At 36.6% G+C, this 144,179-nt stretch overlaps 12 protein-coding genes and 2 long non-coding RNA genes across 17 annotated transcripts; 7 read left to right on the forward strand and 7 right to left on the reverse strand.

Moving 5' to 3' along the window:
* The first annotated feature begins 2,862 nt into the window (after window positions 1–2,862).
* LOC128922248 (loricrin-like) lies at window positions 2,863–4,598 on the forward strand. 2 transcript variants are annotated; one of them, XM_054232107.1, is made up of 3 exons: window positions 2,863–3,014; window positions 3,179–3,994; window positions 4,205–4,598. In XM_054232107.1, exons 1-3 carry the CDS (start codon window positions 3,012–3,014, stop codon window positions 4,397–4,399), a joined length of 1,014 nt encoding a protein of 337 aa, XP_054088082.1. In that variant the 5' UTR covers window positions 2,863–3,011; the 3' UTR covers window positions 4,400–4,598. The 2 variants fall into 2 exon arrangements, with proteins under 2 accessions (XP_054088082.1, XP_054088081.1); XM_054232106.1 differs by having other exon boundaries at window positions 3,179–4,598.
* Window positions 4,599–5,981: 1,383 nt separating this feature from the next.
* On the forward strand, window positions 5,982–7,245 carry LOC114803590 (myosin heavy chain IB). Its single transcript, XM_029038151.2, has 2 exons — window positions 5,982–6,187; window positions 6,249–7,245. Exons 1-2 carry the CDS (start codon window positions 6,185–6,187, stop codon window positions 7,176–7,178), a joined length of 933 nt encoding a protein of 310 aa, XP_028893984.1. The 5' UTR covers window positions 5,982–6,184; the 3' UTR covers window positions 7,179–7,245.
* A 10,259-nt stretch (window positions 7,246–17,504) lies between these two features.
* On the forward strand, window positions 17,505–26,052 carry LOC105208965 (uncharacterized). Its single transcript, XM_054231803.1, has 4 exons — window positions 17,505–17,660; window positions 18,296–21,137; window positions 24,591–24,631; window positions 24,987–26,052. Exons 1-4 carry the CDS (start codon window positions 17,658–17,660, stop codon window positions 25,926–25,928), a joined length of 3,828 nt encoding a protein of 1,275 aa, XP_054087778.1. The 5' UTR covers window positions 17,505–17,657; the 3' UTR covers window positions 25,929–26,052.
* LOC105208931 (uncharacterized) lies at window positions 26,033–26,723 on the reverse strand. 2 transcript variants are annotated; one of them, XM_054231586.1, is made up of 2 exons: window positions 26,520–26,723; window positions 26,033–26,463 (listed from the first exon to the last, which is right to left on the reverse strand). In XM_054231586.1, the coding sequence occupies exons 1-2, from the start codon at window positions 26,547–26,549 to the stop codon at window positions 26,068–26,070; spliced, it is 426 nt and encodes a 141-aa protein (XP_054087561.1). In that variant the 5' UTR covers window positions 26,550–26,723; the 3' UTR covers window positions 26,033–26,067. The 2 variants fall into 2 exon arrangements, with proteins under 2 accessions (XP_054087561.1, XP_028893985.1); XM_029038152.2 differs by having other exon boundaries at window positions 26,534–26,608.
* A 5,443-nt stretch (window positions 26,724–32,166) lies between these two features.
* Window positions 32,167–33,665, forward strand: LOC114803587 (skin secretory protein xP2). The gene is made up of 2 exons (XM_029038122.2): window positions 32,167–32,305; window positions 32,401–33,665. The coding sequence occupies exons 1-2, from the start codon at window positions 32,303–32,305 to the stop codon at window positions 33,541–33,543; spliced, it is 1,146 nt and encodes a 381-aa protein (XP_028893955.1). The 5' UTR covers window positions 32,167–32,302; the 3' UTR covers window positions 33,544–33,665.
* An 811-nt stretch (window positions 33,666–34,476) lies between these two features.
* On the reverse strand, window positions 34,477–37,929 carry LOC105208929 (cuticle protein 16.5). The gene is made up of 2 exons (XM_011179028.3): window positions 37,773–37,929; window positions 34,477–35,586 (listed from the first exon to the last, which is right to left on the reverse strand). Exons 1-2 carry the CDS (start codon window positions 37,773–37,775, stop codon window positions 34,591–34,593), a joined length of 999 nt encoding a protein of 332 aa, XP_011177330.1. The 5' UTR covers window positions 37,776–37,929; the 3' UTR covers window positions 34,477–34,590.
* Window positions 37,930–52,124: 14,195 nt separating this feature from the next.
* LOC105208927 (putative vitellogenin receptor) lies at window positions 52,125–60,584 on the forward strand. Of its 2 annotated transcripts, XM_029038189.2 has the most exons (12): window positions 52,125–52,424; window positions 52,747–53,000; window positions 53,072–53,515; window positions 53,580–54,224; window positions 54,350–55,252; window positions 55,316–55,460; window positions 55,666–56,474; window positions 56,537–56,803; window positions 57,014–58,078; window positions 58,137–58,950; window positions 59,015–59,251; window positions 59,972–60,584. In XM_029038189.2, coding segments are annotated over exons 1-12 (5,730 nt in total). In that variant the 5' UTR covers window positions 52,125–52,422; the 3' UTR covers window positions 60,117–60,584. The 2 variants fall into 2 exon arrangements, with proteins under 2 accessions (XP_028894022.2, XP_011177328.2); XM_011179026.3 differs by having other exon boundaries at window positions 58,137–59,251.
* Window positions 60,585–60,772: 188 nt separating this feature from the next.
* On the reverse strand, window positions 60,773–72,818 carry LOC105208928 (alanine--glyoxylate aminotransferase 2-like). Its single transcript, XM_011179027.3, has 4 exons — window positions 72,418–72,818; window positions 69,827–69,945; window positions 62,100–62,334; window positions 60,773–62,033 (listed from the first exon to the last, which is right to left on the reverse strand). The coding sequence occupies exons 1-4, from the start codon at window positions 72,504–72,506 to the stop codon at window positions 61,025–61,027; spliced, it is 1,452 nt and encodes a 483-aa protein (XP_011177329.2). The 5' UTR covers window positions 72,507–72,818; the 3' UTR covers window positions 60,773–61,024.
* A 13,573-nt stretch (window positions 72,819–86,391) lies between these two features.
* LOC105208963 (basic-leucine zipper transcription factor A) lies at window positions 86,392–87,741 on the reverse strand. Its single transcript, XM_054231804.1, has 2 exons — window positions 86,572–87,741; window positions 86,392–86,466 (listed from the first exon to the last, which is right to left on the reverse strand). The coding sequence occupies exons 1-2, from the start codon at window positions 87,739–87,741 to the stop codon at window positions 86,392–86,394; spliced, it is 1,245 nt and encodes a 414-aa protein (XP_054087779.1).
* A 234-nt stretch (window positions 87,742–87,975) lies between these two features.
* LOC105208926 (zinc finger SWIM domain-containing protein 8 homolog) lies at window positions 87,976–108,529 on the reverse strand (the record flags this gene model as incomplete). The annotated part of the gene is made up of 9 exons (XM_011179025.3): window positions 87,976–88,195; window positions 88,620–88,769; window positions 88,829–89,167; window positions 89,241–93,326; window positions 93,779–94,273; window positions 94,349–94,659; window positions 94,739–94,902; window positions 94,970–95,212; window positions 108,097–108,529. Coding segments are annotated over 9 exons (6,288 nt in total), but the record flags the coding sequence as incomplete, so codon positions are not given.
* LOC128921863 (uncharacterized) lies at window positions 97,983–101,556 on the forward strand. The gene is made up of 3 exons (XR_008471175.1): window positions 97,983–99,168; window positions 99,242–99,969; window positions 100,038–101,556. It is a non-coding gene; the product is annotated as an uncharacterized LOC128921863 (long non-coding RNA).
* A 181-nt stretch (window positions 108,530–108,710) lies between the features above and the next one.
* LOC128921862 (uncharacterized) lies at window positions 108,711–110,292 on the reverse strand. The gene is made up of 2 exons (XR_008471174.1): window positions 109,787–110,292; window positions 108,711–109,696 (listed from the first exon to the last, which is right to left on the reverse strand). It is a non-coding gene; the product is annotated as an uncharacterized LOC128921862 (long non-coding RNA).
* An 806-nt stretch (window positions 110,293–111,098) lies between these two features.
* Window positions 111,099–112,140, forward strand: LOC105208924 (40S ribosomal protein S14a). Its single transcript, XM_011179024.2, has 3 exons — window positions 111,099–111,183; window positions 111,483–111,738; window positions 111,804–112,140. Exons 2-3 carry the CDS (start codon window positions 111,502–111,504, stop codon window positions 112,020–112,022), a joined length of 456 nt encoding a protein of 151 aa, XP_011177326.1. The 5' UTR covers window positions 111,099–111,183; window positions 111,483–111,501; the 3' UTR covers window positions 112,023–112,140.
* A 25,174-nt stretch (window positions 112,141–137,314) lies between these two features.
* LOC105208923 (uncharacterized) lies at window positions 137,315–139,565 on the reverse strand. The gene is made up of 3 exons (XM_011179023.3): window positions 139,332–139,565; window positions 138,814–139,034; window positions 137,315–137,966 (listed from the first exon to the last, which is right to left on the reverse strand). The coding sequence occupies exons 1-3, from the start codon at window positions 139,444–139,446 to the stop codon at window positions 137,475–137,477; spliced, it is 828 nt and encodes a 275-aa protein (XP_011177325.1). The 5' UTR covers window positions 139,447–139,565; the 3' UTR covers window positions 137,315–137,474.
* Between the last annotated feature and the right edge of the window lie 4,614 nt (window positions 139,566–144,179).

Below are 144,179 nucleotides of genomic sequence, written 5' to 3' on the forward strand. Positions count from 1 at the left end.
GTTTAGTTGACTTGACTTTGTTAGCCGCTTCGCGACACAGCCGCCAGATGTCATGGCGCATCCAGCGCATTAACGCGAAAAAATTTCATTAAATGTGAAGTTGTTGTTGTTTTAGAGTTTTAATTGCAAAAAATTTGCATCGACAAGCGCACATTTTTAGTTCGCCGCAGTAATTTTTACTATGCGACCTCTTGCGGTGGCACACGCGCCAACACTAAATACATAAATGCATAATGAGCATGAGCGCAGCGGAGGCTCGAGCGATTTGTGCGGTCCCTTGGGCTTCATCTGGACTAATGTTGATCACCAACGATCACCAACTCCACATGTGCTGAAAAAATTTACATGGACCTACTTGTACTAATCTTTCTGGAACAAAAAGCGTTAGTTCTTCAAAAATGTCTCCACAGATATGCGATATTTGGTTCTGCATTGCTTATATGCAGTCCGTTCCCTCAAATATTTAATTTTTCCATTTAATCAACAGTAGTTAGACACAGATAATACATAAATACCTGATATTTGATTCTCTCAATCTAGCAGTGGTTTATATCTCGAACTCGAGGGATTCCTTTTCTAAAAAACTACGCTTTTGAAAGAATCGGATACCAGAGAAGCCCTATATACTAACCTTATTGTAATGAAAAATGCTGCTGATCGGTACAGTTCTAAAAAACAGGTACCCAATTTTATGTATGTATGTATGTGACTGGCTTTCAACCGTTTAGCCGGTTAAAGCCGAATCGATGAGAGCGCGCCACTCCTCTCTTTCCTTCGCAGTTCGGCGCCAGTTGGAGATTCCAAGTGTAACCAGGTCGCTCTCCACCTGGTCCCTCCAACGGAGTGTAGGCCTTCCCCTTCCTCGGCTTCCTCCGGCGGGTTCTGCATCGAACACTTTCAGGGCTGGAGTGTTTTCGTCCATTCGGACAACATGACCTAGCCAGCGTAGCCGCTGCCTTTTTATTCGCTGAACTATGTCAATGTCGTCGTATAACTCGTACAGCTCATCGTTCCATCGTCTGCGGTATTCGCCGTTGCCAATGTTCTGAGGAACATAAATCTTGCTAAATCCTAGTGTCGTCTCATCTGATGTTGACATCGTCCAAGCTTCTGCACCATAAAGCAGGACGGGAATGACAAGCGACTTGTAGAGTTTGATTTTGGTTCGTCGAGAGAGGACTTTACTGTTTAAATGCCTACTCAGTCCAAAGTAGCACCTGTTGGCATTCTGCGCTGGATTTCGAGGCTGACATTGTTGGTGTTGTTGATACTGGTTCCCAGGTATACGAAATTATCTACAACTTCGAAGTTATAACTGTCGACAGTGACGTGGGAGCCAAGACGCGAATGTGCCGACTGTTTGCTTGATAACAGGAGATATTTCATCTTGTCTTCATTCACCTCCAGGCCCATTCGCTTCGCCTCCTTATCCATGCGGGAAAAAGCAGAACAAACGGCTCGGTTGTTGCTTCCGATGATATCAATATCATAATTTTATAATACCTAATTTTATATGACATGTTTATTGGTTGGTGGTTCTATACTCAACAAACTACTATGCTATAGATGATACATTGTCTTCATAATGTCGAGTACAAATCCAGATCTTAGTTGTAAAATAGGTAAAACAAACTTGGGTACTGGTCAAAGATTATGATGTGAAGGGTATTCAAATATATATTATGCCAGATTATACAATGTGGATAACCTAAAAAATGTCCTCCAATAGAGAGAAATGAGTTTGAAGAGTCTATTCAGGATTTATTGGCATTCAAAATAGGTCAATATGACTCGTTTAAATTACTAGTGTTGAATTAAATCTTAATTTTATGTAATCTTCGGTTATTAGAGTTTGTTAGATGATAGTACAAAATAATTACTTTTAAATATTGGTTCCAAAGAAATCCTCATTGCGAGATCATTCGAGCTTGTACTAATTTTTTGAACATTAAGAAGTAGTTTAGTTCAACTTGTACCGGAGCTGCCGACTAAGTACGATGGGCTTAGTGACTCTGAGGTTAGCACTATCGATCCTTTCCATTTGACTTATGATGAATATACTCGATTTGACGTTTAGGTGGTCTATCTATAGATATTAATACTGTCTACAGATATTTCGAGAAGAATGTGAATACTCTTGCAGCTGCTTCTTTTGGGTGGTTGTTTGACAGTTGCTCCGAAATGTCCACATGAATTTAAACCATCTTCGGTATTAATCAACACCCTCATAATAAATTCTCAATGAAAACGGGAAGAATGGTGGATAAGACGGATACAACTCCTATGGTTATATATAGAAAATCCCAAAAGCTAATGGCATGTCGTCTATATGTAGAAATATTGATCAGTTGCATACATAAGGATTGTCAAAAATGTGGAAAAAATACCAATGGTGATCTGTGTCCCAACAAATGTATAACTTAAGATCCCTGGGAAGGTGGTTCAATTGTTTGTTGTGTTGAGTCCAGCAAGGATATCGAAGGTATATTTTAACCGTTCGCTTTACAAGTTCGAGCATCTTTTGACTATGATTTAAGAATTGTAATGTTAAACTCTCCACAACTGTGCTTATCGTAATTTGCTGTAATCTCTTAACTCCAACTTTCCTACTCTTTTCACCTAATTTGTTTTGATTTTTATTTTTATTGTGCATTTTTATTAGTTTTTGTGTTTTTGCATTTTATTTCTTTGTGATATTATGGGGCATTATCACATTTGTCATACATACATAATGTAAATCATCGAAACTCGTTTAGCGGACCTAACTTCAACGGCAAAGCGTTATGTGATTGCAGAGGCCGCGTTGCGTTTAACGGTAGTAATGCGTGTGTATGAGTGTATGTGTGTATGCGCGGAGGTGATTTGTGCCGCAAAAACATAATTCGCGTGGAAACATACATTTTTGGTATAAATTGATGAGACAATTGGTGGAAGAGCATCAGTTCCAACGGTTTCTTCGTACAGCAAAGTAGTCTCCTTCATTCCAATAAACATAAAATCATCGGAGCAAAATGGTGGGTGCATACAAGAAAACAATTGGAAATATTATAATTAAAACTAAAGACGAAATATCTCGTGAAGATAAGCAATAATCTTAGAAGAAAAACTTTCACACATGAAAAAGTGTCTCACGGCTTTTTATTTTGTTTGTTTACTAACATTTCTATTGTTATTACAGAAACTCTTCGTTGTCGCCACTCTTGCGTTGGTCGCCTTCGCTTCGGCTGATGTGAGCCATTTGTCGAGATCATACCTGCCACCCAGCCATGGTGGTCATGGTCATGGTCATGGTCACGGTCCCGCACCGGCTCCAGCACCTGAATACTTGCCACCTTCTTCCAACTATGGTGGTCCATCATACTCTTCGGGTGGTGCTGGCGGTTCTTACTCTTCCGGTGGTGCTGGTGGTTCTTACTCTTCAGGTGGTGCTGGTGGCTCATACTCCTCAGGTGGTTCATACTCCTCAGGCGGTGCTCCTGGTCCATCAAACGAATACTTGCCACCTGTGCAAAGCTACTCACCACCTGCCCCAGTCTACTCTGCACCAGCTCCAGCTCCAGTCTACTCTGGCCCATCATACTCTTCAGGCGGTAGCGGCGGTGGATACTCCAGCGGTAATGCCGGTGGTTACTCAAGCGGCGGTGCTGGCGGTTACTCAAGTGGTGGTGCCGGTGGTGCTGGTGGATACTCTAGCGGCGGTGACGGTGGCTCTTACTACAACGGCGGTGCTGGTGGTTACTCTAGCGGTCGTCCAGCTGGCCCAGTATCTGGCGGTGGTCACTCCAGCGGCGGATCTTACTCCAGCGGTGGTTCCGGATACTCTGCTCCATCCAACGAATACTTGCCACCTTCCCAAAGCTACTCTCCACCTGCCCCAGTTTACTCTGCACCAGCTCCAGCTCCAGTCTACTCTGGTCCATCTTACTCCTCAGGCGGTAGCGGCGGTGGATACTCCAGCGGTGGTGCCGGTGGTTACTCAAGCGGCGGTGCTGGCGGTTACTCAAGTGGTGGTGCCGGTGGTGCTGGTGGATACTCTAGCGGCGGTGACGGTGGTTCTTACTATAACGGCGGTGCTGGTGGTTACTCTAGCGGTCGTCCAGCTGGCCCAGTATCTGGCGGTGGTCACTCCAGCGGCGGATCTTACTCAAGCGGTGGTGCCGGAGGTGCTAGTGGTTACTCATATGGTGGTGCTGGCGGTGCTGGTGGTTACTCAAGCGGCGGTGCTGGCGGCTACTCAAGCGGCGGTGCTGGTGGTGCCGGTGGCTCTTACTATAACGGCGATGCTGGTGGTTACTCTAGCGGTCGTCCATCTGGCCCCTCAGGCGGTTCATCGTACTCTGGCGGGGATGCTGGCACTCAGTATGGCTCCAACGGTGGCTACATCTACAGAAGGAAGTAAATCGCTTGGAACTGGGATTAGTTCAATTGTTTTTGTAAATAGAATACCGTGGCAATATTTTGTTTATTGTTGAATTGCTTAAGGTAAATCATCCTTAAACCATAAAAACAACTTTATACCTCATTCCCTTTGAATAGCATATTTAGTGTAAATAATTCTTGTTATTTCAATGAAATAAATTTTTGTTTTAAAAAATTAATTACTTCGAAGAGTTTTATTATTGCTTTAAGTAATTGTTTACGAATACTATTAGTGCTCGGTTGTTATAAGCTTTTTGAATTAAGATTGACATTCTCAAAAGGTACTCCACATCTCTGTAACCATAGAGTGCATGTTTGAATGCCTTTGGGGCTCACTAAACTTGAGACTTCACTTCAATAAATAAGCTGTATCAGTTCAGTTCTATGATCGTCGAAACTGAGTGATCCTTTTCGAAACCATCTCTTTGTTTTATAGAGATGAACAGAGTTGCCAAGTTAAAAAATCATATACAGCTGAATTTCCTCAACTCGAATCACTATAATCAACAAAAAACTTCGAGTTTGAGAAACTACGAGTTATGGAAAGTAATTTGTATGAAATGTGACTTCTATTGCCAATTCAGGAGTTCGAGTTATGGAGAACTTCGAGTTATAGAAGTTCGAGTTATGGAAGTTCAACTGTACTTTTTAAATATTTTATATGGAATGAAAAGTATCTAAATAGTAAATCTTAGTAAGCTTCGAAAGATTTGCAAAATTTCAATTTTCAGTCTACAATATTCAGCTATTCTTGGACCAGTACTATCAGTACTTCTGTGTGTATTTTCAAACATTAAATAAAACAAAGGTTTTTGTAGGGTTGCCATATTTTTAAATAATTAATATATTATGCTCCTTTAATTTAAAAAAAATATCAAATATTTCGAATGAAACTTTTGAATAGACGTTCGATTAAATTCTTTTTTGTTAGAGTTGCCGAAAGCCGAACAATTTTCGAAAATAATTTTATTCAAAAATTTGTGAAATTTTTGTGAAAATTATATAGAAATTTGTTTTGTCTACTTTTAGGCGCTTAAAGTTTAAATTGCGAATGCCTTTATTTATGCAATATGAAGAAGGTGATCGTAAAGCAAAATTATATGAAAGATTCGCTCACACTGCTCTACGCATACTAATTTATTATTCTATTATATTTTTTCCGCCATTGACTTCTGCGAACGTTCGCCACAGCGCATAATCCGAATGAGAAGAAACAAAATTAATGACAAACCATAAATTTAAGTTGCCGTGATATGGAAATCGGGCACGAGAAACTGCCAAGATTGAATGATTAAGCGGCCGAACAACTAAATTTAATCATCAAATTGACGAAGAATTGAAAAGAGAAAGACGCCAATCAACGAATACGGAGCACACAGATTTGATGGCACGCTTTCTGGATTTTTTTTAGACAGCGCTTTAGGTAATACTATAAAAGAAGAAAGAGGTCAACAAAATACCAAACGAAGATAAGTCTCATGACATAATATGGATTGTCTAAGAATCAAAGATGCTACCTGCAAGACCTACGCGAACTTAGCTACCATTTAAGTAATTGCTATTCCCCTTTAATGGTGTTCTTAAGACCACATTTATTAGCATAAGAAAGTGGCGAGAAAGAAAGCAGGAAAAGAAGAATCACTAAGAGTTGAATAACTTTTCGGCACAAGAAAGCTATAAAACTAGCCAACTCAATGTAAACTAACTTTAGTACGCATTCTAAGTTCTACACGCAAGCGGTGCACAACCGCTTTCGAAATCGAAAATGGTAAGTCTAAGAGCTATTTTTCAAAAAAATCTCAAATTAACGACGCGATTTTACCTTGTAGTTCACCAAATTACTGTTCTTCCACGCTTTGGTTGCTTTGGCCGTCGCTGATGTCAGCCATTTGTCCCGCGCTTACTTGCCGCCACACCCTGCGCCAACACAGCACATTGTACAAAACCATGAAAGCGCAAAACCGCAACAACCACAAGTGCAACACGATGAAGCTTCACCAGTTCAATTGGATGTTATCCTACTTGACGAGTCGGCGCATGACAACTCACATGCTTTAAGAGATGTTGAGCAATCGCTAGAAAACGAGCCCGTTGCAACAACACAACAAAGCGCCACAAAAGATAATGCCTCTAGTGAATCCTCTAGCGATCCCTTCTTTCAACCTGGTTTTGGTGGTTTTCCTGGCGCTGGTTTTCCACCAGGCTATGGTGGACCAACATACCCTGGACAAGGATTCCCAGGACAGGGCTTCCCTGGACAAGGTTTCCCTGGGCAAGGCTTTCCAGGCCAAGGTTTTCCCGGACAAGGCTTTCCCGGTGCAGGCTTCCCTGGACAAGGATTTCCAGGTCAGGGCATTCCGGGAGCAGGCTTCCCTGGGCAAGGTTTTCCTGGGCAAGGTTTCCCGGGACAAGGTTTCCCTGGACAAGGCTTTCCCGGTCAAGGTTTCCCAGGACAAGGCTTTCCGGGTGCTGGCTTTCCTGGACAGGGCTTCCCTGGTCAAGGCTTCCCAGGACAAGGTTTTCCCGGTCAAGGTTTTCCAGGCGCTGGATTCCCCGGACAAGGCTTTCCAGGAGCTGGGTTCCCCGGTCAAGGTTTTCCAGGTTTACCGTATCAAACAGCATCACAACAACAATCCACCGGCGGTTTCAACACACCACAGCCCGTAGCCGGCCTTAACAATCGCGCGCAAATACGTCGCATAGCCAGCGATACAGTTTATGGCGCAAACGGTGGTTATGTCTATGACAAACCCAAATAATTTTTTTACTTATTATTGTTTTGGAAATTCCATGTCTTTAGTTCAATATAATTTTTATTTGATTTTATGTGGATTTTATTATTTTCTTTTTCGTTTCATTTTCTCCATTTCTTTTGCATTAATGCTAATTTTTCCGCAGACTGAGGCTTTTATTGCGCTAAATCTATTAGCATTTTATCATTGGGCGACGAAACAATGCGAAAGTGTAACACTTATCTACGACTTATGTAAAGCATTTCTATTTCATTTTTTCGGCGGCATAAATTATTTATTTGATGAATATTCATATTTGTAGAAGTGTGAATGTATCCATAATAAATCATACAGGTTGCGTGATTTCGAAAGAGCCGAGTAAAATATGTTGGGCATAAATATTTTCGCAGCCTAAAATGAGTTTAATATTAACAAATTGTTTTATTTACATTTGAATGATGAGTGACAGTTGGTGGGACTAGTTCGTGACCCATTTTCAATTTTTGAAACCCACCAACGCGCTGCCGCTTCTCCGCTTTAATCAAAACAAGCTACAGTTCAAGCCGAAAGTATGTTGACCATCTCTCTATGTTTCTCTCTCTCTCTCTTTCTCTCTCTCCGAAGACTATTCTCGAAGTCCGAAGTTAGTTGTTGTTTATGGAATTCGCTATTTTACGACCTCGTTTAGCTCTTGAGTTGTGACGTTGACACTACAAATATGACAAATGTGGCGGCAGCTCTTCGGTTCACGCGTTTCAAGTCCATAATTTAATTCCAAGCATCTTTAGGCTTTTATGTTTGTCGCCAATCATGCGTGCAATTTTTTTATTTTTATTAACATTTCATAGCCAACTCGCTTGCTTTGGCTGCCAATGCATGATCGGTGTGGGTTAATTCATTGCTATGGCCATGGTCATCATGGCTATTGGCGTTGAGTGGCCAAAGTTGATATGCCGCTATCGTAGTAAATATGTAATTTTCTACGACTCTCAACTATTTATATGTTAATAAATGTTTGTCATAGGCGTCTTGATCGCCATAAAAATATGTATGTAGCATTTTTATTTTTCTTTTTATAACTAAACTAGCGGACCGCTCCGGCTTCGCACGGGTTGAAACAAACATTTCAAAAGTTATAATTCTAAAGTTACTTTCCCGTTTCTTGCGTGGGTTCATTTAAAAAAAGTAAAATGAGGACAATTCGAACATGAACTAAAGCTAAACTAGAGCTAAAGCTAAACTTGATTACGACCTCTAGTCTTTGGTGTCCGATGTCTTTCTCTCTTATTATGAAGGCGTTGGGAACGCTCAGAGTTCGACGCCCTAGTGCGAGCTTGTATATTTCTAATATTTTGTTCTTTAAGCTGCTGCACACCCTCCGTACTCGACTCTCAAGCGCGTACTTGGCAGGTTTCGAAATTTTGTTCAGCTAGCAGCTGCGAGTACTCCATACTCCACTCTCTGGCACTCGATTGCGATGCGAAGAGAATGACTTGCAGGACGATTTTCAGTTTCAGATTAAGATTCCCCATCACGGAGTTTTTTTGATACCCTCACCTGGGAACTATTTCCAGAAAGTTGAGATTCTAGCAACAAATATAGCCTATGTTACTCGGGGCACAGTAGCTTTTGAGTTTATTCATTACAAACATACATACAAAACTTTCCTCTTTATAATACTCGTAGTAGTATAGATAAACTATTTTCGAATTTTGAGGAATCCTAAATGCTTACAATGTATCCCTTTCAGGAGGTATCAAACCTGAAGTATATACTTAAGATCTGATCGTTAGGCGGTACTTTTAAACTCAATCTAACTAACCATTGACGGAGACCAAGACAATACGTTTAAATGTTGGTTTGTCAGACTTGTATATCTGGAACAATATCTTTGGAATAGGTAGTTGTTATTTGCTTCGAAAAGTTTGAGATCGAAATCAGAGATTTACTTTCGATAAATAATTATGAAGATCTTATCTCTATGTGTTACTAAGTAAGGCCATTTCTTAAGCATTGAAAAGTAGAAGTGCTGATGCTTACAACTGTATCGAATAGCTTGAATGAGCTCTTAGACTTATTTGTAGGATTTCTCAGTATTCTTCGATAAATTCGTCTTTATACACTTTCAAACGGCCGCTGGGTACAATGAAGAATATTTTCATGTCAAACTGACAACCGGAGATTTTGATGAAGATTTGTACTGAACCTTTCCTTCGTTTTACTACACTTCAGATGGTGCAAATTTCGTTTAAATGATTCCCGTATAAAGAATTACCAAACTTAACATCAAGTTACAAGCTGTGGATGGTTCTCACATATGACTCATAGTGACTATATAGTTGGTTTATTTTTCGCCAACTGATTGTAGGAATACCGCATTTCTTTTCATATAACATAATTGGTCGGTGGAGTCTTACTGTTGATAGATCCATTTTACCGTCAATGGACACCAAAATATTATTTATTTTGAATTGACAAAATTATGAAGTCCTCTAACAATAGTAAAATTTCATTGTACATGGACAAGAACGTCGATAAACATGTTTCGAATGACTAAACTGCCATAAAAATGATGTGACTACTATTTCAGTTAGTTTGACTCCAACAGTCATTAAATTTGACATAGTGAAAACAGCGCTTTAGTGCAATGAATTGGTCTATTGTTAATTTAATAAAGTTTTGATGATTACAAGTTAACTATTGGAAAATGAATTATTGGTACAACTGCCCAAGGACACAAGCCAAGAAAATAAACCTTCCTCGACACCAAAATATAAACCCTTTACCCTAGTGACTCTCTGTTGCTAAAATATCAACACATCTAAATGAAGTGTAAGCCATTTAAACCAAATTAGGCCTATTGGCTTAACAAAAACACATTTCGAAATTTGAGAAACCGGCGAAAAAAAAACAAAAGAAGAAAACTAAAAAACAAATTTTATATTTGCAAGTCCAATTATCAAAGTACAAAAATCAAACAACAACAACATAAAATAGAGATGTTGTCAATTAATGAGATTTATCGTAATTTTTTGGTGATTTTTTTAATTTTTTCTTTGTTTTCTTGCATCGCCTGAAGTCATTAAGTGGCAAACGCAGCAATTCATCTACTTTTATGGCACAAACATCTCATAAATTGAATTTGATTGGTCCAGTTCGCATGAACTTACTTACATACATATTTGAATATAAACACGGGATTTAGTGCCTAAACACGTTTTCTAACCAAATATATGTAAGTAGGTGCATAATTTAAACGATTTACATACACAAATATCAACATACATATGTTGTTGTTGTACCCGATTTACATATGACCTTGTGTAATAAAATGCCAAATAGACGAAACTGTTCGAAAACAAATGAATATACATATAAGTATGCTATATGTATATGAACGAATATGTACATATATATCACTGTATATATTTTTATGTGAATGTGTATGTATTTATGTTTTTCAACTCTCATAACTCAGGCTAACACCTTTTTTATTAACAACTAATTTTTATTAATGCTCAACTAATTGATTTGACATAAGAAATTTGACATCTGTCAACATTATAATCAACTACTCGATTAATATACAGTTTGTATTTAAATAATATTTTATCGGTTATGTATTTATGGGAATGTTCGAGAGAATATGAAAAAAAAACTAATTTGAATATTGAAGTGGATTTGTGTTGAAACAGTTAGTAGGACAAGCCAGACAGACAGATCGATCATTTTGTGAATGGGATTACATCTAGATTTACATTTGCGCATTATTATATGTTAATAAATGAAGATCAACCGAGAGTCTGTGTATACGACAGTTGCGAATTTATACATTCAATTATTACAGTGAAAAGGGAGAGAGTTCATTCATGATGCTCTTCAAAAAATTAATTTTTTTATTATTCAGAAAATTATATTTTGTATCCACCATTAAAATTATTTATGAAATTGGATATGAAAAAGTACTCAACTGTGATTCCTATGGTTGCTTTATGAAACAATAGATTATTACAAAAACTCAGGTGACATAGATAAACACATATTTTTCTTAGTTGGATAAGATCCAGCGCATCAAAATCCAAAATCCCTGAGACCTTTACACAGTTTCTGTTCTTCTTATTTCGATAAGACATAGTTCTGCGAAAACAGTTAGCACAGAGAATAACGTGGAAAAATTTCATGTTCTCATAAACTGAAACGACAATCATCTTAAAATACCGCGTGTTTTATTTCTTACAAACAGTTTTGGACATCATAAAGTAATCGATGGAACGATGGATACCTCATTTACTCAATCACAAGCACTATATGAATACTACTTCTTAAAACGTTTGATGTCATTTACGAGCAATCCGAAAAGGTTTCTGCGTCATTTTGAGACTGTCGACGTAACATGAATATACAGGTACACTCCCGAATCCAAGAAACGGCCGGTGAACTTCACTCAACGAATCTGCTCCTAAAAAGACTTAGGATGTGCTAGTGGATGAAATATGATATCTACCGTTTTCTTATATTCCCAAGATTTGACATTATTCGTCTGATTTCTTGCCAATTTGCAGAGAAACTACGAACCGCTGTCCCATCCAACATATTCTCCAGATTCTTGCGACTTCTTTTGGCTTCTAAACTTGAAAAAAATCACTCATCAAACAGAAATTTGAATCGAATAAGGAGGTTATCGCCACAAAAAAAAATTATTCATTCGTCTACATTAATGTTGTCACCTTCAAATAGTCTCCATTCGAGATTATGCACTTACACCAGCGCTTCTTCTACTTGTTGAAACAATTCTGAAACTCGATTTTTGGAATAAGACTTTGGCTCTTTCAGTTATTTGTCGTATGTTTGTAAAACGACGTGCTTTTAAGGTTCTTTTTATTTTTGGTGGTAAGAAAACGTCGCACGGGGTCTGGTCTGGCGAATATGGTGGCTGGGACATCGTTACAGTATTGTTTTAGGTCAAGAATTCACGAACAAGCAAGTGTGAGATTTCAACAAATAAAAATCGCCAAATCTTCTAAAAACACGTCTAACCTTAGCGGCTGCTACAGACAAAGTTAGAAATGAATATTACTGAAAATTGTATCGTACTTCAAAGAAATTTATATCAATACAAACAATTTTGACAGATGGACACTCCAAACTAGGGCTCTTAGAATTATTCGATTATTCGACCGAAATTGAAATTGAAAACCGATTATTCGAATATCCTATTTGTAACCGTTCGTACGAATATTAACCGGTTAGTACTATTCGAATAGTCGTTCTACTGCGGTTATTCGAATAGTTATACTGACACTATTCGAATAAATGAAAATTGTTTGAAATCCAAACAGCCTTTGATTTTTTAAAGTTTCCGCATTCCAGCCATTATCCGTATCAGAGAGGACATTCTCCATTGCAGGAAACATTGTGACACCACATATTCTACTCCAAACCCATGAAATTTTAAATTTTACAATTTTCGTTATTTTTAGAACACATCACTGACATACTATATAATTAAATATTTTGCGAATTATCATTTCTATGACATGTTTAAAGATATATACCAAATAACTTTCCTCCTTAATTATTATTTGAGACAAATCTGAAATTTTGACATTTTTTTGAAATAAAAATTTTTCACTGCAGTGATGATTTCGCCATCTATGGTCGCGCTACACAAGCACGAGCTTGGTATTACCGATCGTAGCGTGCGGAATTCGATTGATACGAATTTGATTTTGCAAATTTGTTGGCGCAGAAATGCAAATGAACGCCTAATAAATTACAAAAGCTTTTGTTCGTGATAAGAAAAAATGAATAAAAACGAAACGGATTAGGAAAACATTTTAAGTGTTTATTAAGTATTTGTTCAAATAATTTCGCATATCAACAACGGCAGCAGATGGCTGCGCACGTGTAATGCACTCACTGAGGCACAAAGCTACAAATTTCAGCTTGCAAAATATCCAAAGCTTAAATTAACGATTTCCTGTTCATGTCACTGTGGTAAATTAATTTACAACTAGGAGTGACCAAAATAGTTTCGCAAAAAATATTTTCGCGCATTTTCGCATTTTGTCTCCAACCTCCGTCGCCATTAAAAGCCAATTTTGCAAGCGAATTTCTAGCGTACATCTTAATTGACTTCGGCGTAATTTATGAGTTTCCATTTGTGCAGCAGTAGCCATCAGCCACACTTTGGTTCGAGCACATTTCGATTGGACGCTGAAATTCAATTCGGGTCAAAACGCTCGCGTTGCACATTTTTGACATTTCTAAACGAAGATAAAATGTCATTTTAATTGAATATCAATTTGAATTTGCTCTTATCGCGCATAATGCTCGATGCTCACGTCGCTTATCGTTCGGTGAAAGGTGTGGAGTTTCACTCGACCATAGCGAGTGGATGTGTATGTGTGTTAGTGAAGTCATAAGTGGTTGGCAAATTGTTTGGTTTTGCTTTTAATTTTTGGCGAATCGCTTAATCATTGGATATGTTTCGACGCTTAATTAATTAAAAGGTTTACCTCTGGGCGATTAGATAAACATATTAGCATATGACCTTTGGCTGTTAAGTGGCTTGTGCGTTTTTTATTTGTTCAAAATGAAAGGAAAATGTTGCTAATTAAATTTCACCTTGCGAATTTCGTTTTCCATGTAACTCAGCATACTCAATGGATTTTTTTCTGTCTGTTTTGGTATCCCTGATGAACTAAAGTACTCTATTACATAATGTTAGTTTATTAAGAATATTTTTTTAACAAGAATAGTAAAAAGCTTCTGCTGCTATTTGTGGTGTGCGTCTTTATATTTTTTTACAGTTCTTAAGACAAGGATCGAAAGGCTAATCGGAAATATTAATGCAATTGAAGGTCTAACAAATATCTATAATTCATGTACATACATATTTTCCCGAATAGAATTCTATCCCGACTCTTCGACTGATAGCCACTCACTCAACCCACTGCGTTGCGATAGATAAACCACTGTACTTGAATAAATATACAAAAACAAATAGTTATATTATGTATTGTCATTTTCTTTTTTGGGGTTCGAAGTGTAGGTGAAGTAAGTGTCTTGTTGCTATTAGAACTGTAACACTATAAAACCAATTTCATGGAGCTCCACCTTAACAGGGTAAAAGCATGTTCCTCTTAGACAAAATCTACTTAAGTTACATCATCCTCTCCATCTCTTTTCTTCAGAGATTATTGAATGATTAGTGGATAGGCACCGACAGTTCTGTAGCAGTTGGTAAAGACCGAGATAATCTCTCTACTCCGCTACCTTCATATTATCTTCTATATACTACATATATCTAACTTCGCTGACCATTCATAACATATTTATAACGCTTGGCTTTATCTGACGCATACAGTTTTAATGTTGACCAACTTGATCGCATATCCAATGAACATCCATGCCTTGAGGCTAAAACTAGAACAAGTATGACAATATGATAGCAATGGCTACTGATTCATTAACAATTGATTTGGATATTGTAGCAACATGATCTAGTACAGTCTCTTTCGTGATATAGATATTGGATAATTACCACATATCAGTAAATACTTCTAGGAACTGTTCACATTAAAGTTTGTTACTTTACTTTTAAACTTCAACGTTTTAATATCAAACAATCTGTGGATCATTTCTTTCCTACAATGATTATTTGACCTAATGTCTTTGTAAAAATCTAACATATGACCAATAAATTGTGTAAGTATACAAAGACGGACGTCAGATGGAAACATTTCTCTTATATTGGACATTATAAATTTCAAAAAACATATGGAGGTTGACCCTTTCGACAAAGCACTGGACTTAGAAGTCGAAGAATGAATACTACTTTTTAAAACAAACTCTTTGAGAATACTTCTCGTCTTATCATTCTTAACTGTCTAGAACGTGAGACTCACAATTATCTGCAAACGATTTGATCTGCATCTTTTGAAGAAGAAGCCATTAAATTTGTTCATCTTTATAATGTCTATGGATGTTGAACTCCTCAATTGTGGTGAAAAGAAACATATATTTATATTTAGTGTAGAATATCTTTGAAAAACAAGTAAGGAAAGGCTAAGTTCGGGTGCAACCGAAAATTTAATACTCTCGCAATTTATAGCTATATTTTTTATTAAGATAACACACAATTTGACTCACATATTCGGCATATACATATATAATATAAAGTCCATTGAAACCGATTTTAACCATTTCTGGTAGAGAGACACACTATTAGAAGTAAAAGATTTCCTCTGAATTAAATTGAGGTATTTTCGTTGAAAAATTACCATAAGGCACGGTTCTTCATATTCGATATCCGGGGCATTGAAGAATTATAGTCCGATTTCGACAATTTTTTCACAACTGATGCCACACACCATATACTCTATGGGCGCTAGTATATTTGTGCAAAGGAAGTTGTCGTTGTTGTGAACCGATTTCATCCATTTTCCACACGTATCATCAGCGCGACCAAGAAAATATTATAAACCGAATTTCATTGAAATCTGTAGAGATATGGTTTTTGACCCATAAGTGGGCGATGCACCCCCATTTTCCATTTTGTAAAAAATCTAAGTGCAGCTTCTTTCTGCTATTTCTTCTGTAAAATAATGTTTTTCGTTAATGAGTTAACGCACTTTTAATAATTTTCAACCTAACCTTTGTATGGGAGGTGGGCGTGGTTATTATCCGATTTCAACTATTTGCATGGTGTATGGTGGGGTACGTAAGGGAACCGACTGCAGAACGTTTGATTTATATAACTTTATTGGTTTGCGCGATATATACAAAAAACCTATTTGGGGCGAGGTCACGCCCACTTCTCCAAAAGAATTACATCCAAATATGGCCCTTCTAGTGCGATCTTTCGTACCAAATTTTACTTTTATAACTTTATTTATAGCTTAGTTATGACACTTTATGTGTTTTAAATTATTAAGAGTATTGAGTATTGAGTCTCTATTTTTGATTCCAAATTAGTGATTTTCTAGATCTTCATTATTTTTTCTGTTGTGGTAATTCTATGTAAGATTTTCAGTTAAGTTTTTAACATAACATAAAACTCAAACATTATTTCTACTGTAAAATGTGTGCAAATGTCGTCTCCTCCACTTCATTCATCTTTATTGGTGCTATCATAAGTGATCTCTGAGCTTGTAACTCTGTCAAAAGTAAAGTATACAAATAAAGTAAACAAAAATAGCGTCCATCTGGGCAAATTGTTTGCCGAAAAACGCAAGAAATTAAAATTGAATAAAATAAAAGTAACAGCAACGGTTGGCCCTATTCATTGAGTTGAGCATTTATAACCACATACACACAAACTGTATGTGCGCATCAAATATTTACATAGCGATAAAGCGGGCGAGCAGATCAATGCGCTTGCGCAGTGGACATGATGGTAAATTGGCTGAAGCAACTATTTATTTATGAGTGTGTTTCTATATATTTATGTATGGAAGTGTGTGTGAAAAAGTTGCATTTAGCCTATTTCAAGTTGGCACCTTCCTTTCTCTTCCAAAGAAAAGAGTAAGAAACGAAAAATCTAAAAAATTAACAAAGAAAAACATAAATAAAGTTTAAATAATTAAAGATGAATGAATGAAGCAACAGGAAGGGGAGGATAGTTAAACAACGAGGCAAATAAATTAATAATGCAATAAACTTAATATGTATAAGCAGCACAAATACTCGTAATATGGCTACACCTAGTATAAAGAGGTGGCAGCAATAGCAGCAACAACAATAAAAACAACAACAACTACATAAAATTATGTGTAATGTAAGCAATCAAACATTTTTTGTAAATTTGTGGCACAACTTTGACACATTTCGGGCAACACATTGACCATTAAGTGGCAACTAAGCGGCTGAAGACTTCCTCTGCTTGCTGCTTAAAGCTCAACATTGGACCATTGAATTGTGGTCGTGGGGTGCAGCACTTATTTTTTTGAATTCTGTGGTTGTGTGTTTGTGTCGCTGTGTGGCCGTTTCGTTCCGTTGGTTTGATTGCGTTGTTGCGTCTGCTGCCGCGGGGCGCTCGACGTGGTCTTAATAATCAACCAATTAAGCTGAACAGAAATGCAAATGCAAATCGTGTGAAACGGTAGCGAAATGCGTTGTTATTGCTGTTAATAGCCATTTACATATGTCTGCATGTACAAGTGTGTGTGTGTGTGTGTGTGTGTGTGTCAGTGTTTTTGCTATTTCTATTTTCTATTGGTATTGGTAGGCAGATGTCATAATGCAGCGTACAGGCAGATGGCAGGCGCAGAGTTCGCGAACTTGGCACTGAATTGGCTTTGGTTGCACACACACACACACATACACACTTACATACATGCGTAGAAACACTAGAGTGTCGCGGTTGACGACAGTTCCGTTCGACGCTTAGCCGCCGCTCTGGAGAAGGGTGGTGGTCTATAAATGGTCAAGAGACTCTGGGTTAGAGTATCAGTTGCAGAGCTTCAATCGTCTAGTTAACCACGCAGTGGCAGCCCAGTGAAGATGGTCAGTAGCAAATAAACGGTTACTTATCTTTAAACGCTAAAAACTTAACTCAGTTTAATTGTTTTAAATGTGTTGTTGCAAATATTAATTGGTGCGAGTGTGTTTAGTGTTGTAATAAAACGATGGAAATTAAATATTTACCGCTTGGAGTTGCTAAAGTTCTTGAAGTGGTTGAAAAAGAAATTGTTAAAATATGAAATTACAACAAATTAAATTCGCATGTGAAATAGTAATTTGGACTTACCGTTACTTGTTGAAAACATTGAGATATAATTACTCTGAAAAAAATAAAATAAAAAAAAAACATTACAAATACAAAACCCAAAAAATTCTAAAATATTAAAAATAGTGGTTTTTAATAAATTACTAAAAAATAATATAAAATTCATATTATTAAAAATATATTAATTAAATAGAAAAACAAAAAAAAATTAATTAAATATTTTTTTTAATAAATTTAATTTTTTATAATAATATTTTTTAGAATTAAATATTTTTCTTTATTTAATTTTTTTTTGTTAATTAATTTATGTTTTTATGCAAAAATAAACATAAATGTGATATAAATATAAAAATTTAAAATTTTAATAAATATTTTCGTACGACTAAAACTATATCGCCTCTCTTCGTTACAGAAATTTTTTGCAATTCTCAGCATATCGCTGGTAGCCAGCCAAATTGTTAACGCCGATGTTAGCCATTTGTCCAACAATCAGTATCTACCACCCAGTCAACATGCCTCCCACGGTTCGGACGATACCGCTATTGCGCCCTACCAACCACCAGCTCAACAACACGACCAGCAGCAACACCAACACCCACTGAAGAGTTTCTTGCCCAGTGGCATTGAGATTACCAGATCAATTCCTATCGCTAGTTTTTCGATAAGCAACACTGTTCCAACGCAATCTCATGCTCAAAGTGGAGCTGGCTCTTACAACTATCAGGGACCACAAAACAACAACTATCAGGCTCCTCAGAACAACAACTATCAGGCACCACAGAATAACTATCAACCACAGCCTCAGCAACAGTCGGGACCTCAGCACTCTGCGGGACAACAAAATGATGGCTCATACAACTACGGTTCGCCCGCACCAGCACCGGCCCCAGCACCAGCTCCAGTTCAACAATCTTACGCTGTTCCTGCTCCAGCTCCAGCCCCTCAAAATGATGGCTCATACAACTACGGTTCGCCCGCACCAGCACCGGCCCCAGCACCAGCTCCAGTCCAACAATCTTATGCTGCTCCTGCTCCAGCTCCAGCCCCTCAAAATGATGGCTCTTACAACTATGGCTCACCTGCACCAGCTCCAGTCCAACAATCTTACGCTGGTCCGGCCCCAGCTCCAGTACAACAATCTTACGCTGCTCCTGCCCCAGCTCCAGCCCCTCAAAATGATGGATCTTACAACTACGGTTCGCCTGCACCAGCCCCAGCACCGGCACCAGCTCCAGTGCAACAATCTTACGCTGCTCCCGCTCCCGCTCCTCATCAGCATTCAGGACAGCAAAACGATGGCTCTTATAACTATGGTTCGCCAGCGTCTGCACCAGCACCAGCTCCAGTCCAACAATCTTATGCCGCTCCAGCTCCGGCTCCGGCTCCAGCACCAGCTCCAGCTCCCCAATATAGTAACGGACAGCAAAATGATGGTTCTTACAATTATGGATCTCCAGCACCAGCACCTGAGCAGCATTCATATCCAGCTCCAGCTCCAGCTCTTCAATACAGTTCTGGACAACAAAATGATGGCTCTTATAACTACGGTTCCCCAGCACCAGCGCCTGAACAGCAATCATATGCAGCCCCAGCTCCAGCACCGGCACCAGCACCCGCTCCAGCTCCAGCTCCAGCTCCACAACAACACGCACACCAACAAAATGATGGATCCTATAACTATGGTTCACCAGCACCAGCTCCAGTCCACCAATCACAGTTATCAGGGCCATCATATCCTTCTGCACCCGCTCCAGCTGCACCTTCATACTCGGCTCCACCTCAACAATCTTATTCAGCTCCAGCGGCACCTTCTAACGAATATCTGCCACCAGCATCAGCTCCTGCCCCAGCTCCAGAGCAAGATCACTACTCAGCTCCAGCTCCAGCACCTCAAGTTTCCAACGAATACTTGCCTCCAGCACCACAGCCACGTAGCTACAACGCCCCATCACAACAATCTTACTCTGGACCTGCTCAGCAGAATTATGCAGCCCCAGCCCCACAAGTTTCAAACGAGTACCTTCCACCTGCATCAGCACCAGCACCACAAAGTTATTCATCTCCGCAGCAGGAAAGTCACGGACAGCACCAATCTGGTGGAGATGATTTAAGCCATACTGTTGTACAAACATCTTCTGGTTATCAGGGAGAAAACCATGCTGCAGCTCCATCACCAAACCAGCAATCATACGAAGCTCCTGCCCCTGCCCCTGCTCCTGAGTATTTACCACCACAGCAATCGTACTCTGCTCCACCTCAACAACACTACTCTGCTCCACCTCAACAATCTTACTCGGGTCCAGCTCAGCAGTCGTACTCAGCTCCAGCTCAACAATCGCATTCTGAGCCTGCTCCTGCGCCAGTAAATCAGCAATACTTACCTCCTACGCCTGTACAACAATCACTTTTCACCCCAGCACAGGGTAACCAAGGCTATTCCTCTCATTCACACGGTCCTGCCCAACAATCATATTCAGCACCAGCACAAGAGTCTTACTCTGCCCCAGCTCCTGCTCCAGCACCTGTTAGCAATGAATATTTGCCACCAGCACCAGTAAAACAAGCTGCACCAGCCCCTGCACCAGCACCAGCACCAGCTCCAAGCCCAGTTAGTCATCAATCTTATTCGGCACCAGCACCAGCTCCGGCTCCAGCGCCAGTTAGTAGAGAGTATCTGCCTCCATCGCAACAGCAACAATCCCATGCTGGCCCAGCACAACCACAAGTCAATCAACAACCTTACACAGCTTCATTCCCAGCTCCAGCACAACAGTCGTATCCCTCTCCAGCTCCGGTTAACAATGAATATCTACCACCTGTTTCAGCACCAGCACCAGCTGCTCCATCTTACCAAGCCCCAGCAGCGCCTTCTTATTCGCTTCCAGCGGCGCCTTCTTACTCGGCTCCAGCAGCACCATCTTACTCCGCGCAAGCCGGTCCATCTTACTCTGCTCCCGCTCCAGCTCCAGTTAGCCAAGAATACTTGCCACCAGCAACACAGAGCTACTCGGCTCCAGCTCCAGCACCAGTGCAACATAGCAGCCATTCCGGTGGCGCCGTTTTAAGTCAAACTGTTGAGCAAACCTCTTCGGGCTACCAATCCGGGAGTAATTCTCAAAGCCAATCGCCACAATACGAGACTCCCTCTGCTCCAGCAGTGGCTCCACAAGCTGGTCCAAGCTTCCACGCCTCATCGCATGCAACGGCGGCGGAAGTCAGCAATCAAGACTCTGGCACCGAATACGGTAGCAACGGTGGTTACGTTTACAGGAAAGTGAAATAATATGTGAAGTCGATAGAAAGAGGAGAAACGCCGTAAAAAAGGAGGAGATGTGAGCGCAACCAACAGCTGTTGTTGTTGCTCGGTTTCGTAGTTTTTAGTATTCGAATTTGCATTTAATCATTTTAATTCGCTTTTTATAGCATCTTATTGCCATGATGTCAGCGCCAAGCTGCCGAATTTGTTGTACCATAATAATTTTTGGTTAATACTGTTATTACCTCATTTGTAAATAAAAAAACTTATCGCGTTAATAATAATCCCACATATATGTACATATATATAGAAAAAATAACTAATATTTTGTTTTATTAATTAATTACCAATGATCCCAGCTGAATTTGGGATTAACAATACATCTACGGGATGATTTATAGCATAAATAAATTTGTAGAATTTCGGCCAGGTGCGCGTGTAAAATGATGGGCGGCATCGCATGTCTGTCGATCGCAACGAAAGAGTCGACCGATTGTGCTGAGTTCGGCTTTTCTACTTGATCGGTCGTGAGTTCGAGATCCATTCACAAGCTTTCGCTCTAACCTCTAAGTATACAAAACGAATTTCAAAATCCGACACTGACATCAGAAGACTTAACGTAAAAATCTAAGAAGCCTACAGATCTGTCTACCGTTCAGGAACTATTGTCTATAAATCCTAGTGCAACCTCAGTTAATAAATCACAAAGAAGCTCAGCCAAACATCTGTAACATGCTTAAACACCTGTTAAACTTTCAAGCTTTGAAGACACTGAACCCCAATCCAAACTATAAAAAATGCCAAATTCTAATAAAACCTGACTTCATCATCTGCACTTATTTTATTTATTATGTTTAAATATTTGCGCAACTAATGCCATTCCCCGCGCAAGCGCCAACGCCAGCTCAGTGTGCATTCACTATCAATACCTCAATATTTCAATTTCTCCAACTCCGGTCCACCAGTTAACGCCGCGTCGCTTGTAGGTGAAAATATTCCAGTTTAACTGATCGCATCTACATAATCGGCAACTAAAACGCATGCTTGAACAGCTGAAATTGCAACCGCAGCAAGTAGAACAGCACTTTCCACTTTTTTTCGGAAACTAGTCAATCAACTAATTGGTGCCAAATTGCCGGATAATAATCTCTTTAGCTAACAATCAACTTTGCGAGCCGCAATGCTGATGTGTCAACAGCGAATTCGCCGCTTTGACATCAAATTCTGCTCATAAATATTATATATTTGTTGGTGATTCGATTACACTGTGCTACAGGGGAATTGACTTTTCTTTGATCTGTTGCACTAAGCCAGTTGGTTAGAATCCAAACCTTTCTCAATAACATTATCCCCTATAAGGTTTGATGAGTTTCCAGACCAACGAAGTCGATCGGTTTATATTTGTTACTAAATATTACGACATTATCATCATAGAGGCCCTATGTTCCACCTATGAGCTGTGGGAAAAAAAATATATAAGGGCATATCTGGAGAATTATCTGGAATAATTCATGGAGCTCAGAAGGTATGTATTATTTGAAAGCGCGAATAATTAAAGAACCTTTTGATATGAACAAACTTGGTGATTAATATGATCCATGTTCCATTCCCCAAATAGTCTAATCTGTCTTATCTTCGACTTATGATATTCCAATCTATCCATACGATAGTACATGTTACTGTCTTTCAAACACAAAGTATCCCGGAAAATCTCCGGTGAACCAGCTGTTCGAGAAGCGCCCTAAAAACTTTGGCATTGGTCAGTATGTGCAGCCTAAACGTGATTTGTTTCGTCTCATGAAATAAAATCTTTAAGTTGTATTTGAAAGCTTACTCTGCGTACCACTGAGTTATTCTAAAATATATGAATTGCATATCAGTAAACCAGGAATTCCATGCCAATATTTCATATAACGTTTCCTAAAAGGGATAATTCATTTCGAGGTTCCCTACTTTTTTAAAGAAAAAACACAGAATTTCCAATTTGATGAGGAACGTTTATTATCATCGGAAGAACATTCTTTGGCATTTATTTTTTTAAAATTATGTCTTTCCAATGTTGGCCGCGGCTACGTTTCCGATGGTCCATCCGTTGAGTTCAATTTTTAATGGCTCGTTCGAGCATTTCGACTTCTAACTGTCGAATGACACGCGTGATGTTTTGCTCCAAGACCCGAATCAAAGCGGAATTGTGTGCATAGACTTTAGACTTTACATACATCCACAGGAAGAAGTCTAAAGGTGTGATATCCCACGAACTTGGTGGTTTACCTAAGTGTTATCTCAATAAATCCATTGATTGATACGATGTGTGGGAAGTGGCTTCTAATTACTAAGAAGATCTAACATTTTGTTCCGGTGAATTTAGATTCAGATACACAAATCGGCAACTCTATCGACGTATGATCTTGGAAATACTATTTAAAATCTCTTGATGAATTTTAAAGACCTCTTCTATTTGCAAACCATGTTTGCTGAATGAAGTTACTACGGAACATTAGAAATACATCAACCATACCATAAATTAGAAAATGTTGACACCGGGGGATCACGGAAAGATCGTAAGGTTCTATTGAAGCGTTATCAGAACTCCATATCAGATCAATAAAAGTTTGTTCCGAATATGGAACAGAGATCAGTTTGGAAGATATTCTCTGCACGAGTAAAACTTTTTCGACTCTCATTTTCTTACTTGAAAAATAGTAAGCACATGAAAACCGAGAGCTAAAATTTTGTTACACAGTCTATTTGCGTAGCTTCACTATGAATGCTAATGATCTTCATACAATACATAATTAGGGATTGACTACTTGCAAAATCTTTAGCAAAAATCATTTTAAAATTGATTTGATTAAAAAAAAGCAAAGAGGATAAAGTCAAAGTTAAAAAAAGTAAAAGAGATAGTCAAGAAAGGCATAAATCAAGTTTCCAATATATTTAATTTTTTTTCTACTTTGCTATTAAAACTTTTTGCAAATTAAAATTTAGTTTATGCCATAAACTGTGAACTCGCAAAACCGCCCAGCACACTTGCACACGCTAGTGATTAATCGAGTTTAAGCCATTTTTAATGTTATTGTTTTAGATATTTTGCGTCAAATTAAAATTATAATTTTTTTCTCTTCACTTTTGTGCTGGCTAATTAAATTTCTATATGTTCGTTTGTGTGTATGGTGATTTTTGAAGCTGCTATTCACTGGTTATATTTATTAGCGACGACTAAGTCATTGGGATGATTACTTTTTTTACGAGTTATTTATAGAACGAGCTCAATGCTAGTACGGGATCCAGAACATGCGGTAAATTAGCATAATATCCACATAGTTCTTGGTAAACTTATGCGTTTGACTATCTGCAAATGCAAATCGAGCGACGGACAGCCAACCTGTGAAATGTATATAAATATGCCGGCGAACGGAAGTGTGTTATTAGTTCAAGACACTTGATTGAGTTGAGTGTAGCCAACCGTTAACGGAGAACCTAAATAAAATGGTTAGTGTGAATCAAAAAAATAAAAAGAATTGCATACGATTGCATAAAGTGTGCTGAGTTGAGAATTATTTTGTGAAACAAAAATTTAAAATAATTAAATAAAAAAAAATAATTATAAAATAAAAATAATTAATTAATAAAAAAAAAAATATTTTGAAAAATGGCTCAAATATTAACATCTTTTCCGTTGCATCGTGGATACAACTCTGGGCACGAGAAAAAAAATCAAAAAGGAGCTATAAATAATACTAATAAGCTTAATCCTTATTTTCTCCAAACTTATGAATTCTAAATATTTCCCTTTCTCAATATCATAATAGCCATCTAATCCTTCGATATACTTTAATGCTTTCAGAAATTCTTTATTGCTATCACTTTTGCCGTTATTGCCACCGTTGCTGGTGATGCCAGCCACGTGGCCAATACCTACTTGCCACCATCAGCTGCTGCTAGCTCCATTTCTTCTGAGTACCTGCCACCAAGCTACTCGTCTGCTGCATCGGCTCCAGCTCCCAGTGTGATCTATGCCGCACCATCATCAGTCTCCTACTCAGCACAAAGACCAGCACCCGCTGCATCAGTTCAGAGAGTTTCATACGCCGCACCAGCTCAATCTTATTCAGCTCCAGCTCGTTCATTCTCCTCATACTCAGCTCCAGTTGCTGCTGCTTCTGCTCCAGTTTCCTACTCAGCTCCAGCTGTCTCCTACTCCGCACCAGCTGCCTCATACTCCGCTCCAGCTCGTTCATTCTCCTCATACTCAGCTCCAGTTGCTGCTGCTTCTGCTCCAGTTTCGTACTCAGCTCCAGCTGTCTCCTACTCCGCACCAGCTGCCTCATACTCCGCTCCAGCTCGTTCCTTCTCCTCGTACTCAGCTCCAGTTGCTGCTGCTTCTGCTCCAGTTTCCTACTCAGCTCCAGCTGTCTCCTACTCCGCACCAGCTGCCTCATACTCCGCTCCAGCTCGTTCCTTCTCCTCATACTCAGCTCCAGTTGCTGCTGCTTCTGCTCCAGTTTCCTACTCCGCTCCAGCTGTCTCCTACTCCGCACCAGCTGCCTCATACTCCGCTCCAGCTCGTTCCTTCTCCTCATACTCAGCTCCAGTTGCTGCTGCTTCTGCTCCAGTTTCCTACTCCGCTCCAGCTGTCTCATACTCCGCTCCAGCTGCCTCATACTCCGCACCAGCTGCCTCATACTCCGCTCCAGTTGCTTCCGCTTCATACTCCGTACCTTCATACTCCGGTGTTGATACCGCCTACGGTGCCAACGGTGGCTACATCTACCGCAAACGTCGTTAGGATATCAAGCTCATTGATTAACATATATATATATATATTTGGATATCTTATTATATGTGTAGTATGGAATGACGAAATGATAACGAAATAAAAACTCATTTGAATTAATTTCGATAGAAAAATATATATTTGGATCTTATTATACAACTTTATTCTCACTTTCACTAGGATTATGTAGATTACTCTGTGTCAACATCGGCAATTGTAGATACAAGATATTCTGCTTCGGCTTGAGTTTGACATTGGCGAGATTGTCACGGCGGCGAAAGAAAATGGGCTGCGAGCTAACCTCGGCGGTGGCGACCAAATCGATGGGTTTGTGTACATGTCCACCCATAACGCCCGGATAGGGCCAGTCCGTTACAAGCTGTAAGCGATGACGCGTTATAAGATCTGTGGGTTTGACGTAAATATTATGCGACGCCTCATCGCCGGGTCGTGGATAAAAGTAAATATGCTCGGTCATAGGTTCGTGTACCGTTTGGGTGAGCGCGCCGCCGACGCAAAACAAGGGTAATAGAACGAGGAACAACATCTGCAAGAAATTGAAAGAATTTTAGTAAAAATTTACAGTTCGAATTCGCAGCAAACCTTTGACGGCTTACAAAAACTCCGGCGCATGCGTAACAAACGTAACGACGTCTCAAACGCACAAGAATCGTGAAACTAAGTCATACGACTCACTTTCGCATATCTTTTATATGATGCGTGCGTTAATTTCCCCATTTTCGCTGTTTTCTTCCCTGTAGCCTGCTGCGTCCGCAAAAAAATATACGCCTAAAAGAAATCATACCAGCAACAGCAACAACAACAAGCCAAGTTAATTAAGCCAATTTGAGGCGATAAACGACGCTTAATCTCGGTCACACGCTACATCGGGCACCAGAACGCGCTTCCAGCGGCCGGCTATGCGCACATGCTGTCCAAAGGCGAGGCGACGGACACCCAGCCGCGTTCGGGTTTAACGAGTTTGCGCAAAGTCTACCTGTGGTCGTTGATAGGCGCGCAGGCGCACAGCTGAGGCGTCTTTTTGTTTCACTTTTATTTCTCCACATTTAATTGTTTTTTTGCGCCTTTTTCGGTTGTTGCTGCTCCAGCAGTTAACCTTAATTCTTGTGCGCTTTTGATTCTTTACCATCATAACAATAACAACGGTAATAAAAAAATATTGCGCCACTTTGTCTCCAGCAACAAGCGTGGCAACACTTTCGGAAAATAAGTGATAAAAAACATTAATTCGTTTCAAAATAATTAAGAAATATTTAAGTATTAATCGCATTGCATTTGCAGCAAAAAAATTGCAATCGAGAGCGAGAACAAAATGCTTGCACATTTAATGGCATTATGTAAATGAGACTGTCGTTGAAGTGCTTACATAACCACACAAAGTCGTCGGTCTGTCGTACTTTCTAATTGTTGTTCAAAATTCGAAATATTTTTTACTTGATAGCGAATAGAATACCTTGGTTAACGGCACAATATTATAGAAGTAAGAGGTTACAATATTCGGGCGGCACCGAAAACAAGATATTCTTGATCTACCATCAGATTTTAACAAATATATTATTCACTAATTTGGTGGACTGTCTAACTTGATGGAATGTAAATCTCGTTCCGGTTGTTGTCCCGACTGTCGTGAGAACGGTCTCTACAAGAGGATCTCCTTTACTGTGTTGGACTGTATGAATAATAAGGGTCATACCGGTGATCAATAACATACTCACACCGACATCAAAACATTCAAGTTTTATTATAGCTAGAGACCTTTAATAGATTCTGCCTCAAATCTTGGGAGAGATCTATCCATATATGTATTTTTATCCATTGTCATTATATCTAAGTTACATATTACCAAACTTCTACGCTCAGATAAACTTTTCTGTAATAAAATATTCAAGGAAATAATCTGAACCAAACTTCTTGAACTTAATATTTCATAAGATAAAACGATCTCTAGCTAAAAACTCTCGCTCAGCATTCTTTAGATTGGATGAAGACATAGTCTAGATAGTCTAGACATAATCTATAATAAAACAAATAGTAAACCGGGTCTTGATGTGTTATAGTCAAGAATTGAGAATACGACTGATGGAACATTATGATTTTTCGAGTTCGCAACTGCGATATTCTCACAAATTAAGAAATGGCCTCTACGATATATAGCTGACTCATAGGTTAGGTTAGTCTGGTAGATCATTAACCCTCATACAGACCAGTACCAGTTGGATTACCGTACCGTAGTTCACGAGGAGTAGTCATCCTTTAGAATGCCTGTGCTTGATGCATATTTTAAAACGTTATGTAACTTCACCATCGATACCTCTTCCAATTGGTCATATTTCTTCATTTTGGTTTTAAAAATTAAAGGTCCCTTTCATATGAAATGTCAAACCCGTCGGAAGCAACTCAGCTACAGAGTTAGTATATGATGTCCCCGATATATTCTTATAAGGAAAAACTGACTACAAAGTGAATTCCGTCTTTAAATGTTTCTCTTAGTGATCTGTTTTCCGGGAATTAGTGGAAAAATATGTTGACTATCTTCCAGTTTTCTCCAACTAATTTGTCGTGAAAATGAAATAAGTGAAATCGAGTTATACACTCTATTCTTGGCATTTTTAGTATAGTTAATGTTCATCCATCGGCTTGATTTAATATCGGAAAAATCGGCGAGTTAAATAATGAGATATCTCATAATATGTATCTCAAGTATTACCAATATTGTAATATTTTATTAGGTTATATCCATCCAAAGAGTCGTTGCAAGTTCCTTTCATTATAGTATTTCTTTATAATATCCATAACTAAAGCTCGAAACTCAGCTAACGCATTGCACTCTGGTATAAAGAGTTATAAATATGACTCTCCACAAATAGCAGTGACAGTTTATTGTTGTCATTTCGCTTTTTGGACAACTTTCACATTCAAATATGTGTGTAATTTATAACTGTTTGTATTTTGCTAAATGCCTTTTGTTTTTGCGAATACGTTTTTATTTACTTATTTTGTTTTTAGAATTTAGACAGTGGATATTGCTTCACTCGACTAAAAATAAATGTGAAATCCATTATAATTGAATAATAAAAATAATTAATCAAAATTGACCACAAAGAATATTCGAATTTAAATTCTTTACTTAATTTTTACAATTTCTTTTTTTTGAGAGGCAACTTACGAAACTCACCTGGGCACTAAATGAGGCCCTTTAATTGCTTGTCCAAGCTACACCTACCGCAAATAAAGGGACCTACAACGATTTAACGACTATTACAAATGGTTAGTGAGGAAAAAATTTCGAGAATTCTCATTGCCAAAAAGGGATTCCCTAATTTTGATTGAAGCATGGATCTCTATACATTTTCTGTAAACCGTGCGGTACTAAGAATATATGGATATATTCAGATATTAAAACTACGCGTGATCAGTTCAGCATTTTTCACACAGAATATAACCTTTCTGTAGAGAAATGTCGACCGTCCTTCGACACAGCCTATAAGTTTACGAACCCTGTGTAGCTAACATTCACACCTTGAATATGGATCAGGAGTCTCTCTGATTACTTATTCTGAAAATGTCAGCGTCCGTTATGAGCTTCACGCCGAGGTTGGATTCTCTTTCATGCGACCTTTGTTCGTTCACAGATGACAACCTGCTATGTCCTCCATCCATATAACAAACTTTTGGCTTACACAAGATTATATGCAGCTGCTCCGATACCCACTTAGTCTGATTGACATCGTAGCGCTATGCAGTTAGCTGAATATAGCGACCATTAGCAGAGCGCAAAGTTCAACCCATTCCGAACTCATTACATTCATTGTCCCTTGTCTATAAAAACATTTTCTGTATCGAAAGTCAAACAACAGTGGTTTTAATGATATTCCCGATCGTTAGACATTTCTCGTTGAGGTCGAGAGATAATCTTTTATATAATTTCAGATATCAGATCAGACGATTTCAACTACAGGTTCTTGATCGTGTATCCAATTTGTTAATATACACAATATGTAGGGACAATTTCCTTAATTTAATATTATACTAAGGACAGGGTTCGAACTAGGGCTATTAAAATTATACGAATAACCTGAAACCGATCATTCGAATATCCTGTTTGTAACCGTTCGTACAGTTGTAACATTGCGAGTTTCACTTTTTCATTAAAAATAAGAAAAGAAAAGGACTCGTACCATTCGAATAGTCGACAACGAACATGTAACCAGATTGGAAAATGAGTGGTTAATCGAATACTGTATAGCGAATATTGTTATTCGAGCACTACGGTATTCCGGTTAGTCGAATACCAAGAGCTCTAGTTGGAACCCCAGATCATCCGTTAATATGTATAGCATTTCATAGAAAATTTGTTGATTTTTCCTTATCAAATAACTATTTTTCTGTAAAAACTCATAATAATTGCCTTTTTATAAAAACTTGAAACACAGCGCCATCTAACGAGCGTGTTTATGACGTACGACTATTTATTATAATAAATAATTCGCATAATTTTTAAATAAATCAAAAAAGCAATTTATGCATTAATTCACACTTAATTGACAAGTTTTCAATACGGTTATTATGTGACGACATACAACAATAAAAATAACAACATTGTCATTTGAACTAGGCAATGAACTAAGCATGCGCCACAATCGACGGCCCGTCGGCATGTTTTTGTTCACACGCATAAACTATCGCCATAATCACATCGTTAAAGCGCAACTAATGGCTCCACATTCAATTAGACAATAAAATAATTCAATTTTCAACGAATATCGAAATAAAACCAAAATGGAACTATTGGCTTAATTTAGTAATATGTATCAACTACTGTTTTGTTCTGCCGTTGGCTTAATGGCTATACAAGTTTTGCCGTAGTTGTTGTTGTTGTTGTTTGTTTGGTGGATGGTTGAGTTCATAAATATTTTTTCGGTGAGCCATGCACATTTGTACATACCTACAGTGAATACTAATTTTAATTAATTAAAAAACTCTGCAAATAAGAAAATAAATAACAGTTAAACGAGCTGCTGGCTGACTGCTTATCTGTGTGTTGTTGTTTGTGTTTGTTTGTGCAGCCGTGAAGCAAACTAAGCAGCAAGACGACGAGCCAACGCCAATTTGGTAGACCAGAACAAATGGTCCGGGGTTCAAGCCGCACTCGAAGCTGGGCATTTGATTTGGCTTGGCTTGTTTACACATATATATATGTTTGTATGTATGTTTGTGCAATTTCTTAAATTATTATATATTTATGTATGTATGCACGGGTGTGTTTAAGTATCTAAAAACAACAAAACTAGTTCTGCAGTTCGTTTTAGTAGCCACTTTTGCTTGGACCTTACTTCAAAAGTATATGTACTAATCTTCTGCGAATTCTTCTTCTTCTACTTTTCGTGTCTTCAAGTAATTTTTTTACAATTTTTTTACTCTAATATTCCAATTAGTATCCCATTATTTGTTATTATTGGTTTTTGGATGCAATTATGTATGCGCAAGTACCTACGGACCCAGTAGGAAAATGTATAATAAAGAAATACAATATATGGCGCCCAGCACTAAGCCTGACTCGCCTACAGTCCTGTGTCATGAGAGTAAATGATGAATTTAACATTTAGATGCTCTTAGAACTTTGAATTTACCCGCTCTCCATACCTTTTCTAAAGTTCCAAATGCGTTCTACGTGGTAAAAATTTCTCTAGTCGAAGAATATTTACGATAAAAGTACTAAAATTAAATCGGCTTGACTGTCATTACTGGAGTAATATTTACACTTAAATGTTGACTTGACTTTTAAGAAGTCAAAGTTCAAGACAGTACACAGGATCTCTCTCCCTTTTTGATTTCAACTACCAAACTCCATCATTGGATACTTTACTAACCTAAACTATGTTCAGCCAACTTAAGACTGGCTCAAATGCTCAGCGGTACCCAAGACTGCAGTCTTCGCAATACGAAGCATGAGTTCCGTACCATAAATTTGTGTGAGCAGCCCACGATTTTCCAACAGGGTACGCGTATAAGAATATATGAATATACATATTTGGCTATAGAAGCTTCACTTAAGCTGATAATATTAATTTCATCGGCTAGAAATATTCCGCTAAACTCGTTTTAATTAATGAATTGACTTTCGAATTAACCAAAAATACTTGCGTGAAGAAAGATGCATGAACACCTTTTCAAACAAGAATCCTAAATTTTTTTTATCAGTCATTTATTTTTTCTTATTTTTCCGCCTATACTTATTGCTCCGAACCAACCATCTCCCACTAGATCCGCATTAAAGAGATTCTCGTATAAAAGTTGCACGATTTCTAGCAAATACCAACAGTCACAGATTTCAAGTTAAACCATCTAGAAGTCCAGCTGAAAATATGGTAAAGCAGCTAGTTAAGCTCTAGAAAGCCTTCTCAACACAATGTAGTATTAGCACTTTAAACTCGAGCTGTGCGCATATCTTCTTTCTTTGCAGAAAATCTTCGCAATCACCACCGTTATCGCCTTGTTGGGTGTCAGCGCCAATGCGCTGAGCAACACCTATTTGCCGCCCGCAGCTTCGAATTCGATTAGCAGCTTCGCACCAGCTCCCAGCCACCATGCCGCACCATCTGGTGGTTTCTCATCGGGCGGTTTCGGCGGCAGTGGTGCTGCCTCGGCTCATGTCGCTCAATACGCTGCTGCACCAGTTGCTGTACCACGTCCACAGGCATACCACGCTGCGCCTTCTCACAATGTAGCCTCATACGCCGCTCCGGCACCTGCACCACGTCCTCAAGCCAATTTCGCATCTTCGGGTGGTTTTGGCGGTTTTGGTTCGGCTTCTGCTTCGCATGCCAGCTTTGCTCCAGCTCCACGTCCACAAGTGCATCATGCTCCTGCTCCAGCTCCAGTGTATCACGCGCCAGCTCCCGCAGCCTCACATGTATCTCAATCTTTCGCTCCAGCTCCAGTGCATCACGCTCCAGCTCCAGCGTATCACGCTCCAGCTGCCGCAGCCTCACATGTATCTCAATCTTTCGCTCCAGCTCCAGTGCATCACGCTCCAGCACCAGTGCATCACGCTCCAGCCCCAGTGTATCACGCTCCCGCAGCCTCCCATGTAGCTCCTGCTTTCGCTCCAGCTCCAAGACCAGTCGCTGCACCACGTCCTCAGGCTAGTTTCGCATCTTCGGGTGGTTTTGGCGGTTTTGGTTCGGCTTCTGCTTCGCATGCCAGCTTTGCTCCAGCTCCACGCCCACAGGTGCATCACGCACCAGCTCCAGCTCCAGTGTATCACGCTCCAGCACCCGCAGCCTCTCATGTAGCTCCTGCTTTCGCTCCAGCTCCAAGACCAGTCGCTTCCCACTCCGCTCCATCTGCTGGCTATTCCGGCGGTTTCGGTGGACATGGCGCTGCATCTAGTAGCCACGCTAGCTATGCCGCCCCCGTTGGCGCTGCCTCTAATGCCGGTTATGGTTACTCTGCTCCAGCTGTAGCTGCTTCAGCTCCACAAGTTGCTTACGCTGCTCCAGCTCCTTCTAACATTCAGGAAATCGTTGCTGCTGGTTCTTCCAACTATGGCACTAAATATGCCGCCAACGGTGGTTATGAATACCGTTACAAACACAGGAACTAAACAATTGTGTTGTCGATTATATTCAGTATTTTCTCTTTGATGCTGACGAAAGTTTTTGTTCAGCGGACAAACGATTACACGACCAATAAACGAAAGTGATATCAAGCATTATATAAAAATGATATAGTGTTTTCATTACTTTATATGTTAATGCGCTAGGCTCAACACGCAATTGAGGGCCATAGCTGTTCTCTTCAGTAGAAAAAGAGTGTTCAAACTGTCGGAATTCATTTGATTTCAATAATTGAGAACTTGTATCGCCGTTAGTTATATAAGAACTCGACTATACTAAAAAAAATATACCAAGGCTTAATCGACGCTGAGAAGGGTCAAAAGTCAAATTGTGAAATTGTTAGAAGCTGGTCGATGAACTCACCACCAAGTCCGAGTAAGTTCATCACTCCACCTCTTAGGTTTGAAAAAGCGATCATTATAGGAACTATTTACTATTTAATCTTAATAAAACTTGAAACTTTGAAATACTCAAAAGCAGGAAAAAGTGAACTGGCTATAGATCTCCAGTGAGACATGAGCATCTCACCCAAGGCTTGAGAGTACTTTAGATCCAAGTCCAGATCTTAGTCAGAGGCAATATTGAAGCCAATGAGAGATAAACACATACCTAGTAAGTAATTCTAACTCAACTTTTCTAACTTATAGACGACTTGGTAACCAATTAACCTGAAAGACAACTCATCTCCTTACAGGAGATCCAAGCTCACAATAAACCGAATGACATTTCTACTTTCGTTTGGGCTCTGATTCATACAGACGTAATTTTATTTTGTGTAAGAAACTTGTTCGCAATAGATCAATATCCACCCACACAAGCCAATGCTTATTTACTTGGAGTTGGATAGGGGAGATATATTTACAAATCTAAGGAGATTTAATAAAGGGAAAAATACTTGAGTCAATAAAAATGCAACTGAATTTCGTTTCAATTAAAAATATTTAATCTTCTTTAACCTTCTTTAACCAATTCGAAGCGAGAAAATACCAACATTTAACATATAAAAGATCGAAGTTTGGGTTTGGAATTAGTTCTTAATAAATATAACCACCGTTAGCCGCGTATTGGGTGCCAAGACTGGATGATGATGTCGAAATGGACTTAGCTGGAGCGCTGTACGAGACCGCAGGCCTGCTGTAGTGGGCGGGCGCAGCTTGGTACGAACCGCTTGAAATGCTGCTGGACGAAATAGCTGGAGCGTTGTATGTGGTGGAAGCTGGAGCTTGATAGCTAGCTCTTACAGGTGCGCTATAAGTAGCAGCGGGGGCATGGTACTGAGGCGCTGGAGCGCTGTATAATGCAGCAGGAGCTTGATATTGAACAGAGGGAGCGCTATATGTCGCGGCGGACGATTGATATTGAGCCACTGGCGCACGATGAGTTGTTGCAGGAGGATTGTATGAGTAAGGAGCTCTATAAGAACCAGATGACGAACCATGGCTCACTGCAGCTGGTGCTCTGTAGACCGGAGCTGGCGCACGGTATTGAGCGCCCGATGAGACAGTTTGCGATACAACTGGGGCGCGGTATTGTTGAACTGGAGCATGTTGTTGTACAACGGCAGGGCGCTGAACTACAGGAGCAGCATAGGTGGCAGCTGGAGCGCGATAAGATGAGGTGTGTACGGCAGGTGCACTATAACTGGTCGCTGGAGCGCGGTACGATTGGACCGGAGCGTGATGTACTGCGACAGGTGCGTGGTGCACAGGAGCTGGCGCTTGAACAGGAGCTATATATTTATGCGATGGCGCAGATGCCACCGTATAACCACCGGAGCTCGACGATGCACTGTACCCTTGTCTTGATGGTGCGCTGTATGAAACGGCGGGTGCTGAATAACGATGACCACCAAAACTGCTGCCACCACTGCTAACGCCTACACCGCCGTTTGAATAGCCTGTGGCAGCATTGAAGGTGACGGTACGAGATGCCGATGCGGTCGATGGAGGCAAATAGGTGCTTGACAAATGAGACACATCAGCATGGGTACAGGCGACCAGCGCGAATAGGGCAATACTGATGAGGGGATTCTGTAAGTAAAACGTTGGAGATTTTAAAGGTTGAAAGCTACTTTGTTATGTAATAAAATTTTTGTGTAACAGTGAGAAAAAGATTTTTTATGACTGTCATGCCAGAGCACAAGGAATATTTTAGAGTTTCTATCGCTATTTCTACGAATTCAATAGGTTACATAATTTGTCAACTGACATAAACCCTTTGTTCTACGTTTTATTACAAATTCTTTGTATTTATCGATGTAAGTCTTGTTTCTTCACTATGTGCCTAGCCTTAGAAATAATTCTCAGTTAAAAGTGTTATTTTTTCGGGCTTTTCTTAAAGCGATTGGTCTTTTAAAGTCATTTTATGTCCAGCTTGCTCCATTATTTTAATTTTAAAAGGTGTTTTTAAGAAGTGTTCAAATTCAACATAGGACTTTTTTCGACTTAACGCCTATTTACTCACTTCAAAAAAGATAATTACTTTGCTTAAACTTTCAAAATATTTTATAAACAAATTTTTAGTCATAATGGTATTTCAATTTAGGATTTATTCCCCTCAAAATGTAAAAATCGGACTTAAGACTTTTTAAACGTTAACTCTAGTAGTTTGACATAAAATTATGCTTTGTTTGAACAAAAGTTTATAAATATTTAATGGATGGAGTTTTCCACGTATTTTACCGTTATTTTAATTTTAAACCCACAATCCTGTGAAATAAAAAAAAATAAACTTAAGATCTTTTCAGTTCAAATTCCTGACGTTTTAGGAAATTTTCATTATCTATCTGATTTTGTGTAACATTTAACCGTTATTTTAATATTTCGAATATTATAACGAAAAATATAAAACAGACTTAAATCCTTTTCGACAATAATCGCTAATGTATCGAGGTTAAGGCTTCAAAAACGTTCCCAAAAATGCTTTAATATTAAAATATTAAATAATTTTTTTTCCATATTAAACAAAATAATATTGAATGTATTGAGATTCGTTAGTAACTCTTTCTTATTAAAAAATAAATATTAATTATTTTTGGAGATGAAAAGGAATACTATTTGATATTTAATTTTGATAATTTTATAGCATTTTTTGTAATTTTCTAAAATAATCGATAGTTAATAAAAAATGCTATTGTAATTATTGCTTTTAAATAAAAAAATAAATTATTTTTTCTCCAGATTAAACAAAATAATTTCCAATTTATTGATGTTAGTGATTCAAAATAGCTCCTAAAAATCACTTAATATTTTTTTTCTAAATTATTGTTGAAAGCAAAAATATTTTTCATAATTTACCGTTATTAATTTTTTTTTATTCGAAAGCTTTAATTATTTTTGGAGATGAAAAGATTACTATTTTATAATTTTGATAATTTTATAGCAATTCTTTTGTTATTTTCTAAAACAATCACTGTTGTATTGAGAATAAGGATTCAAAAGTGTTCCTAAAAATGATTTCATATTTTTTTTTCATTATTATTGAAAAAAAAATTATTTTCATATATTTACCGTTATTTAAAAAAATTGTTTTTCAAAAAAAAACAGAAGAAAATAATTAATTTTTGAGATGAAAATTAACTATTTTAGAATTTTGTTAATTTTATAGCAAAAATTTGTTTTTTTTTTTTAATTTCTTTCTTTCGTAATTTTTCCAATTTAATTTTTAAATATTTTTTCAAAAATATACAAGTTTAAAATTTATTTAAAATATTTTTTATATTCGTATTTCTATGTTTTTTCATATTTAAGTTTTTTAACAAAAAAAGTATTCCAAAAGTCGTAGGGTTGACGTCATCTCGCCTATTATATCATCACTTGAATATTTAATTTTTTTTATTGATTAAAAATTTTTATTCTTTTTTATTTAATTAAAAAAAAAACTTTTCCTAAAACTATCAAATAAGTGATTTTTGTATAAAACAAAAATGTTTACTTTTCAAAAATAAAAAATAAAAATATTTCATTGTGAAAACAAAACATTGATTGTTTTGTGTAACTATTAAGTCATCATCTCGAAGGAAACTAACAGCAACCGTTACTAGTATGAAGCTATTAAATACATAAAAAACACCTCCAATTTGACCTTTATTTCATTTTTTCTCCACACTTGCCACACACTGTTGCACACTAAACAAAGAACACACACACACCCACAGCTACACAGTTATGTATGTATGGACAAATATATGTATATTCCTCTGCTGCATAACACTAACCATTTTATTCGCACTAATTTGCACACGAAATCTCCAGTTCTAAGTTAAACGGTGTAAGCTTGGCTTTAAGGCGCGTTGCGTTTTGTATTGCGTTGCGGACGCGTTGTTTGCGGTTTGTGGTGAGTTAAGAACTGCTGCCGAAGCATAGGTAAACAAGCCAATTTATACTTGGAAGAAACACACAAAAATTTATTTTGGTGTTTGTTTTCATATTTAATTTTTTTTTTATTTTTATTTTTTTGCTTTTGTATGCGCGCCTATTTTCCAAAACATTGAAAGGTACAACGCTATGACGCTGCCACCAAACAAATGAAATAGCAACAGCACAACAACAACAACTCGAAATAAATGTTCATCAAAATTTATGTTTTTATATTTTTTTCACAAACTATTTGGTTATAGATATGTATTTTTTGAACGCTGCTGAGCTAATCGCTGTCAGCTTGTCATTCTGAGCTCTTGTCATATTGTTATTGCTGTTGTTGTTGTTGCGGATGAACAATGAGTGTTCTCATATTCACATACAAAAGTGGCGCGGTGTTTGCTGATGCTCTTCAAATTTTGGGGGGACGCACACTCCACCCAAAATGCTGATTGCCAAGTCAGTGCAAATATTTGTTACCAGGTTTGCCATACAGATTTTTTTTTAACGAATTTAATTTGTCATTATATTTGTCTTATAGACCCATGTGCATTTTTTGTAAAACTAATTACTAAATTATTTCTGTTTATTTTTAACACAGTGTTGCCACATATTTAAAAGAATGTAATATTGAAACCTCCATATACTCGGTTATATAAAGACTATACCGACAGGCTTATTGCTGGTAAACAAGAAACTGACGATCTCACAGTTCAGTTCTCTTAAGAGTGTGATATACTCTTTTGGGAGTCTCATTGTTTAGAATGAAAAATTTTCTTATTAGAAATTAGCTAAAAAAATTAGGATTACTTAACAGACAATAAATTTAATTTTTCCCTTAGATAAAGTGGTCACACAGACTCTTTGACGCGAATTACGTTAGGCCTAAAAATATCTACCTCTTAATATTAGTCCCGCAAAAGACGAATTTTCCAGTCCAACCCTTTCTACCTTTAATGGCCAGCTTCTATATTTAGAGTATAGTTTGGAAAGATCCAAATAAAGGTCTCCTAAAATTAATCTGTTGGAGTTTTAGATACTCTGGATTTTCTAACGGCTGACTAATAGATTATTTAGAGTATTCGCTATATATATGCATATATATATGTATATTGTCTTAAACGAAGACTCCAAGCTTTGAAAACGAAGAAGTCAGCAATGACTCCATAATTATTAAGGGAGATTGATGTGTTGAGGCTTAGGACAATTTGAAATGAAATCATTTTTTTTATTTCTTTTAAAGATAAATTCACTATAGATCGTAATTTCCTTTCATATTACTTCTTCTTCTTCTTGACTGGCGTAGACAGCGCTTAAGCGGTTATAGCCGAGTCCTTCCATCGAAATGGAGGTCTCCTTCTTTCTCGGCTTCCTCGGGGGTACTGCATCGAACACTTTCAGAGCTGGATCACTTTCGTCCATTCGAACAACATGTCCTAGCCAGCGTAGCCGCTGTCTTTTTATTCGCTGCATGTGTCTATGTCTATGTCATCGAATATTCGCCGTTGTCTAAGTTTAAGGGACCATAAATTCATATTACTTCGTAGATCTAAATTTAGTCTTCGGCAGAAAAAAAGTTCTACCATGGAATTTAGAAAATAATCGAATGATTTAACTTCGAAACTTGTTTCAATTACGTTGTATTTGCTCTTATAGAAGCGCTATGAAGACAACTTCAGGTATCTAGGGTACTCACAGTATGATAAGTTGGAAAATATATCGTCAGTAGGCCTCATAATCTGTTAAAATTTGTCAAGCGCTGACATTCTAACCGATGACTACTACTCAGGGAATACGTGATGGCTCTCCATCTGGTATAACTAAGAACTATAGCTGGACTATGTGGAGTCCACGAGAATAACATAACATAACCAAGTATAGCAGCACATGGAAAGCAGTCCTTAGTCAATTCAAATTTAAAGTCTCGAAAGATTTGAGAAAAGTGTATATAAAAGTTGTGTTAAGGTCCTGGTAAAACTTTTCATATACTTAATCTGAAGAGGAAACCTAATTTAACACGAATCAATAAAGATAAAAACAATTTTGCTTTAATTTGAAGCAAGCTGGCAGCATCAGGCAACGCATTAACTGACTGCCTCGATGATTGATGGGCCGGCTGAGTGCCTGCACCTCAGAGCTGCTACTTAAGAGTGTGTATTAGCTATTTGCATTGGCAACAGCAGCCGCAAGAGATGCTTAAATGTTATAAAACAAATATATATTATACGCATATACGCATATATTATATATTTAAAACGAAATTGCAGGTTACGCAGGTTATTGCCTTGTATGGGACCACTTTAAATGCGAAAATTACGCTGATCATAAGTGTCATAAAAAATTTTGCCAAAAAACGCAAAAAGCGCTGAGCTTCCTCCGACGCTTGTATTGTAGTTGTCGCAGCAGCTGCAACAACAACAACAATAAAAGTAGTAATGCTATAAAGAGCTAAGTTACGATCATCATCAACGCAGCAATCAACAGCTCTATTCAATTGTCATATGTGTGTTGTTGTTGTTGCATTATCTGTACATATTTACTTTGGCGCCAACACCGGAGTCTCCACTATTCATAAGCGACGCCAATATTTGACAATTTCTTTCTTATTTTAATTTTTCCAAAATTTTTTTCTCTTCTTCCGAAACAAACAAAACAAACTTAAACGCCCATAGTCTCTTAACAAGCCACAAGACAATAAGCCACATATGGTGATCTAACAAAAGCGGAAAACAACTTGCATTTCGTGTTGGACAATAGCGCGAATTTGCGCTGACATTCCGTTGTTTATGATAACCCGTTAAAGTTAAAAATAAAATTCTATCAATCGAGAATTAAATAAATTATAATTAAAACTTGTTGGGGGGGGCATTGGAATGTGGGGATATTTTTTACGTGATCTTTTGTAGTTCTAGGGGCTGTCTAATCAGAAACCGTGCTGGAAGTTGTTTGGAAGTTCAGGAGGTCGAATAATCCCAATATTTCATTCTTTGAAGTCCCGTCCTTCTCTCAAGATATCCAATTTTGTTCCAACAAGAAGTTCAGGAGGTCGAATAATCCCAATATTTCATTCTTTAAAGTCCCGTCCTTCTCTCAAGATATCCAATTTTGATCCAACAATGGTCCCCTATCTGTTTAATTAGAAACCGTACTGGAAGTTGTTTGAAAGTTCAAGAGGTTGAATAATCCCATTATTTCATTCTTTAAAGTCCCGTCCTTGTCCCAAGATGTCCAATTTTGATTCCCAGATTCTTGGGAATCTGGTGTAGAACATAACCTAACGTAGTCTGCAGAGATGAAGAGATTTTGATCTTCAAGTAGAGAACATACTTCAAAATGTCGAAACCATATTTTTCTTTGAAATCACTTCTCGTGTCTTGAAGAGATATTTTTCACTTTATAATTTATCTTTTATCGTATTTCTAAGCCGTCACACTCCAGAATACAATATGCAAAGCTTCAGGCTCGAGTATAAAAATCTGCTATGAATAATTAATTAAAAAATTCCTTCATAATCAAGTAGTTGTGGGAGGAGATACAATTAGTAGAAACAGCAACAGCAGTAAGAATACATCGAAATTATTTATATAAAAATTGAAGCTCGCAGTGTCAATAGCATTCTTGACTCTACTACAAAAACCTCATTAGTCACCACTGCGTTTTTTTCCTTTAAGCCAAGTCTCCTCAGCGCTTTAGCTATGTTCTTCATTCTACCTGCGCAACCTTGCCGGCCAATCTGCGTACATCAATTCTGTCATTTGTGCCTGTCAGTTATAAGCGGATCTTCTTAATACGGATGCAAATGCGCGCTTTGAGCCAGACAATGATATAATAATTTCGCACATTGCAACGCACAGCGAATTCCAAAAGCCAAATTCAAATATTCCAACACTCAATCAAACGTGCAAAGCCAGTCAATCATGCCATCATTCAATCATAGCACTAATTGTTTGCAATTAGCTTGGACTGCAATTAAATGTTGCTGTGAGTTGACTAATTTCGCATTTTGGCTGCTAAGCTATGTGGACTAACGAGATAATTTTTTTAATTTTCGACGGTTTTTTGTTTAACATTATTTTTTTGTTAACAAGTTTATTGTTAGGTCAAAAATTAGTAAAATGATTAATAATATATAAGTGATTTGTTGGGGTCATTCTTCGAGACAAAACATATTTAATAGTTATAGGAAAAGAAGCTATAGTATAGTTATGGTAGGTGACAAAGTTAATCAGCAGTGTCGAGAAAAACCTAACACTATTTTCGTTTGTCATTTCAATTAATTACTTGTTCGATATTATTTATGACTTAACAAAATCTTTAAAATCTTTCGTAGTCTAAATTTTAAAATAATCTTGAACTTCCTCAACAAGGTTTCAGTAACAACCACAAGCTCTTTCCATGACATAAAAACAAGAGTTATGAAAAAATACTACTCTCTCAATTAACACTAGTAACTTTCTGAAATCATTTGATCTTCAACATCGTTAACGGATATGAACCATATTTCATATAAGGAACAGCTTTCGTCTTTTCCGAGTCCATATCTTTATCATCGACTCCACAATCCACAATTAACAGATATTCCACCTCGACCAAGCGTTTCTGATACAATTTTGGAAAATGACTAATCTATGAGACTCGATTCCATAAAATTTTTGATCTGTGTTCAATAAAATATATATTTGAGAGTTAATTTCAACAGATTTGAAAAGCATTCACTATCAACATTAAATATGATCAAGACACCGCACTGTGATATCCTTTGCTATTGAATCTATCATCTGACGTTTCGTTGTTATCTTTTAATGACAGTTCCAAAATCTCTGTATAATTGTTTCATTACTAAACTAACTAGTCGAAGAGTTCTCAAATGAAAACCAGAACTAAATTATACAAAGATTTAATGATTAATTAGAGGTCAAGAATCAAAGTTTATATAAAATTCTAAAGCTACACTACTTAGAGAACTTTTATTCAGTCAAGTTCATATATGTCAAAACCTGTTACATGCATTTACAGCAATCTGCAAAGCACTTCTGATACACTGTTTTTACTATAGCCTGGAGTTCTATATATAGTTTTTATCTCTTCTCTTTATCTCTTTAGGTCTTCAGTTTTGAAAATGATGATGATGGATTTCCCCTTGAAATGTTTCGTAAAATACTAAATTCAAGTTACCATAATGCCTCAATTTATATAAAATAGTAGCTCAACAAAAAAACCATTAACCTATAAAAAACAAAACTAGTTACAAACCCAAATATATGAAACTGTCCAAAATAGGAAACTCACTGTAATTTAGAAAATGGTAATGGGTTTAAAAAGCGCTTTTTATACATATATTTTTCACTTAATATATTCTTTACAAACTCAAAAAAGATGTTAATATATAAGTCTCTATTTTTATGACAACCTGTAAATAATATGATAAATATTAAGTTTCGTATGCGGTCAGTGACTTGGCGAAATAAAACAAAAAGTGTAAACAAATAGAAACAAAATAAAGAAGAAATTATGTTTGGGCTAATCTTTTTTATTGCTCATCTCGTGGGTTGGATCATATTGCGAATTTATTATAATAAAAGTTTATAGCTAAAAAAACTAATATATGCTCGTCATAATGCGTATGTAGGAGTAGGCGTGTCTTTACATTAGGGGGTACCTTAAAAGAAAATTGTAGTTTTATCAGTAGAATCAGAGGAAAGATTAAATAATATTTATTTTTTTTTAAACTGATTCTGGCTTTTCAATGAAAATAAACTACATACTTCCTCGATTCATTACCAAATGTAACCTGTCGGATATATTTTTTGTGAATATAAATCGGCCAACAAATTATTTAATATTTGAACCTCTAATGCCAATAAAGTTGAATATTTAAATATAGTTTCAATCAATTCAATTTCTGAGAGAAACTACATCCTAATTGAACTGAACAAGTTTTGAAGAAATTAAAAAAAAAAACAATCATCTATGAGACTCCCTAACATTGCAAAAGCCACATCAAAACAATTTTGAGAGCATCTGAAGGACAGCGTAATAGATCGGGCCTAAATATAAAAAAATTACGAATAGGAAAAACCACTCTCTGGTCTCTCATAGAAACGTAAACCAAATGTCCGACGATAAATGTAATATCATCGATGGTCCCTTGCATAAAGCTATCCTCTACATTCGATACATTTGGACGGATTATTTTTCAATTGGCATATTTTCTAAAATGCTTGAAACATTGTCGAATTTTCATTCGATCCAGAGCTATTAAAATTGAAAAACTTTCTCAGATGCCATATTCTTATTCAAATATTCTTGTTCAGCATAAGCACATTGTATAATCAAGTACCTCAATCGCTCATTCTCCGATCGCCCATTATTATTCCATTGATCCTATTGAAGAATTCTGTTCATCTCACTAATTTACAAAATACAGTTGAACTTCAATAATCCACAAAAAATCCACAAAAAACTTCGGGTTAGAGAGACATCGAGTTATGGAAGGTAATTTGTATGAAATTGGACTTCTATAGTCAAATCAAGAGTTCGAGTTAGGAAGGACTTAGAGTTACAGAAGTTGGAGTTACAGAAGTTCAACTGTATGTAGCGTAAATTTCTGGTCAATATGGCCACCCTCACTGCTTTAGTAGCCACACCTACGCTAATTGACCAAATAATAATTTAGAAACTATTTGTATTGTATTCATAAACAAAAGAATACAATTAGACTGGGTTTTTTTCACCAACAAAAAGAACTACACAAATGACGAAAGCTGACGTTTAAGAACTCTGTCGAATTCACATTTGCCAAATTACAAATTATTTTCCAATCAATAAGCAAAAAAAAAACGGGTTTAACAGCCTCTTCGCTTTGGCTACAGTCATTCAAAATTCAATATCATACACAAATGTATGTATCTGTGTCTTTCCGTGAATATGTAATAATATACAATATACCTTTCTACTAAACGTCCACTGTGCGATATTTGATTAATTTGCAAGCAAAATCGAGCGCTTCAACGGTTTCGGCGCATGAAATTGGAATGATTTTGATTTATGATTTTCAACGGCCGCCAGTGAAGCTTTAAGCTTTTTTCTCGTATTTTGTTGCTTTTAATTTTATTGTCTGTAATTTATTAAGACATAATGGGATAAACCAGGCACTTCTAAAATTAGTGTGTGAAATGACGTCTGTCCGTAGTCTTAAATCTTCCCATTTAGCGCGGACGATTAAGAATTGTTTTTTTTTTTCTTACTTTGTTTTGACAGCTTAGATAAATGCCTTAAGAACCGACACTTGTAATGTGTGTAAAGTAGTGGTTAACGAATTCGCAAAAGATATTTATGAGAGTGAAGAAGAACGCAAGGGTTACACAGTGAGATTTAAAAAATCTGACATGAAGAGCTCACAGAATGATAGGAGATCTCAGATCTCCACTGCTAAATATAGAGGGACTGAGTTAAAGCAAGATCAAAAATCATGGTGATAAATATTCTAATTACATAGTGTGAATATAAACTTTCTTTTCTTATTGAAAATTAAGAATTACTCAAATCTTATGGATCTGGATCTATAAAATAATCGAATCGAATTCACTCGTGGACAAAGCCGCACATGAAGCTTTTAGAGAGCTTTCATAGCTGAGTGGTAGTAGGCGAAGTAACTTTACAAAGTACCACTTTACGCTAACTTTACGTAATATGCGTCGACACTAATGCGTTACGCTTACGAGTTTCATAACAAATGAGTAGACACTTGAATTTTACACCAATAAACTTTAAGCTCGAAACGCCGCATCAGTTACACATTAGAAGTCGTAAATTTTTCGACAATAAGCTGTGAAACTAAGTGATTCAAAAGACTTTAGCACCTTGCCAAGCCTAAGAATTTTTAATAATTTATGCTTTTTTGTTTTTTATTTGCCATTTCAGTTAGGTATAATTGTTGGCCGTGAGTAATTATGCTTAGAGCGCAGCATATCAATGAAGAAGCTCGCGTCACAGCTACGCCATATAAAACTTTGAAATATAATTCGGTTTGGTTGAGGCAAGTCATTGTGACCTTAAGTCTTCTTTTTTTACATAAACTGAATGTGCTTATATATATTTAATTACCTGTGGTACATATGTAAATATGCATAAATTATTGCGGTTGGCAGGAAGATCAAAGATATAGCCAGAAGCTAGTAAAATATCTAGGGGGGATGTTAGACTACCATTATGCTGGTCGTATGGTCAAAGAAAGAGAAGAACATAATAAATATTTTAATTTCAATTATAATTAAATTACTTCATATCAAATATTAGAAAAATATTTATAAGAAATTCCAATATGGCACTTAGAAATATATATATAACATTCATAAAGCGATCTTCATAAAAAGATCTTCATGTAGAGGTGCCTATGTACACGTAAATCATTTGTATTCTTGACGACAAACCCAAGTAAATAATAGCATTCTTTGCATATTTCATATATAATTTGTTTGTAAATGATTTCCATGGCGTACGCCGCGTATGCGTAACTAAATACACAAAGAGCGTACAGCACTTAACAGGGTTTAAGAATGTATTTTATTACAAAACTCATTGATGTATTAGACCAATAGCTTATCATGAGATTCAATAGAAGTTCAGTTTTGATGATGTTGAAGAGAGCATGTGCTTGTATGGTGCCGAACAGTAAAGCAATACTAGATCCATGAAACACCATTGGATGACTGAAAAGTTAATTTCCGTTATTTTCAAAAAAAATTATAATTATTATATAAACATTGTCAAATATTTTTGATATTTTTGCAAACAAAATTAAATAGTCAATGTAAATCGATATCAATGTGTGAAAAAGACCTGACGAAGTGAATGTCAGATTTCTTCGGATTATTAGAAATCTTAAAGCAAATATTCGGTAAGTTCAAAAAGGTTCATTTTACTCTGAACAGCCCAGAATAAGTTCACAATAATGACACTTTTGATCTTTCAATGTAGAAGGAACTATTGCTTTAATTCGATTCATGGGTTATATAAAGAATGTAATGGTACCATTTTGTACTCGAAATTCAATAAAACGAAATTAATTGTTTTCAAGTTTTTACGGACTAGTTACTTTTTCTACTCCAAAGGGTATAGAATGAAAATAAACACATTTTGTATATTTAATTCACATAAAGAATTTCTTTGCAAATTTATTTGAATTTTTGATTTCTTATTTTTTTTTTTTTTTTGTAAACTTAGCCTACAGTTATAAAATATGATATATTGAAATATTAAAAAAAAATGTTTAATAGTTTTTAAAATCCAAATGATAATATTACCATAAATGTCATTGTGGATTGGACAAACTGATAATGTTTCAATGGCAATTGATAACATGAAAAAACGTTAACTTCGGCTGTACCGAAGCTAATATACCCTTCACAGGTGCATTTATTTTAGTAACTATGTGTTTAAGCAAATCTAAAGACGAAAGAAAAAGTAAGTAAGAAAGAAGAAAACCTTTTACTATTTATTTTTACCCGGGTTGTTTGCTAGAAACGTTAAGGTTATATAGTTAACCGATCTGAACAATTTCTTCGGAGATTATATTATTACCTTAAGCAGTAATCCATGTCAAATCAAATGCTAAAATTTTCCATACAAGCCATTGATTCCGTTCATTCAGTTTGTATGGCAGCTATATGCTATAGTGAACCGATCTGAACAATTTTTATGGAGATTAAATTATTTCTATGAGCAATAACTCCCACCAAATTTCCTGAAGATATGTAGTAAAATGTGGAAGTTTTCCATACAAGCCCTTGATTCCGATCAGCTATATGATATAGTGGTCCGATATCGGCAGTTCCGTAAAATGAGCAGCTTCTTGAAGAGAAAATAACATCTGGAAAATTTCAAAACGATATCTTAAAAACGAAAAGACTAGTTCGTATATATACAGACGGACAGACAGACGGACATGGCTAAATCGACTCAGCTCAACATACTGATCATTTATATATATACTTTATAGGGTCTCCGACGCTTCCTTCTGGGTGTTACAAACATCGTGACAAACTTAATATACCCTGTCTGTTCAGGGTATAAATATGTTATCCAACATTTTCCAACTAATCATTAAGTTATTATACCCTAAAGATAATCGAATTAATAACTAATTGTATGTTAAAGATAGCCACGTAATAGCATTTGTGTAAAATTATTTCAAATATGAAAGATTGGTTTATTATTTAATATACACTCATCAATGATAGTACACCCAGTATTATACATATATTATTCTAAAAAAAATATAAATAAAAACTAAAATAGTAAAAAATCCGAAGCAATAAAAAAATATATCTATAAGATAACCAATGAATTTGTGTACTTTTTTACGGTTATTTATTATTCTACGAGGTTTTTTAAAAAAATATCGGGAATTTTAAAATTTCCAAGTGTCCAAAAATCCAACAATCAATTATTTTTCATATTTTACTATGTTGATATAAATGCCCCTAAAGTACGATAAAATATTCAGCTGTATTCATAGTTTACGTTGCCTATATCAACCACTAAGGTTAAACGTGTTTTATGAGCTTGGCGCTTTTCGTTTGCTAAAGGCTTACACTTCCTTGCTTGTTCGTGAATTCTTGGTCAAAAACAGCACTTAAACAACCTCCATATTTACCAGACATAACTCCATGTGACTTTTTCATATTTCCAAAAATAAAGAGAACCTTAAAGAGTTATCGTTTTATGAGCATATGAGATGACTGAAGAAACCAAAGTTTTATTCCAAAAATAAAGTTTCGACGATTTGGCGAAGCGCTGGCATAAGTGCATGATATCGAATGGCGACTATTTTGAAAGACGTTGAATACATTTTTTTCATCAAACAAAAATTTCCGTTATTTTTTGAACACACCTCTTATGTATATCTTCATATTAATATTATCATATACTATTATTTTCTATATTAATACTCATACTATACTACAAGCTAATAATAATACTGACATACATTAATTAACAACTTCATATATTAATTCCTCCAAAAACTGAGACTGCATGATCTGAATATGCGAATAAAAAATTATACTACAAACATACATACATACTAGTTAGAAGTCATCTTTCAAAGGCCGAAAGCAAAGAGCTTTAAGTATGAATTCAATTAAAACTACTTAGTCACCGCACAACCGAAAATTACGCTGAACATACATACATACATATATGAATAAACATTAGAGATTTAAATATATGCATATTCATACTATAAATATATACTTATGTATGGATGTAAATATGTCTATATACTTAGGCAATTCCAGCGCTTTTTTCCGTATGGCATTATTAACATAAGTATCTGTAATTATTAAGAGGGTCAGTAATGAGAAATGCATTACGCACAGTTTTAACTGTGGGGCACAAAATCTGCTTATTTTTTTATTTTTCATTTAAATTTTTATATTTATTTTATTTTTATTTTTTTACTATTCTTTAATTTTAGCTTTTTTCACACTTCTTAACCGCCAATTAAACTAGCTAAGCCGTAAACAATAGAAATATTATATATTGAGTGAATGTGTTCGTGTGCTAGTAAGTGTAATAAAAGCCGAAATAACATAACTTTTGTGCGTCGAGTGTGGCACTTGTTGCCCTTGTGGCGCTTGTGGCGTTGTAGAAGAGGTCAGTAGCTGTTCTTAAATGCCGCAGATTTGCATGCCAACTTAGACACACACACAGCTATGAGTATGCTATATGTGTGAGTAAGCATGCGTGCAGCGTACAAGAAGTGACGGATTTTCATTTAGACATCACTTTTCGGATTTGTAGCAACCTTAATAGCAAATGTTGTTCACTGTAATTAAATTTATAAATTACTTACTAACTCCTATGCAGACAAGCATACACAGACACATACGGTTATATAAAGTATTTAGTATTATAAAATTTATAATATAAAATATTCATTACAAGAGCTCATTTTGATGGACTCAAGAATCTCTATGGCACATAATATTGTGCGATTTTTGCAGTAGAGTTGCCATAGTTTTGAAAACTCTGCAAAAATGTTTGTATATTAATCGATCTTTAACCCTCTTAAACTCGACTCGATATATGAGGGACGCTCGGGTATAGTTTCTTTACCACTTTTCAAGTCCCCAGATATCTAAAATGAGGTCCTCACTAGCAATAGCTGACTATATACCGGATATAGTGATTCATCTGAAGCTATCCTCATGAAAATTTTTCCCGCATAATTTCTTGATAAGAATATGACCTTTAATACTTCTTCTAAAGACTTGCCAGATGTCACAGATACTAAATTTATTCAATGTCTTTGTTGATGTTTTTGTATTGTATTGTATATAAAATGTTTAGTAATCTTCAACAACACCGTTATATAGCATCTACTTATGGTTATCAGCTGCTTTCAATACAAAATGTCATTCCAACTGATGTTCTGACAAGAATTTAATTTTAACGGAAATAAAGAGAAATAACCTCACCGATTCATTAACCCTATTGTGATACTAGTAGCATAAACTTATTTGTATGTATATCTCATTTGCATTTTCTTTATGATAAATTTAGCGATAAAGTGAATAGAAAACAATGCGCGTTGAATGCGGTTTAACTCATAAGAATTAAGCGGCAAGAAGAATGCGAGAGCTACTACTATACTATTTCACTCAAACCATACAAAAACGTATCAAAAGCAAATTAAAAAAAATAATAATAATATCACTTAATAATAATAAAACTCTATCGAAGTATGAGACAACAGATTTTCAAATAAAATGCTTTTGAATTTCGTTATTAACGCGCTTTCATTAAAAACGGGCAATAAAAGTTCAAATGATTGCATTTACGTGTACTAATTTACTCGCCTGGCAATAAGGAAGCTGCGGTCGAATAGTCATTTTTGCAAATTTCATTGTTACAATGCGCGTTCAAATTGAATTGCGAAATGATTTTTTCGCTACTGATTAAAGTCAAACAGCTGGTGAGATTGAAGACTTCATAAAGCTATTGAAGCTTGCGTCCATCTGCTTGTGCGCATGTGCACGGGTATTGTGGTTTCTTAATCATGAACTGGCTCCAAAGTAGTTAGGATAGATCAGCTGACGACACATGTAAACCTCTGTAAAATGTATGACGTCATCGTCGGAATTGATGAGAAGCGGCTATATATTTTAGTTCTGAAGATGAAGACATCCTTCGCGCATGTCCTGTATTTTTTCGATATTTTGAAGATTCTAGTTGTATGATTGGCGTAGGAACCGCTTACGCGATTATAGCCAATATATAGATAGATATAATATGTTGTGTACACTCAGCTCTTTGATCTATTGTGCCCTCCATTTGCTCCATTTTGAGGACTCTTTACCGCGAATTTCTCTCAGTATCTGGTATTGATATTATATTAAAGGAATTATTTTCACTTTTTGAGGCTTTTCAGATTGTAATCGTTCATTGTCATTTAAATTTTTCGTATTTGAATTTTGGAAAGGTGGCAACTCTATACAAAAAAATCTTTGAAAATCCTCTTTCTTAAGCTATTTAAAATTGATACCCATATTCTAATACATATTTTATTATTATTATATATTATATTATTATTTATGGGTGGCAACTCCATTAAATATTTTTCAGCTGTTCCTATATAGAAGTGTAATATTCATATAGTAATTGTAGCTAAACAATTTTATTGAATTCAATTTATTTTTCCAAACAGGTGGCAACTCCTCAAAAAACATTTTTCCACTGAAAAGTTTCTGAAATTATTCCCTTTAACCTGAAAGCAACCTTCAAGTATTGTTTTGTTTAAAACTCCATGATAACTAACCAAAAAAGTATTCAAAACGGTAGGTTCCAGGTACAGCCAGTGTGACTTTACATAAAAAATAAAAAAAAAAAAATAATAAATAAATCAAAAATAATTTTTGAATCTTTAACGGCTTAACGTTCAACCTATACATATATATTCAATAGAAATAATCAACGTGGCGACGTGACTATTAACCGCAAGATGATAGTGGACGAACCGCTTAGTCAGTTCAAGAACCATTACTAGTGTCCGGCAGGTGGCGCTGTGTAAATGTGTAAATTGACCTAACATTAAACACCATAGAACAAATATAAACCTCTCCACTAAACTATTTAATACAACTCTTAAATAACGGTACTTTTGTAGAGAATCCCTTGGTATGCCAGTCAGCGGCACTTTGAGCGACGATCAATGGTCTTCAGTCAATCTCGACTTTAACGCGCTAATGCGCGGCAATAATTGTGTCAAGAGTGTTAAGTGTTCAATTTGTGTAATTTTCAGTGTTAAAATTTAAAATATTTAATTGTTTCAATTAGAAAAAAGTTTAAATAGTTATTCTCAAATGTAAAGAAAATAAATTTGGTGATTAAAAAAATATTAAATAAATTAAAAAACAATAAAAATAATTAAAATAGAAGCAAAGCGTGCTATTTCGTGGCTTACTACAAGCTGCGTGTGGAATCCGTGCGTTTTCAAGGCGATCAATGTAAGTTAGCATAATTTTTTTTGTAATATTTTTTTTTAATTCGCTTTTATTATATAAAATATATTTTTTATAAGCAAAAAATAATAATCAATTAAAATATGTAATTGACAAAGTCATTCAACTAACCTCACTTTTCCATAGAATTTCCATAAAAGGGCTTTCCATGTGAGCTCAATCGCTTGCCTCTCTTTCCTCTACTTCCATAGCATTAAATCTTTCATTCTTTCATTACCCACATCAAACCCTCTCGTTTCCACTTTCAAATCACTTTTCTCGAAACACTTTTAAATTACTTTTCACACTTCATTTCTCTACGTTCTAGGGCAAAAGCCTTTCATTTACCGTTACAAAATGTGCGCAAGAAGCTACAACCAGCCAGCGTCGCAACTCCCAACTGCGCAGTCATTGTTGTTGTGGTCATATTGATATTGATGCCGCCATTTTTCTCGCGTGTCTTAGCCTTCCAGCTATGCGACTCGGACCATTTCGAGTGCCGCGACGGAAGTTGCATCTTACTGGAGAAGATGTGTGATGGACGTCATGATTGTCCTGACAACTCGGACGAAATGAATTGCGGTAAACACTCCGATTTTAATTAATTTATTACACCACCTTTCCGAATTCCAAAGCGTTTACTCTCTCTACAGAAAAGAAGATGTGCCGCAAGCCGGATTGGTTTCAATGTGCCAAACCCAATGGTCCCTGCTTGTCGTCTGAGCTTATTTGTAATGGCATCGAGAATTGTCCGGGTGGCGAAGATGAATTGGACTGCGTGAGCACGTCATCCATGTGGAGTAGCGGTGGTGGCAAGTCGAAGAGCGTCGATATCGGCACGGGCGGTTGGTTTACGAAACGTAATTGCAGCGCCTACGAGTACACTTGTCGCTCGGACAAAACTTGCATACCGCTGGACTTTATGTGCGACGGCAAGAGCGACTGTCACGATCGTTCCGATGAGGAGGATGGCTGTGAGCGCGCCAAAAAGAGTTGTCAAGGCTTCTTTTGTGACAATAAGAAATGTTTGGAGAGCAAGAAATGGATTTGTGATGGCGTCGATGATTGCGGTGATGGCAGTGATGAGCGCAAATGCGGTAAGACGCAATATTTCATCTATACTATATAATATCTAGTAGTTATATAACACTTCTAAACTAGGTTTGAATTGCACATTGGAACATGGAAAATTTTTGTGCCGCGACAATTCCAGTTGTTTGACCATCGACGCAGCCTGCAATGGCAAAACGGACTGCGCGGATGGCAGCGATGAGTCATCTCTTTGCTCTTCGACCAGCAACAATTGCAGCATGAAAGCTTGTCCGCCAGCAGCGATCTGCAAAATGCTACCCGAACAGGGTGCTCAGTGTATTTGCCCAAAAGGTTATCGCATGTCTATGCTGGAGAACGCCTGTAGAGATATTGATGAATGTCTGGAGATCTATGGTCTATGTTCACAGGGTTGCCAGAATACGCGTGGCTCATATCGTTGCACCTGCGATGTGGGTTATGTGCTGAAGTCGGACAATCACACTTGTGAGGCTTATGGCGGCGATCCACTGCTACTCTACACCACACAAATGGCCGTAATGGGTGTGCATTTACGTGATAAATTAGTTTATGCGGTGGCAAAGAATCTGACCAAAGTGATCGGTGTATCGTTCGATGGACAGAGTATCTACTGGACGAATATACAGAATGAGGCGGAGAGTATTGTGAAGGCGAATGCCGATGGTACCAATCAAGAGATACTACTCACGGCGGGCTTGGATGCACCAGAAGACTTGGCGGTCGATTGGCTGACAGGTGGGTACTCGGGAGTTTTGATATTATATATATAATAAAAGGAAGATTCTCCAGATGACTTTTATCCATTCAATCTGTATCTCGATTGCTTTATGTCTCTTAATCACACTCTCCATATCTCTTAGACAATATTTACTTCTCGGACAACACCATGCGTCACATTGCGGTCTGCACGAATGATGGTCTCTACTGTACAGCGCTCATCACCGTCGATGTGCATCAACCGCGCGGCATAGCGCTCTGGCCGCAACGCGGACAAATGTTCTGGACGGATTGGGGTCTGAAGCCGATGATAGCGCGCGCATCTATGGATGGCAGCAACTCACTGCCGCTGGTCACCGAGAATATACACTGGCCCAACGGCATCGCCTTAGATATGCATAATAATCGTATCTACTGGGTGGATGCCAAGTTGGCCACAATGGAGAGTACACGATCCGATGGCACAGATCGCCGTCGCATACTCGACGGTATAATGAAACATCCTTATGGTTTATCAGTCTTTGAAGACAACATCTATTGGTCGGATTGGGGTACTAAGAGTGTGCATAAGTGCAATAAATTCACCGGCAAAGCACATCAAGTAGTCACCAAAGATCGTACTATCTATGCAGTGCACATTTATCATACCGCCAAACAGCCGAAGACCGATCATGCTTGTATGCGTCTTCGTTGCTCTCATTTATGTTTGCTCGCCGAAAACGAGAGCGCAACGTGCGCCTGTCCCGATGACATGCAATTGGGCGCCGATCGTTTGCGTTGCGTAAAGATACACCGTAAACAGCGACTCTTCATTGGTGTTATGAATTCTTTGATCGAGATGGAGCATACGAAGTTTGGACGTCATACCATACTGCAGACACACCAGTTACCGTTATATATCAGTGAGATGGCTTACAACAATATCGATGAGAAGATTATTATAGCGGATAATGTGCACCACACCATCTATCAGTTCGATTTGTTGACGAACAACATCTCAGTGCTCACGCGTGAGAATATCGGTAATATAACGTCTATCGGTTTCGGTGAGTATCTGTTGGGTTTAAGAGAGTATTAGAGCCCGTAGAACTATATCCTTCCATACGTAGATCACTTGTCGCACAATGTTTACTGGACCGATGCTGAACGTCATGTGGTAGAAGTCTACTCCCTGCAGACACAACAACGCGCAATGGTCAGCTTCTTCGCTGGCTTACAAGTACCAATAGCGCTGGCAGTAATACCAGAAGAAGGGTGAGTTCTCTAAGGCTTGGCATCCAGTGGAATGAAGAGCTAAAGTATGTTGGGAAGTTATTTCGGAACGATGAATCGTAGAGAACCGGATAGGTCTCAATTATATTAAAGTGTTTACATCTCCTCTTGTTTTCCTTCCACTATGTGCTCGGCTTAATATGAAAAAAGTGAACAGCGTATAAAATAAATATCTCTCTTCGTATAGCGTCATGTTTGTCGCGTTACGCACGCGGAGATATGTACACATCGATCAACTTCCACTGGACGGTCGCGGCCCGCACACCCATGCATTTGAGGAAGAGCTCGGCGATGATGATTTCAGATTTACCACAGATTTCGAAACGAAAAGACTTTACTGGTCCGATAGTGAGCTGGGGCGCATCTCCTACACCAACTATCGCAATCTACATGACATCACATTCCGTACACTGCTCAAACGTCCCTACTCACTGGCTTTGGTCGAGGATGATCTCTTCTGGACCGAATTGCGTTCATCTGCAATATATTGGACACCCAAAAATAATATGGGCACATTGAAGCGCATCGAAATACAAGTAACCCAGCCGGCTTATACTCACATCTTACCCGCGCGCATACCGCTATTGGCCAGTCAACCGCTCTCTATGCAGGATCATCCGTGTCAGCATGGTAATGGCGGGTGTTCACATGTTTGTGTGACCGTTACAAAATCAGTCAGCGCTTGTTTGTGTCCGGCGGGTTTGGTCTTCCGCGATATGACCAACACCAGCTGCATCGAGGCGCTGGACTGTGAGTTCCGCTGTCATTCGGGCGAGTGTTTGACACAATCGAGACGTTGTAATGGACGCAAGGACTGCCCGGATGGTTCAGATGAGTTAGGCTGCGATGCAGGAAGCACTAAATATCGCAAGGTGGTTTGTTCTATTGGCGATTTTGCTTGTCACGATGGTACACAGTGTATAAATATGCAAAATCGTTGTGATGACAAGAAGAACTGTCGTGATGGTTCGGATGAGATGCATTGCGAGAAGTTCGGTGGGTACTTTTGCGATTTCAAACTGTTAATCAAATTAAGATTCTGTTCATTTTGTATTTAGATAAAGACAAACGTTGCCATGAACATCAGCATGCCTGCGACAATGGAAATTGTGTGGATCAGAGCGTTATGTGCGATGGCATTGACGATTGTGGTGATCGTTCGGATGAGTTGAACTGCAAATCGAATCCCTCACAAACGACTGACGATCTACCGGTATGTCCGGCGAATATGTTCCAATGCAACTCGGGCACTTGCATTGCGCAGAGCTGGGAATGTGATGGGAAATTGGATTGTACAGATGCTTCGGATGAGCACGAAAAATGCGGTAAACTCAATGTTTAATTATTGATTAGGATATACGAGAGTTCATACGATCTATTGGCTCTTGCTAGACTCTGTTTAAACCCCATTCATTTCAGAGTTCAAAGTTCAGTTAGATAATCATTTATCTTAGACATCCCAGACTACGAATTTTTCAACTTCAAACTTTACTTTCTTTCCATTAAAAAATACCCAATGTCCCCTTGGGTTTTAGGCATTAAGGAATGTCCCGCTGATATGCACAAATGTATGTTGGGCCAATGCATCGATCGTCGTCTAGTTTGTGATGGACACAACGACTGTGGTGACTATTCGGATGAATTAAATTGCGATTTCGTCACTGGCAAGCAGCGTAATCTCACCTGTGGCACACCCAAACATCCGATGTACCAGTGTCCCAGCGATAAGAGCATTTGTCTTGAGTTAAGCAGTCGTTGTAATGGCACCACCGAATGTCCACGCGGTGAGGATGAGGAGAAGTGCGGTGTAGTGTGTAGCATGTACGAATTCCAGTGCAAGTCCAATAACGAATGTATACGTCTGGAATTCCGTTGTGATCGCGATAAAGACTGCGCTGATGGCTCCGATGAAATGAATTGCGAACATTATAAAAATACTACCACTGGCGTGGGGTCAATGATGAGCAAACTAAATGAACGTCCTTGCGGACCAAATATGTTCGACTGCCGTGATGGAGAATGTGTAGAAATGTCACGTGTTTGTAACGATTTCGAAGACTGTGATTCAGGCGCCGATGAGGGACCACTATGCGATACCGCCTGCAGTGCTGTATCTAATCGGCCGATTTGTTCACACAAATGTCGTCCGACGCCGATGGGTGCAGTATGCTCCTGCTTTCCCGGTTATCGCTTGGATACGGATCAGCGCACATGCTTAGACATTAACGAGTGCGAAGATAGTGAGCCATGTGCGCAGCTCTGTGAGAATTCACTTGGCTCATACCACTGCAAATGCTATCCGGACTTTATGTTGCGACCCGACAAGACCACTTGCAAATCCATCGAAAGCCAGTCAACCCTGATGTTCTCTACATATAACGAAGTGCGTAGCATGACGGAGCAACCGATTACGTTGCGCGTCGCTTGGGCGGTAAACGACTCGAAGATCGCCGGTTTTGATTTGAATGTGCACAAACGTTTGGCTTACTTCACCACCGATGTCGAGGATGTGTTGTATAAAGTGGATATGGAGAAAGGTGAAGTCGTGGCGGGTTTATGGGTGCAGACACCTACTAAAGTTGCCGTGGACTGGATACAAGGTGAGCAATTTGTAATTTGTAAGCGCTGAGAATGCTTAATTCCTTCATATTTTCGCAGATAATGTGTATGTTATCACGCGCGCCGCTCAGTACGGCATCAAGGTGTGCTCATTCAGCGCCAAAATGTGTGGTCTCATAGCACAGGCCAATCCACGCGAAACCATACGCGCACTCGCCGTTGACGCGCTCAGTCGTCGGCTCTTCTATGTGACTGTACGCGCACAAACCTTCAGCACGCCCATTTCAACACTCACCATGTCCCATCTGGATGGCAAGCAAAGTGTGACGTTGTTACTGAAAAGAGGTGGTTACATCACTGCTTTAGCTTGCGACCCCTACAAACGTCAAATCTACTTCGTCGACATGCATACGAAGACCTTGCAGGCATTGGACTACAAGACAGGCAGCACACGTATACCGCACATAATCATACAGAAGGGCAATGTCATCATGCATCCCTCCGGTTTGACGGTCTATGAGAATCAAGCCTACATCGTGAACATCGGCTCGAAGGAAGCGGTGCAGTGTCAACTCTTCGGTGCACATAACTGTAAAGCGTTCAATTTGAATATACTAAATGCCGAGGATGTTGTTGTCGATGGTGCTACACGACAACCGCATGCCATAAATCCCTGCAACATGGCTAAATGTCACGGGTTGTGTGTACAAGCCGACTACGGTTACGAGTGTATGTGTGGTGATAATATTGTGAGCGAACATGTACGCTGTGCAAAAGAGTACACAAATGAGATCGTCTCTAGCGCCTTGCTCTATGGGAACCCACACGCTGCGGAGCATACAACGTCTGCGCATGCGGCAGTTACAGTTATTGTGGTGCTTTTGCTATTGGCTCTGCTGTGCGCTGGTGTTGGGTACTTTTACTATCGTCGTTTCACTCAGGGTCATCGCGATTTCAATATCAACCTGCATTTCCAGAATCCACTATCTGCATTCACCGGTGGTGGCGGTGTTGGCAGTGGAAAGTCTACCGGCAGCATGCAGCAGCAAAGCGGCATCAGCAGCACAACCGCCTCGTTTGATGGAGACACGCACAGTTTCGGCGCAGATGGAGGGCATGAGAAACGGCAATACGTACCGCCGATTTATCGATTTTTGCGCAAAAGCGGGAACAGTTCGCCATCGGGTGCGGAAATTCTTCTCGAAGCGGCTGCGGTGAGTAGAGACTAAAAAGAAATATATCTCAAATAATTTTAAGGAGTGCTGCCGAGTTGACGAGCTTTGGCCAGATATAAATTTGGGTCCTTTCCGCATAAGTAGTTACGACTGTTTGACACTAGACTGACTTGATAACAGAATCACACTATAGTCAGAATAGCTTACCAAAAGCATTTAAAAATTGATAAAATAGGGAACTCACTGAAGAACCGTCTGGTTAGTCTTCTAAACAAGAATTATTGTATCTGTAGGCTTGTAGATACAGTTCCAGATTACTCTTTATTAAAGGATTTGTTATATCCGCGAGTATCTTGAAAGAAAAAGTGTAGACTTAGATATTTAAGAACCCTTGATTTATAGATTGGACACATCACTTAGTTCCGTCATCGCACAAACGACATTCAGACCTTCCAAACATTGATGTCCTATTCCATGAGTCTCAAATTGGGGAGTGACCCTTAAATAACCATTTGAGAGGAGAGCTGACGTCTGATTAACTCCAGAATATGCAGATCATAAATGTCATATAGTCTGAGGCTCCAAATTTCATGAAGCCATCGCCAAATTACTTATAGTTTTTTTTTAGAATACCTTTCAGATATAATGTAATCAGATGATTAACTTTCAGAAGAATTTCCTCCATTAGCCGTGACCCAGATAATAAATTATCCATACTATTTTTCTCTCAATCTTATCTTTCCGAAATTTCTCTTCCAGCCAACGGCCGAAACAGATGGGCTGGCACCACCTCAACGAATCACCAGCGAACAAATGGAACGAGAACCTTTTTACGCCACCACTGGCGCAGTCCGAGTTCAGCATGGTGATGATGATGCCACAGCCGAACTTGTCCCCTAGATGAACGCTGCAATTCTATTTTATTTTTTTTTGTAATTTTTTCCAGATGTTCTAGCAGAAGCTACAAGCAATTTTCAATATTTTTTGCATGTTATTTTTGTAATTATTTACATATGTAAAAACAGTATTTTGTAAATAATTTTTTTTGTTAAGCTTTTAAGCGCTTACATATTTGTTATTATTGTATTTATGTAAGTGAAAAATTATATTTATCACTCAGCCTAATTAGTGAAAGCAAAACAGACAACAGTCAATTTCATAGAAATAGGTACACATAACGGTTGGTTGGTTGGTTGGCTGGTTGTTTTTTGCTAAATTTTGCTTTACAAAATATTCAAAATTATAAATTTATTTGTTGTTTGTTATGTTTATGGAAAATCTTTTTTGTCCCTGAATTGTCAATACGAAAACAAGTTTCGAAAATGTAAAATGAAAAAAAAAAATTATGAATAAAATAACAGTAAAACTCAAATATTTAACAGCTACTTTTTTTGGGAATGAACTTTTATTGAAAATAATATTAATTATTTTTCTAATATATACTTTTTATAATTTATAATATTAAAAAAAAAATTTTGAATATTTTTGAACAATTTTCTTAACCTAACTGAGTTTTTATAAATATTTTACTTAAATTAATTAGTTAATACATGGTTACAGTACAGTTACTACATTATATATGTATATTATATCATTTATTATATACTACTTCACTATATAGTACATAAAGACTTTTTTTTAATTCCATTATACATAATTCTACGAAGAATCTACACTTAAACACTATGGCACCAATATTGATCTGGCTACAAAACACTATTAATAAAACAAACACTCTATTCTTCTTCACTACAACACTTAACTGACTACCCCACCAAAATTTATCAACATGATAAACCCACAAGCAAGCCCTTACGACGATTTGATGAGTCTTTGACGATTCTCGAACATCGTGCTCGTACTCTGCTCGGCATCAGCGCCAATCATGAATGGCGCATCGTTGCCCTCCTTCACGAGCATGGCCAAACATTCGCGGAAAGCTTGCAGGAATTCATCGGCATTCTCCTGATTGAAGCACATGGGTGGCTTTAGTTTGATGACATTGTCATTGGGTCCATCAGAGGACACGAGCACTCTGTGCAACGACTTCATGCGATTGACAACCCAGTGCGCCGACTTGGTATCCGGTTCGCGTGTCTCGCGGTTCTTCACCAATTCAATACCAACAAAGAGTCCAGCGCCACGCACATCACCGATGATATCGAATTCAGTGCTGAATTCTAAACATTTCTTCAACAAATAGTCGCCAACACTGCGTGCGTTCTCCTGCAGACCCTCTTCATCGATAACGCGCATTACTGCATTAGCAATGGCGCAAGAGACCGGATTGCCACCGTAGGTGTTGAAGTAGGCCACACCGGTGGCGTAGAAGGCATGCGCTATCTCTGGTGTGGTAACCACAGCGCCGACTGGATGCCCGTTACCCATTGGCTTGGCGACCGTTACAATGTCGGGCACCACATCTTGTGTCTCGAAAGCCCAGTAGTGTGTACCAACACGTCCAAAACCGACTTGCACTTCATCGGCAATGGTGAGTCCACCGGCGGCATGCACAGCATCGTAGACTGCACGGAAGTAACCTGGTGGTGGTATGATTTGACCACCGCAACTCTGCAAGCTCTCAGCGATGAAAGCGGCTACACCTTTACCCTGTGCTTGCAATTTCTTGCAAACCTCGACAATGGGTTCACAGTACAGCTGCGCCATATCGGCGCCGGGATGTTCTTTGTCAACGAATTTGCCGCGATAGACATCGGGACAGGGTGCTACGTGCACATAATCGGGTTTTGGTTCACCGCCAGGTTGATTGAATTTGTACGGTGAGACCTCCATAACTGCGGTCAAGTGGCCGTGGTAGGCGCTGAAATTAAAAATAAATGGAAAGTTAGTAAAATTTCAATTTTAATTTTAATTCTGGCAAACTTACTGATCAAGTGTGATCACATCACGTCGCTTGGTATAGTTACGCGCCAAACGCAAAGCCAAATCGTTGGCCTCCGAACCGGAGTTAACGAAGAAACAGACCGACAGTTCACCGGGCATCTTGCTGGTCAAAGTTTTGGCACATTGCACGAGTTCATCGTGTAAGAAACGATTATTCGTCGAGATGGTGGCCATTTGTAGGCTGCCAGCGCGCACCACTTTCGGATGGCAATGGCCAACTGCAATGGAAGAGAGGAAAAGAGAAAGAAGGTGATTAATAGATGTTCGTTAATTAAAAGTAACTAAATGATAATTTTATAATAAAATAATTTTCGATTTAATCAGTGAGGTCCCGCTTTTCTTATAACTTCTACTTGTAACCTTCCATAATACCTTGATATACCTGCGATATCTTAACCTACATCGTTTTGAAAACAACAATTTCATATTTTCATCATTGCAATCACACTACTATTGCGGACCTTTGAACAACACTATCAACAGTACCCCATTCTAATAACCGCCAGAACGTGCTGCCGTAAGAAAAGCATGCGATCGCCATTATCAACACTTGCTGTGCACACGATTTTCAAATATTTATTTACGTCAAGTATTTTTCCAAAGCGCGCACACGGACGACTTCTCTTCCCTCCCGCCAATACAACAGCGGCGCTGATAATAACAACAACTTAATTAAGTAAATAAAACTATCAACGCTAAATAACAACAAAATACAGAACGCTCAAGCGGCACATGCTTTGCGCACAGCCACGATCGCTTGGTCACTCAAACGCTCGGATCGCATGAAAGGCAAGCAAGACAATTCTCCAAATCTGAAAAAGTGATTTCTATTATGTGGATTTTTTTTTTTCAATTTAATTTTTGAAACTTTATTTTTAGCGAAATACGTTTGTGGCAGCCGATCGTACGCGCTGTGATCGATGCGCAGGCCCCCGTAACGCCTCACTTTTCTACTGCTCTACTCTTGCTCAAAAATCACACAAGCACTGCCTACAAACAAATCTCGCTTTCAATTACCGCGCCCCTACGATACGATGGATTATCTACATATAGTGGAGCATAGCGCTCGTCACACGAGTCATTGCGATCAGCACGATCGTGTGCTTGCCGTTTGTTCGCTTTGACTCGCGTGCTACTCTTGGCGTTCTGCCTCTGCTAGTTGGCGGACTTCAGAAACATGTGAACGTCTCGTGTGGAAATATTAAATGACTGATAAGCTCAAAACATATGTATGTACATTTGTACAGTAAACAGTTGTACAGCTGTTTTCGTGCTACTTATATTAGTTAATAATATATAAGTGAGTATGTTTGTGATAGACAAGTTGTAGTTTGCTCGATTGCGAGTACTTGCCTTACTATTTATACTTGTATATTTACTTTTCATATAGTTTATTCAGTTACTTTTATTATCAGCTGTTATTTCATGGAAAATTCTAAAGACCTTTTCACTCTAATTAGTTTAATTAAATAAGACTTTGAGAATTATTTTTAATAAATAACTTGAGTTCACAGAAATTAAGATAAAGATTTGTTACTGGTAGTGAGGAAGCTTGAATTGATGGTATAAAGCTTGTTGAAGAAAACATTCCAATAAATAACAATTGTTGTTATAATATCTCAATATAGAGATTACTACCGAAATAAGAGCTCTAGGCTGTATAAAAATACTCGGATGTCTTGAGAACACTCAGAACAACAGAACAGATACGATTGCCGAGCAAGTACTTGTAGTTAACTATTTTATAGAAAGAAAGTTTCAGCCTTTAGAAGCTTGGTTAATACGTTTAGGGCTGTCAATAATATCTTTTAAGATTTTAAACACTTAAAATGTTTTATTAAGGAGTTTGAGGCTTTTTAAACTATTTTTAAAAGACTTGGTTATCTAAAAACTAGTGAAATTAACACTATGGATTTTCTTGCTAGTTCAAGCGAGAACATTTGCTGTCAGATGTCTCTTTGAACATCGACTTCCCACACTTTTACGAATTATTCCTTACTTAGTGTTAGTTTTCGGCTATTTCAATTATCAATTGTGTTTCGAAAATTTAGAAAAAAAAAATTGGAAAAATTTAAGTCTGACAAGACCTGAAACTATTTATAAATGCATTATCCCTCCAACACCCACTCCACTCTCCCTACACTTGTGCAATCACTACGCTTTCGCAACAGCTGCATAATCAGCTGTTAAAGCAAAACGTGACCCATTTTATTATATTATGAACACTAACTAATTAGCCGAACAAATACTATACAAAGTATATGCTGCATTAGATTGTGTAACATTTAACAAGTTGTCTCGCCAGCTCGCCAATAGCAGCGTGCAATTACACTTGCAAATGCGCCGTTTAGAGTTATCACGGCGACACAAAGCGGCGCAAACGCATGCAGCGAATGATAACCCAAATGCGAATTCCAATTCCATAGAACGCAAGTAATCACGTGAAGCAATGCTGGCACAGAGCAAATATGAATAAATGTCTTCAACTGTATGAGTGGCTGTGTATGTATCTTAATCTCATTGCACTAGCTAGCCATTAACGCCTCGTGTATTGATAAATTCTAACATACGCCTGTCAAATGGCAAATCAAATGCTTAATTTTAGCACTCAAGGTGGCGATCGGCGTTCGCTGATCATATAAATTTGTTTTTGCTTTTGCTAACTGTAAAGCATGTGAGCATGTGGAACGTGCTAATAAACGACCTTCTACACGCGCGTCGTAATCGTCTCTAGCACCGCTGCTGGCCCATATTTTAATAGCTTCAGCGCTTACAGCAAACAAGTTACAGCGGTATACATACAGACAAATATTCTATATATATTTATTTACAACAACTGTCTATTGGACCCACCTACCGGCATAGCTTGCTCGCCTGAGGGTCACTTGGCCGCCGTCGAACAACGCGCTCATCACGTGAAGCACACGCGATTATGAAGCGTGTAAAAGTGGCGCACATGCTTGCTCGGCACACTAATACATAAGTAAATATATTATATATGGAGGTGTGTAGATCGACGATCGGTACTTGAGTACGCACGAGTACTCGCTAGTGGAATTTAGTAGTAACAATGTTTTATTTGAGGCTGTCAAAAGCGCTGATAAGGCAATATTTATGCTAATCATACATAGTACTCGTATGTAGACTTGCAGCACTTGAATCGCTTTCGTGTAGAACGCAATTGTTATATTATTATCACACTCTGTCTAAACTAGTTATGTGACCCTTGTGAACTGCTTGCGCGTAAAACGTGATTAGTTTGCACTTAAATTTAATAGTCGCACTATTTGTGTGCGCTATTTTTGAAATTTCCTTGTGTTTGTTAATAAAAATAATTTGAAAAAAATATAAATAATTTGTTATGCACGAGAAACGTGATCGTACAACTGCATAACGTCATGTTTTGAACTGTTCCGATTCTGACTGCGTAGAATCCTTTAGATTCACTAAATTACCTTTATTGCTGTTGACGTAAATTTGCTGAGAGTTATTACGTTGTACGGTTAATTGAGTCAATTTGTGAAAGAAAGGGGTTTGTCACTGATGTAAGATCATGCATATGACGCAAGTGTTTATTATTTAATTGAAAACATATTAAATTATTTCCGTAAATATTTTTATATTTTTTAAGTAACTCAATTGAAATTTACGCGGATGGAATTGTTTGTTATTATTTTGGCTAAATATACTCTATACAAAATGAAATATTCTACAAACTATAAATGCATCAATTCTATTATTATTTCATCCTTGAAAACCTTTACTGGTATCACTATAACTTAGACGAATATATTATTATATTTTAGACCAAGTTCAGGTAGGTCAATTAGTTGAGATAATTACGTTGTAAATTAACTCATGTTTTTTTATAGTTGTAACAACAGAAAAGAGATAATACATATTTTTTTAATAAAATTAAATTTGCGTATTTGAGCTGAGTTCTCAGTCCTTGGTAGGATGTTCATAAATACTGGATATAGTTATATCGTTTTAAATTAACTCATCGCATTACTAGTTTAACAGATATATTGATATTTTGAGTAATTATAATTAAGTTTAGACTCCAATCTTAGTTTTCTCAAAAAAAAAAAAAGATAAGTATAACGGTGACCTTGGTGACCTTCTCAAAAAAGAAATATAATATTTTACTTAAAACTTAATGCAGTTATTACTCCATGCATTAAGACCTTTTTCTGACATTGATTTTGTTGACATTTCGGTAAACCGACTCCTTCCGCCTATCAGTATACTGAAGACTTCTTACAATGTTAGATGAAAATTTATACATAAATTAATTGAGAACTAAATTAATTGTGCAATTACTTAATGACGTCATAGGGATGGTAAATTGAGAATAATTATGAGTTAAATTGCTAAAATTAGCTTAATTGTGCTATTAGTGGTATTTTTTCAGAATTTAAATTAATGTTTTTTTTTAGAAAAAGTAATAGTTCCCTCATCGTTTATTTATGGTCACAGGAAATTACTATCGAAAACGGAATGTCCCTTAATTTAGTCAATTAAAAAAATTTCCTTAATTTAGTCAATTATAAAATTTTCCCTAAATTTAGTCAATTAGCATATTTACATTTTTTTGTAAGTAAATATCCGATATCTGAAATTGTTCTTTTTTATTATATTGAAATTGTTTTTTTTTAACTTATTTAATTTAGTCAATTAAAAAAATTTCCTTAATTTATTCAATTATCAATTTTTCCATAAATTTAGTCAATTAGCAAATTTAAAGTTTTTTGTAAGTAAATATCCGATATCTGAAATTTTTTTCCCTCAAACAATGTATTTTTTAACTTATTTAATTTAGTCAATTAAAAAATTTCCTTAATTTAGTCAATTATAAAATTTTCCCTAAATTTAGTGAATTGGCATATTTACATTTTTTTGTAAATAAATATCCGATATCTAAAATTGTTTTCCCTCAAACAATGTTTTTTTTTTAACTTATTTAATTTAGTCAATTAAAAAATGTCCTTAATTTATTCAATTAACAAATTTTTATAAATTTAGTCAATTAGCAAATTTAAGGTTTTTTGTAAATAAATATCCGATATCTGAAATTTTTTTCCCTCAAACAATGTATTTTTTTAACTTAATTATTTTGAAATATAATTCCCTCAAATATTTACAAATTAAATCATTAATGAAGTCATATCCATAAATTTAATATATTTATTTATGAAATTTTGTCGAGTATTTACATTCCCACATATCTAAATTTAAATGATTACAACACGTGTAAATATATTTACATAAAGTGAGGCGCTCAATGAATCGGTCAAAACACGTGATTGCTCGCCAGTCATTTGTTGTTTGTTTGTCTGCCTTACAATGGAATGGAATGGAATTATACCGGACGTTAAACGAGCATATCAGTAATGACCGAAACGGTAAATATTTGTGCGGACACTGCACAAATTCAACATACATATATACACATATCAATTGATTGCAAGCATAACTTTGTAAGTGAGTATGTATGTATCGATGTAAAAAGAGCAGCACGAAAGTCATATCAATGGAACAACAACAAAGCTAAACGCAAATATTTATTAAAGGTCATTCACACCATCTTTTGTTTGTTGCTTTGTAGTACTGTTGCTGTTTGTTGCAAATATTTGTTCAGTGGAAATTACCCATTTTCCGCAAGCAAACAAAAAGTGTGATGCATTGAGGTAAAAGTAAGAACAACAATTTTAATGAAAATTCACACTTCACCTTTGACACACATACATGTCTATATGTATGTATATATTTTCTTTAATTCTTTAACAAAAAAGTATAAAGAATTTGTAAACAAAAGACTTGTTGTCAACTCAGTGAGCGATCGCGCGCCAGCGCTTGTGGGCGTCAACACGCCGAAAATACATTTATGAATGTTGTTGTTGTTTTCTTTTTACACTCTTTGTGTCGGTCGAACTAAAAATTCAGCAATTCAGAGTCAGCTGTGTTAAGCGTGCTCTTGTTTACCTGCTAATTTGCACGGACGGAAAATACCCAAGCGACATTTGTTGTAAATTTGGCGATAAAAATACCGAAATATTTGCATACACGTGTGTACTTTTGTATGTAAGTGAAATGAAAACGTGCAGAAGCGAATAATAAAGTGTCTGTGGAAGACAATAGCGCTTTTGTTGTTGCGTGGAAAAATATGGATATTTGTTTTGGGATTATTTTGCTGATTTTTTGTACTATTTTTAAAATACTTTTGAAAAAAAAAAAAAAAATATTTGATTAAGGTGGCACAGCTGAATTATATCCATCTATTTATCATCCTCGTAATCGCATGCATGTTTACCTTTGTGTAGAATGCATGATCAGTAAACATCTATTTTAAGCCTCCACTTGTTATTCAAATCTTATCAAATTAAAAATTAGCAAAAAGTAAATAGCTTCTGCAACGAAACGCGCAATTTGCTTGGTGCATTGCCAGGTGTCGAGCGCTATACGTATGTATAGTATATAATAAATAAAGATGCATATAAGAGGCACTTGCGCCATAAAGACCTTGAATCAAAGTGACTTTGACTTTGAGCAATGATATGCAGTTAGGCTAACATGCAAATTTTTCAAACAAAGAACAGAGGAGACGCTATATTTGGGATCTATTTATATGAGCGATTATAGATTAATTGCATATTAAGCATAAAACCGACAATTTTGAACCTCAAATGGCTGTGATAAGCTGCATTGCTGTAATTTTTATGAAATGGGGTTCATTAGACGATCTATTGCATTGATGAAGAGACTTGCAAATAAAATTGCTGTTATCACTTGGTCAAAAAATTATGTTCTTAATTAATCTAAATTATGTTCTATTTGATTCTGATCTAAGTGAACTAAACAAAAATACATGCTGAGGGATTTGCACGATCATTATTATTGCGATTTCAGATGGTCCATCAATCAATATATTTTCATTGATAACTACATTAAGAGGTGATCATAAATATATCATAATGAAAGATCTGTTGAAGATCACTAAGTAATTTTTAATTTTTTTTAATTTTTCAGTGTTTGTAGTAAATCAAATATTAGAATTATCGTTTATATTCTGATAAACATGGTTCACGGAATGTATAAAAAATGATATGGATGCTAAAGGAACCTTTCAAAAACTTATGATCAAGTTATGATCGATCGGGAGCAAAATGATTTACAGATAAGCTGTAATAAATATTATTTTTTATATACAAAAATATTACCAAAAATCACTAATCTCGTTAATTATACAGTCTAATAAAAAATTTAAAAATAGACCAAACAAAATAAACCTCACCAAAAGCACTAAACGATCACCTAGTGATAAAGCTTGAAATTAGGCAAATATTTTTTTATAAATGAATTGATGGTCTATCGCTTAATGAGTCTATCTACAAAACATAACAGGTTGTTGGGCAATAATTAATAGATTAGAGGGTTCAAAGACATTCGATGAGTTTAAAGTTATAAATAAATTTTGAAGGAAATCCGTGTTAATTAGAAAAAATCTAATTTTTTGATTTTCTTTTCGTCGAAAAATTGTATTAGATTAGAGAAAATAAAAATATAGATTTGCAAAATAGTTGCATGAACCCAATATTTGTGTGATGTCTAAAACTTTTCAAGCTTCACTTTCACTTTTTTATATTTTCTTCCCTTTTTCTCGACATTAAATTAATGAATTTTTCAATATTTTTTTTGGAGGTAACTTACCATGCGCCACATTATTGATGCAGTCCAAATAACGATTGCCCATCTCATCGAACATATACTGACCCTGACCACGTACAATTTTCAAGGGGTCAGAACGATAGAATAGTTGGCAAGCTTGACTGTTGTAAGGACCACAATTAATTATCGGAATTATGTTTTTTTTTTCAATTTTCGAACGACGCAGCCATTTAATGGAAAATACATAAAAATAAGAGAAAAATTTGTTAGATTATTATTCATTATTCAAGATAATTTTAAGAACTAAAGTATATTTTAATATATTCTATATTCTATTTAAAAAATATTATAATATTTAATTTAAAGATTATTAAATTAAAATAACTTAATCTCTAAATATATATGTAAATATAACTATATGTAATATATGGTCTATAGTTAATCTATAGCGACCTGATGACGTTTAGCTGGAAAACACTTGAAATTGTACTTGAAGATAGTAAAGATAATCTAATAATCTTTGTTGGGGGCAAACCACTTTATGTACTACATATGTACATATATATTTATGTGACGCAATTTCATATTTTTTACAGCTTTGCACGCATTGCCGTTAATTATCGCTTACAAATAATCGACCCCCTCCGATCGACCACAGCTGATAAGCTAAAGAGATTATTTGCCATCACTGTACCAAATTAGCTTGTTATTATCATTTAATAAACAATTATTTTTTTATGTGAAATTTTCTAAATTTAAAACAAATAAATTTAATTTACGCGAACGAGGTACGCTATCAGTACATTGGTTATCTCTAAGCATCGTATAAAAAAACTGAGTAATATTAGAAAGCTAAAATTAAGAATTATGGAGTTGATGAAGATGTCTTAAGGCAAGCGATAAAGATTAGTTTTAATTTATGGATTCGCAGGGGTATATCAAAAGAATTTTTTAATTATAAAATTTTCACTAAAAATCGATTTTGATAAAAGAAAATTCTTTGAAGATAAATTGAAGAGCTCTTTGCTTTTTTATGCACATTAAAGTGAGTGCCAACATTTTAAACTATGAAATGTGAGTAAATATCTACTTTTGTAAGCAAATAAATACCTACACACATAACCGCAAAGGATGCCGCCAAGAGCTTAGCTCGAAAAATTACTTTTGCTTATGCTTTCTTTTCTTTCTCCTTCGTCAAGTAGGATGCTTGTCGCCAGGCTGTGACGCTACAAGAGTACACACTTGACGCATGCAGTACTTTTGGCGCCGCCTGTGACCTTGATAATGAAATTGCCAAGGCAACGACCTTGCGCCACGTATCAGCGCACGAATGGTTGAGTATCATGCTCATGCACTTAAAAAGCACTAGCAGACATACACACATATATTTGTTTGTATTTCTTCTTTTGTGTATGGCTTTGTTTGCATGAACTTTTGTGCTTCAGTGTAGACAACAAACAAGAGTTCTTTGAAATCGCTTTTAAAAAGTTGCGGTCTTTTGGTGAAAGTGAGTGAGAAATTAATTGTAATTATGTTTTAAGGGGAATAATTTAAAGAAATAATAAAGAATAATTAAATAGAAATAAATTTAAAAAAAATACTTTTTTTTTTATAAAATAAGCAATAAAAATTAATTTTAAGAAAAAAACTTTAGAATTTTTTAATAAAACAATAAAAATTAATTTAAAAAAAAAATCTTCAAAATTTTTAAATATTTTTTTTTTAATTTTTTCATATTAAATATAATAAATAAATATGACAAAAATCGGAAAAAATTATATTATTTAAAAAAAAAATTAAAATAACAAACTATTAAACATTTTATAAAAAAGATAATAAAAAATTGATTTTAATAAAAATAAATAAATTAAAAAAAAATAAATTAAAAAAAATAATAAAAATTTGATTTTAATAAAAATAAATAAATTTAAAATAATAAGAAAATTTTAAAAAGTATTTATAATAAATTAATATAACAAAAAATATGTTGATTTAAAAAAATTAAAATTAAAATTTTGATATGAAAAGTTAATAAAAAAATTATTTTATAAAAAAATAAATAAATTTAATATAATAAGAAAATTTTAAAATGTATTTATTATAAATAAATATAACAAAAATATGTTGATTTAAAAAATTTAAATAAAAAACTTTAAAAATTTTGATATGAAAAGTTAATAAAAAAATTATTTTATAAAAATTAACTTCTAAACTATGAATAAATTATATTGAATTTTATTTGAAATATAGGACTACGTTTTTATTTTTAATTAAAAATTCGTAAACTTTTTCATTAATATTATTTTTTAAAATCTATATTTTTTATTCTTAAATAATATTTCGTGTCTAAAAAATATTAAAAAAATGAGATTAAAAAACTCACATAATATTATTTAAGATAAAAAATATGTATATTGTTACATAAAACTATTTTTTTATTATTATACTTTGATCACTTCACGGTTTGAATAAATTATACTAATAACTTAAAGCAATATAGTTAAAAAAAAAAATAAATATAATTAAAATAAATATTTAAAAAACTATTTTTTTTAATATCAACACTAGAAAAATTTTTTTAAATATTTTTTTTTTTTTTTAATATTAACACCGAAAAAAACATTCATCCTTACCCAATATGTTTGTTTCGCAATTTGATGGTGTCCGACTTGGACAACTTCTCGCTCATCGCCGATTCCAGTTGTTCGCGTGTGAAAGACATTTTTAAGGAACTTTTTTACTTTACTTAATTTAAAACTTTAACAAAACACTTAAAACAATCAAAAAACACTTCAATTTCAATTGCACAAAGAAAGAAAGTGCTGTTAACGCGCTGACAGCCAGTCAACAACTGAATTTACGAAATTGCCGTTGCTACGAAGACGTCAAATCAACACGCGTACACAATGTTACGTTAACATATGTATGTATGTAGTAGTATTCTTGTGCTTCTTCTGCTTCTGTTAGTTAGTTGACACTCGTACGCCGATGACACGCTGCTTGGGTATGCCGCTTGCCAGTGAATGACGAAGACGGTGTGCCCGGCCAGCGTTTTTATATGCATACGCCAGATGGACAGGCAGGCCCGGCTAGCCAACAAAAGCGATAGTACGCTAGCATTTAGCAAGTGTACAAACGAACAGGCAGGCCCGGTTAGCGAGCGCGCTTTATTGCCAGCGAGCGTTTCTACACACATTTGTGGGTGTGTTTGTAGCTGGCTGGCTGCTGTTGATGACGATGGCGACGATTGCTATCGTTGCTGGCGTTCTGCTCGCACACCACCGAACACTTCCCAGCTTTGCCGCGCTTATTCCACTACAAATTATGATAGCGATGGCGTTGTTGGCCTTTGGTTTGGATGCTTGAATGCTTGGATTTTACGTATTCTCCGAGCATTACAACGCAAATTCTGTTGAGTCTATTGCCACTAGGATTTACTCGTGAGTTGTTTATTGTTGTTGCTTAAGCACTCAAATCTAAAAAGTGAGCGTATTAAGTGTTCACACAAACGCTGATAAGCGATACTCAAATGAATCCACAATAAAACAATAAACATAAGTGTGACGGCCTAATAACTGGACTAAATTTGGACTCAACAGGCGTCAGTGCGACCGACCGTTGACCGACAGACGCTGACGTTTCATGCGGTGCAAAATTGTGCATGTGATCTCGTGGAGTACTGGAGTATAGTGAGTGGATATGATAGGTGCTACTTGAGGATTGTCGTTCAAATACTTTAGATATATATGTATATATACTGCGATATTTGGACTATTTTAGAAAGATTTCTAACTTTTACTATAAAATCAATTTCAATTTCACTTCAACGATTTATCGAATTACTTTCGGTTACATCGAGTCTACATCAATGTAATTCTACAGATAACCATTCAAGAAATTTTATTTATATGCTTTTGTGTATGTAACTCTATCGAATGATATCGGCGAGCGGAATTTTTCGAAAACGTGTTGTTATTTATTATCTATTTGCATCGGCTGTTACATTTGCCGGTTCTGCAAAGTCAGTGAATGTTTGTTTATGGCTGTTACATTAACATTATCTGTTATTTTAACAAAGGTCGTTTGCTGCTGTTCACAACAGTACGCTGTAAATCAGACAGAGTGAGAGCAGAGAATGTTAGTGAATTAATAAACGAATAAAATATATAGTTATTTATTTCATTCAAAAAAATTATTAAAAATTATAAAAAAAATAAATATCAAAAAGAGGGTAATATAATAATAATAGTAATATTAATAACAACAACAATTATGACAATAAAAATAATATTTAATTAAAGAAAATTTTCAACAAAAATTCTTTGGAAAATTTCGTATACTAAATAACCCAAAATTTTTCTTTGAAAAAAAAATTTCTTAAATATTTAAATTGTAAGCGAATCTGTACTGGGAAAGAGGTCTATATGGGAAGTTAAATTCAATTCTAAGAATTTAAGTCATTATATATATTTTGCGGTTTCAATTATATATATTCGCCTGAAATAAATTTTAAATTTTTGCATGAGGTCAACTGTAACTGAAACACTTTAGTCACATAAGAAAGCATACATTATATTTCATTGACTTTGAAACATAAATATTTTATAAATATTTTACGGATGCTGAATTCTATCCTTAACGTTCTAAGCTTTGAAAACAGAAGTTAGAACAAAAAAGTCTAAAAACGAAGAGTGTTTTTTAGACAAGTGGTTTTTAAGAATAAATAAAACTCAAGAATTTAGATTTATTATAAAAACAAGGGTTTGACATTATGGCTTAAAAACAATTTCGGGCAAATGACCGCCGCGTCTGGAATAAATAAATTTCAGTCGATCCTCAATTTTCAACCATGTCTTTCAGCAATTGGAGCCGTAAGTTTACAACGTTGTTCCTCAGTAAGTCTCTTCATTTTGAAATACCTATCCAAAGTGTAATCAAGTAGCAGCTGTCAAATCACTCCGAAAAACGTATTGCCTAATTGAAAACCAAATGTGTAAAAACAAAATATCCGTTAGAAAAACCGGGGGCCTCAAAATATGAGAATCTGGAAGAGCTACCGAAAGTGAAGCCACAAAACCTTTTAAAATTCGCGTCAAGTGCAGGCATCAGAAAAGAAAGACTACTCCTCGTGGAGAACGTGACGGCACTCCATCTGATCTGATCGCAAAGGACCAAAACTGGTCTATGTGTGGCTACTAACTTACCCTATAGTCAGACCTGCGTAAATTAATTTTATTCTTATAGCATTCTAAAACGGATGATGAAGAAAAATTGGGCACATACGCTAGCAGCAAGCGAAAACTGTCATGAGGTGAACTGCCAAAGCCAAGGATTGACCGTCAGGATGTTTTTAATATGTTTTTTGGCGGGATTAGCAGGAAATCATATACAATGGGCTTCTCCACTAACGGAAAACCCTTAATTCGGACTTGTACTGTCAACAATTGGATCGTGTAAGGAAACATTGGCTCAGAAGCGGGCAGCTGTGGCCATAGTACGTCATCAGAACATCTCCAGCCCACACATATCGATGGTTACCCGCCAGAAGCTCCGGGAGCTTAGTTGGGAGGTACTTCTTAGCATATAGAGCCGCTTTATAATCTGGAACTGACAGCAAGTTTCTAGCTGTACCTTTCTAGAGAAATAGTTTTACGCCTCAAGAGAAGCTTGTGAAAATCGACTTCCCAGTTTTTCGAATAAGTAAGGGGTTTCTATGACAGTGACATGAAATGGAATTGTATTTCATTTGTCGTTTAGTATTTTCGTAAGGAATCTCCAATTTCCTTATTTTCATTAACAAAATTAAACTCAAATCTGTTTTCTTTTTTTCTTGAAGTTGTTTATTTTTTGCTTTATTTCTCATGATGTTTAGTGTTTTCGTTATTCCTTTAAAATTCTGCTTAATTTCGGTTTATTTTTCTGTAGGTATGCGCTGCTTTTGTTGTTGTTAGTTGTTGTATTTTTTTGTTTGGGAGGGGGTTTCATTTGCTTTACGGTTTCAAATTTATGTTTTTGAAATATCAGAATTTTTTTTTTATTTTATTGTATACATAGTAATACATAAATATGTATATATATGTATGTATTCGGTTGTTTGTTGTATATAATTATAATTAAATGCGTGTATGTTTACAGTTAACAATTTATATGAGTGATTAAGCATTGCATATACACTCGGCTGTGAGCAGAAGCGGTTAATATGGTTAGTTATTGAAAAAGTTTGGTTTCTATTTTTTGTTGTTGTTGTTGTTTTTGCAAATTATTTAAAGCGTTTGCGCGTAATTTGGTTGCTGCAGCAAGCGATTTGTTTTTTTTTTGTTGTTGTTGTTGCTTATTTTGTATATGAATTTGGTTTTACATATATGAAATAAATATTTGTTGTTGTTAAATGCTATTGTTGTTGTTTTTGGAAATATTTGTTTGTTTTTTTTTTTGCTAGTAATATGATTAGTTGTTGTTGTGGCGCTTCGGCGTTTTGCAAAGAGTTCATAAGAGTTATTTTTTTTTGTAAAATCTGCTTTTAAAGTATTTGTTAGCGTTGTATGTTGCTGTTGTTGTAGTTCTTTTTTTCGTTTCTATAACTGATTTTCATTAGTTATGGCATTGCTTGAAGCTAAAAAAAAAATTATTTGTTTGTTGTAATCGATTCAAAAATGTTTTGGATTCTAATTTTTTGCACATGACTGTATTTTTTTATGTGTGCGTAGTGAAATCATTGTCAATTTACAGTTAAATAAAATTTGTAGAGCTGTTTATTTAAAGGAATTATGCGAAAAAAATTAAGTTTCGGCTTTTTTGCGTTTTTTATTAGAAAAATACCAATTTCACAGTGGCAAAGCAAAAAAATGCAGCAAAGTATATAAGTTGTATATATTGTAGTTGTTTTAATTAACTTTCGTTGGCGCTGAAATTTACTGCTATTGTAGTTGTTTATTTTTTTGTTTTTTACTGAGCGTTAGTGGAGTAGTGGCGTTTAGTTGCAGGGATTTCAATTTTTCAATTTCTTCTTCTTTTCATTGTCTTCTTCTTATTTATTTATATTATTTTAATTTATTTTGTTTCTTTTTCAAAACTACTATTTGCATTGAATGTACAGCTTAAAAATTTGTCTTAAATCCATTTTGCTTTAGTTAAATACATATGTGGTTGTTGTTGTTTTTAATTTAATATTTTTTTATGTTTTTGCGCATTTTCTTTTAACTAGTTATGTATGTATGTATTAATGGTTTTTTTGTGGTTCAAGAACACTTTTTCTCATTGCATATAATACATAATCACTTGTATGTATGTATGTATGTGGCTTGTTTACAATTTTTTTTTTTTGCTTTAAAACGCATACACACAATGCCTGTAAATACCTGCTTATGTATTTTCATTTACTATTTATTTTTATATTATATATAATAATATATATCTATATATTTATGTGTATGCATGTAAGTATGTATATTTATGTATGTAGAGCCTGTTTGTTTGTATGTATATGTGTTTGTGATTTCTTTTTTTAATTTTAATTTATATATAACTACAGCATATGTTTGTATATATTGCATATATGCTAGCATGTATGTATGTATATTTATATATATATATATAGTATATATAACGCCATTTTAAGTATTTATTTTTATTTTTTTTACTCGCAACTGTTTCTTTCTTTCTTTTTTCTTAAATATGTGCACAGTAATTTCATTAAAATCGCAAATATTTTTTTTTCGTAAATTTATTGCATTGTTTTTGTTGTATTTATATTATTTTTGTCATTAAAATTCTCGCATATATTTAGATTATGTATATTTGAGAGCATTAAAATTTGCATTTGCTTAATTTGGTCTGTGGCATAATTTTGTTTAATTACATGTTTTTATTGTTGTTGTTGTAATAAACTGTTTATTTACTGAAACACATATTTTTGCAATATTAAAAAGTTTTTTGTTCTTCAAAACTCGTAATTTTTTTTTAATGTTAATACTATTTAAAATATTTTTTTTTACATTATATATGCAGTTGTGTATGTACATATGTATGATTTTTGCTGAAAAAAAATAAAAAAAAAAATATTTTTTATAAAAATAAATTTTAATAAATAAATTTTAATAAAAAAAAAATTTAATTTAAAAAAAATCTAAAATATTTTTTTTTTAATTTTATGGCATTAAAATATATTTTAATTTGTATATCTGTACATTTTTTTGCAATAAAACAATATATGTATGTGTTTAAGACTTTTTTTATTTTTTTATAATAACTCATAAATCTTATACCAATACAATACTGTATGCAAGTATATGTGTCTTGAAGTATATATATATTTTTAATATATATATATATATATATTTTTATATATGTATATGTCATTTTATTTTCGCTTGAGTGTAAAGTTTCTTAATGCTTTCTGATACAGCTTCCATATCGAAGGCGAAACTGTAATGTTGCGCTTTTAAAATCGTTTAATTATTTTTGTTAATTTAATATTTATATTGCATGTCTCATTTCTATATATGTGTGTCTGTGTGTGAGTGCTTACACGCGTACTCTGATTTTGCATAATTTCCATTGTCTCCTCATTTGATAATTTGTTGATTTCGTCAATTGTTGTCAACAAAATTCTTTCAACGGAAATTGCAACAGTGTTGTTTTTGTTGGCAGTCGTAAAATAAATATTTATTTAATAATCTTGAAAGATCAATAAATAAGGAAGTTAGCATTAAATGCCTTTACATTTTTATTTTTGGGGAAATTTTTTATGGCTTTGCATTCATAAATTCTATGTGGTGTCTACAGTTTATGCAAAAATGGTCAATGACCTAAAGTACGAAGAAAAATATTTTATATATTTTTAAACAAACAAAAAATTAATTTAATAATAAAACATTGATGAACAAAATATGCTATACATCTGTAAAAATTATGGTTTAAAAGGAATTTTCATTGAGTGGTCGCTAAAGTGACGTCAACAAAATGTCTTAAGTTGTTGAATTCACTAAGAACCGAGAGGAAACACAAAAATTTTTATATTTTTTTTACGATAGTATCTGATTTATCTGATTATTAGTCAAAAAATATCCTGATTTTGTCTTAACAGGCTTTTCTTTCATATTCTGTTAATTTTGCAAATATTCTCATAAGAAATGCTTTAGAAAGGATCTGGCCAAAATTTATTAATTATTTAAGAAATCTCTACCTGGAATAAGTGTAAAGACATGTCATCATTTATTGTAACTAGCTCTGTTAAGTTTTCACGAAGCATTATGATCGAAAATTATTCTGCTGAGATTAAAATGTTAAAAAGGACTCTCAAAATCTCTTATATAGAGACTATTGATAATTTGGGTATTAAGAATCTCGAAAAGCCTTCACAAAGGCATTGAGTACGTTGACTTTTCAATGTTTTTAACCACAAATACTTACTCCAGCTTTAAAATGATTAAATTTTGTTAAATTTTTATAGAGAACTAGCAGACCGCTCAAACATTTTGAAAAGTTATAAGTTAATGGTTTTGAAATTTTGACTTTCGTTCCTTGACTTTCTGGTACGCGTTTGCCATCGAAGAGAATGACATGCAAGACGATTTTCAGTTTCTGATTAAGATTCTCCATCACGCAGTCTTTTTGATACCCTCGCCTGGGAACAATTTCCAGAAAGTTGAGAGGCTAGCAATAAATATAGCCTATGTTACTCGGGGTGAATGTAGCTTTGCAATGGTGAACGAATTTTTGAAATCGGCACAGTAGTTTTCGAGTTTATTCATTACAAACATACATACAAATCTTTCTTGGTTGCGTTTCCTTAAAAATATTTTCACTTAAACAGACCACTTTGGTTTGGTTAAGGTTTTGAAGTACATATATTCAGAACATCCTTGAAAAAAACGATACAATTTGGGTTTGTACGCAGGACAACAATGCTTTTCTAAAAACCGAGAAGTTCAAAAATCTTTTATAATTTTCGCTTTAAAAGTCTCGTAAAGTCAGTAAATAAATTTCGAAATTCTTAGTAAGCCGTTTTTTTCAACATGACTATACCTACAATAACTTCAATTTCTAAGGTAAAAGATGTATAGGTGCACAGTGAAGCTATTAATTCAACATTTGTTCAAAAAAAAAAGAAAACTAAAAACAATACGAATATGAGGGTGTGTTTTATTGAGTGCTTTAAAAAAAATAAAAATAAGCAGGCAAATTTTAATCTTTTCGGCAAGGTTCTATATAAAGTTCAAACAAGATTTGGTAAAAAAAATATACAATATTAATTTACTCTTAAAAACATATTTTGTTAAAGAAGACATACCCTAATCTAATTACGTACAAGTCTTAAAAATAAAATTTTCCGAAAAGTATTTAAAAAGAATGGCAAATATTATGCTTGCAGAACAGATAGATCCTTTTGTTAACTGACCTGCCCTAAATATTATTGCTCAATTTCGCGCACACATTCCATCAAAGGTATATATGTAGGTATAATCTCTGACGTGCTGCACCGAGTAATCCCACGCACTTACACTCACTCACATACACACAAATACACAAACTAATTTATACATATTTACAGATTTTTCATTTTCAGCTAAAACGTCGCTACTTTTTTTTCGTGTGTAAACTGTCTATGCACATAAGTAATAATATATATATAGCATAAGTACTTCTTTAATTACACACTGCAATGTAATCTAATTACAATAAATCGTTAAAAATTGCAATACAATAATGTACACAGACATATGTATATGTATTTGCGTTTGCGCCACTACTTTGCCTTTTGGTAGTGAGTACTTTAAATTAGTATTACTTTTATTTGCTCAATAGATATACATACATACCTTGCTAAATATTTAATATTAACTTTAAGTTTAATTAATTTTGTAAAATTGTAAAGAATGAGGTATTTTTTTCTTTTAAAATAGCTTAATTAATAGTGTAAATATTATCATATATATGTAAGTGTATATGTGTATATATGCTGAAGTGTACACATACAAGTAAGAATTTCATTTTACGCATGCTTTCGTAACTATTTAAGCATAAATCATTTCCGCTAAGTATATTTTAAAAGCCTATAAAGTTGAGTGTAATATTTTGCATGAAAATATTTTTTTTTTTAATTTTCAAAAAAAAAATAGTCGAGTGTAATATACATATGTATTTGCATGAAAATAAATTTTTTTTTAATTTTCAAAAATTTATTTTTTTAATTTTCAAAAAAAAAATATTTTTTAAAAATCATACCAAATATTTTCTCTTAAAACAATCGAAAGCTGTTTTGAAATTATTAGAGAGACATAAAGTAGAAATTAATACTGTTGGATAAGTTGCGCTGTAAATATTCATTGAATGTTCAGGCAGTGTTCTCAACGCGAAACACTCTTTGAACACCTTTCATATAAAGATTTTGAATGTTAGAAATATCTTAATTATCAACTTATGAAAAAACGTCTGTGAAAAAATGTTTCTTGCTAACAGACAACTATAGAGATCCGAAGGTTTCTCACAAAACTTGTCATAGTGTTACCAAGTAGTTAGTACAGCTCTCTTTACAGATCTCTGCTCTATATAGGTATATAATTAGAAAGTAGTTTCGAAAATAGAGTGTTCTTATAAAAACAGAGACCCTAACTCGATTTGAAAGTTGTTTATATTCAGATTTGATATTCGACTAGATATTGTAACAACAGGCTGTAACAGATTAGTATTAATTTCAATTAGAGCCAGAGATTTCTGGGTGTAAACTTCTATATCTGTCGGTTAATTAAATAATAATTTTTTTTTTGGGTATATTTTGGTTTTGGGGAAAATAAATTTTTATACCGTAGAACATTTGTGAATCTTCTTAGTTTTGAAGACAAAAAAAACAGAAACAGTACCCACTCAAGAGGTTAAGTTCGTTGAATACTCAGGTTCAGACCCAGTACAATTGATGTATAGTTTCTAAAAAAAGAACTCACGCAAGTAAACAAAATGTAGGTGGCTTGAAAACCGCCTCATTTTTTTGAAAAATAACTTGTTTGAAAAAATAATATTTTGAAAAATTTTTATTTTGAAAATCAAGAATTAAGAAAATTTCTAAGACCACAAAAAATTTTCTGCTAAATATGTAATTTCTTCCAAAAAACCCTTGCTTTTAAAATACATGCATCTATTTATGTAAATAACTACATATTTGTATATATGCTTGTTCGAAAACGCTTAATTACAGCGTTCTTTTGCTTGGTGAGGGGGAAGTTTGGAGGGAGTTTAGCATTTATATACAAGTTTTATATTTTGCATGTTCGCAAATCACCGTCACTAGTGTCTTCAATATGAATACTTTTGCTGTACATTTCTAGTTTGCTGATTATTTGGAATTAAAACTCTAATTTTTATAAATTTTTGTTTTTTTGTCAAATTTTGCACAATTAATTTTCGATTTTTTTTTTATTTAACTACCTCAACTCATGCGTATTGAATTGTTGGTTTAACTCATTTGTTATATGCTGTACATGTGTGTATTATTTATTTTATTCACTTTTTAAACGCTTTATTGCTTTAGCTATGAATTTTCTTTTGTGTGATTTTATTTGAAATTATAGAAGTTTTTAGGAAATTATTTAGAAAAATTCACATCAAACAACTTAATATATATTTTTTTAAATTGAAAATATTTATTAAAAAAACACACTTTAAAAATCTTAATATTTTTTTATTGGAAAAATCTATTTAAAAAGAAACATATTTTCCAAAATTTTGATATGAAAAAATTATAAAAAATATTGTTAAATTTTAAAAATAAAATTTTTGAATAAAAAAGTTTTGAACAATTAATTCAAATAAAAAATATTTTTTTCTCAGAATTTTTTTATTTTTGATTCAAAATTTATTTTATTTATAAAATAATTATTACTAATTTTAAACCATATTTCGACTACCGCTATGCTTAATCTCCAAGAAGTACTTTTCCTTAATATTTATTTACAAAACCAACATTGTTATGTAGTGTGTCCTATGTATGTTCAGTTTTTTCGTTATATTTTTATTTACAACAGTTTTCATTTAACTACATGAATTTCCGAAAGAAATAGTAGTGTTGTTCGCTACGAAGTTAGTTTAAAATTATAGTATAGCAGAATCAGTTATTTTTATATTTATTCCTTTTTTTATTATTGCAAGTTGGCAGTTTCTCATATATGTTTGTATATTATATATCTCGTAAATTTAAATGGACGATAGAAAACAGCGATAGAAAAAATGAAATACATATATAAAAAAAATATATTGCAAATCTAAATTTATTTAAAAGGAGGGCAATAAATTGATTTTTAAATACAGAATAAAATAAAATAAAATAAAGTAAAATAAAATAAAAAAAAAAAAAAAAAATAAAATAAAATAAAATAAATAAAATAAAATAAAATAAAATAAAATAAATAAATAAAATAAAATAAAATAAAATAAAGTAGAATAAATTAAAATAAAACAAAATAAAATAAAATAAAATAAAATAAAGTAAAATAAAATAAAAAAAATAAAATAAAATAAAATAAAATAAAATAAAACAAATAAATAAAATAAAATAAAACAAATAAATAAAATAAAATAAAATAAAACAAAATAAAATAAAATAAAATATAATAAAACAAAATAAAATAAATTAAAATAAAATAAATTAAAATAAAATAAAATAAAACAAAATAAAATAAAACAAATAAATAAAATAAAATAAAATAAAACAAATAAATAAAATAAAATAAAATAAAATAAAATAAAATAAAATAAAATAAAATAAAATAAAACAAAATAAAATAAAATAAAATATAGAAAACAATATTTTCCAAATCTGAAAGCACCAAAAAAATTGTTAATTATTTTAAAAATTATTAAAAAAATAAAGTATGTATATATCAAAATGTGTAAAAAATATGTATTCTCTCACACAAATAACAACAACACACTGAAGTATGAAACAAAAAATTAAGTTAATCAAAACAGTTAAACAAGATAATTATGAAATCTATTAAAATTGTAATTTCAGCTTAAAACCTATTTTTTAAATATTTATAGAAATAAAATGCCAGATCTTCATAGAAGATCAATATTCTAAACGACTACAATCAACAAGAACTTTATTGGCAATAAGCCCCTTATGAATAAAAGTTCAGCCTAAAAGATACTACAAAAACTAAAAAATGTCTCTGCTAGCATTAAGACAGTACCACAGTGTGGACGTTATTGTAGAACCTTTTTATTTTACTTTTTCTTTCTTTTTTAACTCAAGAAAAAAAATGTTGAAATCAAGGCTCAACGAGCAAATGGTAGCAATAGAAGAATATTTTTTTATCTAGGCTTGCATTTTTTTTTAATTATGAGCCTCGAGGAAATTAAGAGAAAATGTTAGAAACAGAGATTTTAAAGGATTGAAAATTTAATGAAAAGTATTTATATATATTTTTCTAATATTTATCGTTCTTTTCTAAATTCAAATTCAAAAAAAGTTCAACAATATTTTGGTTCCACAAACTGCCTTCCAAGGTATTGCTATCATTTAACTAAAAATTACTTAACTAAAATTCACCAATTAAACACAAAATAAAAAGTCAATTTGTTTTTATGTTTTTTTTTGCGAGTTTTGAGATAAATCCAAAAAATCATATTTATTCAAAACTACTTTTATAATAATAATTTTTTTTTGCATTTTTTTAAATAAACATTTTTTATAATTGAAAAAAATATATGTATATTTATGTATGTAAAAATACAAAATATTTTTTAGCATTAATTGTGTATGTGTGTATGTAAAAGTAAATGTAATTGTAGGTATTTCTTGTAAATAAATGTATAAGACAAAAAAAACGTTTGCACATAAAAGTGCAAAAAAATAGAATTCATAAAAATGTGTATAAAAACAAAAATTTATGAAAAACGCGCGCCACGTACGAGTTCAGTATAAGAACAACGCGATTATGCAACGAGATTATTCATACACAACTACATATACAAATATGTGTATATGTATGTGTGTGCGGTTGCTATAAATAAATATATAGTTTATGAAAAAATTATAAAATATATATTTAAAAGAAAAAAAACTAAAATAAAAAAATATGTATTTTAATGTATAACTATATGTGTATATATGTTTGTATAATGTAAATATAATGAATTTATGCAATATTTTTCTTTTTCGCTGATGTTGCATGTGTATATGAATAATTAATGCGACGTATGAGAATATAAAAAAATATATAATAAAAAAATATATAATAAAAAAATATATAATAAAAAAAATATAATAAACAAAAATATGTAAATAAAACAAATAAAATATAAAAAAACGAAAACGTACAATTACGCACCTAATGCTAAAAAAAATATTGAAATTTTACAAAATTTATATAATTAATTAATCAATTTATTTTTGTTTTATAATAAAAATTATTTTTTTTATAATAAATTTATTTTCTTTCAATAAAAATTATAAAATTAATTTTTTTTATAATAAAAATAATTTTTTTTATAATAAAATTTATTTCTTTTTTATAATAAATTTACTTTCTTTCAATAAAAATTATTTTTTTTTTATAATAAAATTATTTTTTTTATAATAAAATTATTTTTTTTTTTTAATAAAATTTCTTTTTTACAATAAAATTTATTTTTTTTTTACAATAAAATTTTGAATTACCAATTTTTCCATGTAAGCGCTGAAGCTTACACAATAGTTTTACGTTTTCATTTCACATGAGTTTAAATTATTTTTTAATTAAAAAAAATCTTAATTTTTTTGTTGGTTTTTGAACACATTGCTGCTGCAAAACAGAAAAAAACAGCTAGCAGAGGTAAATTTTTGCATTTTTCTTCTTCTTGTTGACACTGTTTTGCCGTTATTACTTCGCTTTTACAAACTTTTAATTTTACAATTTTAATTTAATGTTTTTTATAAATTTTCCACAACTGTTGCATGCATATATACGTTCGTGTGTCTTTCCATATTAATTATAATTATTAATTATAATAAAAATATAATCATTGTAAATGTATAAATGTTGCATAAAAAAACCTTTGCGTCGCGCTCATGTATAGTAAATAAATAATATTTAAATTAAAATATAAAAAAAAACTCCTGAAGCATATGGTAAATGTTGCTTTACATTAAATAATCAGTCCAGCCTTAACTAACTGAAGTTATATGCATATAAATATGTATGTAAATCGCTGTGTATGTATATAAAACGGTACAGACAGCATAAAACTAAGCAGAGAACAGTATTTAAATTAAAATTAGAATTACACAATTACGAAAAAAGTGCTTTATAAACGTGTAAATACTTCAATAAATAAGCAAACGAACGAAAAAAAGTATTTAATAAACATTGATTACGAGAAACGGTGGTAAGTTCAAAAAATTGCTTATTTGTTTGTTGTTGTTGTTATAACTAATTTATTTTATTATTATTTATTATTTTTATTTTTTATTATTACTTTTATTATTATTATTACTTTTTATTTGTATTACTATTACTGCTTTTCTTACTAACATTATCTCTCTCAGCCACCAATCGCTAACTCTGTGTGTGCGCAATGTTTCCGCAACATGTTGCGCAACATTTTTATTTGCACTTTACACTAGCTACACTTTACAACGGCGCTGGTGGCGGCGGTGGCGCATGATGATAGTGTCGCACATTTTGATGATGGTGATGATGATGTGGCTGATGATAGCCAAAATGTGTTGCATGTTGTTGCTGTGGTTGTGGCTGCTGCTGTTGTTGCTGCTGGGCATAATGGTGTTGTTGCTGCAGCTGTTGTCTATCGGCATCTAATTGCAGCTGGTGTTGGTGCTGCTGATGTTGATGCTGTTGTGATTGCTGTTGTTGCGGTGGTGGTGGCTGTTGCAGCAGTTGCGTTGGTTGTTGTGTATGCGCATGCATGTTGCTCACCGCAGCAGCAGCATTGTGATAGTGATGGTGATGACGATGATGATGATGTTGCGTATTCGCTTGGCCATTGGCGATGCCCGTCAAACCACGATTTGCATCACTACTCGCTTGCGTTGTTGCGACCAATGTTCCCGCTGCTGCTGGTGCGCCACCATTCGTCGTCGTCGTTGGCGCCGTGGTGCGCATACAATTCAATTGAAAATTGCTGAATTCCACCACAATCGGCGCGGCCGAGATGACATTGACGTTTTGTGTCGCATTTACAGTGCTGATATTGGCTAGAGGGGCTGTGGCACCGTTGCCACTGCTGACGCCGTATGTTGTTGGTGGTGGCGGTGCGGTGGCGATTGCCAGCATAGCTGTTGGGTATATTTGCTGTTGCTGTTGCGGCTGTTGTTGTTGTTGCTGTGTGGTGTGTGTCAGCGCATGAGCCATAGCTTGAGTTTGCTGTTGTTGTTGTTGTTGTGGCGTTGTTGCTGCTTGTGATGTGTTCGTTGCATGGTGTGTGACGGTCGACGACTGCGTAGCTTGTCTGCGCGCTGCATGTTGTTGATTTGTTGTCGTTGTTGCCGCCGCATGTTGATATTGAGTGGACTGTTGTTGTGGCGCCACATATGCCGTCACTTGTTCGTCTTGTTGCAACTGTGACTGCGGTGGTGGCTGTTGTTGCTGGTGGTAATACGCTGTTTGCAGTTGATAATGTTGCTCGTATTGTTGTTGTAGCTGTAGCTGCATCTGCTGGTGGTGAAATGCATCGGAAAGTGGCGGAACTGTGTTTCCCGTGGGGTAATGTTGCTGGTGTGCTGCATAATGCGCCGACGAAGAGGACGTGGCAGATGGTGGCAACGTTTGTGTTGATGGTGGTGGTGGCGTCGCTGCTACAGCATGTCGCTGCGCTGCTGCTGTGCCCACTGTGTCACCAGCGCCCGTATAATAAGCGAAATTGTTCGTGTTTGTCGCTTCAGCGCTGCTCGGCGGTGAGCTGCCTACGGATGTTGCTGATAAGGGCAGTGCTGCGGCGGGCAGTTTCGGCACACCAACGCTCATATTCGTTTTCACATGTCTGCTGCAGGCGCTGTTGTGTTGTGAATTACTGCCACTGCTGCTGCTAGTGTGATTGCTGTTGCTCTGATTGTTGCTGCTGCTGCCGCTGCTGCGACCACCACCACCGCCAATACTACAGTTATTACCACCGCTCCCAATAGCTTCATTACCAATCGTCGCTATGTTTGCAGCATTCGCGTTGGTGCTATTTTCAATTGTATTTTTTGTTGTTGTTGTTGCATTGTCCAATGTATTGTGGGGGGCGTTGGCTGTACTCGCTGCCGCTGTTGTTGTCGAAGTCGTTGAATTATTATTATTGGTGGAAAAGTAATTGTCGATTTTTGTTGCTGTTGTTGTTGAATGCGATAAACTAAATGAATCAAGTCTTTGTCATTTGGAATTGCTTTGCAGTGCTGCATTGATTTGCGTCCACAATTCCTTCTTGCAGGATTTCGATCTAGAGGGAAGAGGGAGAAAATTAAGAATTGTAATTTTTTATATTGGAGCTTGAAGATAAACAATTATTTTTCGAAATAAAAAAATTAAATATAAATTTATTTTTCGCTCAGGTGGCAACTCTCTTTTAAATTATAATTTTTTTGAGCCTTCCGAAAGACTAACGTAAACTATTCAGTTTTCGGACACATTTTGATTTATTTTTAATTTTAGTTTTTTCTACAGGTGGCAACACTATTACAAAAAAATGAGTGAAATACAGATATCCGGAATACTTTCTGTTTGACATCAATTTTCATTACATATTTATTTCAGCTATAAACTCAAACTTTAACGACCAAGGAACCAACATTTTGACCTTTGACCCGCAGATATCTTCGTAAATAGAATGCCTAAAAAATTAGCACTAAATCACTTTTACTCACCTCTTAATCGATTGCAGCCAATCCTTGAATTGCGCACTGCCTTCGGGTGTAATTTGAAAGGCGGCACGCGCCGCTAAGATGATGCTTGCAAAGTCCTCATAGTCAGCCTGCGTCAGATGGTATAACTTCTGATGTATGCACTGAATGTACCTATAAGTGGATGGAAATATTAATAAATATATCTTCATTATAAAAACGATCACACTTACATTTGTTGGCACTTCTGCACCAGCGGTGTCAAAGCCGAGCGCAAATGCTGCATTACCAACTGGTGATTGTTGCGACCCAGATAATGTGCCGATTCGATGGCTACATCGTGCAACACAAACGGACTGACAATCGAATTGACGGCGCAGACGCAGAACTGATGCAGATATTGTGTGCCCAGCTTCTTGGAGATGCGCAACAACCATTTGACATCCTCACCATACGGTGGATTGCGTGCATACTTCGCTTGCGGACGGTCGTCATGCACGCGACGCGCCAATGTCTCCATAGCCAACATGCCCACATTGTAGGCGGCGAGTAGATAGCGCAATTGTGTTGAACTGCAGATGAAAAATATAAATTTAATCATATTTTTTATAAAGAATCTAGCCGAACAACCGTTGCGGCACTTACGTGAATTGGTGTGGATGTCGTTGGCGCAGTGGTGGTTGTGGTGGTGCCGCGTGGACCGACGGCTGTGGCACAAACGGCGGGTAAACGCCTTGCTGCTGTTGCTGACGCATTTGATGTTGCGCCATAGCCGCGTTGGCGGCTGCCGCTGCTTGTGCGGGATGCTGCGGTGGCGCTTGCTGATGCGGTGGTGGCGCAAAGTACACTGCAGCGGCGGCGGCAGCGGCAGCAGCTGCAGCAACCTTCTGCATGTTTTGTGGCGGTATTTGCGGTTGTCCACCTTGACCGAGTTGTGGCATGAAACCGGTAGGTGGCGCGCCACCAGCACCGCACTGCATCCCTTGGTATGCCTGTGGTTGCAACTGTTGAGGTGGCATTTGTGGTGGAAAACCACCGCTCGGCGCATTCGGTTGATGCACATACGGTGAGTTTGGCTGCGCAGAGCCACTCGGCTGCATGGCGGACGCATTTTGCTGTTGCGCTTGTGTTGGCTGGTAACCGGGATATGCTTGTGGGGGCGGTGGTCCGGCTGAAATGTACATTTGCATTTGGTTACCCGGATAGGTGGTGATATTGTGATGGTATAGATTTTGGCAAAAACTATACGGCGGGTATGGTGGCAAGGCTATGGGTGCCAATGTGGCGACACCTTGTTGGAAGGGTTGGGGCGCTGTGCTGACCACAACCTGACCGGGTGCATTGGGACCACCCGGTGGTGCGGTCGGCATGACCGGCGGTGGACCGACCATGCCACCTTGCGGCTGCTGTTGTGCCTGCACTTGCGCCTGCATTTGTTGTTGCATTTCATGATGTTGTTGCGACTCAATGAGCGCGCTCAGACTAACTGCAGAATGATCTAATTGATCGTCGTGTTGTTCGTGTTCATTGTTCGGTGTGTTATGACCGTACAGCTCATACCAGTAACGTGCCACTTGGAATAGCACTTCCGGATAGACACCACCACCCTTGGCGGCATTCTCAACGGTGATGCAGGCGCGCTCAAGCATGTGATCGCTCTGTTCTTTGCACTGCAAGATGGCGCGTTGAATTTCGTTGGGATTCAGTGCAGCGGCGTGTGGTAGCACTGACAACGCCAGTTCAGCCCCCGGATATACCATATTGTTGTCCCAACCGCGTGAAGCACGATCGGCCATGCCGGCGGCCTCGGGTGGGGTCAAATGACCCTCCCATGTGTCGATGAGAAAACTGATGGCGGGTGCGCCGATTTCCATCGCCTGACCCAGTATCCAAGAGACGTGCGATGAGTAGGTGCGCGACAACCAATTGGGGCTGACCCAGTTGTGCAAACCTAGCGCATAGAGCCCCAGCTGAAAGGCGCATATATGCAATGCACGATGTGGAGCGTGGTGACCTTGATTGGTGGTGGCTTGGGTGAAAAGCGATGTGGATGAATTGCCACCGGCTTTAATGAGCAGATTCTTTGCTAGCTCGAACATGAAATGAGCGCTGGCCTCCGATGGCTGATTGGGTATCGACGGGTAAGCACGTTTGCCCTTGTAGCGACTATCCTTGCTGCGGCTGGTGGCGCCGCTAGTGACGTTTGTTTGACCGCTGGAACCGTTCAACGGTTGATTGCCGCCAGTAGCGCTGGTTTGCGTGCCACTACCGCCGCCTTGTGACGACGAAACGCTCAGCGCACTCATGCCTACCTCTAATTCCGCGCTGGTTGAACTATGCGGCCGACTATTGCCACCTACAGAACCGTAGTCTGATGGGAACATATCATTCGGGTTGGCATTGTGTGCACCACCATTGATGGCATTGGCATATTCATGCTCCTCACGACGCGACATCGACGATGCAGCGGTGCGGACCGGCGGGTTGTTCGAATAATAGGCTGGCAGCAAAGGTGTCTTCAACAAAACATGTATCTCACGATCCAGTAGTTTCTCCATGATCTTGGCGATTTTACGTGGTTCATCTTTGTAGCAACAGAGCAGAAGTAATGCCAGTTCGCCACGTTGACGGCGTGTGCCCTCGCACAGCAACGGATGCTCAGCTTCCGAGACGTTGGCTTTTAGTCCCAAAGCGGCTACAGCGGCTTCGAAACCCAAGTTTTCGTCAGTACGCGGACGATACAACATGTGGCCTAGTGGGGAAGTGCGAGGCTCTTTAATAATTATCACGGGCATAACTAGCGCATCAAATATGAATGTAGCCAAATTTATGGGTAGCAATGCTTCACCGCGTGATTTCAAAGTGCCGTTACGTAGGCATTCAGCGCGTTCACGTATCACTTGAAGCTCCGGCTCGTTAAGTGGTATCTTCCGCAGTAGCATGAGTATGTCAGCTTCCTGATTGGCCAATTTAACCTCGAGCGGTTTTGTGCTGGCCGGTGGGCGTGGCATTTCCAATGCGAACAGACAAATTCTGAATGCAATGTGATAGTGCTCCGAGTTCTCCGACAGTACCGTACACAGGAAAGCACATTTTGCCAAAGTGGACGACGCCAGCACAGTTAGATGATGTGAAATGGGATTTATGTTTTTATTTTTACCTTTTCGCTTCGGCATCTGCGGTAGTTCCACCATTAAGTTGGGTGGATTTGCCAACATTTCTTCAGCCAAACGTACAGCTAATATGCACGCTTCTCGCCCATGACCGTGCGCATGTAGACCTTCTGAGCGCGCCAAAAGTATGTCCCAAGCATCCTCAGTGGGACGTACATTCGAGAAGACGTGCGGCTTCTCGTTGCCACCCGTGGCACCCATTTGTTGTGCGGCGTTTGAGGTGGACGCTAACGGTTGATTTCCTGCTGTTGCTGCAGCTGCGGCATGCACATTAGCAGTGAATGTGTTAGCGGGCAGCGTTTGTTTATTTGCATTTGATATTGGTAACGGAACTGTTGACACTTGCGCCGTTAACGCTGACGAAGCCGCCGCGGCCGCAGATGTGCTCGCCACTGCCGTTAGCTCGTCTGGCTTAACTGCAGTTGGCGAATCTTGTGTGTTAAACTCATCAGATGACGAGGGAAATGATTCATCTTTCGATAAACGTCTAACATCTCCTACAGATATTAGCTTGTTGCTATTACTTTTTGCTGTAATTTCGGGTGTGGTATCTATGCCGGCCGCACCCATTAACATCGATGACGATGATGAGTTCGATGACGAACTTGAAGTAGACGATGAAGTGTCAGATGAGAGTGAAGTGGTAGTTTGTATATGATATGAAGACGCACCGCTCGGTCCAACAACACCCATGACCGGTACATCGGAGCCCAGTGCGGCGAACGTGCGTTGTGGATCCGTTGACTCCAAACGCATTGCGGATCCCACAATGGATGCATGTGACGGATCAAGTGTTTGGCCACCATCCGCACAGAGATTGTTGCTACTGCTGTCGCCGCCAAAGTCTTCATTTTCGCAAAAACCTTCACTACTTGCGCTGGAACGATTGCCATCACCGCCACCACTGCCGACGCCGACACCAACACTGCCACCACTACCGCCGACACTTTTCATCGGTAAGCGTGGCAAATCTGCTATAGCGGAAGGACCGCTGATGCTGTTAATGGTGACACCACCACCCGGTACGCCACCACCGGCGCTGCCACCACCATGACCACTCCCACTTGGTCCCGCATCTATACGTAAACTATTTGCAACCTCTACATTAGCCAAGGCGTTGCTGGCGCCTGCGACCATTGCGCCAACATTGCCACTTGAGCCATCCGTTGCAGCGGCATTAACATTACTGGAGCCTTGATGTAGACGCGCATGTACGCTGTCACTTGAGGAGTTACTCGAATTATTGCTGGACGAAATGTAGAAGCGTTCCACAAAGAGACGCTCGTGACGTTGTTTGAACGTGCCGCGTGCGCCATGATCCGTCGATGAACTGATGTAGTTGTAATGTTTGTTGTTTGCCATTACCGCTTGTGTAGCATTTAGTTGGCCATTATTCGTTTCGCTTTTCGAATCGGTGTGCTTGAAACACGTGAAAGGGCTATAATATATGGGATTCGTATCGTGCGTATGTGTAATGCCCGGTATTGGATACTCCTCCCAGTCCAGATAGCAAGCTTCGATGGCTGGCTTGAAACCAACAAACATTTCGGCATCAGATCTATGATGAAGAATTATAAGATTAATTATTTGAGTAGTTCTTTATTATGAAGATATAGAAATTTAGAATTGTGATTACTAGAGTTAACGATTACTGTATTGATTAAATATTTTTGTATGGCATTACAATTACTGTAACCTTAAAATTACAATGTTCAGGAATGCGATTACTATAATTGTAATTCTGATTACTAATAATGATAATTGTAATTCTGATTACAATTACATTAATTATTAATTGTAATTATGATTACAGCAATTGTAATTTCAAATATTCAATGATTACAATGTAATTGAATTTAATTTAAAATAAATATTATTAAATCATTATATTTAAAAAGTAGGATCATAAGATCGGAGTTAATCGTAACGATAATGATTACAGTAATTCTAATGATTACAACTTCAGCAGTCGAAAATAAGTTTACAATTTCTCAAACCACTTAACATTACCTTGAATTCTGTTGGTGCTTATTGCTATACGACGGTGGCATCATGCGACACTTCACCACACGATCGAGTATCTTCAAATGCCATGCAGTGAACTGTGCATGCAGCATGTCCCGTTCGTCGGGCGCTAAACCAGGATTTAGCGCCGCCAAACGCCACAACACTACAATCTCATCGCACAGCGAGCTGCATGCATGCTGGAGGGCTGTCGAATTCGAATGTGTATTCGAGTGTTTACCGCCGCTATGCCCATGCGAGCCCATCATCAGTGATAATTTCGTTTGGAACCACCATATCAATATTTGATCGCACACCATACACTCCTCAGTGATGATCTCCAACAGGCGTACCGCATTACGATCACAACGTCTATACATTTCACGTACGATTGATAACAAATTCCACATACCCTCGGGTTCACGACCACGCAACGGACGCAGTAGTGAACTCCATTCGGCAGCCGCTGGTGGTGCCGAGTTTGTTAAATAATTTACATCGCTGAAAAGAGAAGAAAGAAAGAATAAAAATTAGACAAAAATAATGTGTGAATAAAGTGTGGTCTTTCGAACTTACCTAAAAACTATGGGTGCCGGTAGGCAAAATTTAATTAAAATACGCTTAATATTAGCATGCAATGTCTTTTCATCCAAATACCAACTAGTCTGATCGTGTACAGAAGCACCAGCTGTCGGATCAGGCGCACCGCACACTGTATTGATGGCAGTGGGCTGTGAGCTGAGCAGCTCATCGAGCAAACGTTGCGCTGTCGGTAGTATTTGTTGCGGCAATTCGCTGATTAAATATTGCGCGAATTTCTGCAATTGATCGCGTTGTAGACGCGTCAATGATTCGGAGACGGGTGCACGTAAACATACTTCTAGGGGCTGCACACAAAAAAGGAAAATTCAAGAAATCATTAAAAATAAAATAAAGTGAATTTTAATAAATTTGTGGTTGTCATACATTATGAATTCTATGTAAACAGACGGCGACCACGTGCGAGCACCAATAGGCGGACGATGTGCAAGTACAATTGCACGACGAGATGCGCCTACGATCGAAGGTGACGGCCACATTGAAGTGTCCACGTGGCATCTGTACCACTACAGTGGCGGATAAATGAAAACCTGCAAGCAAGCAAAATTGTTATATTTATTCTCATGGAAATTTAATTAAATAAAAGTAAGTACAAACCGATTTGTAGTGTGTCTTTGACGGCGCGTGTCTTGAACAGTTGATCGCCGCGATTAAATTCATCCGCTGAGCTATTGGCCAAGCACGAGTACAGGCGTATATCCTCCTCATTGTCGGGGAAACTCCAAAAAGCAATACGCAATTGCAATTGCTCCGGTACGGGCGGATAGACATGTTCGACCAATTCGAAGGGGATATATGAGGCGACACAGCGTGCAGCAAGTTCGGTGAGTGAAGAGACGTCTTTAAAAAAAGGAAAACATATATATATTTTTGTTTAATTTTTTTAAGCATAATTTAATAAATTATTATTTTTCTATTTTTAATCATGTATTCTTAGTCAGTTTCATAGTCTTCCATAATTAGTTTTTAGTCTAATTGTGAACTGTGTTGTATTTGAGGTTAGGGAGGACTTCAAAATGTCACTGCTTCAACAAATTGTCCTTGTCCTTGAAGAAACTCTGACACACTACAGAGATAATACTGCACCAATTTCTGATTTTTATTAAACCGAAATTACGATCTTGGGCCGTTTCTGTATTTTCGAGCGCCATATGTCGTCTATTTCGCTACTTTTGACACACATATCAAACTCAGGACGTTTTGATGAGTGGACTATGGTGTTTTTTTTTTCAGAAGATTACAAATTTAATCAGATGATTTATAAGAAACAAAGAATAATTTATTTAAAAAATATTTTCCTCCGGAAAAATTCGATTTTTTAACATAAATTTTTTAATATTAGAATTTTGGTGTTTTTACAACAAAATTTAATGAAGTGAGCTTTTAAATCTAATCAAGTATAACTTTTACTAGGGATGAAAAATGGATTACTAAGCTTAAGAAAGTTGAAAATTATACAAATTTTCAGGAAAAAAAAAATCGTAAATTATAAAAACCGATCCACAGCGCCATCTACCATACTCGACACAAAGAAAAAACAGTAACAGAAAACAATTTATATTTTGAGAAAACCACAAATTCCTTAAATTAAAAGTAAAATCTTTAAAAATCTCAATATTTTTATTGGCATTTCAAGGAATTGGGAAACTAAATGCTCAAAATGTGTTTCTCAAGGTGTAGCAAATAACCGTACCAAAAGAGCAACGGTAAACAAAAGGAGTTAATTGCACTTTGCATTCATAAGTCTCTATACATACATACATACAAGCATATGTTCATCGGAAATTTTGTAGTTCTCCGCGGTCAAACGCTTATTCATGCCAATGACTTATTTGCTAAAAATTTACAAACAAGCGTGTCTACAAAGTCATAAGTAAATAAAAACATATCCACATATGCATGTGTACCCACAATGCACGCAAATGTGGCTGTGTGGTACATGCAAGGGTATGGACGCAAGGCATTCGTGCCACGCGGCTGTCTGCTCCAGTGGATGCCTCAACAAACAAGCAGCGGTTGTGTTGTGTTTATTCTTTCATCAAAAAAACGCACAAACCCACACATGGTTTTGGAAAGATGCTACATACTTACATACTATGTATATGTATGTTTGTATATGAGTACATGCATAAGTTCGTGTAGTACTGTCAATCGATGGGACACTTGCACATCTGCGTTTGTTTCGCGAACTTGAACCTTTTGAATAGTTTTTATTGATACGAGGAAAGTTTGATTGGTCGAAGAAAAATTTTTTTTAAACTATAGATGATATTTACTCAGTTCTCTCACCACTATTGATTATTTTTTTCATATCTTGTGTGTTAAAAGATTATTTCTAGGAACAGTTGTAAAAATAACTATCGATAGTTCCTCTTTTTTTGAAGTTATTGATGGCTATCAATAGGTTGTAAAAAATGTTCATAATTTCCTCATTTGTACTCTATGGAGAAAGATATCGATAACTTTCAGAAAACCGATGGTATAAAAATATATCGATAACATTATCGAATTTCAAGACATCAGCGAAATTAATAGTAAAGCAAATTTAGTTTTCTTTCAAGATGTTGAACATTATCGATAATATCCAGAAAAACAATATATCGATAACGTGATCGAACTTCTGGACAACGGTAACAATTAGCATGATAATCAGGTTACCGAAAATTTCCAGGAAAAATTAATTTAAAAATATATCGATAACATTATCGCATTTCTGATCAACGATAACAGTATTATTGCCGGCATTATCAGTAGTTTGTTATCTCTTGTTTTTATTCATTAATCGTCTCTTTCTTTTCATGCCTACTAGTTGGAAAAACTAATCGTTAATTATCAAAAAAAGACAATACAAAAATTAATCGATAACTTTATCGATATTTTTGTTGTTGGTGATATTCACAGTTTGGCGCTTATAGCTTTTGTACATAAATAATCTTTTTCCTCTCATCTATACTAATTGGGGAAAGTTATCGATAATTATCTGAAAAACTATACAAAAATTAATCGATAATTTTATCGATATTTGCCAGCAGTAAAAGTATTATTATTATTATTGACTCAAATGGCTATCACCTCCAGTTTTACCCATTAACTGTCTTGACAGACGATCCCCTTCCTTTGATCCCAAATGCCAATGTCTCACTTTGACTTTCTTACGCATACATTTCCAAGAAGAAAAAATTTTTATTAATCTCATTGTCACTGATATACTATTTTTGAATGTATAGTCCCTGATAACGCGACGATGTCTACTATGGTTTGCAACTAATCTCCATAATACTCTTTCTACAGAGGATCTAGGAAAAACGTTCCAATATTCCAAAATCCAAATATTGCTGTAAAATTAAATTTACATTTTAGTTTTAAAGCCTTAAAAATTAAAATTTTCATTTTAACATTAGTGACACAACTACCCAACAGTCTCAATGAGAGAGCATAGGGGCAATTAGAAGCAAGAAAGAGCAATTATTAAGCAAAATAATTCCCTTTTTCCTCGCTTCCTTCATAATTTAAGGCAACCCACAATTTTACCTAGGTTATTATAGACGTTTGACAGCAGCTGCCATGTTGCTGTTGAGGTTAGGGGGAGCACTCAAAAAGTCACTAACTTAACCGACTACCCTTGTATGTTTATTGTTGTTGTTTGTTTTTTAGTTTTGCATTTTTGTTTTTTGTTAATGTAATATTTGGTTTTCAGTTTTTGGTTATGTTGACACGACAAGTTTCGAAGATAACAAACGTGCGACAGGCAACAACACGAAAGCGAACGGACAGACAACAAGAATAGCAAACGAACAAAATAGCAATAACCGGTGAAGCAGTCAAAGTAGTCAGTTGGCTGAAACGTCAAGCAGCCGGACAGCTAGTCAACAGGGTAACACACAAAAGATAGACAATAACAACAAAGATAACAATGTAAGAATGTCTGTAATGCGCAACTAACAACCTTTAAGTGGCACGCAATGTGACTGTTGCATGTTGTTGTCCGTCCGTCCGTCCGTCCGTCCAAAAGCCAATACAAGCAACAACAACTCAACAACGTGGCGATAAACATTCGCAGCGACGACGAAGGTACGGAACGGGTATTTTAAATTGAGATGGCACAGAACAAGGGCAGTCCGGTCGGCCAACCACCGATACAAGGCACTTAGCAGCGAGCGTGAGTAGCTGTTGGCCTGCAGGACCGACTATGCGAGAAGCCAACAGAAAGGCGAGTGTGCCGCGCGGGAAGAAAAAATAAAAACAACGCATCGGTGAGGGGTGAGACAGTGAATGTGTCGCCGCACTTACAAACAGGTGAAGCTAAAGGGCTAACTGCGAAGGAAATGGGGCAGGACGACAACGAGCGTAACACGACTGGGTTGACTTGGCTTGGCAGTGAGTAAGTGATACTTTGGAACAAGCAATTGCCTGAATTATATGTCGAGGCAGGCGGACGACCGGCCGGACAGACAGGCCGAACAAACAAACAATAAGCGGTGGTCTTGACTTGTCTTCCGTTTTGGTAAATACATATGTTGCATTGCATTGCAGGCAGGCAGGCAACAGTTGTCGGTGGAGTTTATCAAATGACCGGAAAAAAGGTTTTACTTCAATGTACGCGTACGTATTTATGCATTTTTTCTGTTGTGTGTGGTGTGGTGTGTCTTTTTCACCACTGCCGTTGCAGCTATAACGTCTTTCTTTGGAAATTAATAGTAGAGCATTGTCATTTACATATGCTGCGGAGAGTCAGTAAGAGTTTCTGAGAAGGTTAAAAATTTTCGCTTTTGCGGGACAAGAGATATAATTATACGGTATTTATGCATGAACCGTTAGTTGTAGACATCTTCTTCTTTATTAAGTTGCAATATGTTTTACTAATTGTAGATCTCTCAGTCAAGTTTGAGAAGCAAAAACGGATCTAATTAATCAGAAGAGCGATCGAAAATTATGGAGACGGCATTGCATAATAGAATCCAAAATCAAAATTACAGAGTTAAGATTGCGAAACTGCGTCATAAAAGAAACAAAATCTCAAAGAAAATGTAATTGTAAACAAGTCTTTCTTGAAGAGACAGTACATTCTGTCCTTTTCACCTTTTTATTTTGAGATGGGCAACCTAAAAGCTGTATGGAAGAAGGTGAGGTGGAATCGATGGACTTTCGGCAGGCTGAGGTCGAAGCATCACAGTAGGCATACCTTCGGCGAACCCACCGTTTCGACTGGCATTGATATTAGCCGAGAAATTGTGTAAGACCCTAAACATTTTGTCGAAGTGAGAGTCATTTTGATCCGTAGGATATAGACCCCTAAAAACGTTGTTGATAAGTGAAGATCGTCGTGATCTATACAAATGAGTTTTTTCATTGATAACACAAAGGATCAGCAATTTCAGCAGTCCAAGTGGTACCCGGTGCGACTTCAAACGCAATGATCTGCATCCCAAACTAACCTAACCAAACTCTTTCCACTATTCTTTCGCGAAAACTTCCCGTCCACAAAACAACATTCGGGCTAGTATGGATATGGATTTAAATAGGACCTGCTACGTTTTTGTCGAATGAAATGTGAAAAGCCAAATTAAGTGAAATTCTCAAAGAACCACCATTGGAGAGTATGGGCTAACGATTCCCACAAATATAATCTTTTAAGCACACCTTGTTTTTTTTTTACTTCCTTTAGATAAAGAAGCGGAGACCATGACATTATACGAAGTTATTTGGAGTACTTGTCACTTCACAGTTAAGCACAAATACACGGAACGAACCCGAGATCTTAATCCGGTTAAAGACTGTCAACGCAACAAACAACAGAATTGATGAAAACTCTGCGGAACCAGCTGATGAAAACTGTAGAAAATTTTTCTAGATTGAGAAAAAGTAAGCAGAAAGGAACTTGTCTTCACATTCACTTCTTAACTGGTGTAGACAGCTCTTACGCGGTTTTAGTCGAATTTACTCCCCCTTTCCGCTGTTTGGCGCCATTTGGTGATACCAAGTGCAGCCAGGTCCTTCTACATCTGGGTCTTTCCAGCGGAGTGGATCTGGGCTTCCACCAGCGGGTACTGCATCGAACACTTTCAAAGCTGAAGCGCTTTCATATGAACAACATGACCTAGCCAGCGCAGCCGCTGACTTTTTATTTGCTGAACTATGTCAATGGCCAATAACTCATAGAGCTCATCGTTCAATCGTCTACGGTATTCATCGTTGCCAATGTAAATAGGACCATAAATCTGCCGCAAAACCATTCTCCGAAAAGCTCCTAGTGCCGTCTCCTGGGATATTAACATCGTCCACGCTTCTGTACCATAAAGCAGGGCGTAACTGATGAGGGACTTGTATAGTTTGGTTTATGTTTGTCGAGAGAAGACTTTACTTTTCAATGGCCTATTTAGTCCAAAGACGGTTTAAGAGACTATCGAGAAGATGAGTGTTCATGTTTTTTATCTGTGAAATACCAAATTTCTTTTTTCGCAACAAATATGGTTAAAATTTCGTTTTGAAACTGAAGGGATGTGTTAATTAACAATGCAACCCTGTATATATGGATCTACATACATATATGCCTACGCGCATGTACAATACAAGAACAAATAAAACAACAACAACAACAGCGATGAAAGACTTAACAAAGACGCTGGCTGGCTAATTAAATGGCTGCAATGTGTGCTCGATATGAAATTTGCAATCCTTTTAATTAAAGCAGACAAATTCCACTGAAAATGCGCGACGCCGTTATCGACGAAGCGTAACAAACAAAAGAGCAGAAATCACAAAGGACCAAGGAGAATGAAATAAGGGTCGAGAGCGTGTATGTGTGTGTGGTGTAGCGCCAAAGAGCGAAGAAGCGAGCGCAGGAAGCGAGTGGGGCGAAAGGGCAGTGGGGCAATGCAAAAAAGCACATATTTATGAGCGCGTGTATGCGTAAGTTTAATTCTCTGTCTGACTGTGCCTGCGTCTGAGTGTGTGTGTGTGTGTGCCAATAAGTGGCGCTGTGCGTTTCGATAACAACAAAAGCAACAACAGTGAGTAAGCAACGAAAACAAACACATGTTGTTTCGGTTAAGTCCAGACATAGTGGCACCATTATTCATCGTCGTCTTCAACAGTTTCTTCGCTTTTTATTTTCCATTTTTTCGCAACTTGGTTCATACAAACAATAACAACAACACGAAGCAAGTGCGACAGTGACGATGACGACGGCGTTGCCACCACCATCATAGCCATCGATAACAGCAAAAGCAACAGCAAACAATAACAACAAAATCACAACAATGATGGTAGCAACAACAACAATAACAATGCCACTTGTGACAACAAAGCGTACTGGCGAAACTTAAAAATACATATTCAGAGATTTGTGTGAAGCGCAACAACAATAAAGCAAAACCCTTGCAACAACAACAATAAAAACTTCACCAATTGATAGCAACAACAAAACACGCTGTGTCATCGTTGTTGCGCACCATTGCACGCCATCCAGTGGTGAAGTCAAGCTGACGGCGACATCGGACAACGACAGCAAAAGCAACAAGAACAACAACAGCAACAACAACAAAAAGAATGGAAACAAACAAAATTGCAAGCTGGTGTCGTTGCTGAACCTTTTATGGTCTCACACCCGAACACCAAACACAAGTTGAACTTTCGCTGTTGTTTGTTGTTGTAGCGTGTGTTGTTGTTGTTGTTGTTGTTTATGTATGCTTCTACCTTTATGTCCTTCGCTTTTTGCTCCACAAAACACAAGCTTGTTTGTTGCCATTTTGTCTTCGTCCCCGCCTTGTGTTCGGATCGGCAGTGTTCGTTGCCTGTCGTTAGCACGTGCAGGTCGTGGCCTCACGCACGTACGTCCATACAATTGTATATGTATGTGTAAGTCTGTATGATTGCGTGCTTGCAGTCGCTTGTCGCCCAAAGCGCCTGACTGCCCACCAATGCAACATTGCCTGACTGAATGACTGCCTCGCCGGACTGGCTGTCAGCGTGTCAGCTACTGGTTGTACGCATTTTGGCACAGCTGACTGTTGTTCTTGTTGTTGCAGTTGTTACTTTTGGTGTGTGTGTGTGGACTCACCTCCGTCGTTTATACAAATTCGACAATTAATCATAACCGCCGCAACAACAACGATGAAAAAAAACAAAAAGTAAATTGTAAATGCAACCACCATAACAACAACAACAGCAACGTCAAAAAATAAAATAAAGCAAATTCTTTTTGTGTTCTTTTATTTTAGCGTGTTCGCGTTCATTTTGCTTTTTGCCATTTTTGCAGCCATAAACCATAAATTGTGCCATAAATAAACGCTTTATAAGAAGTTATGTCGGGTAAAAAGCTGTACATATGAACATAAATAATGCTACGTGGGTCGAGAGGGATTTTAAAATTCTCGACTGCGGAAGAAGTTCGAAAAGAAGATCCAACTAAGCCGAAGAGCGCTCAGAGTTAGCTTCGTCATCTCTGTGTGGTCCCAGTTGACAAAAGATCTGATTAGATATGTCAGACAAGTAAGAACTCGGGCCTATGCTCCTTAGTTTCTGGATCAACTGGTCCTTGTCAGTTTTATATTTGACCAATTACCGATAATAATAAAGTCCTCTCTCGACGAACAAAAACCAAACTCTACACGTCCCTCATCATTCCCGTCCTACTTTACGGTGTAGAAGCGTGGACGATGTCAACATCCGATGAGACGGCACTAGGAGTTTTCGAGAAAAAGGTTTTGCGGAAGATTTATGGTCCCTTAAACATTGGCAACGGCGAATACCGCAGACGATGGAACGATGAGCTGTATGTGTTATTCGACGACGTAGACATAGTCCAGCGAATAAAAAAACAGCGGTTACGCTGGCTAGGTCATGTTGTTCGAATGACCTGGCTTCGCTTGGTATAACCAATTGGCGCCAAACTGCCAGAAGGAGGAATACGTGGCGCGCTGTTTTGGACTCGGCTATAACCGCGTAAGCGGTGTCTACGCCAGTCAAGAAGAAGAATTACCGATATGATTCCTGTTGTCAAACGATCTCATTGGTTATGTCATCTGAATAAATGCTCGAGCTTGCTTCTACGTTTCCGGCTCTACTGAACCTTATCAATTTTTTATTCGGTCAATTCCCGATATCCTATCCGATTATCTACTATCCTGGAAAACATGGATACCATGGTCGTATCAAAGGTTCAGTTACACGAGCTATAATCAGGAGGAAGACAGTGGGATATGTAGTCTTACCGCCTCTTAAAGAACCACCAGCCAGTAATATGGGAAGAGATGACACTCTGGAAAGTTGCTTTCTCAAGAATGTCTTATCCGAGGTATTAGGGCTGTAAGTACTATACGATCAAATAATAACTATTTCGGAAAAATTATAATTCAATTAATCGAGTAACCTAAAAATCCATAATTATTCTCCAACGATCCACCTCAAACTGACTACCGCTGAAAATTATCTTCACAGCAACCCTCGTATAGTGTAGTTTGCCAGCGCCACTTAAATGTGTGGAGCGAGCCCTTTCGTTGCACTTCATTGCACTTTTTTCCGCTATCGCGTGTTTCAATTTTCTTGAGGTGTTCACCTCGCCTTCCGACGGCTATGACTACATGCCCAAGCATGAATCGCTACGGTGACAACCTCAATTAAAATGATTGCAACGCCAACAACAATGCCAAAGAGTGCGCCAAAGATTGCCATCGAAGCGGGTCAGGTCAATTCAGCGTTCAATGTGCGCTCGCTCGGCATTTGGCGCTCGGTGCACACGGAAGTGGCGTTATTAAATTTAGATAAGATGTGTGGAAAACTTAATCTAAATATCCATAGAAAACTTGCAGATTTCTTTATTCTATTATATGAAGGAAATGCTTATACAATTTAGGTAAGATTTAAGAACGGAATTGTTCAAAGAAGTCTATAGTGGCGTGACTTCCATGGAAAACTAAATGTATACTCATACGAAATTTAGAACACTCTTAAAGGTAGATGAGTGTAATTTGTTTTTAAAGATCTCTTGAAACTTTATTTGGAACTTCGTGGGATCTTTATGAAGCTCATACGAGAATACAAGGCATCCGGAAAGAAGTCCTAATGAAAATTATCGAACCAATCTCGTAAATCCCTCATAATCTGAATGTATTTTTGAAAAGGAAAAGGATCTTATAACCGTCGCAGTCGTTTGAAGACGTCCTAGAACATGTAACATGTGCGAACACCAAAGCCGAGTTCAGAACCCGAGCCGAGTTATGAAAAAAAAAATCTTTTAGAACCATTTTTCAAATATTCGTGGTTTGGTTCTAAATCTTCACAGAGTAATTCTAGCTAGAAGAAGCCTCTTATAAGGATATTCGGGTTGTTGTTGTTGTAGCGGTTACCCAGGCCTCCCTGAAACGACAAGCCTAGCCTAATTGTCATCGAAGCCATCTAACGGGAGGCCCAGGAGCCTTTCGATGGGGTCGGACCAAAGGGAAAGGGGTGTTACATGAGTAGGGTTAAAGGGCATGCAAAGAGGTGGTTATTGTTATGCGGGGACTCTTTGCATGCAGGAAGGATCTGCAAACCCCACAACAACCGGTTCTACGTTACACTGAGATTGACTCGGATTTTCGGATCCGACCAAGGGCTGTTATTTCGGCGACCCAGACCTGTCTGGATCGGTAAGTTCTGGTCTAAGGATTTTCGGGTATTGGAAGGCGGCTTATAATATTAAGATGTCACAAATCGATTTAATCATTTCATTTATAAAATAATATATTTTCTGGGCAACAAATATTCGAAAATAATTTGAAAGGATTACTACAACCCAACTAAGTATCTAGCTCTTCAACAGTAGCCGGTCAACTGTCAGCAAGCAACGAGAGTATCTATAGTATATGCAACAACAAAAGCAACAAATAAGAAACACAACCACAATAAAAACAACAACAACAGATCAATAAACAGCCACTTACATTTTATAAACCACCAAATTAGTAAAGCAGTGGACGAACGAAGCTTGCAAGCATAACAACAAACACACTCACAAATATATATGTACACTGTATACATTAGGTTTAAAAAAAAGTCCCAATCATGTCATCATTTTAATTTCATTTAAAACAACAGCGCGAGAATCCTTGAAATGGTTTCTTGACATCGGAAAACTGGCAGGCCAACAGGCTGAAAGACTGGCGAACAGTCAGGCAATTGTTAAATGGCGTATGACCAACAAGTCAGGCAGCGAAAGATGCAGATATTCAATGCTGCGCAATGGAAGGGGGATACAAGGGAAAGCAGTCGAAGCGCGGATACACACAAACACATAGTGAAACAGATAAAAACAGACAAGAGAATGGTCAAAACAAAGGCAGCAAGTCAAGGCAAGGCATGTAGTGAAGGCACAGTGTTGAACATGGTTGGATATCTTTATCTTAAGAGTTGGAAAACGGTAATAATGGCAAGAACTTGTAACTGCCACGAACTTCACCAACACCACCAAAACAAACAAGGCACTAGGATGGCCAGTAAACAAGCTAGCTAGACAGACAGACAGATATCATAGACAAGAGGAGCAAATGAAAATAAAAGAAGAAATAATAACGATAGTACTTACAAATTCATATGTACCATAGATATTTACAGTGCGGGATAAAAAAACTAGCATTGCAACAACATTCTTGGCATTCTCAAAGAAAAACAGATTGCAACTTTGGGTTTTAAACTTTCTGAGTTAACAAACGAATTCCTAACCTAAAAAAGTTTCAAAAATTAAATTCAAGGAAGGATAAAGTCACCATCACTTCCAAAGGGGTCACAGTCAGGAGCTCTTAAGACGGTTATATTTACATTGTTTACAGATAGGTAATAGAAATTAAGAGAGAACAGTTATAGGTTATGATTATTCGTAAGATTATCTGTTCCGAACTTTAAATAGTTTATGAAATTTTCAAAACAATGACATAACCAAAGTACAATCTTCAATACGCGAGTTTTTTGCCGGATAAAAATCTGAATTCGTTACGATTACGTAGATCGCTTAAACGATCTGTTGATTATGTCATCCACCTGTGATCTCAATCCGATTAAGAATCGAAGCTCAAGAAGTTATTGTATCGGCATAAAATATATCTCAATCAGTTTTCAGATTGTCCAAGGGCGGATATATGGTACAGGGTTATTCTTTCTGCTTTGATTAAGGTTCGTAGTTTAGAAGTACTACAGCAGCCCCCATACAAAATACTCTCAACCTAAGAATGCTATTATTTTTATCGCCACTGTAGAAATTTCAGTATAAGGCGCAGGCAAAACCAGCAACAGGACAAGTCACAGGTGATGCCGAACAGGCGATTCAACTCACACAAACTCAGTCACAGAGACAGGGACTTACAATGAAACACTATGTGCAACTTATGTGAAAAAAAAATATATAAAACGCCCGAGGTTAAAGCAGCGATAGGTAGGTAGATGAGAACACATGTGGCATATTCGCTATAAGCACTTATTACCCTATTAGAGGCAGAATAGTAAAAAAACAAATCGTATATGCATACACCACAGCGGATTATATGAACTACGCATTTCATGCCGTGATTTTTCAAAGCGATACAAACAGCATCGACTCCAATGCCAAAAGGAAGAAATAGTGCTGTAAACACAGGCACATAAGCGAATTTGCTGCCACCACTGGAGGCAACAGCACAACATGAAGCCAGCTGGAATAAAAACCAAACAAATATCCAATAAAATATTTAAAAAAATAAAAAAAGACACAGTGCAACTTGTTATTTTTAGACAATTCAAAGCAATATTGCAACAAAAAAAAGAATAAAATGAAAATGTTGCAATATTTGTGAGAACGCGCAAGCAATGCAGCCAATGAACTAGAAAACAAAAAACACAGCAAAATGTGGCACCAACATTAGCCCTGCAACAAAGTACTATTGTATTTGTGCATTTTAAATAAACCGGATGAACGTGTACGAATGTATGGATGCGTCCACTGTCATTGCATTTGCAGATGAAAAACACATGCATGTTTCCTAGGCACATATCTATGTATGTTGTTGCCTTAGAAGCGCAGGAGCTGCGGGCGTTCTACGGATTCAGTTTTCAAAAAAAAAAAACCTGCAAAGAGGCAGGAATTGGCTGTGGAGCAGCGCTATATGCAGTGTAGGCACTGTTGCATTTGCAATGACCTGGCATAGAGGGAAGGCAGTATTTGCACGTACAATGTATATAGTCTGTAGGATAGACTGTATTTGATACACAAAAACTAGTTGCACATGCGTTTTTACTTGCCTTTTAAAAAGATCTTTTCAAATATAAAATACGAATTTATTTATTTTTCATTTTTTTAATACTTTCATTTTTTTATTTTTGGTAGATTTTTAGTATTATTTTATTGTTTTGAATGAAACGGAGAGATTAAAATGACAACCATAAAGTTGAAACGCGACACTAAGCATACCTTCGCTTTGAACTAAAGATTTGTTTATGATTTTCGAAAAAAAAGATACTCGTGATTCAAAAAACAAACCTTTAATGATGAACATGATCTCAAAACACAATTATATCGTGTTCTTCGGTTTCACATTTAAATTTTACATTTTGCACAGTATGCCATTAGTAAAGTTTTCATATCACTTTAATGAATCTAAACAACACATTCTGCAAACCGAATATTTCCGCGCCATATGCCTATGTATTAGTAAATAACTGCATATTTATCAGTAAAATATTAATACATATTCACATTTTTATTATTATGTACTTACCACCATCAGTGTCAGCTTTCCGGGCTACATTGCTAGCAGGCGTTGAACTTGCGCTGGCTGTTGTTACTGTGTTGGTCAAACCGAAACATGAGGGTTTCTTCCAACCTCGCCAGTTATTACATAATGATTCTGGCTCAGAGCTCCAACTACAGAGTGAATCTTCTTCGAAACGAACAGAGTCATCGAAGCTAAAACGGTCGAATTCTTCTGGATTCCACTCAGCTGCTCCGGCACCTGCTGCAGCGCCTTGCTCGCCAGCACCCCCCGCAACGTTGTCGGCAGCGGCTGCAGCAACGCCGTTACGTCGCGATCCCTCTGCTGCATTACCACCACCACCACCACCGCCGGCGCCAGCAGCAGCGTTATTACCGCCGCCACCGCTACCACCACCGTTTCCGTTGTTACCGTTGCGGTTCGCCAGGATGCTGGTCTTTTACACACCAAGGTATTCGGTAATATTATGCAGATTTTATTTCGAGAATATTTTCTCAAAAATTGTGCGGGCTGCGTACGTGATTAACAAGCACTTTTATAATTTTTGTATGTTGTTTTACACTCGCGACGCGACGGATGATTTAACCTTTTCGTATGAGTAGTTAATTAAAATATGTGAGTCTTATGTCTGTGTGTGTGTGTGCGTATGTGTCTAAATTAATCCATTAGCAGATAAATTTAAGTTTTTAATTAACTTTACTTATGTATATGTTATTGTTTATGAATATATATGTACAATTATATTACAAGTCTGCTTACAGTGTTCAACCCGTATTGTTTTAAATTTATTTTAAATTAATTGCCGACTGATATTCCCGTACTATTACGACGACGGTGACGATCACGACAATTACTATGTATTTTGTCCATTTAGTGGTCTACACTAATGTTTCAAGTCTTATGAGATGAGCTACTCGTTTATGTCCGTTGTTGATGAATACAAACACGTCCTCGATGTCTGCGCGGCCTTTCACGAATGTTGGGGATATTTGATTTACTTTTTATTTATTAATTTTTTTTCTCATTTGCCCCCCTACCAAAACATGAGAAACATGGAACATTGCGCGACGACAATAACACGAACGAACACTACTGCAAAACAAATCAAGAAGCGACCAAACGGGATTGCGTGCTACGAATAAGCGCGATAGCACAAACCAACAGTACGGATGGGTTCGACAACGTACGTTAACGTCAACGTTTACGATGACGCAAGGCAGCGAAGCTACAGAATACAAATAATATTATGCACAGTTAAGGCAGCGCAGCAGCAGCATTAACGGCTGAGCTACCAGCTGCTAGTCGTTTTCTCCAATTCTTTTACAACTCCTTATCTTCGTTTCTTTTTTGCTCACTTTCTTGCTATCAATTGTCATCCAACAAATTTACAATTCGCCTTAATCATAACTTTGTTCTTGTTTACGTTCTGGCAGTTGTTATTGTTATTACTGTTGCCACTCGTTCTTCGCCTTTTGTTGTCTTCGCTGTATGGAGCGACCAGTTCTTTTTTCTCCTTTTCTCTATGCTTCCAACACTTTTGCTTTCCTTTACATTAACATTCACTTCTAACTAAATTCCCCTTCCCCTTTTCATTGAAAATCGTCTTCTAAAATAATATACAATTTCAGGCGATTACAATGCTATTGGACGATTCGAATTACTGGAGTCACATGACTTTTTTGTATAAATAATTTACCACTTTTGAAGTTTTTAGTTGATTTTCACATAATTCAAGTTGAGAAAATTATTCAATTCTACTACCGAAGGGAAAAATGAACGAGTGCCCCTGACAATCGTAGGCAGAATCAATCCACTCACTCACTCAATATTTTTGACATTTCATAACACCATTTCACACTTCACTTCAACATCTTCATACTTAAATAGTTTCTGCTATAGTTTTCTGCACATTTTTCAGTTTTTCTATGCGATAATTTCACCAAAATTCCAATTTTTCTTCGCCAAATTTTCACACACAAAATTTCTATGGAACACAAAACGCACACACACACACTCATACGGTCGAGTGATGCTGCCAGCATGAAAAAGTGAAATACTAATCACAATTGCAAATCTCCTGAAATCCCTTAAAATATTTATTTTCAAAAACATTGTCAATACTTTCAGCATTTGCTAGTGTATGTTGTCCAAATGCAATTTTATATTTTCAAATTATAAATTAATACTAAATTTAAGTGTCAATATTTTTATTTACAACAGCATCCAAAGCAAAATCCATAACAATTAGATGCATAAAACTTCATTTATTGTTTTTCATAGTTTTACCAGTGGCAAGGCTTTGGATTATCGATGCGATTGGGGAAAAGGAAAATCATCATCTCCCTCTCGCTTGATTGCTCTGAGTGCAAGTGAAAAAGAATGTGTTTGATAACAAACTGTTTGAAAGGGATAGCTACAAATGGCACTGCGGCGAATTCTAAATGCAGGGTTATATCTTTTGCGAAACAAATTCATACAGAGTTAATTATTTTTTTGTTATTAACTAAATTTTTGACAAGATAGATAGTAAATAGAAATTGAACCCCTAAAATGGTTGATTTGTATAAGAGTGGTACCAAAAACAGTACAAATTCTTCAAAATTAAACTTCTCACACATGGGATGATTATAAAAAAGTAGATTCAAAATATTTTGAGTAATTTATTTTTCATTTACTGACTAATAGTGCCTTCAAATTGGTTCTACAATACTTCAACTAATTTCCAAATCTTCTTTGCACTTCAAAACTCTTGATGAACCCATTATGGAGTAATCCATAACAATTACTAGGTAGTGAAAGAAATATCAAGTGTTACATATATAAATATTATATATAATAAGATATCAAGGGTTATTGTAGAAAAACGATAAATTTATGAAGGGATATATTACCTAATAAATTATTTTTATTAGCAACATTAGCACTTAACTAAAAAACAAAAATTTAAATGTAATGCAAATCAGCCACTGTGATTGTTCTTTGCAACCCTGTTTTTCTAGCAGTTTTGACATTTGCGCTGGTAATGACACTTTTGACAGTTGAAAACTGCAAGACTTTATTCCTTTCTTTTTCAATATCCGGTTCACGCAATTGGTCTGTGTTTTATTTAAGCTCTTAATAATTTTATGAAATATTTATAAAAATGGTGAATTTGTTTGGAAAAGTAATGTGTGTGAGGCTTCAGCGTAAATTTCTAAGCAATACAAGCTTAAAATGGCCCCAAGGTTTTGACTGTGTTAATGGATGTTAACAAATAAATATTGCCCTCTGACGGGCGTATAGCTTTTAGCACTGGATAAACAAATTCACCATCATAAATGTGTACTTAAAACAGTGTTTTTAACTTATGCAGTGACAAATTCAATTTCAATGTTATGTTATTTCAATTACAGTTGATCCTACAAAACAAAAATGGCACCCAGAAAGGCTAAAGCTCAAAAGGAAGAAGTCCAAGTGTCGTTGGGCCCACAAGTGCGCGATGGTGAATACGTTTTCGGTGTTGCACACATCTATGCTAGCTTCAACGATACCTTCGTTCATGTTACCGATTTGTCTGGCCGTGAAACCATTGCTCGCGTCACTGGTGGTATGAAAGTGAAGGCTGATCGTGATGAAGCTTCACCCTACGCCGCTATGTTGGCTGCTCAAGTAAGTTGTATTGTCGTTGGAGTTTTTAATGTCTTTAAACTAACTGTGTATTTTTGTTTTTATAGGATGTCGCTGAAAAGTGCAAAACTCTTGGCATCACTGCTCTGCACATCAAATTGCGTGCTACCGGTGGTAACAAGACCAAAACCCCAGGACCCGGTGCCCAATCAGCGCTCCGTGCGTTGGCTCGTTCTTCAATGAAAATTGGACGCATCGAAGATGTTACACCAATCCCATCAGATTCCACACGCAGGAAGGGTGGTCGTCGTGGTCGCCGTCTATAAACTGGAACATATTCTGTTCTTTGTGCGTATATTTTGTTGTTTGTACGCATTTGCGTACGGCAGAAAAGTGGAAACAGAAAAAATACAGATTTTTTAATATAAGTGGTGAAAACTTTAATATGTGCTGTTTTTATTGATTCAAATTCCTGTTTGCCTGCTGAAAAATATTGAAAAGTCATGAAACAAAGTCAACGATTCATGGAACAACAATTGACCGGATTTGTTCGCAGGTTTATCGGAATGGAAAGCAAGAATTTTTATGCTAATGTGTTTGTGTTTTTGGTTAAAGCAATTGTTTATTGGATTGTAAATTGTGTAAGTTGAACATTATCGGGTTTTTAAGTATTGTCGTTGATATTTTAGGACTTGTAGTTGCATATTTTGCTATTTGTTGTAGCTGTTGTGTATAAAGTAGTGTAGTGATTGCCGTAGTTTCATTCTAATAGATTTTGTGTAGAATTTGAACGTGAAACCAAAGAAATCTCTTATTATTTAGTTCTGCGTTAATCATAGAGAGCATCTCAAATGTTCCGTTGTTAATGTTGTTTTGGCTGCTGGAAATAGCCTTGCTAAGCTACCGACGCATCACCAAGCCGGTAATTTGATGAAATTTAAAAATTTAGTGGCCGGTTAAGAATTTTTTTCTACGGGAATATAAATGTGGTCCGGCAGAGTGCTGCTTGTACAATATATATATTTTTTAATTCCATTTTAAGATATAATACTGTTTAATGAATCAAAGGCAATTAGGTTGTTTAGAGTATACAAATCGGATTCCATTCTGGCATACGTAGACCCGACCAGCCAATTTACGAATAGTTATTCTTATTGAGAGCCCTTTGGATACTGCAGAAGTTTACTCTTGGATTACTGGTTCTGCAACCGCAATAACAACCTACGTCTTCTGTGAACTCATAAAATCACCATTTCGGGTATGGGTACAAGCTGAACGCTTGTAGGCCGGAAATATTCAAGATACATCATACATTTAAGGGGAGAGTCTCATATTGCCGAAAATTGTTTAGTACAATTCGGGTACCTAAAATCATTATTCAATTTGTAGAATAGTAGTCCGATCAGTCAACGATTCGTATTAAATTTTTACACATTTTTCCAAGTCTTATATTTTGAGAATTTTTTATTTTTCTTTTTAATCTAGTTTCTATCAAGATTTGCAAAGACTTCTCGATGATGTATCGTTTCTTGATTTTCAGGTACGATTTTTCTTTCACAAAATATAATTTTTAGTGCAAAATCGTTTTACAATATCAAAAAGGTATCAATAAATTTTTATTTCACCGAAATATGGGCCCCATCAAAAAGCACAAATTAAATGATAAAAAAAAACAATTATATGGACCACCCTGTACTTGTTATTAGTCTCATGGCTGGGTTAAAATAAATATTCTATCATTTAAAAATTTCATCACCGTTGCACTTTTACAAAAACCGTTAACAAAAACATTCATTAGACACTGTTTCTCAACATTAGTTCTTGCATTTAAGCCCTTTCATATCATCATTAACGGTAATTAACCTATTAATTTATGACAAAACTCGAAGCTGGCACAATTCAAGCCACTTTAATTGCTATGGATTTTAATTGGCTCATTGTAATCCCAAAAGGGGGTCAAGGTTTATAGCTTATGATGATGACTCTAATGGTAATATGCCACGCAGGAGAATCATAGATATGTGATGATAACTAACATTTAAAGTACAGCTTATAGGTGTCCAAGAATTTTGCAAACTTTGTGTGCAACATGCGTATGTGTGTGCACGAATGGCAGGGGAACTTTCTAAGATACAAACTGCAAATATGCCTATAAATACACACACACACCCTCGTGTATGTGTGTGTGTGGATATCCGTAGCAAGTTAAATGACGCTTTAAATTGTGTTGCATGCACTTTCATATGGCACAACGACGCCACAACAACAATAGCAAGAACAAAGGCAACAACTCTGGTAGCTTGCTTGGCTTGCTTTCCAAAGCATCAACTTCGCACTGCTTGCATTATTCTCAATTCGCCGCTGCCTGACCCAACCTCAAGCAGCTGGATTGGCTCATATTCACACTCACATATTGCGGAACGGAAAATGTGTTTAATGTGCCAGCATTATCATCAAATGAAACACCATCAACGCATCCAACAACACTTGGCTTCCCGGTGACTCGCCTCAACGCCGCTCCGCCTCAGACTGTAACTGTAATAGTTTACGCGTAATTGGCAGAATTGTGCTTGCGGGCGGCGGGTGGCGTGCTGAGGCATTAGCGACACTTGGTCGATCGGGTGGATGGACGCTTATAACGGGAAAATTCAAGTGCGCACTCAAGTCACTTGAGTTGTTCCATCCAAGCATGCGAGTGTGTGTGTGTGTGCCGCAGCGCAACAGTAGCTGACTGCATATGTTGGCGCTCATATTTATGCAGTTGCCTGCTCAGCGTCCAAGGATGCAATGGGGTGGCGAAAAGTTGATATATTCGCCAGTAATGAACATGTTGCAAAAGTTGATTGCAATTTGAAGATTTCACACACTCTGATTACACGCTGCTAATAAAATGTTGTAAGCGAGAAATGCTGTGGTTCATATGTACGGCTAGTTACATGGAATTATGAAACGCTTAACAGCGTAAAGCGAAGAATAAAATGTAATTGCCTGGCGTTGCAACAAAAAAATGCAAGTTTGTGGAATTGTGTGTGTTTGTAAGTGGCAGTAAACAGACATGCGAGAATATTTTCTGCTCCAGAAATCCGCATGCTTCACTGGAAATAAACTCATTGAGAAAGTAATTTTCAAGAAACTTTTCGAATAACTTTCAATTGTGCAAGAAACTGCAGAAAACGCTTTCAAGGTGTGAAGAAGTATGATTCTTAATATATTGTTGTTGTTGTTATTGCTGTGAAAGCAAAAAGCACCGTTATTGGCCCGTTACAATTGCGTGCACTTGCGCCACTTTTCTGCCTTTTGATTTTTAATTAAATATTGCCGAGTTTTCATTTTACGAATTAGCCTGAATCAAAGATCTATTCCAGTTATATTTGATACCTCCGCTCTCTTAGTAAACTTCCCTCTAAATGTTGGAGAGTTCATATCTTTATTTAAACTTCCAAGCGAAAAACTAATGAAAGCCGTTACTACTTGATAGAACACAAAGAAAGTGTCTAGATTCTCTACATCACTTCATATGGCATATTTCCTTTAATACAGGATTGTTTCTGCTGGTTCTTTGATAGACAAGATATCACCTCTGAAGTAATGCGAGTCTCCTCGCCACCAGATTCATTCTCTCAGCTGTCTTATTCAATCCACCGAAGAAAAAATATGAGCCAGGAGAACTACGCGTTGTTAGATCCACAGTTTCATCAGGCGTACTCTCATAACCTGTTTTAAATTCCCACTACTATTTATATGCCACTTTTAACTCTGCTGCTTGGACAATCTTATGTTGTTGCTGTAGCGGCATATAACATTTTCCAAATAAATTTGAGGAATACTGCGATTCGACAGTCCTTGGCCGTTCGGGTTCGTGGAACTGACTTCCGTGGGAACGGTGGACAATCATAGCCAATCCTACTCATGAAAGAGTCTTTAATGCTGGTAAATATTATAGTATGACCAATAAAACATAATCATTAAATCATAATTATAGTAAAGAAAATGTCTTGATATTTTTCGACAGGTGCACCTATACACCATAGGTCGAGGCTCGGAAAGTCTGTTTGTCCTTAATATTTCCGAATGTATGGATCAACCTTGCCAAAAATATTCCTTTCCCCTCATCATATTTAGCATCTTTATGGGCTGCTTCTAAACCATATGTCGGTATGTAGGTCGGAAGGATGTCTGCACTATGTGTGGTAAATGCATCTGAAATGAGAAAAGTTTTCAGTAATGCAATGCCAACACGCACTCATTTGCGGCACTCGCAGTAGAAACAACAAAAATCTAAGAAATAATATGTAATTGCCTGCTGGGCAGAAAACTCTTGTGGCTTAAAATCAGAACCATTGATGTTTAGAATGGAGAAATAATAATTACAAGAGGTTGAATAAAGGAGTAATTACTATACGGCTCACAGATTTAAATTTAAGTGTTAGAATATCGATGGTAATTGAGTCAGACAAGAAAAGTCCATCGTAAATTATTATATTTTTATATACTAGATCAAAAATTTATTTCTATCCAAAAATATTCCATTCAAATGTGATAAGCACTTCTCGATCTACATTGCCATCAGCTAGTAAAATGTAAGTAAGAAAATTCGTTTTCATTTTCTACTATCAAATATCATTTTGAGGCCTATACCAGTAGAGGTCCAATAACTGTCGGGTTCTTAGATGCGAAATGTTTTAGATTCGCCAAATAAGAACATCGATAGATGATATTTTCGTGAAGCAAATGTCAAATTTAAGATTTAAGATCATAATACTTCCAAAGGTATCAATACTTCTTAGCAATTTGTAGAATGTGCAGAATCCAAATATCAGACGAAAAGCTTTGTCGCACTCGATTTAGAGGTTGGAATAGAGGGATCGATTTAGAGGGATAAATACATCGACAACGACTATTACATTAGGCTTTCTGCAGAAGGCTGGATACACAAAAAAGCTTGATATTTGGTTGCCGCATGATTTTACGCAAAAAACCTTCTGGACTGATTGATTCAGCATGAATGCGATATGCTGCTGAAATAGCAAAATGAATCACATACGATAATATTAAGCGAAAACGGTCGTGGTCGAAGGCCGGTGAATCGTCGCAAACAGTGGCCAAGCCGGCATTGACGGCCAGGAAAGTTTTGCTGTGTGTTTGGTGGAATCGGTAGGGAATTATCCACAATGAGTTTAATTCTACCATCTACTACGAACAACTAGACCCCTTGAGCGGGCGATCGACCAGAAGCGCAGAGAATTGGCCAACAGGAAGGGTGTAGTGTTCCACCAGTACAACGCCAGACCACACACTTCGTTGATGACGCGTCAGAAGCTACGGGAGCTCGGATGGGAGGTTTTATCACTTCCACCATATAGCCCGGACATAGCGCCAAGTGATTACGACCTGTTCCTGTCCATGGCGAACGCCCTTGGTGGTGTAAAGTTGAACTCAAAAGAGGCTTGTGAAAAGTGGCTGTCCGAGTTTTCGCAAATAAGGTGGGGGGGTATTATGAAGTTTCCGCCTAGATTGAAACAGTTTTTTCATTGCTGAGGTTTTTTTATGTGGTGGGTCCCAAACCCTATGCACAACCGCAGAAGCGGGCTTCGCCTTCTCACTTTAGCTCGCCTTCAAACGGATGTCTGTTGGCTACCCAGGGGATACTTGGTCTAAAACCGGAAGTCGTGAGCTGCTTGAGTCGTATGTAAAAGAATCGTTCCTGGCCACTCTACATATGACCCCACTGGCTTCACTTGGTGTTTCCAGTTGGCGCCAAAAAGCAAAAAGGAAGAACGAGTGGCGCGCTCTGGTGGATTCGGCTATAATCGCTTAAGCGGTTTCTACGCCAAATATATATATATATACATCTTACAGATCCCTCGATAAATGTTTACTAATGCAATCGCCAATTTATTTGTAAAGAAGTTTGTACATTTTATCATTTATTTATTTAAAAAATAAACGATATCAATAAAATATTTCTGGCAAAGTCAAACTTCAACCGTAAGTGCCAACACACACAAGCACTTTAAATGTTGCAAATATTTCGTGACTGTCAAACTTTCAAATTCTTACCCAAGCATCTGTGTTCACATGTGAATTTGTGCGCAAATCACGCGAAAAATGCACACACAAATTTTTGCGACACACACACATGGCAGCAATCTCGGCTCCCCGAAGAAAAGTCACGTATACGCCTGGTAAACCGCATAGCCGCCACAGCTATGACAACAGTTGCACAAGTAACAATCACTTGACTAATGTTGTGCAAGTTTTCAAGGATTTATGAAGCGCATAACTATCCGCAATGTGAAACCGGGAGGGGTGAGGGCGGTGTGGAACAAACGAATGGATGGTTATGAAAATGAAAGTAATGAATGTAAACAAAAACGGATGTGAAAAAGTTTAGCATATTTTGTGCATTTCCGACTTGTCGTCAAACACACACACCCACAGATGTACGTTGTGAAAAATATAACAAATTCAAAAGTGCTTCAAAATTGTGTGTGTGTGTGTGTACGAGCCACCTAAATGGACAACATCATTGCTTGCCATGTCAAAAGTGCCATATCTGACTGACTGACTCGGTGACTATATGAAAGTGCTTGCCTGCTTGACTGATTGTTGCATTCCACATGCAACGCACGTTGCTGTTGTGCTATTTATTTTCAAAGCGTTATGCTGACATAAAAATTACCCACACACACACACACACACACAATCTTTCTATGAAAATTTAAATGGCAATAAAAAATGAGAAAAACCGGCGTTATAAATTGCCGTCAAGTCTTAGAGTAGGAAGTGGACTGCTGAGGCGTTGCCAATGTGGCAGCATCCGTTCACAGTTGAAGTTCGTACCATAAATGGCTTAGATAAGGCGAGTGACCACATAGTGAAGTTAACTCGTTCAAAGTGAATTTGCTCAATTAGTGTCACTTAAATCGCCACTAATTTCAATTTTATCAATTATGTATGAAGGGAAGTTTTGGATAGTTATCTATTGGCTGACTCTAGTTGCTTATTAACTGTTTAGGAACTAGTTAGTTTAAAATGAGTTTCGTAACTACTATGTTTTATGTTTTATTGACAATAATATACACATATATAGTATGGTCCGACTCAGAATTTAAGATGTGAGCCTATAGAAGGATTGTTTTACAGGGGGAGGATTGTTTTTAAGTTAACTTCATTTAGGTAAATTATTAAAATGACATTAAACTGACCTGTAAACAAAAATATCATGGGACCTTTAAATGACCTCTCACTCAAAAATGTAAACAAAAATATCACGTGACCTTCATGTGACATCACGTGATCTGGGCGGGGTCATTGACCTCATTCAAAAATTTAAACAAAAATATTACGTGACCTTGAAATGACCTCACGTGATCAGGGTGGGGTCATTGACCTCACGCAAAAATGAAAACAAAAATATCACGTGACCTTCAATTGACAACACGTGATCTGGTTGGGGTCATTGACCTGTAAACAAAAATATCACGTGACCTTGAATTGACATCACGTGATCAGGGTAGGGTCATTGAACTCATGGGGTAACCGGATATGATGATACCGGAACCGGAAATGGATAACTATGTTGCCTGAACCGGAGATAATGTAACCGGAACAGGATATGGGGTAATATGAGCAATGAAACCGGACATGAGTTCCTGGAACCGGAAATGAGGCATCCGTAACCGTAAATGGGGCATCCGGAAACGGATATGAATGACGATATTGTCGGAACCGGGAATGGGGTGGCTGAATATTGGTCATTGGAAGTGGGGCATCCGGCAGTTATGGGATAACCGATGAACCAGATATGGGAATGATGTGCCGGAACCGGAAATGAAGCAACCGGAAATATTTACCGGACACGGATGTTCGACGTCAAAATGACGGAAGTGGAAATTGGACAGGAAACGTCCCTTCTCCAAAATGTACTTAATGACGGAAGCAGCATCAGTTTCAGGGATTTATGGAAGACTTCGGTTTGTATCATATCTGCTTCCGTTATGAGACTTCCGTTTCCTGTAATCGTTATCGATATTGGTGTAAAGTTTTAATCCGCTATCTTCATCGCACACCAAAGACTAGATGTCATAGTCAAGATTTAGCTCATTACAAATAAAATATAATTTCATGATCGAATTTTCTTCATTTCACTTTTTTAAATGAGCCCACACAAGAATCGAGAAGTACATACATATGTATGGGAGCGTGTGTAAAAATTTATAATTTGAAATGTTTGTTTAAACCCGTGCGAAGCCGAAGCCGAGCGAAGTCGACTAGTATCCAGATGCTCTATATCCATTTAAAATTCCTTACTAAGTCACAATTTTTAAAGTAATTTGATCGTAATGGATCGGTCTCTATCCCTTACCGGAAGAGGAGAGCCTAAATTTTACAGAAAAATGTTTTACCTGGGTCAACTTTATTTTCTCTGGAGACGTTGACAAAAATTAGCACGATGCGGATCACTTGAGTGAAGTTCGAAGTACACGACGAAGGGTCCCGAGATCCATAGCTCATGCATACTCTACACTTGACAGACGTAGAGTACTTCGAAGTAGACGTCCGAAGAATAAATTTACTTTTTGTCCTACTCCAACATGAAACAATTGGGATTTTCATTAGGTTGGGTTATGTTCTATGGCTCTTCCACACAAGAGGAAACACACTACAAAGGACAATTCTTTGTGACGCCATCAAATTAGATTTAATAATTGACAAACCGCCTAGAACCTACTACAAATCTGCAGAGGTTTTTTTTACATCTATATCTGCTAATTCGCGAGTTCGGATGTACAAAAAAATTAGATCCAAGAAATTTTTACCTAGAACTCACGAAGACGTGCTATTTCAGAAGGAAATATTGGGATGATTTCACCTCGCCTTTTCCCAAGCAGCTTCTTTTTAGTCTGATCGCATGTAACCCGATGGGACAATGGCCAGTTAGAACTTGTATGACTATAAAATATTAAATTTACTGAGGGCGAAGCGCTTCCTAGACCCCCTCCGATTCAAGTTTGGCCAGATGAACTTGCGACAGCGCAAGTGCTTGTTACTGTTCAGCGCTTGCCCAGTTCAGCCGAGGTTCAACCGTCCAGTAGTAAACCACTCTCATTAAAAGGAATGGATAATTCGGAACGACAGCTTCTAACTTGATCTCATCAGATGTTTTTTGGAAACTTTTCCTTATCAGTTGCCGGTCCCCGCCTTTCTACTGTGGAACTCTCCGTTTACAATAAAACCTATCAGTAACTTTTAGTAACATTTTCATTAGTAAACCAACTAGTTACATTTTGACTTCCTTAGAAACTAGTCATCCTCAGTTTATACTATAAAAACTTTCTAGTTGCTAGTGTATGTGGCAAACGGAAGTTGCATAACAACATGCTCAACTAGCGATAAGTGAATTTAAAAGTAAAAAATATATATATTTATACAATATAAATCGGTATGTGGCACGTGCAACAGCGTCACACTGGCGGCCGTCCCAATTCATGTGCAAATTCATCACTGCAACTCAGCGACACGAACACTAATAAACCGAATGATATGCATGGCAAAGCGCACACATGAATATGCAAGGCAACATGCAACAACCACACGTACAGCTGGAGCATAGCATAGCATAACCATATACGTAGCTGCAAGTCACACACCAGCTAGCTCCATCATCACTCAGTATTATAGCATGCCATTGTAGCGACGACAAACGCGACATAACGGCATGTAGGAAATGCTAGCGACTTGTTATTGTTGTTGTTGGTGGAAAAAAAATGGTGACATTACTTTTAGAACAGAGCATATTAACAATGCGAGTATGTTAGCAGTGAGGCATGCAACAAAACCATGTGGCAACAATGCACTGAGCGGCGGAGATGCTGGTGTTACGCACAGCAAAGTGAGCAGCGGAAAATGTGCTGCAAGACACCGAAGCTTGATGAGTTGCAATGCGAACGGATGAGCAACAACAACAACTACAATAGTTAACAAGTGTGTTTGTGTGTGTCGGCGGTTAGTGAGTGCGGTGCTGAGGCGCTCAACCGACAGGCAGGAAGGCAGACAAATGTCGCATGCATACTTAAGTAGTTTTGCATGTAAATTGCGTTTGATGCAATTTAACTTTTAATTGCATTTTCTGACACAAACACACACACACACACTTACACATACACATACATGTACATGTGTTACATACATATATTAGATATGCATATTCATAAATTATATATATATATAATAATATTATATGTATATATAAAATATTTTTAAAAAATTTCTCGCACTTTTACCGTTACATTTTATGCAAATTGTCACATTTCATTTATCCTTCCGCTGCCACTCAAACACACACACACGCATGCAAAGCGCCTGAGTTTATGCTTACTCTTACAAGCGTAACGCTTGCTAGCCTTGTGCTTTATTGTTGTTGTTGTTGTAACCGCCTTTGCTGTTGTTGCCGTGTGAAATATGCACTTAAAAATTTTTGTTATCCTTCGCAGGCATTGCAATAAAAGTGCAATTACCATAAATGTCAGATGCGTCCGGGTGTGTGTGTGTGTTTGAAGGAAAAAACACATGTTCAGCAAACATTTGATTGTTGTATCGTTTTTTTGTTGTTGCTATTGTTACACAGTTAAATCATTACGCATTGAACTGTAAAATATTTGCAAATTTATCGTTTTTTGGTTGCATAACTGTTGTGTTTAAAATAATTTCATTTCTTATATATGTATTTGTGTATTTCCTAAAGTGTCTTTTATCAAACATAATTTGGCATGATTCGGCTACAACTTAAGTGCTAAGCTAACGGGTGATTTTTTAAGAGCTTGATAACTTTTTAAAAAAAAAAACGCATAAAATTTGCAAAATCTCATCGGTTCTTTATTTGAAACGTTAGATTGGTTCATGACATTTACTTTTTGAAGATAATTTCATTTAAATGTTGACCGCGGCTGCGTCTTAGGTGGTCCATTCGGAAAGTCCAATTTTGGGCAACTTTTTCGAGCATTTCGGCCGGAATAGCCCGAATTTCTTCGGAAATGTTGTCTTCCAAAGCTGGAATAGTTGCTGGCTTATTTCTGTAGACTTTAGACTTGACGTAGCCCCACAAAAAATAGTCTAAAGGCGTTAAATCGCATGATCTTGGTGGCCAACTTACGGGTCCATTTCTTGAGATGAATTGTTCTCCGAAGTTTTCCCTCAAAATGGCCATAGAATCGCGAGCTGTGTGGCATGTAGCGCCATCTTGTTGAAACCACATGTCAACCAAGTTCAGTTCTTCCATTTTTGGCAACAAAAAGTTTGTTAGCATCGAACGATAGCGATCGCCATTCACCGTAACGTTGCGTCCAACAGCATCTTTGAAAAAATACGGTCCAATGATTCCACCAGCGTACAAACCACACCAAACAGTGCATTTTTCGGGATGCATGGGCAGTTCTTGAACGGCTTCTGGTTGCTCTTCACCCCAAATGCGGCAATTTTGCTTATTTACGTAGCCATTCAACCAGAAATGAGCCTCATCGCTGAACAAAATTTGTCGATTTGTCGATTTTTCGATTTGTCGAACCGAACACTGATTTTGGTAATAAAATTCAATGATTTGCAAGCGTTGCTCGTTAGTAAGTCTATTCATGATGAAATGTCAAAGCATACTGAGCATCTTTCTCTTTGACACCATGTCTGAAATCCCACGTGATCTGTCAAATACTAATGCATGAAAATCCTAACCTCAAAAAAATCACCCGTTATTATAGAGCGAAAATTGAAAATGTTTTCTTTATTATTTAATTGTTGGCAAGTGAATAGCATTCGATTATTCCCCATTCGATATACATACATACGTATATTAAACGTTATACAGAACAAGTAAGGAAGGGCTAAGTTCGGGTGTAACCGAACATTTTATACTCTCGCAATTTATTCATTTAACTTTATTTATATTATATAATACAGAATTTGACCCACATATTCGTCATATATATTGTATAAAGTCCATTGAAAGTTGGAAACCATAATATTAGGTTAGAAGCACCGAAGTCCTAGTGTTCGATATATGGGGCATTAAAAACCTATGGTCCGATTTCGGCGATTTTTAGAATGGGGCTGCCACACTATTAACATAAAATTTGTGCAAAGTTCTGCATCGATAACTTCACTAGTGCTTACTTTATACATATATTGTAAAGTAAACGATTCAGATCGTCTTCAAAGTTCTGGTATATAGGAAGTAGGCGTGGTTGTGAAGCGATTTGGTCAATTTTCACAACATATCATTGGGATGTAAAGAAACTATTACAAAAAAAGTTTCATTGAAATCGGTCGAGTAGTTCCTGAGATATGGTTTTTGACCCATAAGTGGGCGGCGCCACGCCCATTTTCCATTTTGTAAAAAAATCTGAGTGCAGCTTCCATCTGCCATTTCTTATGTGAAATTTAGTGTTTCTGTCGTTTTTCCTTAGTGAGTTAACCCACTTTTAGTAATTTTCAACCTAACTTTTGTATGGGAGGTGGGGGTGGTTATGATCCGATTTTTTTCATTTTTAGACTGTATTAGGAAGTGGCTAAAAAAAACGACTGCAGAAAGTTTGGTTTATGTAGCTCTATTGGTTTGCGAGATATGTACAAAAAACTAAGTAGGGGGCGGGGCCACGCCCACTTCCCCAAAAAAATTACATCCAAATATGCCCCTTCATAGTGCGATCCTTCATGCCAAATTTTATTTCCATAGCTTTATTTATGGCTTAGTTATGGCACTTTATGTGTTTTCGGTTTTCGCCATTTTGTGGGCGTGGCAGTGGTCCGATTTTGCTCATTTTCGAAAGCAATCTTCCTATGGTGCCAAGAAATAAGTGTGCCAAGTTTCATCAAGATATCTTAATTTTTACTCAAGTTACAGCTTGCACAGACGGACGGACGGACGGACAGACAGACATTCGGATTTGAACTCCACTCTTCACCCTGATCACTTTGCTATATATAACCCTATATCTAACTCGTTTAGTTTTGGGTGTTACAAACAACCGTTATGTGAACAAAACTATAATACTCTCTTTAGCAACATTTGTTGCGAGAGTATAAAAACCTGTAAGGTTGGACAATCTTATAATTTGGACACTCGCTCAAATTGAACAAAATGTTCTGTACAAACATAATATAGTACAAACCATAATTTCTTCATAACATGGATACTCGCGTAAACTGGACAAAAAGTGCTGAACCGCAGGTGTCCAGCTTAGACAGGTTTTACTGTAATATTATGTCTACAACTTTTTGAGCCGAATTCTCGACATTTGCGGGCAATTTTGCTTTTCCTTTTTAATTCCAAGAAAAGTGCGGCTGAGGCTCATCGAATACTTTCGGATACGTACGTAAACATGTCGCGAATGGTTTCAACGTTTTAAGAATGGTGATTATGAAGTCGATGACCGGTATGGTGGTGGAAGGGAGAAGATTTTCGAAGAAGCTGAATTAGAAGCATTACTCGACTGAAACCATCACAGGAGATTGATACCGAACACAATTGATGCGTTTGAGCCGAGCACTAAAAGAAAAACGGTCACAGTACGAGGAAAGACACGATAAAGTCATTCTCCAGCATCACAATGCTCGGCCTCACGTCACAAAGGTGGTCAAAAAATATTTGGAGACGCTGAAATGGGAGTTCTTACCCAACCCGCCGTATTTTCCAGACGTTGCTCTATCTGACTACCACTTGTTCCGATCGATGGCATACGGTCTAGCTAACGAGCACTTCAGTTTTTATGAAGAAGTCAAAAATTGGACATTGTTGAACTGGAGTGTATGTAAATTCATACTGCCGGTGATTTTTGGATGGCTTGAAAGAAAGATTCCTGGCCCTTTTTTGATTTATTTTTATTAAATGAAAAAACTCTAGAACACGTCGCAATAGTCATAGACTCGGTGAAAGCACTTATCATCGTAACAAATCGAAATTCTCTTGATGTTGTTTTTAAATTGTTTTTAGCGGTTTTCAAATTCAAAAAGAAGCTGAACTTGAAACTTTAAACCTTAACTTAAAATAAAAAAGTCCGTGTCTAATAATGTCGCCTAAAGTTCAGTTTCCTCTCTTTATTCGTGGAACCTTCTCCAGAAGAGAGCTACAGTTACTTGATTAGGATTTCATGCAACTCGTCAGGAGACCCAATAGCCTTTTCGCATAACCAATTTAATTTAATACATTAAGATCATAATTAGGAAACCAGTTTATACCTATCGTACCGCCGGCTACTCGATTAACGATCAGTTGTTATACATTTTTGTTTTTACTGTTCATAAGATGTTAGTAAGTTACAATTTAATCAATAAAGACAGCTAAATTGCAATCGTCGACAACAACCCGCAGTGCTGCATTCCAGTTTCAACTCGATTTGTATTCGATTAAAAATTAATGTAGAAAAATAAGATTTTTCTTTTCTTTTCGAACAAAGACCAGTTAATCGATCAATTGATTCCTATGCGAAAAGGCTATAGGTGTTGAAGCTCTTAATAATTAGTATAAAAAATAGAAAAGAGTGAGTAGAATTGTAGACATCTGCTTGGTTGCAAAAACTGCTCGATAATTACATCTGCTGTCCAGTTATGTAATTTCCTGACTAAAAGGGTTTGTTTGATATAAAGCACCTTTCGAAAACTAAGTTCTCCTTGTTATTGGTTGCTAACCCTAAAATGATAATTTTCAATTAGAAAAAAAATTTACGATTTCATAATTTCCGACAATTACTTCCTTTCTAACTAGATTTCATTACACGTTCATTACACGTATATTCGTTACTTTTATCATCATTCAAATTGATCATACGCTAAGCTTAAATCGAACCAGCGACCACTCGCCATGACTAACTATTATTTACTCTCCAGGAGTGTCCTTCTCACCAGTTATTTATATATAAAATGTCGCTGCGAAATATATTATTATGCATATTTTTGTAATAAATAAGCTACGCTTGACTTGCATTGACCTTTGCAAACGAGGCAACAAAACGATGAAAGCATGAAAGCCCGGCGAACCATGCACTTCGAGCTAAAATTTTAACGACGCCTTCAAACAATGCTCGTAACTAGAAAATGTGTACGTAACTGCTTTGCTATTGTTATATATTATATGTACTCCTATGCATTGTTATGTATGTATGAGAGTATAAATGTGGTTGAGAGTACCACAATCAGTAGCTGCGAAACAAAGCCATAACTGTAGCGTTTTCAACGTCACATGTGCCCGTGTATTCTCTGGAAATATTTACACTGACCGAGCTTGTTGCATGTAATAATAAATAATCCCTTACCAACGTTACATTATTCGCACATACATACAAGTACGTGTGTGGTGGAATGTAGTGTTAGTCTTCCTTTATATGTGTATATATCAATATGTATGTTGTGATGTGTTCAAAAATGCTTCTATGACAATGTTTGTATGTATGTAAAAAGAAGTTTCTATGTCAGCAAGCGAATGCCGCGCTTCTAAGTGCATTGTTATGTTATCAATGAAAAGCATGCCTGGTATACTATCGTAGCAGCTATTTTGTAACGTCAATGATCTTTTAAAATATGGTAAATGTTTCAAGGTCAGCTTTCGAGTTTGATTTCTTTCAATTAATGTTATCTTTATACATACGAAATTCTCTTCTTCTGGTTGGTTGCAAGATACAGAACTCAATCTATCGAGCTTAGAAGCCTCTGCTATTACATGTTTATAAATCTGAAGTTTACATAGAATTGAACAATTTAAATGCCATGAGTTTGGAAAGAGCAATTGTCAAAAAAGTGTTATTATGTTGGTAACGATGCCCCAGCCTTTATATTCGTCAGACTTGACTCCATCTGACTTTTTTCTATTTTCAAAAATGAAGATAACTTTAAAGGACCCTAATTTCACAAGCATACAAAAATCACTGAAAGAGCCAAAGGCTATCACGAGTTTGAGAATAGTTTCGACTATTTGAAGAATGCATAATATCGAGTGGGGACTATTTTAAAGGTGAAAGCATTAGATAGATGAATAAATATTATTTTCAAAACACGAAAATTCGCGTTATTTTTTGAACACACCTCGACTGATTTGTCAAACTATCATCCCTTACCTGTCTAAAGGGAAGGGTAAGGGTTTCAGCGTATAAAAAACACTTTTTTGTGATTTTTTATCTCAAATATCGATTAAGCAATTTTATTCAAACCTTCTATACATTATTGAGCATAGTTTTGACTATGTTCTGTAAATTTTTCATGCAAAAATATTAAACCATTAGCCCGTGACAGAGCTTCCCCTAGGACGTCTTCGAAAAAAAAAACAATTTGCGGTGTTCACTGTAACTCGGCCGGAAATTATCTGAAAATGAAAAACCATAAAAATTTAGTTAAATTTTAAACAAATCTTCCCCCCAACGTTCTCTGATTATTATTTTTTTTTATTTGTGAACCGTTATTTTCGGCTAAAATTTCCATTTTCAGGGTGGAAAACTCCCTTAATGTAAAAAAAAAATTTACTAAACGTAGGGGGGAGGTATTTTATATGTCGAAAATATGTACAAAGTTTGAAATGAATCGGTCGAGTAGTTTTCAAATGGCAGTGAACACGGACTTCGAAAAAGTAGTTTTGAGAAAAACGCTCGACAGCTGCACCTCCCAACCGCTCGTAGCTGTTAGAGTTAGAGCGTTAAAGGCCCCGAGACTAATTAAACAATAACTTCAAGAATATTAAAATTATTTGAGGACATATTCTTGAAATGTTAAACAATAACATAAAACAAAAAAAAATCGATTTTTCGAAAGTGAAAACTCTTACCCCTCCCTAAATAAATTCTTCATAAGAATTAGCTTCTTCACGACTCTTATTACGTATCGATATCTGGTTAAATTTATATGTTAAAACCACAATTTTTAATTAGAAGATTTTAAGTTTAATTTCGAAAATTTCCACAATTTTTGGCTAGCAATTTTATATGTAACTATATCAAAAAGTTACTCATACGCACTGTCATCCATATACCTACAAAAAACTGCATATTAAATTAAAAAAAAATAATAATTTCCACTGGTTTTTAATATATATGTTTTGCACTGATATATTATCGTTATTTATTCTTTATTCTTCCATAAAAATAATCAAAAAATTCTCTAAAAATCACATCTCTGTCTATTTATATGTTCAATGTTGCTCATACGCCATGTACTCCGCACTCCATAATATAAAGGGTGATTTTTTAAGAGCTTGATAACTTTTTAAAAAAAAAAAACGCATAAAATTTGGTTCATGACATTTACTTTTTGAAGATAATTTCATTTAAATGTTGACCGCGGCTGCGTCTTAGGTGGTCCATTCGGAAAGTCCAATTTTGGGCAACTTTTTCGAGCATTTCGGCCGGAATAGCCCGAATTTCTTCGGAAATGTTGTCTTCCAAAGCTGGAATAGTTGCTGGCTTATTTCTGTAGACTTTAGACTTGACGTAGCCCCACAAAAAATAGTCTAAAGGCGTTAAATCGCATGATCTTGGTGGCCAACTTACGGGTCCATTTCTTGAGATGAATTGTTCTCCGAAGTTTTCTCTCAAAATGGCCATAGAATCGCGAGCTGTGTGGCATGTAGCGCCATCTTGTTGAAACCACATGTCAACCAAGTTCAGTTCTTCCATTTTTGGCAACAAAAAGTTTGTTAGCATCGAACGATAGCGATCGCCATTCACCGTAACGTTGCGTCCAACAGCATCTTTGAAAAAATACGGTCCAATGATTCCACCAGCGTACAAACCACACCAAACAGTGCATTTTTCGGGATGCATGGGCAGTTCTTGAACGGCTTCTGGTTGCTCTTCACCCCAAATGCGGCAATTTTGCTTATTTACGTAGCCATTCAACCAGAAATGAGCCTCATCGCTGAACAAAATTTGTCGATAAACACATTTCGAACCGAACACTGATTTTGGTAATAAAATTCAATGATTTGCAAGCGTTGCTCGTTAGTAAGTCTATTCATGATGAAATGTCAAAGCATACTGAGCATCTTTCTCTTTGACACCATGTCTGAAATCCCACGTGATCTGTCAAATACTAATGCATGAAAATCCTAACCTCAAAAAAATCACCCGTTACAAATGCCAATTGTTGTGTTTAGATTGTTTGCAGATTTCATAGAAATAATCATAGCTTATAGCAAAAATATAATTGATTGCATACCGAACACCGAACACCGCTTACCGCATGCCCCTCTCGCTGTCACGCCGCCAAATCATTGCTTTCATATTCAAATGTGATTATTGTTTCTGAATGAAATAAAAAACGAACGAACGCGAAAGAAAACGTGGCTTCATAGCAAATGGAGTACACTTTTATTTGAATATATATATATATATAAATATATATACAGTTTTGCGTGCGTGCGCGTGCAACATTGCTTTGCAATCACACTGACAATGACCCAAATTGCGTGGCAGCAGTTTAGTTTGGTTTTTCAAGAAAAATATTCGATTTGAATAAGTCAGCATGCAAGTATATAGATTTGTGTGTTTATATATATATGTACTCTATATACATTATATGTTATGAACCGCATTCGCTCAGCTCCTTGCAACAATATGCATCTTGCAACAACACAACTGCGCTTGTCTGAACCTCACTTCACCCTCCTCTCAATGTTAAGTAAACAACGTATCAGCTTCGTTTCGCTTACCACTTTTTATCGGTTGGCCAAATGCTGCTTGCCAAAATCTTTCTGTCTGCTCTGCTTTGCCAAAAAGTGCCTTCTTCAGCTGCTGTTTTAGCCATTTATTGCTTGCAGCTATTGTTGTTGTTGTTGCTTATCTTCGTATCATTTTTCGATTTCATTTTTCAAACGGATTTGAGAGTGAAAAATTGTAGCAGCGGAGGCACGGTCGTGTAGTTGTTGTTGTTAGCTGCAGCTGCGGTAACATATGCATTTCTCATAGACGATTTTACATTGTCATGCATAGAAATTTTTATATGCAAGGGACTGTGTGTTTGTGTTGTTGTTGCCACATCGCAGCTGCATCATTTTTCAAAGCTTTTGCATATACTTTTTTAGTGATTCAGCTTGTCGCCGTCGCCCATTTGTTTACACGCTTAACTGCTTCTCATATAATTGGAAAATTATGAAAATGTCTGCAACGCTGCAATTGACAGTGATTCGTTTTTAAGTTCATTTTAATCGAAATAAAATATTATCAGCATTTGATCGAATGGCTTGATTGTTCTTCGATAATCATAAAGGGTTTCTATAAAGTTTGAGCAGTTTCATATATTGATATTTTTAAAAATTTTACGTTTTTTTTCTTATCAATAGAGAATTAAACCACCAAAGGTGGGAATAACACTTAATGGTCAGTCTAGTGCAGATGAAATTATCATAAATTTTGTGAGGGTTGTGAGTGAGTGTAAGTTCTTTGCTCAAATGAATCGTCTATTTACCCCTGTTAATAGTGATAGCATTGATAAATGAAAAAATGAGCTTAAAGGCATCAGTGTTAGAATTGGGTAGATATCAGAGAACGCCGACTAGAAGTCATCTTTTTACCTCACAACTATAATAATATACCCGCCGTATAACCACCTACATATTTCGAAGAATATTGATGATACTCCCATAAAAAACGATTCTTTTTGAAACAAGGTTGCTAGCTGTCAACCTTTAGGAAAATGCATTGAACTGTCTCAAAAATGGACTTATGGTCACGCACAAATCAAACACATCTGTAGGCCGAAATCCTCAAAGGAAAATGGGGCTGACTCAGAAATGTTCTGAGACGAGATCCAGATACAATCACCCAGAACGCTATCGCTTGGAATCCACAAACTAATCGAAGGAAAGGCTGACCCGCTCTAACCTGCAGAAGAATTTCGGACATCGACATAGTTCAGGTCCAAAAAAGTTGGAGCCAAATCAAGAGGCACATAGATCTAGCACAAGATTATAATTAATGGAGAAATCTTTTTGTGCCCCTTTGCTCCCTCGAGGAACGAAAACTGTTATCTCTCATTATGGATTAAATGATATTGTTTTGAAAGGTTAATAGCAGAAGTGTAGTCCAATTGTGATATGTAACAGTAGCAGATAAGTTAATGACGAACTTCGATTCTAAAAATATTTTTACTGAAAGTGTTATTGAAAGGTTAAAATAAAATCATTGACAAATATGACATATTTTTACCAAAAGCTACGGTGAACTCAAACAATCGATTACAGAGCATTTTCAATTCTGAATATTACAGTTCATCTTCCGTTTTGAACATTTACCACCATCTGACGAGTTTCGACTACTGAAGTGTTTTCGTAAAAAAAGAGGGGAAATTATCTCTACCGTCCTTCTGGACTGCCTTCGTAAGAGTAAGATCTTGGTTCGCATAACTATGTACCTTAAATAGCTCAGGCGAACTAGCTGGAGTCAAAATAAGTCACCTCAACCGATTTGTTATGGACTATAGGTGAACCATTAAGTACTTTGGTCGATTTTTATGAGTATAAAAATGGAGCAATTCTATATTTTCTACAAGAATAGATACTTTCAATCTTTGTAATGTTGTTGAAGGGTGATGAGCAGAGTCGAGAATAATCAAACGAAATCAATGTCTGGGGTAGTTTACACTTATGAAAAGAAGCTTTAAAACACGTATATTTCATTATCCTTAAGGAGAATGACTACCAATTTTGAATTATTAATATTCTTTTCAGTACTGTTCCATCCAAACTGAATCTTTTCATATTTTATAATAGCTAACTTTACTTTACTTTAACCATCCTTAAGTAATCTATAAAATCAAATATTTAACATAAATCGAAAGAAAAAATTACTAAAATTCGTATGAATCGTATTTAACAACAAAATCTTCATGTACAACAATCAACTACAAATTCAATGATCTGTGTCGCTATCATGCGACTTTTAATTCTTCATTCGATACAACACATAATATTACATTAATGCATTAGTATTACACTGTTGTAGCGTTCCATTCATGGACGTATGAATGTAAAAAATGGTGTTTAAAATGTAGGCTTCCAAAAAATGTACAATCCACTATGTGTGTAACGATCCTTATCAGCGTTCTGGTCAATTCAACAAAACCTCGACCCGAGTAAGATAACAACAACTACGCGCATGTAGAGTATACCTTCATACGAGTATATAAATATATTTTTTACTTTACGGCTTTAACCGCAATCTGTGCATGACACTGCAGTGCTCTCGTGATTAATGAGCAAAATATTTTCTGAAATACCAACGATGAAATGCCAATATATGTATATACATACTACACTATATATTAACAAAAATAAAATGAATAAACCATAAACACAAGGAATTTATTTAAATATTTCGCATATACTTATGAGTATGTGTGTTATTTTAACTAAAATTTAATTTAACCCAGTAAGCAAATGCAAAAAATCGCATGCGATATTTTAATTATTTTTTTTTTGTTGCTCAGTGCTCAGTTAAGAGCTTGGAGAGTTTTGAAAGAGCTGCTCAAATTAAAATTATTTGTTTTAGGATTATTCAAAAACGCTACAATGAGATTTATAGGAATCGGATTAAATAAAAGTTGTCTAACTCTTCAAGATATATCCAGTGTTTAAATGAGCCTAGAAGAATGTATGTGTAAGAAGTGAACTACATTCATCGAGTTAGACCGGCATGTGGCATCTCGAGACATCGCCCAGAAGATGGGAGTTAGTCACCAAACCATTTTAAACCATCTGCAGAAGGCTGGATAAACAAAAAACCTTGATGTTTGGGTGCCGCATGATTTGACGCAAAAAACCCTTCTGGGCCGAATCAACGCCTGCGATATTTTGCTGAAATGGAACGAACTCGAAGCGGAACTTTTTGAAATGGATGGTGACTGGCGACGAAAAATGGATCACATACGACAACATCAAGCAAAAACGGTCGTGGCCGTAGGGCGATGAATCGTCCTAAATAGTGGCCAAGTCGGGATTGACGGCCAGGAAGGTTTTGCTGTGTGTTTGGAAGGGAATCATCCGCTATGAGCTGCTCTCATATGGCCAGATGCTTAATTCTACCATCTACTGCGAACAACTGGACCCCTTGAAGCAGACAATCGACCAGAAGCGTCCAGAATTGGTCAACAGGAAGGGTGTAGTGTTCCACCAGGACAACGCCAGACCACACACTTCGTTGAAGACTCGTCAGAAGCTACGGAAGCTCGGATGGGAGGTTTTATCGCATCCACCAAATATACCGGACATAGCGCCAAGTGATTACCACCTGCTCCTGTCCATGGCGAACGCCCTGTCCTGTGGCTGTCCAAGTTTTTGGCAAATTAGGAGGGGGCTTTTACAAGGGGGTATTATGAAGTTGCCGTCTGGATGGAAACAGATTATCGAACGAAACGGCACATATTTTAACTAAATCCGATTACAGAGCAAAAAAGCGGAGAGATTTTACAACCTAATATATCGAAGCATATATGTATAAATATTCGTCATCACTGAAATCCAAAATCGTAGAGTTAATCCAACACTCGAATCACAATTGGCTCTTCAAATTTCATTTTCGATTAATACGCTTTGACTGGGTAAACTGCTTATATATAATATGTAACATTAGTACCCAACTTAGGCATTTTAAGTATTACAAAAACCAGCCCAAACAGTATACATTATTTTAGTTTTTTAGTCACTCTCTTTTGGGAAATTCTCCCGTGTTAAGTCGCTAATGTAACACAATATTTTCCCAAGGACGTTCGCATGTGTGTGAGCAAAAAAAGGATAATGAACTCTTGCCGACGCTGATAAATGTGTTTGCCGTATGTGTTGAGGATGTGTATGTATGAGTGTGGAGGTGTGTGTGACTTTTAGCGGACAGCCACAGGAAATGTGTAGCAAATTTAACGGCTTTAATGTTTCCTATTAAAAATTAAAGCAAAGTGTGGTAAATGGCTTTTAGTCATACATTTTGGTCACTTTTATACAATTCACTTTTAACGGAGTTTTCTCTTTAAATTACATAGATACATATACAAACGCTCTGGCGAACAAAAATTATGCTTACATGTGTGTGTGCATACGGGAACCCACAATTTCTACTTTGGCATTGCAATTCTTCGCTATCAATGCTTGACAATCTCGCAGCCGAAGCAAAATTAGCAACAATAACAATTATTAAAGGTCAGCGTACGTGCCAAAAAGTCTCACCGCCTACAAGTGTATGTATTTCAAACCAAAACGGAAGAGTTAAGTACAAGAAAAAACGTTAACTTCGGCTGTACCGTAGCTAATATACCCTTCACAGGTGCATTTCTTTTAGTAACTATATGTTTGAGCAAATCTAAAGACGTAAGAAAAAGTAAGTAAAAAAAAAGAAAACATTTTACTAATTCTTTTTAGCCGGGTTGTTTGCTAGAAACATTAAGGTTATATAGTTAACCGATCTGAACAATTTCTTCGGAGATTATATTATTACCTTAAGCAGTATTCCATGTCAAATTTCGTGAAGATACCACGTGAAATGCGAAAATTTTCCATACAAGCCATTGATTCCGATCGTTCGGTTTATATGGCAGCTATATGCTATAGTGAACCGATCTCAATAACAATAACTCACACCAAATTTCGGGAAGATATGTAGTAAAATGTGGAAGTTGTCCATACAAGCCATTGATTCCGATCATTCAGTTTGTATGGCAGCTATATGCTATAGTGAACCGATCTGAACAATTTTTTCGGAGATTAAATTATTTCTAAGAACAATAACTCACACCAAATTTCGTGAAGATATGTAGTAAAATGCGGAAGTTTTCCATACAAGCCCTTGATTCCGATCGTTCGGTTTATATGGCAGCTATATGCTATAGTGAACCGATCTGAACAATTTTTTCGGAGATTAAATTATTTCTATGAACAATAACTCACACCAAATTTCGTGAAGATATGTAGTAAAATGCGGAAGTTTTCCATACAAGCCCTTGATTCCGATCGTTCAGCTTGTATGGCAGCTATATGATATAGTGGTCCGATATCGGCAGTTCCGACAAATGAAGAGAAAATACCATCTGCAAAATTTCAAAACGATATCTTTAAAACTGAAAGACTAGTTCGTATATATACAGACAGACGGTCATAGAAGTAATACAGTTCCGTTACGAAATACGTAAATACTTACTCATTGTCCGATTGTTATTGTTCTATATAATATCTGGCCGGAGAACCAATATCGTATATTGAGTACATGGGTGTTATGGACTGAACCGATTTTTTATTTTAATTTTTTAAGCGTTAAGCTATTTGACTGATATTTTCGATATACAGACACTGAGGTCCCCATATAGGGTATCTAGGAACTTGGAAAGTTATTGGTACAGGGGTATAAAAACCAAAAAAAAAACCTAATTTAATTTGCCGCAAAAATTTTCGGTTTTAAACGTGCCACATTTTCGTGTTGCGTCGGAAGTGCCATGAGAGCACAAAAAAATAATCTTCACTGGCGCTGGTTGTAGTTATCTTCTTGCTGTTGTTGCGTTTTTTTACAGTTGCAAATGCTTTCATTTTGCACCGGCCTCAAATGGAAACTAGGTTATTCGTATCGAATCGGCAAAACGAATTCTATCAATTCATTGAATCTGGACGAAAACTAATCGCTTACGTTTTTGTAGTAGTTGTTGCCTTTTTCTTATTTCATCTGTGTAGAAGCGATTGGTGAATTGTATGCGTTTTTTGGCATTCGGTAGACTTTTGCATGCCAAAATTGCTGGCCTAGATTAAAACGTATGTGTGTGTGTTTATTTTTTGCGTATTTTTTGTGTAGAGATGAGGTCGGCAGGTGAAGATAGGACCTTAAGGTATTTTAGAATCTTATCGAAGTAGAATTTATTTCTATATTTTTATGATTTATATCTTTCGAATACTCTTCTATATACAAATTGATCGGCCGATCTTCGTTCCTTGTTTAGAGGGTTCACGAAGGAGTATGACATGAAGCACTATCGATCTATATGGTATATTAGTGTCTCAGTGACGCAAAGATCTTGTACTTCGTTGCTTACTGATTCATATAAAGAGATCTCTTCTGCATACCAGCGCAATACCTGGGAACAGAAATTATAGCTTTGGGTACTACGTCATAGAATAGCACTTGATTACTTAGAATCTAGAAGGTGTGGATGGTTCTAAATAAGATCTCAAAGGTCTGCGAAGAGTAATCTTTCACTTTTTGCTATGGTTGAAATGGGTCTCTTCTGGTTACGTGGACCCGACAGTTATATGAACGATCTACTCTTTTGTATTCATAGAGGTGTCAGTTGACGTATTCTATCCGAGACTCGTAAGCTCGATTGAATAATTTGGCGCGAAGCTCTCAAAAGCCGCTTTAACTGCGAAATGACGCTCGAGCTCCAGCTCCAGCTTCCGATATGACTCCTGGTAGCCAGCGAAGTAAAGGACGACTTAATGGAATGGATGGGCGACCGATGGAAGGAACAAGTAGATATAGAGATGGCGAATCTTGAAATCTTCAACTGGTTTCAACTTATAGACGCGGCCCGGTGTAGTACAAAACTGCTGATAATGATTAAGATCGAGTATTCAATATAGAAAATAGTCTAAGTGAAAGTATAAAGTCGAAAGATACAATTTTTATTGGAAATTTTTTTGTACGGAACTTTATTTATTACAACGTTCAAATTATTCACTATAATTAATACGGATTGGTGCTTTATATGCTTAACAAGCTTAGAGTAAACCTCTCAAATGAAATTCAACTAAAATGACACACAAGAAAGCATCGAAGGATCTACTGGAACCAAATGAGTAGAAAAGCCATCATCATCATCAAGACGAGATTGGTTTGCAGTATGCGGTCGGTGGAGGACTTGCCAAAGTAACCTGTTTTCTTCGACAAAACAAATACTTGCGAAGTGCCTGGAGCAGGTTGTGCTGGTTGAGGCTGCTGAACGACTTGAACCGGCTGCAACGGTTGTTGAACAGTTTGTATATACTGTGGCGCTTGGTTTGTTTGCACAGTTTGAGGTATTTGTACGGACTGGACTGGTTGAACTGGCTGTTGTGATTGAACTTGTTGTAGTGGTTGCACTACCTGAACTGTTTGGGGCGCTGGAGCTGATGGCTGCTGCACAGCTTGTTGTGGAGGTTGGACAAATCCGATTGGCTGAGCGGGTTGTTGGAAGCCAGCTGGAGGCGGCTGTTGAACAACAGCTGGTTGAACTTGCTGAATAGATGGCGCAACCGGTTGAACGGGTACTACCAACGACGGCTGGACAAATTGCTACAAAAATAAAAGTAGAAATAATATTTACAAATGACATGTCTTAGAATTAACGATTTACTTCAGCTTGTGCCGCAGCAGCGTTTGCAACTTGTTCGGTCGTATTTTGCGGCGTTGGGTTCGGCTGTTCAACGGCTTGTTGTATCCGCAGGTAGGAGTCTCTAACACCATCTGCGGAAGCTTCTCGAGCAGCTTGTTCAGCTTTTCGCTTTGCCACTTTTTCCTGTAAATTTTTAATAAAGGCGACAAATGGTTTTGCACGCTCCATCGCCGTTGGAGTTGGTGCTGGCGCCGCGGCAGGGGTTTGTACGGTTTGTACAGTTTGAGGGGCTGTTTCCACAGGCTTTTGAGGTTGTTGCGCGATCGAATGATTTGCGCATGGAACGGGATGTTGTTGCTGAGCAATCGACGGCTGATTTTGTTGTGGAGCGCTGGGGTGTTGCTGGCTAGCGGGTTGTTGAGATCCGGTCATAGGGATTTGAGGATATATTGGAATATGGTAAGATAGTTGTTGTTGGGCATTCAACTGCTGCGGCTGTCCTTGGGGAACTGGTGGAGAGTGATGCCAATCAGGATGTTGTGGTTGTTGTTGTGGTTGCGGTTGTTGTTGCTGAGGTTGCTGCGGATATTGTTGTTGTAGGTGTTGGTGTTGAAGTTGCTGTTGAGGTTGTTGTTGTTGAAAGTGTTGGTGTTGCAGTTGCTGTTGTTGAGGTTGCGGCTGTTGAAGATATTGTTGCTGCATTTGAGAATGTTGTTGTTGCAGATACTGTTGTTGCTGCTGCGGCACATATAAATTAGGATACAACATTTGTTGTTGCTGTTGAGTTGATCCTGTTTGTGAACTTACAATTTGTTGTTGTTGTGGTTGCTGATTGGGTAGGGGATCACATATGATTTGTTCAATTGTAATGAATTTCTTGGAATCCTGCGGGTCACATTTAGTGCTAACCTCCTTTCGACAATTCGGTGGCAAATGTTCGCTCATATCGAACTTCTCTTTTTTTGGACGATTAGCGGTGGCGCGTCCTATTAAATGGCCCGCAGTCAAACCAGCTATAGCGCTGAGAGCTAATAAATTTGATTTTTATTTAGAAAAAAAAATTAAAAATACAAAATAATAAAGATTAAAAAATAAAAAAAAAATTAAACAAAATAATTAAAATAATCTGAATGGCAGCTCTGGAGATTTGCAAATATTTTCTTGAATAAAATTATGGAAATTTCAAAATGACAGCATCGACCACTTATTGATGCGACCTAACCTCACTTTGAACTTCATCTTCGTTTTAACCGTTAGGCGATACTAAAATGTAGTTAAATGCCACCTAGAATCGGATATATTGCCTATTTGTTACTTCAACCTACCCATTTTGGTTTTCTTGCCAGGCATGGGTTTGCTCTCTGCTCCCGGAGGCATGAAGGTCTGCAACAACACCAAAACGGCCAACCAACGACAGAAGGTCACGTACTTCGTATTCATTGTTGTGGCTCTCTATGCTACTAAACCTATATTTATTAAAAAATGTATTTTCTAATAATTATGCGGTATTGAAAACTTCCGCTACTTCACTAATAGTTAATGACACCTCGACTCTTCGACTGAAACTATCTCATTTCGGGTATTTGGCAGGCATTTTGGCATTCAGCGTGAAGTACCGTGCGGCATTGGTCTTTCGCATGACGGCATATTTAATTAGTAGGGTTCATACAAACAACTTTTATCTTCGGTTTAAGCGACTGTTAGAAACTTCTGTTGAGGCTTCTCTCAAGTTTTCTGCGCTTAGCGTAGCGTGTGTGTTTTTAACCAAATATTGACTTTATTTCCGTTTGAACAGTTGTTTGAATTTTAGAAAATACCGAAAATGAAGGCGCAATAATGAGATGAGGGCAGTATTCTGTACGATTATTTAATATAATTTTTATAATTTTTTTTATTTTATGTGCTATATTATTGCTCTTTCTCAGCATTTTGAATTAATTTGTCCGGATTTCCCTTAAATTGCATTTGTAGGCATAATTCAACAAATATTTTGTATTTGTAAATGATTAAGCGTGTAATTAATTATTAAAAAATAAATAAAAATATATAATATTTGTTTTAGACTGCAATATATTGACATTTAATGACCTTCAAATTAGTTTTTTCTGAGATCAAAAGCCATGCGGTATTTTTGTTTGCATTTTTGCATTGAAATGAGTCAGACATATGTATATTCTTATATCTCTATTGGTTGGCTTTTTAGTACAAATGGTTTAAAAAAAAAATAAACGAAAATTTCTCGAAAAAATGTTAGGTTGAAAAAAAAGTGCATAAAAGTCTAATTTTTCATACTTAAGACACCAACTGTCTTCAAAACGCTTAGGAGTAATCTCATATTCAATGAAATGTTTCAGTTAGGGTTTCCGAGTCTCCGAAGAATGGTTCAAAAAAATCTTTAGAGCTTTTGTTTCGAAGAATTTTAAGTATTTAATGACTTTAAAGCAAAGTTTCCAGAGTTATAAATGGTCAGTAGTCTTCTTTGTAATTATTTTACAGTTCTACAACTCCGAGCCTTTTTAGAGCGCGAAGTAATTTCTGCTCGGCACTCACTCACAAAGTCGTCTCGTTTCTCGTCTCTAATTTGTATTCTAAGCAGTCTCGACTATTGTTATCCACTAACTGTGGATATCTAATGGATATCAAATCTAATATAGATTTCGCTTTAGCATATCCGCTAATTTTCCCGATATGGTCAAGTTGAGTAGTCGATGTATTCTTAGAATGTATCCTTACTGCTTCTAACAGATTTGGTATAAGTAAGTACTCTCAAATCACTCTAGCTTCTCTTCTTAAAACGTTTGATATCATTTCGTCTGAAGAACGAGCACTTGGTTTCAATCTCAATTGGACAGATTTCTGCATTACGAATAGAACATCTATCCTTTATTATAAATGCACCCAATTAAATTTAGTAAACTATGATCTCTAAATCTGGCTTTTTCTAAGTTTCCTTGTCTTCACCACCATAATCACCTGAGCACTTGAGGACAATTTTAACTCAGGATGTTCCATCATCTTCTGTGCTATATCTTCTGGGCGAATACCATTCTGATTAGCTTAGCTTTTGAGTTTTCTTCTAACCTTTGAACTTCAAATATGTTGTCCGAATATATCAGTTCTCAAGAGCTTAAACTAAAAATCTACAAATTGCATTATGATGTGTGTTCAAAAAATAACGGGAATTTTCGATTTTTGGAAAAAAAAAATATTTTTTGATTCATCTATACTAATGTTGTGTGTTCAAAATCGTGTCTATACATTTTTTATAATTTTTGCAAAATTTTAAATTCCCGTTATTTTTTGAACACGTCTTGTAAATCACAATAAAGTGAATTTTTTATTTTTATAGAGCTATCTGTATTACATTAAATACATTTTAATTGTATACATTTATTAAATAATTTTATTACATACTTCTTGGTAAACTACTCAAGACCTTTTCTAACAATCACGGTGCCGCATGGCGTATGAGCAACTAAAATCCTTGCATTTAGTAGGAAAATTCAAATTTTTGTATTTATTAATATAATTTCATCTTTTTTTATGATTTAATAAAATAATCCTTTTAATTTTCGTAAAATTCTCTTTTCTCTCCTCGCTGCTTCACTTGCCCCAGCGCATAAAAAATCCCGTAACAAAGACTAAAAGCGCTGCAGCAGCTGTGCTATTCCCACGTTGCTATTTGCGGTAACAAAGCTGCTTCTATTCCACAAACACACACACACAAACACAAGCAGAGCACGTGTGGTGCTTAGATTTTGCTATTTGCTTTGCTTGAAGTTCTAATGCAATGTCATGTAACGTCGCGAAGTGCGCTTCTGGCGAAAGGTGTTAATACAGTATTTGCATTTTGCATTTACGTAAAGTGGAAACAAAATAAACAAAAAGTAAACGAAAGCAAATGAAAAAAAAAAAACAAACAAAAACAACAATTAAATTAGTGGTAAATGCTGGTTCAACAATAACCACAAGGAAATGGAGCATTGTATATATGGATATTTATACTGCAAAAAAGCTCGCAGCTAAATGCCATTGCAACACATTTATATATACAGGGTGCCACAATTAGGATAATTTAACAATTTTTATTTAAACAAATTTGTGGCGAAAGGGTTCGAAAAGCGGTTACATTCTAAATTAATTCTTAAATACAGACAAATTGCCCAGAAATCAAAGGACGTATGAAGAAAGAATGAATAGACAGACTTCAAAAAGCCTTTAAATTGAAATCTGAACATAAGAGGTGTGTTCAAAAAATAACGGGAATTTTCTATTTTTGAAAAAAAATATTAATTCGTATACATTAATGTCAAAATAGTCTCTATTCGATATTATGCACTTATGACAGCAATTCTTCCAATCGTCGAAACACTTTTCAAACTTTTTTTTTTAATATTTTAGAGATTTCTTGTATGCTTTAAATCGATGGCCTTTTAAGGTTCTCATAACATGGAGTCATGCCTGACGAGCAATTGGACCCTCCAAACCCGTGATATTTGTATTTTTACAATTCTCGTTATTTTTTGAACGCACCACGTAGAAGAGAAAGCTCAACAAAAAAACATATCGAAGACAGAACTGGATGATCTCGACGAAGACCTGTCTCTAGTATGAAAAGATAACAAAGAATTAGTCACGATGGGATATATCAACCTATAAAAATGTGGTTTCTTAAAAGAAAAAAAAAATTGGAAAACAAGTAAGGAAGGGCTAAGTTCGGGTGTAACCGAACATTTTATACTCTCGCAATTTATTTATTTAACTTTATTAATATTATAAAATACACAATTTGACCCACATATTCGTCATATATATTGTCTAAAGTCCATTGAAAGTTGGAAACCATATTATTAGGTTAGAAGTACCGAGGTCCTCATGTTCGATATATGGGGCCTTGACAACCTATGGTCCGATTTCGGTGATTTTTAGAATGGGGCTGCCACACTATAAACGTAGTATTTGTGCAAAGTTCTGCATCGATATCTTCACTAATGCTTACTTTATATATTGTAAAGTTAACGATTCAGATCGTCTTCTAAGTTCTGGTATATAGGAAGTAGGCGTGGTTGTGAAGCGATTTGGCCTATTTTCACAACATATCATTGGGATGTAAGGAAACTATTACAAACCAAGTTTCACTGAAATCGGTCGAGTAGTTCCTGAGGTATGGTTTTTGATCCATAAGTGGGCGAAGCCACGCCCATTTTCCATTTTGTAAAAAAAATCTGAGTGTAGCTTCTATCTGCCATTTTCTATGTGAAATTTAGTGTTTCTGACGTTTTTGGTTAGTGAGCTAACCTACTTTTAGTAATTTTCAACCTAACCTTTGTATGGGAGTGGGGTGTGGTTATTATCCGATTTCTGTAATTTTTGGACTGTATAAGGAAATGGCTAAAAAAACGACTACAGAAAGTTTGGTTTATATAGCTCTATTGGTTTGCGAGATATATACAAAAAACCTATTTGGGGGCGGGACCACGCCCACTTCCCCAAAAAAATTACATCCAAATATGCCTCTTCATAGTAAAATCCTTCATACTAAATTTTATTTCCATAGCTTTATTTATGGCTTAGTTATGGCACTTTAAGTGTTATCGGTTTTCGCCATTTTGTGGGCGTGGCAGTGGTCCGATTTTGCTGATTTTCGATTTTTTCGGTGCCAAGGAATACGTGTTCCAAGTTTCATTAAGATATCTCAATTTTTACTCAAGTTACAGCTTGCATGGACGGACGGACGGACAGACAGACATCCTGATTTGAACTTTTCTTGTCATCCTGATCATTTTGATATATATCTAACTCGTTTAGTTTTAGGACTTACAACCAACCGTTATGTGGACAAAACTATAATACTCTCGTAGCATCTTTGTTGCTTGCAACTTTGTTGCGAGAGTATAAAAAAATTTCAGAAATCTCCGCGGAAGTCAACCAAATTGAATGATGAAACTGCCAAATCCACTTTAGACATAGCTTACTCAAGACTATTTAGGTATCAACGCACCCCTAATTGGGGACCCTTTAATTTAAATTGTTTTTGTTACTATTGCGCTGGTCGCTCTTAACGTTGATACGCATGCTGCAACCATTGTGACCTTGAAGAATATACAGAAACATACATACGCACAAATGTAAGCGGATAGGTGTAGCTACGCAGCACTTCCGGAGCACAAACA

Source organism: Zeugodacus cucurbitae, chromosome 5 (assembly GCF_028554725.1).
Source record: "Zeugodacus cucurbitae isolate PBARC_wt_2022May chromosome 5, idZeuCucr1.2, whole genome shotgun sequence".
NCBI classification, from domain to species: Eukaryota; Metazoa; Arthropoda; class Insecta; order Diptera; family Tephritidae; genus Zeugodacus; species Zeugodacus cucurbitae.

Bases quoted from the DNA above. Each gene is read 5' to 3' on its own strand.
- LOC105208965 (XM_054231803.1), top strand. The intron at 21,138-24,590 runs GTGGTTACGTTT...CACTTGATTGAG, and splicing joins CACCGAATACGGTAGCAACG to TTGAGTGTAGCCAACCGTTA. The intron at 24,632-24,986 runs GTTAGTGTGAAT...TAATGCTTTCAG, and splicing joins CGGAGAACCTAAATAAAATG to AAATTCTTTATTGCTATCAC.
- LOC105208931 (XM_054231586.1), bottom strand. From the start codon at position 26,549: ATGCGCCGGAGTTTTTGTAAGCCGTCAAAG. The intron at 26,464-26,519 runs GTTTGCTGCGAA...AATTTCTTGCAG, and splicing joins GTTTTTGTAAGCCGTCAAAG to ATGTTGTTCCTCGTTCTATT.
- LOC105208927 (XM_011179026.3), top strand. The intron at 53,516-53,579 runs GTAAGACGCAAT...CTTCTAAACTAG, and splicing joins CAGTGATGAGCGCAAATGCG to GTTTGAATTGCACATTGGAA. The intron at 54,225-54,349 runs GTGGGTACTCGG...CATATCTCTTAG, and splicing joins GGCGGTCGATTGGCTGACAG to ACAATATTTACTTCTCGGAC.
- LOC105208928 (XM_011179027.3), bottom strand. From the start codon at position 72,506: ATGTCTTTCACACGCGAACAACTGGAATCGGCGATGAGCGAGAAGTTG. The intron at 69,946-72,417 runs GTAAGGATGAAT...TCCTTACAACAG, and splicing joins TTGCGAAACAAACATATTGG to TCAAGCTTGCCAACTATTCT. The intron at 62,034-62,099 runs GTAAGTTTGCCA...TTTTAATTTCAG, and splicing joins GATGTGATCACACTTGATCA to CGCCTACCACGGCCACTTGA.
- LOC105208963 (XM_054231804.1), bottom strand. From the start codon at position 87,741: ATGAGCGTTGGTGTGCCGAAACTGCCCGCCGCAGCACTGCCCTTATCA. The intron at 86,467-86,571 runs GCCGATAGACAA...GGCTATCATCAG, and splicing joins AACACCAGCTGCAATTAGAT to CCACATCATCATCACCATCA.
- LOC105208924 (XM_011179024.2), top strand. From the start codon at position 111,502: ATGGCACCCAGAAAGGCTAAAGCTCAAAAGGAAGAAGTCCAAGTGTCG. The intron at 111,739-111,803 runs GTAAGTTGTATT...TTGTTTTTATAG, and splicing joins CCGCTATGTTGGCTGCTCAA to GATGTCGCTGAAAAGTGCAA.
- LOC105208923 (XM_011179023.3), bottom strand. From the start codon at position 139,446: ATGAATACGAAGTACGTGACCTTCTGTCGTTGGTTGGCCGTTTTGGTG. The intron at 139,035-139,331 runs GTAGGTTGAAGT...CAAATTTATTAG, and splicing joins TGGCAAGAAAACCAAAATGG to CTCTCAGCGCTATAGCTGGT. The intron at 137,967-138,813 runs GTAAGTTCACAA...TTATTTTTGTAG, and splicing joins AACCACAACAACAACAAATT to CAATTTGTCCAGCCGTCGTT.